Raw genomic sequence first — 125,402 nt, forward strand, 5'->3', positions numbered from 1 at the left:
ACCATCAGCGAGTCTCTGGCTCCGTGTGAACTGGAACATACGCAATAGGAATCCTGCCTTGAGGGTGCAGCCATCCAGCCAGGCGAGCAGGGTCATGTTCAGGACCAAGGAAAGGCATCAGGGTCCTGATGGTGGCGAAGCCCGCACAGAGAAAGGAAGCCGGAGCTTAGGATCAGAATCAATGCCCCAGCCTCGAGAAAGGGCAAAGTCTCTGGTTGAAAGGTATATAGTTGGTTGACTTCAGGTAACGCTCCATATACACTCCCTGATGCTACTGAGAGCCCTCACTGTGACAGTCCCGGTGGCCACGCCAGCCCCATCATAGCTGCCAATTCCTAAGCACCACATGTGCACCATGACCCATGAGCTCTTCTGAGGAACTCCATTGCTTCCTTTCTTTGATCGTTAAGACACCTATTTCATCTTTTTTTTTTTTTTTTCTTTCTTGATTATCTCCATGGAATGTCCGAAAGGCTTTGTACGGAACAAGATAGACAAATAAACAAGATGTCTATTTAAGAAAACTTTAAAAAGCCAGACATGGTGACAAATGCCTGCAATCTCCGTTCTCAGGAAGCTAGCCAGGAGGACTGTTGTAAAGTTCAAGGCCCGCCTGGGCTGCACAGCAAGAGCCTATAACTAAAAACAAAGGGTGCCAGGAGGAGACCCAGTGAGCACAGTGCTTGCGGCGCTTGTAAAATCCAAACCCAGGAGTGCTTTACTGTAATCCCAGGGTTCATAAGAGGGGAGGGAGACAAAGTCCAAAGTCCGTCTAGCCTGGAGCATGGGGCAATGAAGGGCAGAGAGATCCTGCCTCAAGCAAAGAGAAAAGAGCTGTCTTCTGCTCTCCACATGAACACTGAGGCGTGTGTGCCTTCTCCCCCCCCCCCCCGTCTGTCTGTCTCTCTCTCACACACACACACAAACACACACATACCCCACATTAGAAAGAAACTCAAAATGGACAAGAATCTCTGCAGCTGGGGGTTGGTGGTACTAATCCTAGCACTCAGAGAAAGATTTCCTGTCAGCATACATACACTGAGCCACATGGCGTTGGGACTGCTGTGCTCTTGGCATGTCATGGCCACTACAGTCTTGAAATCTGAGAAGCTGTGACAAGTCACAAGAGACCTCCATCGTATTGGGGAGGAGGAGGGGCCTCACAAGACTGCTTGGGGGTGGGTCGTGAGATGGCATATGAAATTCCACTCCTCACTAAGGATAACTATTGGGAGGGAGGGTGCCAAGACTGTTTCTCAGTAATGTAGCTCACGCTCTTGCTTTTACTCCCTAATCCATGCCTCTGTAAATAAGTCCAGTGAAACTCCGTGGTTCATCAAGGTGGATTTGGTTGGAGTCCTGTTTTGGGTGTGTCCGGGGAGCTCTATCTGGGTGAATAGATGGTTGTTCATAGCTCCCCAAGAAAAGCAGATGCCCAGCTGGGAGTAACGTTTTGTCTACGTGGCTTTTCTGCAAGTTCCTCCATTAAACCTCAGACAGTGGAGATGACTAGTCAGATTTCCCTACTGACTCCGGACAAGGTCAGTGCCCAGTTAAAGGGCCCTTTGTTTCTCTCTGGGATGCTACCACCTTTCCTGCCTAGGGATTTTGTCTGAGGCTCCAGGTCTGTGCACTGTAGCTAGGGGAAAGAAGTGAGTCCACGGGCTGTCCCAAAAGAATCCAGAAAGAATCCTGGCATAGACTACGGTGTGGGCAGCTCTGATGTAATCTTAAGGTGTAGGATTCAGTATTTGAATCCTTTCCTGGGAGCCTGAGAAGGGGCAGACTCTGGTGGTTCAAGAGAAACCAGCTGCTTTGGGACTCTAGGGTTAAATGCTGCAACCTTAACATCCACGAGGAAGCTAGCACTATGAAGTATGAAGGTCATCAGATTGTGACCCAGCCAACGAAAACCTTCAAAGAAATGAGGCTATGTTGCTAATCTTTCCACAGACAATGGGGGGAAGGGGCGGGTGTTGGCACAAGAGCCTATTTGTGGCTGCCTCCGTGGTGAGGCACAGAGGGGTAAAAATAAAAAGAGATCCCAAACCTCCAACTCCTTCCCCTGGTTTTGGGTTCCAGAGGCTTCCAGGGGCTTAGAACACATGGTAACATTAGCCATTTAGGTCAGATTTCCCTCATGTGACCTGCAGGTGTGTTTTATCCTGAGGCTGCACAGCCCTCCTTATCTTTGGCTAGAAGCTGTGTGGCCTGAGCAATGGCGGCTTCATCTTTTGCAGATGGCTTTCTCTCAAAGGGTGGAAATACTTGCTGCTAATGATGACAATCACCTCCATTTATCAAGTAAGGTTCCACTGCCAGGCTTAACGCTGAGAATTAACGTGCTTTCATTTAAGCCTCTCAACAAATCTTATCAGGAAAGTTGAGTACCAGAGGGGCAGATTTGGTTGGCAAAGAATTATCAAGTGTATTTAAAAACTTACATAAAGCCGGACATGGTGGCTCCTGCCTTTAATCCCAGCACCCAGGGAGGCAGAGGCAGGCATATCCCTATGAATTTGAGGCCAGTCTGGTCTACAGAATGAGTCCAGGACAGCCAAGACTACACAGAGAAACCATATCTAATAAATAAATAAATAAATAATATAATACAAAAGATTGTTGACATTTGCAAAAAAAAGTATTAAATGGTGTTAAAGTATTCTTGATAAAACTAGGTCAATAAGATGAAAAGGCAGTACACAAAATTGAAACACCAGTAAGAGAAAAAGTTTATTATCCTAGAAATAAACCAAATACAAACTAGTATGTATGAGCCGAGAGTGAGGAGAGAGCAGTCTGCAAGCGGAAAGCAGCCCTGGGGAGACATGGAATCTGTGCCCTGATCTTGGACTTGGGAACTGTGAGAAATAAATGTCTATGGTTTATAAGCCCTCAGTCTAGATAGTCTGTAATTGTAGCCCACGCTATTTTTTTTTTGTTGTTGTTGTTACCTACAAGGAGGGCGAAAATTTTGTGCAATATAGAAACCTAATAGTGAGCATGCACACAAGAATGAAAATTACAAACTGCGCACTGCTGTGTGCTTATCAGATTGAAGAAGATAAAGTGGCGACGGGGAAAGTCTGGCGCATAACTCATTTAATGTACTTCTAATTTGTTGCTATTGTGTTCCAGGGATGCATTTTAATTTTCCACTCAGCATGTGTTAAGCTTCGCTAGGCGTTTGATCAAAAAGAAAAAGTAATAAACATTTTTATGATAATTGCCAAGGCAAGGTCAGTTGCAGGCGGCCGGCTTGCTAGCTATTCCGGAGGCCCCGTGTCAGAGCAGCAGGGCGGGGGGGTGCGGAGAGTTGGCGAGGGGGGGGGGGGGGCACATGGGGTTCCCGGCGGTGGGGCGTGACCTGGGTCGTGGGGTTGGGGCGCGAGTGAGGACCACAACTCCCAGGCGCCCGCGCGCCAGCTCGCCGGGGCCACGTGATCCACGCGGCCAGGGCGCGGTAGCAGCTGCAATCGGAGTCGAATCCCGAGCAAGTCCAGAGCCGCGAGCGGACCGACGCCTCCCGGCTGGCCGCTTAGAGCGCGCACCATGGCGGTGAGTTCTGCTCTGCACCGCGGAAGGGACGGAGGTGGGCGGCTAGGCGAGACCCCAGAGATCCTTGCAGCCTCTGACCCCGGGCTGGAGAGGGGGACGTGTCAGCGACGCTGTCACAGCAGGAGTAGGGCTGAGGAACGCAGCAGGTAAAGCTGCTGTGGTTCTGGGAGTTTGTGTTTTGTCCCTCTCTGCCAGGAGTCAGTCACTGCAGCCAGGCCAGCCCCAGCTGGGACGCTGCAGGTGGGTGCGGAGAGTGAAGACAGCTGTCCATGGTCCCTTCCCGGGCTCTAGCCAGATTTGGGGCATTACAGAAAGGTTTCCTCCAAGGGAGGCCCGGCGGGGGTTCAGCCGCGTCCCGCGCAGCTCATCAGCCGCCCCCCTCCGGCTCGGCTGGTCCTGGGCAGGTTCCTGGGTCTGTTTCTTTAAAACCGACCCAAGGTACTTCGCCCACATCCTTCCTACCCTCGGAATCCGGAATCCGAAAGTAGCTTTTTCAACAGACGTCTTTTCCTGGTGAGGTTCCCCTTGACTAGAGAATGACAGCTTGCAACACTGCTCTTTGAGGAAATCCTGTCAGTTTCTTCATCTCACAAAGGATGTCTCAGAATCTAAGACAGGAAGCCTACACAGACCGTTTAGTGGAGAGAGGCACCCCAGCTCCTGCGGATCCTCTAAATAGGTGAAGCAGATGGGAAGGCCCTGACACAGGTCTCCATGCAGTCAACAGCAGCACACCAGCCTTCAACTAGTTCTGAAGTGTCTGGTTTAAAAAAAAAAAAACGAATGTCTTTTTCTTTAAGCTTAATTACAAATGAGCAAAAAGAAAGCAGGCCCTGTGAATGGCTCTCCCCTTGGCCGAGGTCCCTCCTCTGTGAGGTACCGCCCTTCATAAAGCACAGATAAACTGCTGGTGACACAGATTTATCCCCAGTGGGAACGAGACTGGGGCCTTGCCTATCTGCTTATCTCACCACAGGACCTGCCAAACTGAAAAGGCTGTGGTCCCTTCCCGTAAGTCTGAGTGTGCTGACTTTGAATCCTTTTCTTTAGCCAAAATACGGAAAGAGTGAGGAAGGCAGAGGGGCCAGGGGTGTTGAACTTGGTAGGAAGTGGAATCATTCCCTATGGGCGCTCCTAGTTGAGGACACCTTGCAGTCTGTCCTGCCAGCTGCCTTCTGCTTCCCAACTGTCCCAGCCACTTGCCTGTCCTTCCGCAGGTGGCTTTGTCCCCTCCCCAGGTCATCACTTGACCTCCCTGCTCCTGTCTGCAGTCTCTGTTTTAATTATCTGTCAGCTTCTCCCACTCCCCTGCTAAGTAGTTTGAATTCTACCAGCCTTCTCTTGTTCCTCTCAGTCTGTACATTCCTAGCACAAGAAAAGGGGGCATTTACTGGTTGGGAGACGTTTTCTGTCTGTAGATTGTCTCATGGGTGGCAAGAGGTTTTGGCTGTTTTGTTTGTTTTTGCTCCTGAGGTAGTTGGCCTGGACCCAGGGATGATAGGATACAATGAGTTGTGGAAACTCCCAGAATGACTAAATTAGCTACTAGAGACATTCCAGTCATGCCAACTGGCTTTACCAGCCAGACTGGGTGAAGGAGTGAAGGGCACAGCCTCCAGGGTGCCAAAGTCCTCTCCTGCGTTCTGATGAAGGCAACTGCGGTGTACGTGGAGTCTTGCCTATCATTGCTTCACCATATTATTCTTTTGTGAACATTTTCCCAAGCCATCAACTATTCATTTAGAAATTATAACGAGATGTCTAGGGATGGTAGAACTCAAAATGATTTTCATATTTGGTACTATTTTAGCTATTTGTTTTGCCAAGTACCACTTTCATATTAGGAAGATAACGTACTCATTATTCAACATGATTTTGAAGTGACTACTCACATATCTCTCCATATTGAGGCTGTTAATTTATGGGACCAGCACCTGTCCGTAGACAGGGGACATGGCGATTCAGACCATTTCTCCAGGTACACCCCTACTGACACTTGCCCCAGAAATACCCAGAGTGCTTACTGAACACGGTGTAATTTGAAGAGTAGCTCCTGCTATCTAGAAAGCTGTCCTTCACTAAGCTACGTGGGCACTGTGGGACTTGTTGACAGTCTCTGCACTCAGCGGTTCACCTGTCACTCCCTCTGTGTATGTGGAGCCAGGCTTATGCACACCTGTGTTCCACGCCAGTGTCCTTCCTCCTAACCTCTTCCCCCTTGGCTTTGCACTCTGGGGTTTTGTTTGTTTGTTTGTTTTGTTGTGTTTTGTTTTGTTTTCCAGCTGTAGCCTTGAGAATTGGCTTTTCTTCCCTGTTCTCAGGTACCATGGTCTTGTTTGCTTCATTTCTTTATCCTGTGAAGGGCCTAAGCACCACCACGGTGATTGCATGGGGATCTTTTTGCCTATATTTTTCTCCTTTCACAGCTTCTTCCCTTCTTTTCTCCCAGCATGGCCTGTCTCTTCTGTTTTCACGTCTTCTTTTGGAAATGTTAAAACTAACAATCCTGGACTCAGTTGGTCTAGAGTGTGTCTAGCACACACAGAGTCATAGGTCTGGTCCCCAGAGGCACACAAACTACGTGTGGTGCTGCGTTCTTCCGAGCCCAGCACTCAGAAGTTCAGAGTTGTTTCTCAAGCCAAGGCCATCTGAGGCTACACAAAACCTGACTAAAACAAAACAACATGGAGTGGGTAAGTGGTTCCGCAGTAAAGACGTGTACTGCTCTTGCAGAGAACCAGTTGGTTCCCAGAGCCCATGCCATCCTTGGGTAGCTCACAACTGTCTAACTCTAGCTCCAGAGGAATTTGGCACCCTCTTCTGGCCTGTGTGTGCACTGAACTCACATGCAAACACACACACACACACACACACACACACACACACACACACACACACACACATTTTTGCCAGATAAGGTAAGGTGATATATGACTCTAATCAAAGCACTTGGAAGATAAAGGCAGGTGGATCTGGTCTACATTGCAAGTTCCAATACATGATGAGGCTCTAAAGATAAATAGATAAATAGACAGAAAGAAAGAAAGAAAGAAAGAAAGAAAGAAAGAAAGAAAGAAGAAAGAAAGAAAAAGTAATGGGTATCTTTAAAAACAAAACAAACAAACAGAAACCATACCAATGGGTTTTCTCCAAAATTAGATTCCATTTACTTCTCATGACAAATGAGGGTTGTTTGCAGACCTGAGTTCTATTCCTGAGGCTGCCACCACCTCAGTGCAACCTTGGGCTTCCTCAGAGGTTGTGCCAAGAGCACAGATTCTGAAACCAGTGTGCCTGGACAAAAACCTGCTGGCCAGCATGCCCCCAGATAAGAGGAAACACTCACTCCCAAGGTAGGTACTGTCCAACAGGGAGTGGGAAGCAGACAGGGCACACAGTTCTGGGTGTGCCTTCTGGTAGGAAAGAGAGCTGGTAAGCTTGATTTTGCCCAGTTCCAGCTTCCCCCAGGTGTCCTTGATCACAGAGTTCATCTCTCAGAGTGCCTTAACAGCCTGTGTTTCTCATGGAATGTGAGAAAGATTCCTTTAGCTCTGACAGGTATGGGAAAGAGGGCCCATTGACGGTCACCTCATGTGAATGGCTGCACGCTGTCTCCTCCCAGTCTCCCTGGGGTGGTGCTGAGGTTCCAGAAACTCCTTGTTTGACAGATCTGGTTTGTTCCCAATCTGCTATCACACACACCCCCCCCCCTTTTTTTTTTTTGAGATGATGACTCACCATACTCCAGGTTGGCCTGTGTCTTAAGTCACTGTTCTATTGCTGTGAAGAGACACCAATGACCAAGGCAACTCTTATAAAAGAAAGCACTTAATTCGGACCTTGCTTATAGTTTCAACGAGTTAGTCATTGTCGTCATCATGACAGAGAGCATGGCACCAGAGCAGTGGCTGAGACTCTGGGCCTGGTGTGGGCTTTTGAAACCTCAAAGCTCACCCCTATTGACGCACTTCCTCTAGCAAGGCCACACTTCTCAATCCTCAAGTTTTGCACTCCCTGATGACAAAACATTCCAAGATGAGCCTGTGTGGGTCATTCTTACTGAAACCACCACATTCTAGAACTCATGTAACCAAGTAGCCTTGAATTCACAACAGTGCACCTGCCTCCACCTTCCAAGTGCTGGGGTTGTAGTTGTGAACTGCTATGTCCACTTTGATCCTACTGTTCTTTATTATCTCCTTTGATCCTCAATTTTGAGAAGGAGAGAGAAGGAAAAGGTAGATGTGTATGGTCTGTGACTTCGTAGGGCTGTCACCTACAAACAAGTTTGTACACACAATGGCACCATTTCCAGTCAAAGTCACAGCTGACCTCATTTGCCTGTCCCTCCGCTTGCCCAGGGAAGCATGCCTCATTCTAAAATCCCACAGCCTTTCTGAGAACCCCCTCCTCCAATGTCCTCTCCCCTGTAACACTCATTGAGAGCTACAAGGCCTCTTATGAAGCCCACCCAGAGAAAATCCCTTTCTCTCCCCTCCCAGAGCTCTCCTTTCCCAGCTGGAGATGAGATGGGGGGTTAGGGGGTGGGAGTTGGATTAAATCAGTGTGTTCCCTTTTTGTTTATTATTTTTTAATGTGCATTGGTGTTTTGCCTGTGTGCATCTGTGTGAAGATGTCTGATCCCCTGGAACTGGAGTTACAGCTGTGAGATGCCATGTGGGTACTGGGAATTGAACCTGAGTCCCCCTGGAAGAGCAGCCAGTGCTCTTAACCACTGAGCCATCTCTTCAGGCCCCCTTATTTGTTTTTGTTTTTTTTTTTTTAATGGTACAAGGGTTGAACCTAGGGCTTCACATATTCGAGGCAAGTGTTCCACCTTCTTCCTCACCTTCTCAATGCTGGCTACAGACTAGGCTCAGCAAAGCGTCTACTGAATGAATGGATGTGTGCGGTATATAGATGGGAGACATCTGCCCTTTAGCCCTGTATGACAAACTCTGATGCATCTGTCCAGGTTCACGAGGACAAAGAGGATTTCCTGCCGGCTCTGGGGAATGCAGTCCAGATCTGAGCAAAAGGGCTGAGCTAGTGGATAAGGCTCAGCCTAGTGCATCCTATTGAGTTTGGAGGACCCAGAAGGGATATCTCCTTGTGACCCGAATCTGGTTGGCCTTTAGAGGGCAGGCACTCACCATTTTCATTTCCACTTGGAACAAGGCTCAGTTACAGATGTTATTGGCCCACTTAGGCAAGCCCCTCCTCTTCCATATGACCTCCAATGGCCCTTCCAGCATGTGAGACCTGTAGCCCCCAGGTGTCCCCCAAGGCAGCTGCTGGGGAGCCCTGGGAAGAAGGACCTCTGTGTCCAATCCTCCTGTGATGCAGATCCTTGTCTCTTTCAGATGCATTTCATCTTTTCAGATGAGGCTGTGCTTCTCTTTGATTTCTGGAGAGTCCACAGTCCTACAGGTAAGAACTGGGAAGGTCGGACTTGTAGTTTGGCAAGCTCATAGTGCCAGGCAGCAGAGATCCTGGGTTCTCTTTCTTTTCTGTGGGCAGTTAAGGCACACTGAGCTAGAACTTTGCATACAGCATTCTAAAGCAGGCTAGAAATAAGCCAGATACCTGTCCTGGCAGATGTGTCCTTCCCTACAATGGCTTGTCATTGTCCAGCTACCCCTGCAGGTTAGAACACTTCCATTAGTATCTTCCCAAGATTCTGTGGGCTGCCTATGCTAACTAAGTGGTCTACACCCAGGGCCACTCAAGCAGTGGGGTCAGACAGTGGCTGCATACAGTCTTCTTGCATGTTTAGTGGCTTGTACTGGTTGTGAACTGCAGCCCCAACCAAGTCTCTTGTCTGATTCTCACAGTGGGAACCACTGTAGGCTAGGCTTCCTCGTGGTAGGGTGGCTAGCTTCTAAGAACAGGTATCCTAAGAGAACATGCGTGAGATGCATGAGACTTTAAAAACATACCCTGGGGGCTGGAGAAATGGCTCAGTAGGTAAAGTGCTTGCGGAGAAAGCATGAAGACCTAAATTTGATTGCTAACACCCATGTAAACAGAAGACATGTCAGCATGCACCCCTAATCCTAGCGCTCAAGAATAAAGACAGGAGGATTCCGGGGGCTTGCCTGCCAGCCGGCTCATATTTAGTTTCAGTATCAAAAGTAAGGTAGAAAGGAATAGAAGAAGACACCTAATACTGACCCCTGGTCTCTACACACATGTGCACCCCAACACACACACACGTGCATTCACACACAAAAGTAAAACCTATACTTGGAAGTTACATAGCATTATCCTCACCTTAGTGACTGACCCTTTGACTCTTCCAGGCCAAAAGGGAGAGGACATGGCTCCCATCCCATGATGGAAGGAGGATGTGGGTAGGATACACGGTGTGTGTGTGTGTGTGTGTGTGTGTGTGTGTGTGTGTGTGTGTGTGTGTGAGAACATCTTTGAAAGATGCACTCTATCACTGATACTATAGAGTAACTTGGAAAAATAAGGTAGATGTGTATGAACAGAAGGGATCCTGCGTCCTGAGGGAGTTGTGAGGATGCAGAGAGGATGCTGTCATTTTGTCGGTGAATGCTGGTACAGACACAGCAGCAGAGGCTGCTGTGGACAGGAGGATGGGTCTGGGAGTCTGGGAAGACTTATTGTTAAATGTATGCGCTTCTCCATGAGCAAACTTCCACCATAAGCATGTAATTACCTGTGGTTACCTATCTTTAAAAAACTTGTGGCTTTTGCCTTTGTGCAAGAAAAAGCAGCCTATGGTTTTTCCTTTTCTAATATTCAACACTTCTATGGTCAGATGTGTAGTCCTTCCTCACCATCCATTTTTCTGACAGCATCTGAGTACCCTACAGTTCAATTTAATTCTGACACTAACTAGAGTCAGTGCAGACCCCACAGATGAAAAGCACAGCCCCTCTCAGACTGTCTCCTGTGCTGATGCCCATACTTCTGACCAATGAGCTGTAAAATCAGGCCATGAACTCCCCCACAACTGGTATCAGTCATTTGCTGGGGCAGCTCACAGAACTCAGGGAAATGCTTTACAGAGGCATAATTAAGCCACTATCTACTGGTGAGCCTCTCAGCCGGCAGCCCCTGTCTGCTTCCGAGAGCTCGAGAGTAAGGCTGAGTCTTTCTCTCCCCTCCATCCTGAGGTTGGCTCCCCAAGAGCTCCAGCCACAGGTCTCTGGCACATATAAGGCCCCACCAGCAAGTATTTTTGGATACAAAGTCTCTTAGTATAGAGCCCAGGCTGTCCCTGAACTCACAACTCATCTGCCTCAGCTTCCTCACGGCTGAGATTACAGGCATGCACTAGCGTTTACAGTTCTATATTCTCATGTTACACAGCCTCATAAAACACTTTGGATGAGCCACTTATCTGTCTGTTGTAAAACACAAGTAGTATCAGGTTAATTTTGCCCAGAGGCACTAGTAAGCACTTACTTACTACTTTCTTTTCAAAGCACTTACTGGATTTTCTCTATAAAAGTAATACATGGAAGCACTACAAGGAATACTTATAGACAATATTTTGGGAAATTAGGCAAGAAGAAAATAAATAATCCGTCTTCCAAATTACCATTGCTCTCCTGATGTACCTCCACGCCCCCCCCCCCCGCAGGGTTTTTGGTATACCCATAGGCAAAAAATGTATGTCTCACTGTATGTACCCCTCCTTTGCAAAGCATCTTGATAGAGAGGTGTGGAGAATGCTGGGGGTGGGGGCGGCTACTGGGGATGGTGCTGTGTGGCTTCACCCTCTTTGCTAAAATGAGAAGCCACACTCCAGTATGTCAAAATTACCAGGACATGTCTGGAGAGGTAAAGAGATGAATGATGGTTTGAGCTTCATGAGGGTGAGGAAGAAGAGGCAGATGGCTGCAGTAGATTGGAGTAGATTGAGTGGATTCAGATGGTGTGAAGGATGGGCTGTCCTGCTTCCTGGGACAGGCCCCTGGCGTGTGTCTCTGGGAGAAACAGTATGTGACAAGCACTGGGATTGAATCTTGGCCTCACGTGTGCTAGGCACTGTCTCCAAGCCTTTCTACTTTTTGAGATATGGCCTCACTAAGTGGTTTGGGCTAGCCTGGAATCCGCTCCGTAGTCCAGGCCAGCCTTGAACTTGCCATTCATCTGCTTCATGCATCTGAGTATCTGAAGTTACATACAGCCCTGTGTCCAATATCTGACTTGCTTCTTTATTTATATGCACGTGCACATGTACGCTTGTACTTATGTGGAAGTGGGTGTGCATATGTGTGCATGTCAGAGGACAGCCTTGCCTGTCATTCACCACTTGACATCCTTCTTGGTTTTGAGCAGGGTTTCTGAGACTGGCTCAGAACCTGCTTCTGAAATCTAGGCAGGGCTGACCAGCAAGCCCAGGGATCTGGCTGTGTTTGCTTCCCCAGTGCTTGGTGGTGGCTCCTCTTCTTCACCTTCTCCTTCCTCCTCTTCTGTTTCTTTTTTCCTTCTTTATTGTTTTAAATTAAAAAAAAAATAATCTATTTATTTTATGTACATTGGTGTTTTGAGTCCATGTGTGTCTGTGTGAGGGTGTCGGATCCCTTGGAACAGGAGTTACAGACAGTTGTGAGCTGCCATGTAGGTGCTAGGAACTGAACCCAGGTTCTTTGGAAGAACAGTCAATGCTCTTAACAGCTAAGGCATCTCTACAGGTTTTTCAAATAAAAAAATAAAATCTCAGGGTTCACAGTATGATCAACTATCCTATAACACTTCTGCTCCTCTTCCTTCCTCCTTCTTCTTCTTCCTTCTCCTTTCTTTCTTGTTCTCCTCCTCCTCCTCTTCACCCCTCTCAGAAATCTACCTTCCTCTGCCTCTCAAGGGCTGGTAGTAAATGCACATGCCACCACACCTGGCAAGCTTTATTTATTTTGAATTAACAAAAATAGTTCATCTTACGTGGTGCTTGGTGATGTTTCAGTACATGTATAGGCTGTGGAGCTTTGAAGTCAGGGCTAGCCCATCTTTTTCTTCAAACTTTTATCATTTATTCATGATGAGAAGAACATGTAAAATCCTCTCCTGGCTTTTCTTTTTTTTAAAAAACATGTGGCACACTATCATTATCCAAAGTCACATACAGGACATGTACACCACAACTGAGTTTTCCACTTGGCCTCTAAACAGGCATGGCCCTGTCAGTGCTGGTTGTCCTGCTTCTGGCTGTACTGTATGAAGGCATCAAAGTTGGCAAAGCCAGGCTGCTCCACAAGACTCTGGAGAGCCTGCCCTCTACCAGCAGCCAGCAGCTCATCTTGGAACCAGACCAGGACTCTAGAGGCTCCGAATCAACTCCAGCCAATAGGACCCCCCTCAGGTATGAACCCTGGGCAGGGTGGCCAGAACATTCACTCTCACCCTGAGAGGTGGTTGGGTTCACCCAGAGAATTTTAGCCCCGCTCACAGAAAGATAATTTGGGCCCCAAGAAATATTTAGTAACTAGAGACTGGGTCTATGGTGTCTGGGCCAAAGCTATCCATCAAGCAGCCTCTTGGGAGGAGATCCAAGGGTTGCAGGAAACTTCAAACCTGTGCTGCAGCTGGCATGGGCACCTGGCCTTCTCACAGGACTCACCTGGCTCTCAAAGCTAGATCTGCAGGCGTACCAACGCAAGCACTGCCGTCAGCCTAGTCTCCCAGTTCCTGCGCTCTGGTTCCCACTCTGATTAGGCAACCTTTTCCAGGCCCCAGTCTGCCCTCTCTGCAGCCTCATCGATGCTTAATAAGCCTCCTTGCTACATCACCAGCAACCTTACCTGGGTGCCTCACACCCTCATAACCACCCTGTGCTCTTCCAGTGTTTTCCTGAGAAGAAAATCAGCAAAGAGATTCAGAGATTTGTGGTAGGCCAGACTGAACAGGCACTAAAGTCCCTGTTCTTCTCCACCTCCCACATTCAATTCAGGGGAGAGCTGCTGCCTTCCTGATGACTTCCTCTTGTCCCTTATTTGACAACATAAAACACAATGGCTTCCCCATCTGCCCAGGATGGCAGGAAGCTTAGAGCTAAATGTGGGGGAGATGTCTTTGGAGAGAAATCTCTGCTAGGTAAAGTATGTTGCACTGTGACTCAGGCCGGCTTTCTCTCCCTAGTACAATACAAGTGCTCATTCCTAGTTAGCTAACTTGTTTCTCTTTTATGTCTAGGTGGTTTTTGTGTTACTTTGGCCAGACCCTGGTCCATGTCATTCAGGTGGTCATTGGCTACTTTGTGATGCTGGCTGTAATGTCCTACAACACCTGGATCTTCCTCGGTGTGGTCCTGGGCTCGGCTGTGGGCTACTACCTAACCTACCCACTCCTCAACATGACTTAGTGGGCCAGAGCTGCACAGTGCTGAGGGCTGGAGAGAGCTGGGGCCTGTTCCAGGCACTGTACTACCAGCTGATTTTTTTTATGATGGCCATTGCTCACCTCTTTCCCAGTTTCTGACAGCTTTGAGATGAAGCCAGCAGATGGCCCTTGGAGCAGAGAGGTCATTGAAGCTACCTCCTTCCCCAGCCTATACAGAGCCCAGGCCTCCTGTGGTGCCTTAAGCAAGCAGCTGTGACCAAAAGGAACATGGAGAGACTGGAACCTGGAGGCAGGATGGCCAGGCCTGTGACCACAGATATTTGACTGCAAATTAAGTTTTCCAAAGAGCTTCAGTGATGGAGGCCATGGAACCTGGATACCCTCTTCTGCTTTGTGCCTTAATGTCAGAGACATCGTCAGTCTTTAGGGACGGACCATACCAGCTCCTTGTTCTCACCTTTTTGCCTCGGAACACATGAAGATTGTCATTTTGAACTCCTGGCTGGCAATTTTGCACATTCATACAAAACAAAGTTTCTAACGAACTTATTGTATTCATGATGGATGGCAGTATCTCTTAAGACCTGTCTCCCCTTCTCGAGAGAAGACTGCTGCTGATTAAAGGTAGAGAGCCGGGACTGTTACTGAGTGTGTGGACTTGTCCGCTGTGCAGATGAGCCTTCCCATCTGACAGCACTGCCTGCCGCAGGTTAGTAGTCAGGGCTTTGCCTGGTCCTCTCGTGCACACCACAGAGAACAGCATTTACTAACGGAGCCGACTGCCCCTTCTTTTTTACTTACACTAACTCCTAATGATCTGGTAGGGAAACATGAGTCAGTCACTGAAGTACTGATTCTGCAGGAGTGTGCTGGGGGCTGGGTACTGACTGAGGGTGCAATATACAATCAAACCAAAGCCAGGTCATTTTAGGAGTTAAGTGGACTCCAGATATTTGAGCCTTTTCACTTTATAGGGAAAAGTTAAACAGGAATGGGAACACACGTCTGTAATTCCCAGTGCTGAGAAGGCTAGGTGATTGTGGGTTTGAGGGCAGCCTGGGCTACATAGAGCATTCTAGGGTTGCCTAGGATTCACAGTAAAACACGTATGCACGCGCGCACGCACACATACACACACCCAATCACTGCTACATACTATATAGTGTCTATGTTAAGTACCTCATGGGCTCAGTGAAAAAATGGGTTTAAGAAGCTTTGGGAGTGAAAAAAAAATACACTTTAATAAATTTCTATTTTTGAACAGTCTGTATTTGTTTCTGTTTCTTCTATTTCCGACAGTATATAACTCCCAAATGTTCCCAGTGCAGGAGGTTGGGGAACACTCTGTGAGAACAAGGACTAACATTGTATGTGTTAGAGACAACTCTGTGCAGAGAAATTGAGACTGGAAATGTGCTTGTAGGTAGATGCCCCAGAGTGCCACGTTAGGTTCATGTAACAAGTTACTGGTTATAACACATGCCTGCTGTAAGAAGAGTAACTGTCACACAGACTATAAACACCCATGCTGGCATGACAGTTAGCAGCTTCCCTTCCTGGGATCTGCAGTAAGAAGCAAGGGCCACAGGAAGTGTGGAACAGGGCACCTGTGGGATTGCTTGTTGCATTCCCTCCTTTCACACAGCAGCCTGCCGAGCTGCCCAGTCTCAGTGGACTTGTGACAGCCTGTGCTGGCCAGCGTCAGCTCCCAGGGCACTGCTGGGATGAACATTTTCACAAGTGACTGGCAGGTTCCTCAACTTAATACTGTTTTAATATAGTCATGATATTTGAGGCTTTTGTGGGGGTGGAGGTCTTTATAAAAATTTTCCCACTGGGTGTGGTAGTGCATGCCCTTAATTCCAGCACTCAGGGAGGCAGAAGCAGGCAGATGCTGTGAGTTTGAGGCCAGCCTGGTCTACAAAGTGAATCCAGGACAGCCAAGGTTACACAGAGAAGCCTTGTCTCTAAATAAATAAATAAATAAATTTTTTTGGTCTAAGGTCTATAGAACGAACATATGGTTAGACTTTGGTAATACATCTTAATTTTAACATTCCTTAGAGCCAAGTCACAAATGGCAGTACTTTCCCTACTGTTCTTAAAAAGCATATGGTTGTCTAGGTGCTGACTAACTGCCAGACAATTCTAGCACTTCATACAATTATTGACTCATCAGTCCTCACTACCACACAGGACCTATCTGCCTTCATCTCAGAGATGAGGAAGCTGAGGCATGAGACAGTCACCTGTGCATGAGCAGCACAGCTGGGACACAGCTGAGGGGCAGAGGTCACCTGGTGCCTGTGGTAGACAGAAGTGGACATAGAGGCTGTGCTGTGTTTCCACAATGGCTGGAAACTACCTCAGATTTGCAATGGGGCCAGGAGACTGAATTTTTCTTTCTTTCTTTCTTTCTTTCTTTTTTTTTTTAGTGCTAAAGTCAAATCTAGGGCCTGTGCATGGTAGGCAAGTACTCTACTGCCAGGACCAGAATTCCCAGCAAGAAGCATTTGCTTCTTCCTTCAACCAAGGGACAGGCAAGGATGGTGGACAAGGATGGTAACAGAATTCTTGTCCTGCTTACTAGCTATGTAACTGTGGACAGCTTACTTTGCTCCTCTAAGCCTGTTTTCTGTAAAACTGGAGAGAATAGGCAGGACCAATGGCTCAGCAGTTAACAGCACCTGTTGCTCTTGTAGAGGACCTGGGCTTGGGTCTCAGCACCCATACAGTAGCTCAACTCTGTAACACCTGGTTTCAGAGGCTCTATGCCTTCTTCTGGCCTCTGCAAACATGCCAAGCACCCATACATATAAAATAAAAAAATAATCTTTAAAAAAATGGGAATAACAGCATCTTCCGTGTTGACTGACACTGTATACAGACTGTCTCATTGCCATCAGCTACTACAGAAGACAGTTATCCACATTTTATAGAGGAGAAAACTTAGGCTTAGAGAACCATTTAATACAACCTTATCCCCGCCCCCCCAAGGCCAGGTTTCTTTTTGTAGCCTTGACTATACTGGACTGGCTTTGTAGACCAGGCTGGCCTCAAATTCACAGCGATCCTCCTGCCTCTGCCTCTGCCTCCTGGGTGCTGGGATTAAAGGTGTGCGCCACCACACCCGGCCATTTAATACAATCTTTCTCAATGCTTCCTAGGCCCAAATGTGGGAGACAAGCACAAAGCCTGCAAGGGTAATGGCCAAACACAGTGGAATTCAGGAGACAATCTTACAAACATTTAAAATCAGGGAACATTTTTGTTTAAAGTACTATTTTTGAAGACTGTGTGGCCATTGGAAGATCTAGAATAAGGAAAGGCCACAAGTATTTCTCACTGCTCTTCTCTGCAGTAATGTTGGCCCCTGGAGCTCACAGGGAACAAGGACCCCTCACATATCAGGAACAGTGGCTATTAGGGCCCCTCCCTTCCCTGCATGCTCCTTAGCCTGTAGTATAGCCCATAGAAATAAGTGCAGGATGGGCCTGGTCCTCAGATAACTACAATGCTCAAGCCTTATGTAGCTGTTGTGACCTGGAACTGTGGCATGTGACTCTTTGAAAACCTCTAAGTTTAATGACAAGTGCCAATGGAAATACATCACAGTGTTTTTGTAAACATTAACTGATCCAGTTACAACTCCCACCCCTAGGATCCCAAAGAGAAATGTGACAGCCCTGGAAACCAAACTCAGTTTCTCCTCAAGGGCCCGAGTCAGGTTTTATTGTAGACATTTATTTTAGTCTCGTTAGTTCCAAATACCTATTGACCTCTTTTATAAGATTTAAGGCAGAGACAAAGATACATGTCCCAGAGCCATAGGCTAGGCCAGCATAGTTCTCTGAGGAGACCCCTCCCAGGCTATAGGCCCTGTCGCAGCAGTTCTGATGAGTCATAGGAGAGAAGGAGGGCTTACAGGTCAACTTGAGACTGAATGAAAAGAAAAAGCTTGGGAGAGATGGCAGGATGCTTGTGACTGGCTGCAGGTGGCCCTCCTACCCCTTCCTCCATGGTAGGGTCGCTCATTGAGGGGTCTTACAACACCAGTTCTGCAGATAGGCTCATGATCCTCTTCACCAGGTCAGGCCGGTGCTCAGGTGGCAGCTAACTCAGATGCCTGAACCACTGTCCTCAGAATGGTCACCAGGACCTCACCCTGAGGCTCACCTAGACCTGAGGCCAGCTGTGCAAAATCATGCTTAGGGAAGAGCCGGGAGAGAAACCTGCGTGCCTGTTTCCTAGGTCTTCACCCCAGCCAGTCAATGTCATCATCATCGTCATCATCTCCAAAAAGGGGTGTTGGGGGCGGGCGTCCCTTCATGCTCTGACAAAACAGGAAAGAGAGGTCAGTCCTCATCCCTGTCCAGATGGCTTCCTGCCTACAAGGGGAAGTGGTGTCTGTCCTTCCTCTGGCTGGAGAGGAGATGAACTGGAAAGACAGGTTTTGTAGCCAGAGAAGTGAAGCATTCAGATAAGGCTGGATCAAGCAAGCAAAGAGAGAAGCCATCTTTCAACAGAGACAAAAGACCAACTTTACTTGGCTGATTTTGTAGTTTATTTGTGAAAAAAGTATTAATTGGACAGATATGCCAACTCATTGAGGAGAGATGAGATAAGAGAAAGAAACAGAAGCAAAGCAGCCTGGGAGAATGAGGGGAAAAAAAGGAAAGATGACAGAGATTTGGAGAAGTACGGTCACATACCTGAGGTGGCCAGACAAACTCAGAAAGATGTGTATACAGATAGAGGCCAAGTGGAGTACCTCACAAAGCTCACAAAGGGAGCGCCCATGCTCACTTTAATGGGGGAGTGGAGCATGCTAGGACCCCGAGTCCCAGCCAAAGGCTACTGCAGAAAGGCTCAAGTTCTTAGATTGGTACCATTGGGAGGTGGTGGAAACCTTTTGTGATGGGGTGCAGTAAGAGGTCTCAGTTGATTACAGGTTGCCCTCAAAGGGGACAGGAGCCCTGGCCCCTCCTTCCTCAGCCTTTCACTTCCTGATCGTTAAGAGAATGTTTTTTTTTTTTTTCTACACACATGTCTTACCACAGGCCTAAAAGCAATGCAGTGAACCTATCTTGGGCTAAAACCTCTGTAACTGTGAGCCAAAATGCACATTCACTCTTTAAACACTTCCTGTATCAGGCATTTGTGCCAGTGACAATGCTGACTAACACAAGCAGCCATATAGGAGGTTCTCCTATTCCTCTCATGATTTAAGCTTCTGCCTTTTCTTCTGGTTTGCTACGGTGACAACAGGGCTGAAGGGTACAGACAAGTGCAAGACTGGATTACTCTTCGAGGCATTTCCTGCTCTGGAGCCAGGCCAAGGGAAGACTGTGCTGTACAGAATTCTCTGGGCTCATGCTACAGTCCACCTAGTAGCAGACCTGTACTTCCCTCCCGGCATCAACTAAGAAATCCTGAAAAGCTGCCAGCGCAGGACTTTGAAATGTGGACAGCAGCTTCTGTTTTGTTCTGACTAAGGCTCTGCGTGGTGTTTACTCATCACATACCCTGAGTTACGTTATTTCATCTCCCTGACCTGAGGTCCTCTGTTTATAGGACATATCAGTAGAAGGCTGAATGAGAATGCGAAGTATTTTTCTGAACACTCAAGGAAGAGACCATAAGCCTGACAGGGCTGACAGTAACACCATCAACATATCACTCATCAGCTGGGATACTCATCCTTTTTCTTTCATATTCTATATAGAATTTATAGTTAGCATTCTCAAATGCAAGCTTAATTCTGAGGAAGGCAGACTAATGGGAGGAGTAGGTATATCTTCTTTGAAGGCAGGCAGGCAAGACGGAAGGGCTCTGGTTCACCTGAGCTAGGTTCCAGATGTCACTGCCTTCTGGCACAAAGCAAAATTTCTATACCAGATAGATGGTATAGAAGGGCGATAGGCCTTGCCCATATTCAACCTCATAGTTCTGTCCTGAGGATGGACTGGGTCTAATGCTCTTCTGTCTCCTCTACACACATTTCCCGTTACAGAGCCCAAACAGTCAAACGTCAGATGCACAAGCCAGGGCTTCAGTCTCGTCTCTGTCAGCAACTCCCTTTGTTGTCCCTGACTCTCCCGTTCCCTAACTTGAAGCTACACTGTCAACACTGAGCTCATCTGCTGCTCAGCGTGTTAAGATGACAAAACAAGCAACAGACTGGAAGTGGGCCAGGTGAGAAAAAGCTCTTAGAAACGAGTGGCCCCAAGAGGAGCTTAGGCTCAGTCCTACCTACCACTAGCTTCCTATAATTGATCCTTCTGACCTGTTTCTTTGTCTAGGGATGAGGAGACCCAACAAGCTCTTCTTCAGAATCCCTCACTCCAAATGGGAATGATTCCCCAGGGGACAGGGCTATGGTGTCCTCTTAAGAGTACAGTGGCAGCTGGCCATCCCCACTCTGCTTACAGACCTGTCCACTCTGGGACTCAAGCTTACTCCCACAGGGTCCTGTACACAGAGTCCAGGAAGTAGGCCACCAACAGACTCCATTTCTCTTCTCTGAACCTGCAGGGAAGAGCCCCTGGGTGGTGGTGTGAGGACGCAGCAGAGCCTGAGATTTCCTTACCACCTCATCTTCATCCTCTTCCTCTGGCTGGGCTCTGGGCGTCGGAACTTTGAGAGTTGTCCCTTTAAACAGCTCGTCCTCTTCATCCCCAGAGAGACTGAAGAAGAAGAATCAAGCCACAAATATGTTGTTGTTTCTGCCAGGTCACAGTGCACGTCAACTTTAAGGGCCATAGGCCCTGAAGAGAGACCCATTCACCCAATTAAAATATCTCTTCCTGGGCTGAAGAGATGGTTCAGAGGATAAGAGCACTAGCTGCTCTTCCAAAGTATCTGAGTTTTATTCCCAGCAACCACATGGTGGCTTACAACAATCTATAATGATATCTGGTGCCCTCTTCTGGCATGCAGGTGTACATGCAGGCAAAAACACTATACATAATAGAGAAATAAATCTTCATGCCTTTAATCCCAGCACTCAGGAGGCAGAGGCAGGTGGATCGCTGTGAGTTTGAGGCCAGCCTGGTCTACAAAGCGAGTCCAGGACAGCCAATGCTACACAGAGAAACCCTGTCTCAAAACAAAACAAAACAAAACAAAACATAAACCTCTTCCTATATTCTTCATGGACTGGCACTCTGTGTAATCCCCTCTACAGTCTTTGCTGCATTAGCCCCTCTATAATCTATACTGAGTTAGCCCCTCCATACTCTATACCCTCCATAGTTTACTCTCTATGTCATCCCTTCCACAGCCTACACCCTCCATAGTCTACACCTTGTGTTAGTTGCTACAAACTACACCCCTTGTCATCCCCTCCAGTCTACACCTTGTGTCAGCCCCTCCAGTCTACACCTTGTGTCAGCCCCTCCAGTCTACACCTTGTGTCATCCCCTCCAGTCTATACTCTGTGTCAGCCCCTCCAGTCTACACCTTGTGTCAGCCCCTCCAGTCTACACCTTGTGTCAGCTCCTCCAGTCTACACCTTGTGTCAGCCCCTCCAGTCTACACCTTGTGTCAGCCCCTCCAGTCTATACCCTGTGTCATCCCCTCCAGTCTACACCCTGTGTCATCCCCTCCAGTCTACACCTTGTGTCAGCCCCTCCAGTCTACACCTTGTGTCATCCCCTCCAGTCTACACCTTGTGTCAGCCCCTCCAGTCTATACCTTGTGTCATCCCCTCCAATCTACACCTTGAGTCAGCCCCTCCAGTCTACACCCTGTGTCAACCCCCTCCAGTCTACACCTTGAGTCAGCCCCTCCAGTCTACTGCCTATGTTAGCCTCTCTAAAATATACAGTCAGCACGATTCCTAAAGCTAATAAATCAAGACTTGTTACTCTTCTGTTTAAATCTTACTAGCTTCTCATTGCACTTGTACAAAATTCAAGCTCTAATAGTGACAAAATAGCATATGTCTTGGCCCCTTCATTTTTCAACTTCAGCTTTACCTGACTTGTCCCCTACTAGCTCCTTTTAGTCCCTTGGGATGTGTCCACCCCACCAGAGCACCTTTGTGTGTACTCCTCCCTCTGCAATCTCTCCTGTTGTCAATATGGATGAGTCTTAGTACTCCTTGGATCACTGTTTAAATGCTACCTTTTCAGATGAATTCCCTAGCCACCTATTTTAACAGATTCTCCCTCCTTATTCTCAGCACTAGCACAGTTTCTTTTGCTTAGCACTTACCCCGCTGTTAGAATATGTAAACATGATTTGTCTTCCCCATTAGATTGTAAGCTCCTCTCACACCACCATGGTATGCCAAGAGCCATGCATGTAGAGCTACCAACGAGGAAATGAACGATTACAGCATTCATGGCAACCCTGAGAAAGACAGACCACTTTCAAAGACAGATAGACAGCCATCTTGTGCCTGTTCAGATACACACCTGCAGTCCTGGGAGTCCTGGTTGTGTCTGAGGGATGCTCTTTCAGCCGCAGAAGCAAGCTCTGTGTCCATCAATGTCTCACAAGGACCAGAGCTATTGACATCCTCCACTTCTTTGAGCTCAGGAGACTGAAGTTCTCCTCCTTGGCTTTCAGGGTCTAGGGATGATGGCTCCCCCTTTTCAGGGTCTGGAGTCAGTGGCCGTCTCCTGGAGTTGCCTTGCAGTGGGCCATCTGGGGCTACTTCCCTGACATGTTCTTCTCCCAATAGGCTGTTGGGCAGCACTGTTCTCTGGCCAGCAGCAAGTGTCTCCTCACACCCAGAATCCACAGTTACAGGGCCTGGAGGTGTAGGTGGGATTGAAGTCGGGAGCCCCAGGACTCTGTGGGGTGGGATGTCAGCTGGCTCAGATGGAAGGGAACTGTCTTTGATTTCTGAGGGTACCTCTGCTTCTGAGGGCTCCCCTTTCATTGTCTGTGCACCATTCTGTGGCATGGGGAGAGCCTGTGGAGGCAGTGGAGTAGTCTCCCCTACTACCTGTTCTGACAGAACCTTGGGGGCCTCCTGCATTTCCCCATTTGAGGGTGCTGGAGACAGCCCGGGAGTGGCGGGGCCTGGTTGCTCCAGGGAAGGTCTCAAAGGCTTCTCTTCTTCCTCCTCACTGCTGCGCTCTCCCTGCTCTTCCTCTTGCTGGTTCAACAGCTGCAGAGTCACCATCTGTTCAAAAGCCAAGGAGGAGATGAGCACTGAAAAGGAGACAGTGTGCACTGACAGGCCCTCTGTCCTCAGAAGCACAGCTGCCACCTAATTCAAATGACTGCTTCTCCCTGTCAGAAGAGGCTGGCCACATCCATCCAGCACGTGTCATATCAGTGTCCCCATCACTGATGGATGGTCTTGGGTAAGTTTTTAAGTATGAGTGCTTAGAAGGTAATTAAACAAAATGCCCATTCCAATGAACGAACTGACAGCTTTGTGGCTGTACCTTGATTGTATGCATGATGGTCCTCAGAACGGTCCTGCCGTCGTAAGATTCCTCCAGTTCAAACTCTCCCCTCAGTGACTGGAACACCTGGTTCATGATCTTCTTGACCTGTGCCAAGATCAAAAATGCATGCTACCAAAATCAAGTCATTAAGTGATACTGAAATTACAGAGTTAGAGCTCTATGGAGGGACTTGGTCATGAATAGCTGGTGACACAGAGCTGCCACTATGGAGAGAATGGTTTTAAACGACAAGCCTGTTTCACAGAAGGGCTAACTAGGAGACTTCCCAGTCAAGTGATGCCTAAGTGTGCAAGACTGCCCACAGATCATGTACTGATATGTTGTAACTCCAACTATGGGCACCACAGGAAGCTGTGTGGCTCCCCCTGGACCACAGGGATTAGTGGATGCTAGATGCTGGTGCTGGTGCAGCCCCATCCTCCAACTCTTCTCTATGACTTAGGGACACTTTCTGTATCTGTCAAAGCTTCAGAGGAAGAGTCTCCTTGACTTGCTATCAGAATGGTAGATTCTGAAGAGACAGTTTTTATTCAGACAAATGATGTATCAATAAAGCTGGAAAAACACTGTCAGCATCACATATGGATCATGTGTTTTCTGAATGCTTGATAAGCACATTCACCGCCTTGATGTGATAGGTTTTGCTGAGGCTATGAATGCCAGCTCACCTTCTCTGAGGGGTCAGTGGCAGCTCTGACTGTAGGTGCCTGGGGCTTATTCTTCTCCAGTTGCTGGATGTGCTCATTCTGTGCAGTGAAGGCTGCAACCTGCGCCCGGAGAGCTAAGCACTGTAAAATGAACAGATGGGGCTGTGGCCTTGGGAACCTGGATGACAGTGGTGGTCAGGAAACACAAGAGAACCGTTCTGTGCACAAGTCCTGACTTCACCTGGGTCTGCTAGGCCTAGCCTTGATCCTCATGCCAGACCAGCTGATGCAGGTTACTCTTCTTCCTCAACAATCAAGTCACAGCTTCACCCTCCCTTCCCATCAAGGATACTTTGACTTGTTCCCAATGAGGTCAAGAGTACAGCAAAAACAAGCTGGTGTGAAGGACGGTAGTCACATACACACTCAGCAACCTACTCACCTCCAAGACTGCCTCTCAGCATTCCCAGTCAAAGGGTTTTAACTGGATAAGGTGAGGAACTGCACTTCAGACAAGGTACTTTCATAGCACATCTCCACGTCACCTCTCGGCTCTCTTCCCACATGTAAGTATCCCACCATACCCCACACTCCACCACATACCTTACCACAGCCACTGTCCTTGCCTCTGCTCCTTTAAGCATGTCCTCACAGAGCACCTAATTACTTATCTCTGGTTTTTGTTTTTGTTTTTTGTGATTATGTGATTCTTGAGGGCAGAGTCCTTTGCATGCCCTTTCTCTATCACAGTGGCTAGAGCCAAACTGATGATCAGTAAATGTTTGCTTAATTAATGAAGGCTCAAATAGTGGGAAACAAGTCCTGGAACACTGGCTGTTTTGTGTTTTTTCACATGTGTAAGCATGTGAAAGACATACTAGCCTGACTGTGTTTTATAGCTGTTAATACCCCCCCAGCTTGGAGGTCTTTGATTCGGGGAAAGAGCTACCTCATCCTGAAGGCGGGATAGCTTCTGCTGGTGGGCATCCCTCTGCGCACACACCTCCTGGTACTGCTGAAGGTGCTCATCCTTTGCAGAAGCCAAGAGATGCTCACACTTTGCTTCCCACTGGCTCTGCAGCTCAGCCTGTGCGAGAGACAACTGCCAAGATAAACAATAACCATGTGTAGGAGATTAAGAATTAGGGGATGGGGTTCCCTTTACAACAAGGAAGCCATTCACTATAGAATTTAAAGACCCTTGGCCCATTTGCGTAGAAAACAACTGTTGAAATGATCTGAACTACTTTAAAAGCGTCCTATTCCTTCTTAGTCTCTATGTGTGTAGCATCAGAGTCTACCACGCGCTGTTTCACTTCCTTCAGACAGTGTCTCTCAATGCACTTGGAATTTAGCTGGCATCCAGCAAGCTTCAGTCATCCTCTTGTCTCTACTGTACGCATGTAGCCATACCCAACATTTTACTTGGGTGCTGGAGATTCAAACTTAGGTCCTTATGTTTGCACAGTGTCAGGTCCAAAGTGGGCCCCTAAACTGGCAGTGCTGGTGACAAATTCTAAACAGGACTTTGGCTGGGTAAACAGAAAACTTTCTTTAGCCTTTCTTTTTAGGGTTTCTGTTTACCAGGAACCTCCCTTAATCTACCACCAAAGGTCAACTACCTCAAAGGACATCTAGTCCCCTACCCATCTAAACAGCCTACACTACCGCAAAGACCTCCACCCTGCCGACTGTTCTATAACATTTGATTGCATTTCCACCATTTTGCTTCTCCCCTCTCCACCGCCACACTCCCCAGGGGATTGCCATGGTGCTCCTCTCTTTCTCCCAATGGAGTGGTGCAGTTCAGTGGCAAGCCCTCTTACCTCCTCAGTCATGTCCCCAGGCCCAAAGTAGGCATAACTTAAACGTTGGGGGTGGGGGGGGGGCTGTTGCTGGTTGTCAGGATTTCCATTATTCTCCCAGGGTGTATAAGCCATAAGAAACGCCTTTCTAAGGGTAAGTGGAAGCTCTGTGTTCTCTCTGTGTCCCTCACAGCTTCCTTGTATTACCAGATGCCTGTTACCTGCTCTGCAGCCGCTTGGTCTGTGGACACTCGAGCCTTTTTCAAGAGCTGCCGAAGCCTGTCCAGTTCCTCCTGGTGTGACCTGCGAATCTCATCCATCTCCTCCTCCGCCTGGCAACGCTCCTGAGCTGATTTTTTTTTCCTCTCTGAGAGGTTCTTAGGAACAAGAGAACCACCCTCAGCAATAGCTCAACAGTGTGGACAGGTGGTGGTGATGACCTCAGTGGGTCATTCTAGGAACGGTTCCTTTTTAATCCCCCCACCCTCTGCGTGAGCACACACCTTTATATTTTGCATCCCTGCTACCAAGATAAACTGTGACAGGCAAAAAGCAGACAACTGATTTACTGCCATACTGAGAGCTGGGACAGCATAGTGTTAGTGTGAGTACAAGAAGGCAGACACATCTGGCCGGCTGGTGAGAAAATAAATGAACATGGTCTCTTTGGATGGTAATCCTATGAAATGTTCCTTAAAATACATCCAGAAATGTTATAAATTGTAATTTATCATAAGAAGCCTTAAGTCATAGTCAAATATTGTAAGGATAGTCACTGTGGCTACAATAAGGAAAAACTGAAAATGGCCCCAAATCAGAAGAAATTACTTTAAAAAGCACAACAAAATGAAAGAGGAACTAGGAAGATGGCTCAGTGGGTAAATCACTTGCCACACAAGTGTAAGGACCTGTGTTCAGATCTTCAAAACCCATATAAAAGCAGACCATGGGTTCAGCACTCCTATGGCAAGAGGGCAAGTAGAGAAAAAGCATCCTTGGAAGCTCGCAGGCCAGGTAGGGAACAAGAGAGTGTCTCAAAAAAGACAGAAGGCAAGGACTGCCACGTAAGGCTGTCCTCTGATTTTCACACATGTGTGCATGCTTTGGCTCTTATGATCTCAACTTACACACACACACACACACACACACACACACACACACACACACACACACAGTGATAAAAATCAAAGAAGAAATTGTAACCACAGATCAAGACTGACCTCTTAAAATGGTAGCAGGTAGGATAGCTTTACTAGAGGCTTACTGAACCCTCAGTAACACTTTGTTCTTTTCATACTAAACTGTTCTAGAACAAAGAAAAAGATAGCAATGTTCCTGCTTTGTCCAATGGAGTGATTACCCTGATATTAAAATTTTAAATAATGCATGACTCAAAAATAGCAGGCTAGGGGAATTGGGCTGAAGAGACAGATCAGCAGATAAGAAAGCTTGCTGTTCTTCCAGAGGACCTGATTTTGGGTCCCAGCACCCACGTTGGGTGGCTTACAACTACTTGTAACTCAAGCACCAAGGTATCAGGCACCCTCTTTGGTTTCCTGGGGGCACCCACACATACACACCCACACACAAAATAATAATAAATTTTTTTTTTTTTTTTGAGATGAGGTTTTACTATGTTATCTTGACTGACCTAGAGGTCATTATGTAGAAGAGGCTGGACTTACAGCCACACAGATTCACCATTTTCTGCCTCCCGAGGGCTGGGATTAAAGGCATGTTCTATCACACACAGCCTTTTTGTTTGATTTTTGTTTTTTGAGACAGGGTCTTATTATGTAACTTAGTCTGGCCCTAGAATTCATTATGTAAGACCAAGCTGGCCTCAAACTCACAGAGCTCCACCTGCCTCTGCCTGCCTCCAGAATCCTGGGATTAATAGCATGTTCCATCATGCACATTAAGTCTTTAAAAAAAAAAAGTAATTTAAAAAAAGTATTAAGATGGAAAAATATTAGCAATGTGTATAGCTAAAAAAGGAATAGCAAAGCTGGGCATGGTGGCACACGCCTTTAATCCCAGTACTTGGGAGGCAGAGGTAGGCAGATCGCTGTGCGTTCAAGGACAGTTTGGTCCACAAAGTGAGTCCAGGACAGCCAGGACTACAATAGAAACCCTGTCTCAAAAAAACAAAACAAAAGGATTAGCACTCTTAATATTTCTATAGGAACGAGTATAAAGGGCTCCAAAAAGAGAATTCACAGGAGAAATAGAAATAGGCATGAAATATATGAAAGTTTTATTATTAAAAAAAAACACACACACACACACACACACACACAGCTGCTGGGCATGGTGGCACACACCTTTAATCCAAGCACTCAGGAGGCAGAGGCAGCAGCTGGAGGCTACCTTGGTCTACATAGCTCCAGGACAGCCAGGACTAGATAGAGAGACACTGCCAAAAAACCCCAAACTAACCAATCAACCAACCAACCAACCAGTTAGCTATTCAGTCTGAGAAGAGCCACAGCTGTTGGAAATGAAAAACTAAAAACATAAGTATCAGTGATCCAGCATAGGACAGCTACACTGTAGGCTACTATGCAGGAGGAGTGAGTAGAGCCTTGTCAACACTTCTAAAAGCATTAAATATGAGCCCAATATTGTTTAGAAATGTTATGTGCATGTTTATATAAGAGGATATGTAATATTTTATGCATATAAAGAGTACTCTAGAAGGTTTATGCATTGTTTGTGGTTGATATTTATAATCCATACAATTATAGAAGGAATTAAAGACAACTTTTTAATTTTATACTTTTCTGTATTGTTTGACTTTTTCTAATACAGTCACACTACTAAAAAGTTTAAAAGTAAAACATGATTGTTTAGATATCAGCTCTGCCTGGTCACTTGGTTCCAAGGGAAACGTGGCTTTTGGGACTCACCTTTTCCAGTGACTCCTTCTCAGCTCGGAGGTCAGTCAACTCTTCCTCCAGGGATGTCACCTTGAGCTCCAGCTGTCTCCGGTTCTGCTTTTCACTTTTGAATTTGGACTGTGTTTGCTCAGAGGCTTCTCGGAGCTCTAGGACAGAGAAGAAGGGAGACTTGATTGTAGGACCAGAATTCTGCAGTGGACAATGTGGCATCCCAGAGGCTCCCCAACCTGCAATATGGATTGGCAAGCCCTACACCGACTCTGCTATCAACCCATGTTAACTGTGAAAAAGGTAACTTCTATATGTATACATCTCCTTCTACATATGCAAAGTATGAGAGAATGTTCTCTGAGTAGTCAGAGACCACCCTAAACATTGGTCACTCATAATTCTATTTCCTGTGCCATACAAACACATGGGGCATCTCTGCTGAGTAGAGCTCTGGTCCCTTCCCATTGCCTGGGTAAGACTCTCAGCTTTCTTGGTAGATAGGACATTTGACCAAGAATTTGCTTTCAAGATATCCTTTCTCAAATAAGGTTGGGGGTGGGGGTTATCTTTTACTATAGTATACTAAAACTTGTTTGAAAACTGGCTCTTAAAGTAACTGTCACAAGAAACTGTCAGGGGAAACTACAAGAGCATAGCTGAGATATCTACATAACATTCAAATCTAAAATTGTCCAGTATGTTTGCTTGAGGTGGGCCAAGCACTGCTCTGTAAGAGAAGGGAAGCATCTTCAAGGACCCAGCTTCCCAATGCTATCAGTAACTCTGAGCAACTCTGACACAGGCAGGGCAGTGTGCCTCTACCCATTCTGCTGCTGCTGACTCTGTCCCAGCCCACTGGTTTCTCTACACCAAGAATAGAGTCAACACGCTGGCGTTCACCAGCTAGCTAAGCAGCATGTCTTCGTCACTCCCTGGTGCCAGGCACTGAAGTAACTCATATGGAGAAAGGCGTTTGACAAAGAATAAATCACTGTGCTTCCTTCAGGGACTTGTATTCTAGAGGGAAGAACAGACTTATAAATGATGCTTTATTTTTATAAATAAATATAAACATTATATTTATTTATAAGGTGATTTCGATGATCAGAATAATGCACTAAGAGATAAAAGATTTTAAAAGAAGATCAAATGGTCTAGAAAACGCTGCGGAAACTTATGAAAGTGGCCGATTTTGTAGAGGACTAGAGATCACTACTGATGGCGAGCACACCAAGTGATGGCTACACCACTCTAAACACAGCTATTCCAAGAGAAGAGCAAACAGAATGAGCGGACGAGTAGCCAGCAGGACTGTGGTTATGGCAGCACTCTGGGCCTTGAGTCCAAGCTGGAGTACTGCAATCCACTCTCCAGAGGAAACCACAGCTGGAAATGCTTCTTCAGAGTCCACCAGTCATGTGCTCAGTATTTCCTCAGAGAAACAGTGCAACTCATGAATTACAGCTAAATTGGGGGATGGGGTGTCTTCTGTTAATGTAAAACCATCATGTGCTTTTTCCACCAGCCCCCTTGATGCGCAGTCCTCATGAGTGCCGTGAACACTATGCCAAAGGGATTGACGATCAACAAGCCATTTAACCCCTTAAATGTAAATGGCAGTTGCAATGGCATTCTCGTCTGAGAGCTCACCTGAGAGGTGGGCCTGGAGGCCGCTGACCTGGCCCCTGAGAAGATCTGTCTCCTTCAAGCTTTCTGTCAGCTGCACTTGCAGCTCTGTTTCCTTCTTCTGCTGAGCTGTCATTTTCAGTTGCAGGTGAGAGACCTGTGCAGTGGCTGCTGCTAACTCTTCTGTCACCTTGGCCTGAACAATGACACAGGGTGACATCATTTTAGACAGAATCCAAGTGCTGATTCAACCTCCCCAACTCTAAGCTGATGGGATTGGTAAACAGAAAGGGAGAAAAAGATACCTTCCACCTGTCCTGGGCTAAAATCAAGCTTTGAAAAAGTACCAGGGCTCAGAGAGAATTCTGTTGCGAAATTATGTTCATAGGAAATACTACAGATGTGGCAGTACACAGCTGAAAGCCCAGCACTTTGGAGGCTGAGACAGGAGGATAATGAGTTTCAGGCAATTTTTTGTTATGTAACAAAACTGTTTCAAAAGCAAACAAAGAAGCAAGTACCATAGAAGACAACAAAAGTTTGTTTCAAGGTTGTTCAATGCAACATTAAGTTGTAACAGAATGCAAAACTAAGACAAAACACTGAAGAGACTTAAGCAAGTAAAAAATATGAAACATTCATCCTGTGTGCTATCAAAATTGTAGGGCAGTGGTAGCGCTCACCTTTGATCACTTGGGAGGCAGAGGCAGGCTGATCTCTGTGAGTTTGAGGCCAGCTTGGTCTACAAAGCAAGTCCAGGATAGGCAAGGCTACACACAGAGAAACCCTGTCTCGAAAAACCAAAAGAACAAAGAAAGGAAGAAAGGAAGAAAGGAAGAAAGAAAGAAAGAAAGAAAGAAAGAAAGAAAGAAGAAAGAAAAGAAAAGAAAAGAAAAGAAAAGAAAACACTCAGTGGCATGGAATACAACAGGAACCTACTGCCTAGAAAGGCCTACTACAGAAGCACAGAAACACTTCCACATAAACACATATGCATACTCAAAGACAACAGTAATATATTAACTATGGTTATCTTTGGTGTTTTATGTGTTATGGTTTTGTGGTTTATTTTTTTATTTTACTAGAATGAACAGATCCAACTTTTATAAGTTGGAAAAGAATACATGTGATGATGTGTGTGCATATAGATGTTTATAGATGTTATCACTATATTTAAAAAATTGTCAGGATAGGGCATGCCAAGGGGAAAGGAACTCAGGAGAAACCAACATGGTAATGGGAGGACGCTGCTTCCTACCCTGGAATAATGTCCCATGGAGAGCTGGGAAATGAAACATGGATTCAAAAACAGGGAAGCAATGATGCTAGAAGCAGGAAAACAGCATCAGCAAAGACAGCACGCTGGTAAGAGAGGCCAGTGTTGGAAACAAGGCCTGAGCAAGTCCTTTCTAACTTCTGGGCCTTGATTTGTTCTCAGTTCCTCTAACAGCTCTTCTGCTTTGAGTCATTACTTCATACGAAAACTGATTCTTAGTTTCACTTACCAAACATTCACTGAGCACTTAACCATACTTTTCTGAGCAGTGTTTGGAGGCAGAGATCTGCCTCCTGACGGGAACTGTTGATCTCCCTTTATTAAAGTACATTAAAGTTGGTGCACACCTTCACCCAGCACTTTGAAGCAGGGGCTGGCACATCTCTTGAATTCAAGGCCAGCCTGGTCTACAGAGCTAGTTTCAGACCAGCCAGTACTACGGAAGGGCCAGAGTTACCCCCATTTTCAGATATGTAACCCATTTTGCTGAATGACCTTTGCCCTAGATTCACTTCAATTACAGGTAAAACAGCAAGGTCAGAGCTAGCAGATAAAAATGAGACAATTATGTTGAAAAGTTAATTAATCCTGAACTTAAATAAATCTTCCGCTGCTGCGACCGCCACGCCCTGGACTAAATTCTTTCTTAATCATGCCCTGGATATCTGGTTGTGGTTTTATGATTTAAAGGGAGCCTACTTCTTCCCCTCAGGGTTGCAGTGTCAGCTCTCAAGTCTACCTTCATCCCTAGCCTGTTAGATGCGCTCCCTGTGGTGAATAGAAGCTGCTTCTAGTTTATTTCTGACTTGAGTGGTCTTGCCCTCATTATTTGCATGATCCCAGCCCCAACACTACATAATGACCCCCTGTCTCAAACAACAAACATAAAAAAGAAGTATATCATCCAGAGACAGTAGCAGATGTAATTCCAACACCTGGAAGGCTGAGCAGGAGGCTGGAGAGTCTGAGGCTAGCCTGGGCTACATAATGAAAACCTACAAGAACAAACAAGGGGGAAAACAACAACCGGGGCTGGAGGGATGGCTCAGCATTTGAGAGCTCTGGTTGCTCTTCCAGAGGACCCAGGTTCAATTCTCAACTGTCTATATTTCCAGTTCCAGGGAATCCAACACCCTCATGCAAACATACATACAGGCAAAATGCTGATACACATAAAATAAATAAGTAAATAAACCTTTTAAAAAATAAAAGAAAGAAAAAACAACTACCAGGGGACAGTTAGGGCATAAAAAGTCTCACTGAAATAAAGGTGATCAGTGGACTACATGGCACCCTAGCCATCAGCTGGGAGCCAATCTAGGCTGTAAAGGGCAGCAGGCAGAGGTTAGCTGTACTTTGGCTCCTGTTCTACTCCTGCTGTTTGGCTACTGCACTCAGGACACCTGCTAGGCTCAGTGCCAGATATCTGTGGAGTTTTAAAATGCAAAAAAAAAAAAAAAAAAAAACAAGTGGATTATCAAGCTAAGTAAGAGCTTGATAAACTATAACTGATTCATGAGCAAATTGGACCATTACTTGTTTGGGGGAATAAAGTTTTATTGAAACATACTTGTGAACACATGCACATACAACATAATATTGAACATGAGGGTCACATGTTGAACTTTAAGCAAAAGCAAAAGTATCCAGAGGCCACATCCAGAGACTATGACAAAGACTATGACAAAAGAAATGACTCTTACACCTGGGTAGGTACTGGAATAAAGGAGAGTGTTGGAAAAGTTTTATCTTGGCTGCATAAACTAAATTAGAAGCCCAGGAGGTGAGCTTCAAAATATGCTCAAGTTCTGATCAAGTTTCCCAAGAGTCTGAGGTACCTAAACCATTGGTCTACAGACTAAGTTATACTCATCATTTTATCCCTGAATAGTAACAGTGAGGATAAACAGTATATTTGGATACCCCAGTAGGCCTGGGGTAGGGGGAATAAAGGAAAAGGAGAGGAAAAATAAAAATAAAATCAGAGAAAAGAGAGATAGTAAGGCATATTTTGTGGAGGGCAGTGAAGATCCAGGCCAAGTCATTAGTAGACAGCCACAAGAAACAATGAAGTGGCAATGAAAAGAAACAGTGACAGAACAGCACAGGGCTGTGTAAGGTACCTGAGGACAGCTCACTGTCTTTCCGTTCTATTGCTGTGAAGACACCATGACCAAGGCAACTTAGAGGGGGAAAAGCACTTAATTGAGGGCTAATTTGCAATTTCAAAGGATTGACCCGCTATCATGGTAAGGAGCATGGTAGCAGGTAGGCAGACAGGCATGGTATTAGAGCAGTGACTGAGAGCTAACATCTGATCCACAAGTTACAGGCAGAGACAGCAAGACCCGGCCTGGCGTGGGCAACATCCCTCCTGGTTCAATCATTGTTTTTAAGTCAACTTACTGCAAAAACATTTAAACAGATGTAGAGGTGGTTAATACATGAAAATCTTCTGGAGGGTTTCTAGGTCTCTTCCCTAAGATGGCCAACATCCTGCTGCATAGAAGCTGGGAAGCGCATGTGCAGGACTATCCCTTAGCTCCACACATCCTGCCCTGAGCCTTCCTCTGCCCAGTTAGTTTACCTTCTCTTGTTCAGCATGCAATACCCTTGCCTGTGTGTTTTCTGTGGCTGTTTGAAGGGAGTTGTTCCTCTTCTCCATCATCAGGTTACTCTGCTCAACATACCTGAGACAAAAATAAAGGCAAAGAAAACATTTCTGAGGCATTGAGTGTTTGACAGGCACAAGACAACCCACTCAGTTCTCACAGCATTGCTCCACACCTTCATCAGAAACAATCTGAAGGAAGCTGGAGAGATGGCTCCTAGGTTAAGAGCCTTTGATGTCTTTGAAGAAGACCCAGGTTCAGTTCCCAGCTCCCACATGGTAGCTCACAACTATCTGTAACTGCAGTTCCAAAGGATCCAACTGCCTTGTCTCTCCCAGGGCATGCACACTCATGATGCAAAGAAACACAAGCCCAAACAAACATCCATATCCATTTTTTAAATCTTTAAAAAGCCAAGCAATCTGAAAGCATGTTGCTTTCCTGAAATCTGCAGAAATTAACCATGCTATCTGCAGTGACCAAGGAGATAGCAATCTGGGCCACAGATGACTCACTCTGCATAAAGAAGGGAAACTTTCACAGGGTGTGTGTTAATGGAGGGTGGGGAGAAAAGAAAAAGGGGTAAGAAGACTGTAAGAGGGTGAGAAAATCAGAAGCTACTTTTCCAGTCCTGCCATGTGAGAGACAAAAAACACTGGGCAAGAGAAATATGGGAAAAAATAACATTTTCAAATGAATTGAGACCATCAGTTTACCTTTCTTCCTCGCCTCAAAGCCCAGAAGCATCCACTAAAAACTATCAAATGATTGTGTTTTATGAAATTAGTGAGGCTGTGGTTGAGTTCTGGTTGATAAAATAGCCCACACAGCAAAGAGGAGAGTGGACCCAGCTTTCTACATAATACCATTTTCAGAGATGAGAACGCTAGGCCTGCATACATAAAGAAAATACCCAAAGCCACACAAATGAAGGATAGAGCTGAAAGTCAAACACACGTGGGTCTTATACCAACCACAGCCACCTCAGCTTTTCTACTGAAGGTAGAACAAGTAATTCACACAATGAGCCGAAAGAGACATGGTTGAAAAGCGTAGGTGGGAAATGGGTTACAGCTCCAAGGTATTCTGTACTTAGTCTGTGCAAGGTCCTCAAGTTCAAAAAACGAAACGAAACATAGAAGAAAACTGTGATTAATATATTGCCTCAAGAAATGTGTCTCATGGTGGACAAATACACATTAAACCCTCTGTCCACCCTACCCAGCCTTGCCCCTACCGTTACCTCTGATTTCGTTCAATGAGCTCACTAATCTTGTCATTCTGCTCTTCTATCCGACTGCTTTTCTCAAGGAGCTCCTGTTTCAGTCTCTCATTTTCCTAAATCCAAATACACAGCATCGAGGTAAGTGTCCTAAAAGTGCCCAGTGTCTTGAAAGTTCCATTTCCTATCCACCCTCTGCTTCCTGGCTGCAGCTGCAATGTGACCACCCACCTCATGCTCTGCTGCCATGCCTTCCCTGCCATAAAGACTGTATCCCCAAACTCTACAACACAATATCTTAAACCCATGGGTGGCTTTGGGAACACATTCTGAAGCAAACACTAAGACTTATTTCCCCACAGATGTAACTGTTAAAGTAACAAGTCAAATTATACCCGATGGATTCTAATCACTATGCCAGATAGGCTGAGGACTGAGATAGCATAAAATGAAGTGAGAGTTCAAAATAGGGCTAGAAAGTAATGTTGCTTTTGACTACATACAGTGTAAGTCATATAGACATGTAGAATACAGTATAACATAGCTTATTACAGTGTACAGTATAATAGAGATACTTATGGTTCCAATGAGAAATGTTACCCACAGGCTCATGTGTTTGGATACTTGATCCTCAGCGTGGGGTGGACTGAAGATGGGGTCCAGTTAGAGAAAGTGGGTCACCAGGGGTGGTTCTTAAGGGTTCCTAGCCAAGTTCCACTTCCTGTTGGCTCTCTGCTCAATAAGACTAGTTGCTTCATCCTCTGCTACCACTCCTACCTGCCCCAATGGGCTGTATGTTCTCAAACTAGGAAGCAAAGTAAACCTTGCTTCCTGGAGTTGTTTCTTGTCAGGTAGTTGACCACAGCAACAAGGAAAATAACTAAAATGAAAGTATAAGTCACAGAACCAAATTAAGCCATTATGGTTTTTCCAACTGTAGTTTTCAATACATGCTATTTCTGGGGTTGAGGCACAGATTTTAAAGGATGGCACATCTGAGGAGGGAGTATGGACAAGCCCTGCAGGCCATGCCAGGCTCTCCATCTTCCTCACCTGAATGATTCTCTGGATGTTGCTCATAACCATGCTTGTTTCCATTGTGACAGACATGCTAGGAAGAAGCATGGAATTGCCAGAGCTATGCTTCTGTAACTCTTCAACCTGCAAAAGGGAAGCCAGAAAGACCCTGTGGACATGTTTAAGTGGAGAAACAGAATTCACCAAGAACCAATCATTTATTTTGAGGGAGCTAAAAACTTTGAGACAATATCTAAATGTAAATTTGCTTTCTCCTGCTGACTTGATCCCAAAGACAACCACTCTTCAAGGGAAGCAACTAAGAACTATGAACATGAGAGACCAAGGAGTTTTCTTCTTACAGCTGTGGCCGCTCCTATTTATAGCCTACTTATTGCCATTTCCTGTCCCCTTTAACATTTTAATGTATTATCTCTTTGTAAAAATTTTAAAATGTTTTTAGACTTCTTTATTTTATCGTATGCTTTATTTTATCTTGAGTACTTTGCCTGCAAGGATGTATGTGCACCATGGGTGTTCCTGGTGCATCAGAGATGAGAAGAGGGCATCAGTCTCCTGGAACTGAAGTTATGAATGATTGTGAGTCACCATGTGGGGGCTGGGGACAATCTGGGTCCTCTGCAAGGACAGCAAGTACTCTTAACCATAGAATGTCACTCCAGCCCTCTATTATTTCTCTATTACAACTTTATACATATAAACAATGTGTCTTCATTATGCCCATAGCTATTTATTCAAAATAGTCTAATATCATGTGTACATATGGTATGTGTGAGTACGGGACATATACACCTGTACCATGGCACATTCGCAGAATGTCAGAGTAAAATTAGCAGGAGTCAGTTCTCTCTTCTATGAATTTCAGGACTCAGGTCGCTGGGCTTGTTCAGCAAGTGCTTTTACCTGCTAAGCCATCCCTGGCGCAACTGCACCATGTTTAACAGAGCATTAGCTCTGACTCAGTCACCTTAGTCATGAGATGATCCATTTTATCAGCGACTTTGTTGACTGCCATTCGAATTTCAGTGTTGTGTTGCCGGGCTTCAGTCATGAGAAAAGACATCATGTCACCTGATCCTAAAAAACATGAAAAGGAATTTATAAACCTGGAAAGAGAAAACCATGTGTGGAAATGTCAAGGGCAGTTTTAGCAGAGGAAAGAAAGGATCATGTATGAGGAAATATGATAGGTGATGTCACACTGTTGTGAGAAGACACAGAAAAGGCAATAGAGACAAAATGCTCCCAAGCTAATAATAATTAAGTTATATTACACAAAATGCTTCAAGACCTAGGATCTGGTCCAAGTGCACCCATTTTGGACTACTATACTCCCGACACTTACATTTTCCTCATTCACTCAACTACATGCTAGGTATTGAACAGGCACCAAGAATACAGTCATGAATAAAATATGGCTCCAGCTCTTAGTGGGCTACATCTGGGAAACTGACATATAAACAAATAATTACAATAGAGTACTTTAAATGCAATATGGACATAGTAGCACATGACTGTAACTCACAAGGCACACAGAAGATTCAGGGTTCAGATCAGCCTGAGCTTCATGAGATGCTGTCTCAAAAACATTTTTTTTAAAGGCGATGATTTCAAGTGTTGAAAAAAGACCATGTACAAGGTACAAAGGTAGCACCTTAAAAATAGTATTAACTTTTTGGTGATGAAAATATGCGGTTGTGTCTATGGGAACAGTGGCTGGAGAGGTGGGTGAGCCAGAGGAAATGTCGGGCTGGAGGGATACAAAATGTTTCAAAGATGGAGAGGGGTCAGGGCTCCAGACAAAGGCTGCATTTAGGAAGCTCTTCCCACAGCAGACCTGCAAATTAGGCTGTTGGATATAATTGCCTCCTCTTACCAAAGAGATTACCAAGCAAAAGACAGGCTGCAAAGGACACCACCGCAGGAAGGCAGCACCTGCATCAACATTTTACTTGTGTTGTTTACAAAAGACACCTACACTTGCTCAAGTGCATAAAATCACCCAAGCAACTGTGAGAGACGCTCTCCTACGAGCAGGTTAATGACAGAGGGGACACTTTATCCCATTTTGTATTGCTTGACATTTTTACTAAAGTGAATTGATTTTGTAATTTACACTTTTAACAAAACGGTTTTCATCTGAGTCATTCAATGCACTCCACCTGCTTCCTCCCAATTCCCGCCAGTGTTTGCTCTTTCATTACCTGCTAAAAGCCCTTGTCACTCTAACAGAAGAATTTAAAGGGATGGTAGGAGAGCATGGAAGGAAAGAGACCTAGAACATGGACACAAACGGCCTTTGGGAGAGATGCAAATGTTCTAAAAATGGACTGTTGTGATAGATGCATGAATCTGAACGTTTCCTTAAAAAACAAAAGCCTCAGGGTTCTGGGAAGCTCAGCCAGTGAAGGTGCTTGCTCCACAGATCACGGAGCTGACTGTGAATCCCAGGACTGATCTAAAAACAATTATCAAAAGAGTGCAGCATGGCTGTGCACACCAGTAACGCCAGCACTGTGGGAGAGACACAGCCGGGTCCTGAAATCACCCTGGGTAGCGGGTCTACCCAAAGTGGTTGAGACCTAGTCTCAAAACAACAAGCTGCAGACCAATAGAAGAAGACATCCAATGTCCTGCTCTGGCCTCCATGTACACATACACAGGTGCATATAAGTGCACATTCAAATGTATGCCCACATAGATGCTGTCTTTCAATTATATGTTGAAGTTATATGTTATATAAATTACATCTCAAGCTGCTAAAACAAACCAACAATGAAAAGAAAGAAAGAAAGGGTAGAGAGCTGTTGGAGGAAAAATGAAAACAGAATGTGAAGGATGAGAGCCCAGCTGGAAGGAGAAAGTTATACCTTGGAAGTGGGGAGCCTGGGACAGTGGCGCTGGGTACAAGGGCCGAAGAGGCTGTAGCTGCGAGGTAACTGAGGATGCCTGGGGATACGCGTAGGCTTGCACACCTGCATAGGGCTGAGAAAGTGATGTTACTTGCTTAGTTTCCTATGATAGAATAAAGCAGATAAAAAGGGAGGACGCTTAAAGTTATTAAAGCTGGAAATGATAAGATCAGAGTTAGGTAGTTGGCAATGGGACTTGATGGTACCTGGTCACTCCAGTCCTACGCAAAACCTGAGGAACAGGAATCTTGGATCACTACCCAGTCCTCTGGCAATATGATTTAATGAAGTGGGAATTTACTTCCTACTATAAGGCCTATTTTTAAAGAAAACTTAAAACTAAGCAAATCCTGTTTAGTTTCTTTTGAAGAAAAAAAAAAGATGTTTTTCAAAATTCCAAACTAAACCAGCCAGCTTCCTGGATTCCTCAAAATGTCTCTCCCCTGCTAGGTTCTTTTTTAATTTAAAAGCTTTAAAAAAAAAAAAAAACAAAAACAAACCTGCATCCACGTGTGTCGATGTGTGGGTATGTACGAGTATGTATGTGGGGGTGTTTCTAACCACCAAATATGGGGGTTCTTAACAGCTGAGCCATCCATTGCTCACCCTCAGATTCTGTTTTGTTTGTGTGGGTTTTCAAACATGGTTTCATGTAGTTCAGGCTGACCTCAAAATCACTCTAAAGCTGGGAATGCCCTTCCATTCTTGCTTGATCTTCCTCTTTCTAGTTCCTTCATGCTGGAATTACAGGTATATGCCACCATATCCAGCACCCTTGCTAAATCCTAATGCTTATTTAGGTGGCCAGGAGATCTCATTTTTCTGAGCTGGAAAAAAAAAAAGATGTATTGCTTTATTACAGGGATTTGCTATATGAGTTAAATGAGGCAATACAGACAAAGCTCCTAACAACTGGCAAATTAAGTTCCTAGCAGAAGGCAAATGCTCAATAACTATCAGCTGTCACTTAAAGGAGAGACATTCTTTCCCAGTAGAAAACTCAGCTTATTTCCCAAACTTGGCCAATATCCCAATTTTCTTAGGGCCCCCAAAAGATGCCTTCCCACCCAGATAGCAGGAAGCAATCTTAAGAGAATGACACCCCATTCCCAAGGGGTGGAGTGGGTATTTTTGGCTATTCGATAGGTGATGGATATTTGTCATCACTGGGGCGCGGGGGGTGGGGTGGGGGGGCAGGTGCAAGTTGTTAATGGTCTTGGTCAGGGAGAAGACAAAGAAGGTTAGATCCAGGGATTTCTTTCTTTTTCTTTCCTCTATCCTTCTTTCCCTCTTATCTACTGCTAGGGAAAAAGAGGGTGGAGAGAAGGGATGAAAAGAAGAAAATGGGATACAGAAAAATAACAGGATAAAAGGGTAGACTATTCAATCTACTCTTAAATTAAAGAGCATCAACAAGCCAAATTTGGTTTCTCTGTTATCTTGGCTGTCCTGGACTCGCTTTGTAGACCAGGCTGGCCTCAAACTCACAGCAATCAGCCTGCCTCTGCCTCCTGAGTGCTGGGATTAAAGGCATGTACCACCATGCCCGGCTAACAAGCCAAATATTTTACATTGTTATAGAGTTTTTGTTTTACTGGTTTTTTTGAAACAGAGTTTCTCTGTGTAGCTTTGGCTGTCCTGGACTAGCTTTGTGGACTAGGCTGGCCTTGAACTCACAGCCTCTGCCTCCCAAGGTTTGGGATTACAGGCATGCACCACTACACCTGGCTGGTATATATTTTTACATATTGATAGAAATATAAGGTTATTCTTACTACAACATACCGTTTATATGTTTCAACTCTTGTTTAAGGTAGTGTACCTATGCAACTCATTTAAAAATGCAATGTGAAGTTCTAGTCCTTTTGAAAGCTACTATTACAAACTCTTTAGGATAATTAAGAAATGCAAGTTAGTAGTTAGACAATCAAACTTGCAGTCTTGTTAGAAGCTAGTTTAGTTAATCACAGAAATAACCTTACTTAGACTCCTGTTGATGTTTTCATAGTTAAGTAGATAGTAAATAACTAGAAACAAGCAACGTTTGCTTACTCAGATATACTACAGATAGATAGGCAGTCTTCAAACACATCAGGGATCTACAGAATATGTAATTTAAAGATGTTTTAATAATAAAAGAAAGGCTTTTTTTTTTTTTTTTTTTTTTTAAACAATGAGGCATGCCTGCTCCTGTCAGCACCATACTACTTCAAAGAAGATGCTGGGCACCAAAGAACCTCCACATGGAGTTTGCTTCAAATGTGGCAAAGTTAGCTACTAGTCAAAAAACTGCCTTGCTTAAATGCTGACAGCATGTGGTCCAAGCTGTGGACAAGCAAGACAGAGAGGAAGTTGGCTTTCAAATTTTGCCAAGACAAGGTAGGCCAATCCTTTATAATTCCGGCTTCACAGAAAAGTCTGTCAGATATTCTGGGCCAGCAGTAGACTTAAGAGATGCATGCTCCAGCACTGCAGAGGACTCCAGGGTGACTGTCCAGGCAGCAGGCTGTTGCAGTGATTTTGTGTGCACTGTGTAAAGACTATCTTTGTATTATTCAAATGCTGATTTCTGTGCTGACAGAGATCTGACTACAAGCCGACGTTGGTATTGTCATTATTATGAGCATCTCCTGTCTCAGTATGTTGTAAGCACTGTTCTTCATCGCCTTCTGATTGGTCAGATAAAGAGCTGAATGCCCTGTAGCTGAGGGAGGACTTCTGGGCGGAGAGAGGGGTTCTCAGGTGAGAACCGGAGATGCAGAAGTCCCCAGCCAGACACTTAGAAAGTAGCAAGGACTAAAAGACTAAGAATGAAAAGAAAGGTAAAGGACCACGTGGCAGGACAGTCCAAGCCAGTATTTGCTAGGTTAGAACAGCTCAGCATCTGCCCAAAGCTAATAATAAATATGATAAGTGTCCATGTCATCATTTGGGAGCTGGGCAGGCAAGGCAAGGCCATATGGTTATAGCTAGCAGTCTCTGTCATTTCTACAGTTTTGGGAGCTGCCTGCTCTGCATTTCCTGTTTACTCAGGAAATATTTCTCCTTCTCAGGTCTCTGATGGGGTTGAAGACTAGATAGAAAGTTAGTCTTACAATTTTCCTTGTTAGCAAGTTCAGAAAAAAAAAAAAACTCACAAAAGAGATGTAAAATTTATAAGGTTGAGAGACATAAAAGTTTAAGTTGTTTAGGATTAAAAAATGTTTTAGGTCTAAAAAGATATTTTTAGGTTGATAAAAGCAAGTTAGGATAGAAAGGATTTAGGTACAGAACTTTGGACTCACCAGGATAGGATAAATAATGGAGTACTTTCTCCAAGGTTGTCAAGTACAAATAGACTGGACATTGTGAATGTAATGCTTACCTGATAGTTCTTATAATTGTTCTTATTGTATATAGTTTATTTATGTTAGAGAAAGATTCTCTTATTGGACTAAAGGGGGGAGAATGCTGGGGTGATCTTTTTGTGCAATGTATAAAGCTTGCCTTTGTATAGTCAAATGCTGATTTCTGTAATGGCAGAGATCTGATTACAGGCTTTGGTTTTATTATTCTAATTGCTCAGCACCTGGCATCATATTTTGTAAACACTCCCTCCAACACCTTATGATTGGTTTAATAAAGAGCTGAACCAACAAGAGCTGAGGCAAGAGAGGATGGCAGGGCTTCTGGCAGAGATAGGAACTCTGGGAAGGAATCTGTAGTGGGAAGATTCACCAGCCAGACACAGAGGAAGAAACAAGTGCTGGAAAAGAAAATGTAAGTGTGTGTGTGTGTGTGTGTGTGTGTGTGTGTGTATACACATATACACACACATACATATTCACATATGTATATATATTCACACAGATAGATAGATAGATAGACAGACAGACAGACAGACAGATAAATAGATAGTATGCCAGGTCAGCCAAGACTATAAGAAATTAATTAATTAAAACATAGTTACCTGGAAATTCTGAGCATTTCCAGATACAGCTGAGTGGGAATCAAGGGGTGCAACTTGCATCAAGGCAGCAGACGGTGTTTGGAGCCCAGAAGCAGATGGTTGAGGTGCTAAGATAAATATCAATGCATTTTACTGTTATCTCTGCTTGCTTCTTGTGTCAATGCAAAAAAGAACAATTCTCACCTCAAAGGAGATAAGAGATAATTTATTTTGGAACCAAATATATTTGACCATGGGATAGGAACACAAATTCTACGTTCCTACACAGTTAGCAGTTTCATGGCATTCTCACACATCTAGACACTTTTAAAATACACTAGGTAGCAATGTTCCAGAAAGGCAGAAGGTCTCAGTTTCAGACCTCAGATGCTATCTGACCACATTCTTAGCTAGTGAAGGCCAGTATTCTATACATTCCAAAAGATTTATCTAATAGTGACAGAGATGTTAAGTCACACGCAGCACATACAGGGCAATGAATGGCTACTGTGGGTGCTAAAGATAGCACACGATGAATTACAGTTGTTCTCTGAGCCTGCTGGATCTCTGCCTCTCCACAATCAGGGGCATTCCTATCAGTTAGTCAGCCTTGCAGAAACTTTCCTTCACACTCCTAAGTCAGGAGTGTGCTGACTTTGCCCCGCTTTAACCAGACCGCTTTCCTCGATTCATCCCAAAACAGGGCCACAGGCCTCCCAGGATGGATGGAAACAATGTTCCCTCATGCATCTGACTCAGATCCCGTCAGCTGACAAGTGCAAATAACACATACAATGTCTCAACCGCTGAGCACAGACTTCCCTTCCCAAGGGGACATTGCAACACAGCAGAAATCACAACAAACAGGCTGAACACATCTGAGTCCAAAAGTATTCTATTCGAGGACAAACCAACAAGTGTTAGTGCCTAGCCCACCCCAGCACTAACAAAGCAGGCCAATAATCTAAGGAACGCTGAGAGGTCCCTTTCTTACTCTGTGAGGCCATTTGTGGTAACACCGGATGGGCTGGCTGAAGAGAAGACTGGACCGACGGTGTCACCAGGGACTGGCCGGCTCCTCGCAGAACAGTTGCATCCTGAAAGAAACATAAGAGTTGGTCACTATGTGTAGGGCTTTAGCTGAAGACAGAGGCTGTCTCTAACTCTGCTCGCAAGACAGGACTGCAAGTTAAGAAAGAGGAAGGAAAGGCAGGCAGGGAGTCAGGAGTCAGGGATATGAGTTGTATGAAGGAAGCACTCAATTATGCAAGAGAGGAAGAGCCCTTATTCCTATAAATCACATCTAATAATTAGTTAATTTCTACAGATGTTCTAACTGTCAGTGTTTTATCATTTCAAGCAGCTAAACTGACAGTTTTACAAAACAAACACACCAATACCCGACTGATCTAATCTCTTACAAGGAAAGTCAGCAGCAGCCCAGCCTCTCCTCTTCCGCCAAGCAATTTCACAGACCTCAGAGAAGCCACCTCACAGCAGCTGCAGACACTGGGCAGAGTAGGAGTCACAGCACCTCACTAGCAAGCTGGCCTTGGTAATGTCCATCTTGGATGTTTGCCCTAATTCTTTTGTTGTTGTTGCTTGCTGTTTGGGCTTTTTTTTTTTTTTTTTTTTTTTTTAAACAGGGTTTCTCTGTGTAGCCTTGGCTGTCCTAGAACTTGCTCTGTAGACCAGGCTGGCCTCGAACTCACAGCAATCTGTCTGCCTCTGCCTATTGAGTGCTGGGATTAAAGGCGTGTGCCACCATGCCTGGTCATTCTTAAAATATTTTTTAAAGTTCATAAAAAAAAATGCTGTAACTCTAAGCAAGCATTGCATTCCTGTTTCATGTAAGACCAGGAAGTCTTGATGCATGATTCCTGTGACTATGTGCTTGCTGTGGTTCTAGGAAGGGGGAATGGTAGATTTGATTTCAATAAAATTCTTGAACCAACATGGAAAAACATCTTATATAAAGTCATAAAATTTAACAGCTTGATATTTAAACAGCATCAGTATAAAGACCAGTATTTCCAAAATTGATTTAAACATTCAATCAACAAACATGAATGGAAGTCAAAAGCAGTAGCATATGCCTATAGTGCTATATGCTAGGGAGGCTGAGGTAGGAAATCACTTGAACCCAGGATTTATGAGCCAAGCAACATGGTGAGAGACTCAGTCTCAAAGGAAAAAGAATTGAGCACCTGTAGACATGTATGCAGACAAAACACCCATATGCATAAAAAATAATAAAGTAAAAATTTTTAAAGAGTAAAGGAAACTAATAAAAAAAAAATAGAATAGAGTACCTGCTATGGGCTGCAAATCTTCTTGCCTGAAGATTGATTTTTTTGTTCACAACATGATTCAGATTTATTACTTCCAGACAGGCAGCTAAAGAGTATGAACAATGTAGATTCCAGATCCCAGTACACGAACACTAACCAAACTCTTGGTCTAGTTCTTGTGTCTGATGTATGAAATCACTTTTAATCAGTCAAGTTCTTGGTCAGATGTGAAGGACTCATCTCCATTCGGGGATGGGCTAGTCACAGTAAAGGGCATGTACCACATTGATCTCAAATAGTGGCTCTGGGTTAGAAGCAGCAAAGGCACTTATTTGAACCAAAGAAACAGAAGACGGCGGTACCCATACTACACATTTTACTACAGTGAAGGGTACATACTTCAGTTTCCGAGTCGTTGGAATCCAGCTGTGGTGGAAGGATGGGCAGCATGGGCTGGCCCATTTTAGCCATCCGAGAGATCAGCCTGGCCTTGACTGTATCAGGACTCTAAAGAGAAGGTACAAACATCACTGTGGCTGAGGCTTATTGCTTTCAAACAGGTGCACTTCTTTGCCTTGTGCCAAAACTTTTAATTTTTCTATTATTTATTGGAAGCCATTTCTTCTAGAACTCAAGAATTATTTATGAAACCAACTACAATGCAAATACTATGTAAATACAATACTGAGGAAGTAATGACAAGAAAGGTGTCCTGTGCACATTCAGCTCACACGCAATCCCTACAACACCCCCCAAAAGAGAGTCAGAATTAAAGATGTCATGTATAGAAGCATACAATTAATAATATCAACAGTAAAAATTCAGTCCTTGTAGATTGGAATGGACTGCTTTCATACGCACGGTCTCTTTTAAACCAAGGTCCCCAATGTAAAATGAGAGTGCAAATGCACACTTGGTTTATCTTCCTGGGTTTAGAAGAGTTTTTACCCACATCAGACCAATTGTGTATGCAGTGCCTCCTGCTGTGGCTGAATGTGCATAGGGCTGGAGGAAGGGCCTGGCTTCACCCATCACTTACTGTCCCCAGCAGTAGGGAAGGCCTTGCTGAACTTGAAGTTCATTGTCTACTCTCTGGTCCACCTGCAGCACACTCAGAGCCTGCATGGACCAAGTAGTGCAGCAGCAAACTATCTTTTACAACCTTCCTAAAAGCAGTCTAATCCAAACTTTACTGAAATAGCAGTTGGTCCTCTCCTCTGACCACTGGGGAAACAGAAAATCAGTGACCTGCTCAGAGTCAGTCAGTGGATGAAGAAGCCTCAATCCTTCTGAGAGTTTGAAAGTACAAGATGTCTACTCTTTCAGGTAAATGAGTGCTCTCCAATCCCTCTCCCACACACACCTTTGATAGTGGGGGAGATTGGTAGTATTGTTTTTGAGATAAAATACACACAACATAAAATTATATTAGCACCAATTATAATGTGAACAGTGCTTCTTAAGCATTTATAATATGCTAGCTATAATACTGAAAACTTAGTAAGTGCTCATTTCCTTATGACAATTTACAGATGAAGAAATAAACCTGTTTAAGAGAGTAAGTTCTTCAAGGTCATACAGAATAAGTAACAGAGAAAGCCAAGGATTAACCCCTAACCCATTCCTGTTGCAATAAATGGCATCTCTAAGATGGAAGTGCATTTTCCTGCTCACTAAACAACTTGACACAGGCTCTGTACTTAGAGCTTTATGAATATCTTTAATCCTCACAGGAATTGTTAATGGGGCTGTGAAAATTATTTTTGCCGTAACATTGAAGAATCTGAGGATTATAAAAGTTAGATCATTTTCTATGGGCCACATGCCTTTAATTCAGATGTATGGATGTAAAAGCTCAAGCTAATTTCTACTAATTTCCAAGAAAAATAAAATGAATATACGAACAACTAATTTCTATCCTATGTCAGTGGCTCTCAACCATGTGCTAGGCACATGAAACAAGCATTTCAGGGCTTAGGGGTACAGAATCATACTTACCGTATTTACAGTAAGCTGTTCACTGAGAGAGTTAGACTTGGAACGAAGAGCCGGCTCCCTGAAATCAAATAAAACATCTGAGATAATGCAAAATCTATAATCACAAGCCCAGATTACACTGGCCTTAAAACATTGTTTTTGAAACATCCAATTGAATAGCTAAAACTGAATTTTAACCCCTCTTTATTTGTATAGTCCTTGAATCACCAAAGCGGAACAATCTTTCATTCAGATTTGCTCTGTTGTCTCAGAGACCTGCATTCTGCATTCACGCTCTTTGCCCTCTGCTCAGCTTCCTTCCTGAGTTTTGCAGGTATTCTTATGACCATTTTACAGTTACTAATCCACTATCAGAAGACTGATATGCATTTTCCTGCTCCTGTCTTTGTTTTCCCCAATTACTTAAAATTGACTGTAGTTTTAAACTACATCTCAGGAACCATGTGGAACACTCCTAGAGCTGGCCACGGCCCTAGTGTCTTACCCAGATTTGAGAGGCAGTGTTATGGGTGGTGTCACAACAGGATCAGCTGGGAGGTTGTCAGCAGTGGGTATGGGGGAGGGGGCTGCAGAATCCCGGGAGCTCACACTATGGCCATCAGAGCCAGAATCTCTGGCAAACTTCACCTAGGGTGGAATAAAGGAAATTCCGCTACCATTAGATCATCCGTGTGTATGAATGAGCATGTGCACTTTTACAATGGGGCTGTTCTGCTTACTTGCTTATACATTAATGTACTTCTACATCAAAAATCTATCTTCACTGTTCTCAGTTACTGAAGAGTGTGTCTAACTTCAAGGTCATGCTCTTTCCTGCTATGGTCTACAAGGTAAAATCTCCAAAGAATTTCTGAACAGAACTCATAAACATGGATGCTATTTTTTTTTTTTTTTTTTTTGGTTTTTTGAGACAGGGTTTCTCTGTGTAGCCTTGGCCATCCTGGACTCACTTTGTAGACCAGGCTGGCCTCGAACTCACAGCGATCCGCCTGCCTCTGCCTCCCGAGTGCTGGGATTAAAGGCGTGCGCCACCACGCCCAGCTCACATGGATGCTATTTTAAAAACCTATTTCACATAATTAGATGGCTTATTTCTATCACAAATAATGCTTTAATAAATAACACTATGTCTACATTTTTGCACATAATCTTACATATTTCTAGTATAAATTCCTGTAAGTTAAATTATTGGATAAAAGGTGTACTCTTAAAAGCTGGGCGTGGTGGTACACGCTTTTCATCTCAGCACTTGGGAGACAGAGGCAGGTGGACTGCTGTGAGTTCGAGGCCAGCCTGGTCTACAGAGCTACTCCAGGACAGCCAAGGCTAACACAGAGAGACCCTGTCTCAGAGAAAAAAAGAAAAAGGTACACTCTTGGGCCAAGAAGGCCACTAAGTGGGTAAAAACCACACGCGTGCACACACACACACACACACACACACACAGAAAAGTATGATTATATATACAAATATGTATGGTCATTACAAACATACGCCACCATGCCAGCATGCCTGAAGGCAAGCATTTTTCAGAATCTGATTTATAAGTACAACACAGGGCAGCTTCACTTACCCGCCTAACTTCCACCTCAAACACCAGGCTGGAGTCCGCTGGCTGAGTCCAGCCTATTACTCCTTCAGAGCCAACGGCACAGGCTGAAGGAATGATAATCAACCGCTTTCCGCCTTTCTTCATGCCCAGTAGTCCGTCCTCTAAACCCTAGAGAAATCAGGGAAAAGCTCATAAGGCAAAAAGCACATGAACATGCACACAAACACATAAACTCACATGCAACACATACACAATCTATAATATTCCTTCTAAATAACTGTCATAGTGAACCAGAAAGACAGCTCACAGGGTAAGGGAACTTGCCACTAAAACTGATGACCTGAATTTGATTTCTGGGAAACCACATGGAGGGAGGAGAGAACTTTCTCCTGAACGTTCTAACCTCTCTCTCTCTCTCTCTCTCTCTCTCTCTCTCTCTCTCTCTCTCTCTCTCTCTCTCTATATATATATATATATATATATATATATATATATATATATACACACACACACACACACACACACATTAAAAGCTGGCCTGTCTGGAGTTGGGCAAGACCCCTAAATAACAGAAAAAAAGAACCCTATCTATGAAAGGAGAAAGGAAGCTATCCTTTCAGGTAGCACGGTTAAGCATTCCACCTGCTTGTTCACTCTCATGACTGTTAGCACTGCCGTCACTTCTCAAGTGAGAAAACAAGCTTTTGGAGGTTCAATTGCTGACCCTAAGATCATACAGCCAGCAGGTGTTAAGCTGAGGTTGAACATGAGACCTGCCTAACTTTGAGGAATATGCCTTAACTATTTAACAGAAAAAGTCTCCAAAGAATTTGGGGTAAACAGCCATAGGCAATACCATGAAAAAAACTCTTTTGTACATGGATGAATGGACACAGTGCAATGCACTAACATGTCCAACACCAAGACACTGCATCTATGTAAAATGTTCATTGATCAAGTAAAATTCACAAGTCAAATCCCAAAGCTATGGTCCTTATGCTCCATCAAATCAAACGGATGAGAACCCAGCATTATGGCAGCTGCTAGAAGAAACAGTGGCACCTCTCCATTACGCTGTAGGACGATGAAATCATTTCCTTAGAGGCACAGGATGAAAAGAAAGGGTGGGGTCTAAGAAAACAAATGCATTCATCTTCAGTACAGCTTCTCATAGGTAAACATCTCCCAATGTCAGCAGTGTAAACAGCTTTTTCCTTCCTACTTTTCAACCAAGCATTTCCAGGCTCTAAAAGAGAAGGTCGGGTTAGAGATGTCACAACATTTAAGCTTAATTCCAAAACAGGGTTTTACCTTGACAACTTTTCCTGATCCTAATTTCAGGCGAAGTGGTTTATCTTTGTTAGCCGTAGAGTCAAAAACCTGCCATTTGGTAAAGTAAAAAAAGTGAGCCGATTTCAAAAACAACACCCATCATGATGTTAATTAACTAATGGGGTCAGTACTTCCTGAACAGGAAGTGGGCAGGTATAATGGGCACAGGGCTCCTGAAGAGGATAAAAAGATGGAGCTACACCATAGTTCCATTTGTCAAATTGGGGGAACACATTTCTGGCACCACTCACTGAAGCACTTGCCAGCTTCAAATACTCTCAGTAAATGTACTCATTTGGTGCTGAGACAGCCCTTCCAAGAAAGCAGTGCAAAGATCACCAACATCCATGCACAAATCGAGGGGGAAAGTGCTTAGGGGAATTGATCAAGGCCAATGGGATACAATTGGGACTTAATCCCCGACACTGTTGTTTTTGGTTTTGGTTTTTGGTTTTCCGAGACAGACAGGGTTTCTCTCTGTGTAGCCTTGGCTGCCCTGGACTTGCTTTGTAGACCAGACTAGCCTCAAATTCAGAGATCCGCCTGCCTCTGCCCCTGAGTGCTATACCACCATACTTGGCTCCACAGCCTTGTGGGGTTTTTTTTTTTTTTTTCTTTTTTCTTTTTTCTTTTTTTTTTTTTTTTTTTTTTTGGTTTTTAGAGACAGGGTTTCTCTGTGTAGCCTTGGCTGTCCTGGACTCACTTTGTAGACCAGGCTGGTCTCAAACTCACACTGATCCTCCTGCCTCTGCCTCCTGAGTGCTAGGATTAAAGGCGTGTGCCCGGCATCACGCCCTTGTTTTTTGATGCAGGGTTTCCCTATGTAGCGCTGGCTGGATTGGAATTCACTATGTAGCCTTGGCTAGGCCCAAACTCAGAGAAATCTGCCTATACCTGCCTCCCAAGGGCTGGGATGAAAGGCCTGTGCCACCATGCCTCCCAAGGGCTGGGATGAAAGGCCTGTGCCACCATGCCTCCCAAGGGCTGGGATGAAAGGCCTGTGCCACCATGCCCCACACATTCATGCTGTCTAAGTCATGCAGCTTTTTCTGCCATATCATATCATTTCTATAAGCTTAACAATATTAAAAACACAACAATTCCAACTTATTTATAGTGTCTGTTAAAAAGGAAAATAGTAACTAGACACAGTTGGTATGTGCTTTTAATCCTGGCACTCTGCAGACAGGGGCAGAGGCAGAAGCAGACAGACCTCTGAGATCTCCAGGCCATCCTGGTCTACATAGCAAGTTCCAGGCTATACAGGGCTACATGGTAAGACCTTGTCTCAAAAAGAGAAAGAAAGATGGTGAAAAGGCCTAAAAATACGATCTATTTCCTAAAGACATATTCAAGTTTAACACTGGCAGTGAGGACAAGACATACATGAATTATCCTTGGGAAACTGTTTCCACCTGAATATGAGATGTGGTGTGGGGGCACTGAGTACATTTGACAGGAGCATTTCATGAGTGTGTCCCAAATACAGTGTGGAGACTAATTCAGCCTCCCCAGAGGTTTCTACTGGCCAATAGCCACAGTTCACTTTCCATGTGCACATGGAAGGCCACATGCCACACACATAGAAAGAACTTGCAGAGCATGCTGTCTTACCTGACCCAGCATATGATTTTGAAGGAGCCAGCCCGTATAGGCTACTTCCAAAGAATCTCCAGTGTCCACAGCAGGACCCTCTACTGCAACCAGGTCCTGACACAGCACTGCGTCCAAGGAAGAAATGCTATTGCACTTGGCCACACACACCTGAAAGATCAAAATCGGAGCACTATAAGCTTGGTTTAAGCTTCGTAGCCATCTGATCACTGCTAATATTCTTTCTCCAACAGCTCCATCCACTGACAGATTACAAGGTTAGAAGTAAGCCATTCCAAAGTCAGTAATCTGGCCAGCGATCAAGGTGCCTAACAAGACAGCACTGGAGTCAGAATGTCTGGATTCAGATCCAGGCATTGCCAATTCTTAATTCTGACCTGAGGCAAGGAACTTAATCTCCATACACCTACCCGTTCCCACTTGCAAAATGAAGAAAAGAACTTGGCAAAACTTACAGGGTGACTTTGAAAATTAAATGGGCTAATACCGAGTGCTTAGCAATGCACCTAGGAAATAGCAGTAAGTATGCAGAGGCTCTGACCTCATGATCTAATAATCACCTCCAAAAACCCAACCTCCTACTACCATTACCTCAGTGACTAGATTTCAACAATGTGACCTCTAGAGGGAAAGGCACATGGTTCAATCAAGCTTCTGATACTTTTTCATGAGGTGGAAAGAAAAAATACACAAAACATAGAACTCTTGAAGGAATACACGTACTTACACCTATTACACATGTTTAAAAAAAAAACCAATGTAATATGTTAACATGTGTACTCTGGGTAGTGAAGTTAGGATTTTGTATGTGTGTGTGCTGTTTATTTGTGTGGGTGCACATGTGTGTTCGGATGTGCATGTACTACCTTTAGCCTTGGTCCTCAGGAGCTGTCCACCTTGTATTTTTAGAGCGGATCTCCCACTGGCCTGGAGCTGCCCAAATGAGCTATGGTGGCTGCCTGGTGAACATTGGGATCCACCTGCTTGCCTGTCCAGCGCTGGGGTTGTAAGTATGCACCACTACTCTTGGCTTTCCCTTTTTCACATGGTTCTAGGGATTGAACTCACGTCCTCATGTTTACACAGCAAGCACTTTACTAACTAGCCCTTAAATTATTTTTCTACAATAAGTTTATAAAATTTTGAGTTTTTAAAAATGCTACTTTTACAATTTTCATGTATCTTTAAGAAAACTGTGTACCAAAAAGTGGGCATTTTTGTATGTGTATGTGTGTGTGGTACATGTGTTCAGATGTGTGGGCACATGGGTGTGTGGCTGCATGTGTCTGGAGGCCAGAGGTTAATGTCAGGTGTCTTCCTTGGTTGCTATATTGACTGATGCAGGGTCTCTGGCTGAACCCAGAGCTCCTTGATTCTTTTAGTCTAACCAGCCATCTAACTGTCTAACTGTCACATCTGTCCAGCACTTTTATGGTGCTGGGGGATGTGAACTCTGGTTCCTACACTTGTATAGCGACGAGTGCTTTAACCATTCCAGCCCAGCAAGAAGTGTTTAATCAAATAAGCTTATATTTCCCCATTTATCCCTTTCAACGTTTCCTCAGGCAGTTTCAGTAAGACCTTCTATTCTTTTCCTGAAACACAGCAAGTTTAGTGGGTTCTTTACCTTGTCATTAATAACATAGAGCAGTTATGGTCTTTGATAACTTAAATAAGGAAGACTCCAGACAAGTGCTGTGGCTTTGCCCAGGAAAGAGTAAGAAGACGTCACCTGTTTACTGAACGCCACAGCGGCCTTCTCTGACTCAAACATGATAGACCAGTTTTGTCTCTGGTCATCATAAAAGGTGCTGTAGTTATTTGGCCGAACCTGGGGGGGAAAGTTTGGAAAATTCATGTAGGGCAGCATATGGGTAAAGCTGACTTCCTCGGCTCACAGAGGAAGACCAATCCAGGGGACTGAGAGAGGTGGCTAACAGGAGCCCTCCCCCCACTGCACCCCCACCAGAAGAAGCCAGGAGACCTTTCTGGAAGGTTGCTTACTGATGACTAGGCCCACCTCTCCCATACAGCTAATGGGGCTATTGATTCCAGTACGAGGGACTCTTACCATTAGCTCAAAGCTCAGATGAATCGTAGCAACAGTCACTGGCTGCTGCTGACTGATGTAAAGAAGAATCCTATACTGTACTCAAAACCAATGGGCAGAAAAAGAAAACATGTTAAAAGGCAACACAGAACCAGCAATAAGACATGAGGTTACACTTCATACCGTTATGCATCTCAAAACTGCTCAGACTATGAATTACAATTTTTCACTGCCCATTTTACCTCTTCATTTCGGCCTCACTCTTGAGCCATAATTAGCAATAGCTTTATTTTGTTGGTATTTCCATTCATATGAGTGGTGACTAAGAAATGGTAACCAGATACTTTATGAATATGCAAGGCAGATTTGGGGTGCATGTCTGTAACCCCAACACTTGGGAGGCTGAGGCGAGAGGATTGCCATGACTCTAAGTTCAGCGTGAGCTATAGAATGAAATCCTGTCTCAAAAAAACCAACCAACCAACCAAAAACAAAAACAAAAACAAAAAAGCAAACAAAACCCACCAGCCAATCAATAACAACAACAAAAACCTTTTCTTTCTTATTTGTTTTGTTTTGGTTTTGGGTTTTTTGTGTTTTGTTTTGTTTTGTTTGTTTTTTCTGGTTTTTCGAGACAGGATCTCTCTGTGTAGTCTTGACTGTCCTGGACTCGTTTTGTAGACCAGACTGGCCTGGAACTCACAGAGATCAGCCTGCCTCTGCCTCTCAAGTGCTGGGATTAAAGGCGTGTGCCACCACTGCCTGGCCAATAAAAACCTTTTCAATCTGAGGGAGAAAAATACATGTACAGCCCAGTGAATTTTCACATGTATATGTGCTCATGTGGCTACCAGGCAGATTGAGAAAAGACCAATGTTTCTTTTCCTACATCCTAGATAGCTCCCTCTGTCCCCTCCCAACAGCAATCTCTCCTCACCCCAGAGAACCACTACTCTAACACAGTCACAGATCAATTTCACTATACGTAAATGAATATAAACAGCTTACAGGTCTTGAATTTGTCCTTTTTTTTTTTTTTTTTTTTTTTTTCACTTACAATGTAAACTAAGCCTTGTTACTTCATTTACCACTACTTGGTTCACTACTGTCAGTTACCATTGTTCTATATGAACAAACCACAATGTATTTACCCACTCTCGTAGTTATAGCTATTCAAGTTGGGAACAGTTTGAAACCATTATGGATAATGAATCCATGAACTTTCCCCATGTCTTGTGAAGGAGATTCCCATAGTAACAATCTTCTGGCAATGGATTCTCTCAACTTTGTTTGTCTGCTAATTTATTTTGCCCTTATTTATAACCAGTAATTTTCTTGACATCAGATTATCCATAGGGGGTCAAGATTATAGTACAGAGCTAAAGCATGTACTTAGCAAAGTCATGAATAAGAAAAAGCAAAAACGAACTTTGAGGGCACTGAGCTAACAACGTAAGGTAATCACAAAAACATCATTCCACTTACATGAGGTATGTAGAAGAGGCAAATTCAGAGATAACGGATTAGAGGTTATGGTGGACTAGGGAAGGGGAGATGAAGGGTTACCGCTTACTGATGCTTTCTGTTTGAGGTTATTAAAAGATGGGTGAAGTGGTAATGAATTCTTAGTACTATGAATGTAATGAAAGCCAGTGGACTGGGACTGCAGAGATGGGTTGGCAGTTAAGAGCACTGCTGTTCTTCCAGAGGACCCGAGTCCAATTCCCAGCAACCACATAATGGCTCACAATCACCAGTAGCTCCAGTCCTAAGGGAATCCAACACTCTCTTCTGGCCTCTTTTGGTACCAGGTACACAAGTACTATACAGACATACATGTAGGCAAACCACATATGCAGATAAGAAATAAATATAAATAAAGCAAAATAGTCACGGACTGTGTACTTAAAATGTTAAACTGCAAAAAAATAAATATATATATATATATATATATATATATATACACACACACACATATATGTATGTTAGTCAGCCTCCATGTGAATGGATTCTAGTCGTATAGATTTAAACATATACTTTTAAAAATATTCCCTAAATAATAGAACACCTATGTAGCATTTACATTCTATTAGATGGTACAAATAACTTAGAGGTGATTTAAAGTTTATGGAAGGATTTACAAATATAGCCTTCTGGCACTTTATATAAGGAACATTATTATACCATATATCTCTATCTTTATCTATCTATCTACATATATATGTATATATATATATATATATATATATATATATATATATATATATAGAGAGAGAGAGAGAGAGAGAGAGAGAGAGATATCACAGATTTTTCCTATTTAAGAGAGGGGAGGACCCTGGAACCAATCTTCCAGAGACTTATGGATGAGTATGTATATGTATACTATATATGGATTAAACAAACCTCCAAAGAATTAAACTTCACCCTCAGGCCTAGAGACACGATGATGGATCAGTGGTTAAGAGCACTTGCTGCTCTTCCAGAGGACCTGAGTCCATTTCCCCAAATCCATGATAGGATGATCAAAACTCTAACTCTAGGGAACAGATGCCTCTGGCCTCCTCAGCTACCTACACTCACATGCACATTCCCACATGCAGACACAAGTACTTACACATAACTAAAAACAGAAAAAAAAACATATTTTTAAGATAAAATTTGTCCTTAGAAATATGGGGAGCTGTGAAGGCTGCTATGTGATTTTATGTGAGATTTTTTTTTCAAAGTGAAGGGTTGAACCTTCAGTTCAACTGTAGACTGACCTGGTTGTAAGAGGATTAGACATTAGTAAGAATGAGTTTACTGCTGGGTGCAGTGATGCATGTAATCCCAGAACTCAGGGAGGCAGAGGCAGGCAGATCTCCGTGAATTCAAGGCCAGCCTAGTCTACAGAGCTTTACACAGAGAAACCCTATCTTTAAAAAAAAGAAGAAAGAAAGAAAAGAAAGGAAGAAAGAAAGAAAGAAAGAAAGAAAATTGTTTTACCGGGGCTAGAAAGTTGGCTCAGAGCTCATGCACACTGGTCTTTCTTGCATAGGACCCAGGCTTGATTCCTAACACCCACTTGTGACTCACAACCATCCTAACTCCAGTTCCAGAGGGATCCAATGCCCTCTTCTCACTTCCATGGGCACTGTGCACTCACTTGGTACACAGAAAAACAAAATGCAGGCAAAATATTCATATGCCTAAAACAAAATAAATAAATCATTAAAATGTTTAAGAATCAGTCTATCTCTGAGTTGCCCTGATTCTCAGGCAGGACCTTTCCAAGCTTTTGGCTGAAAGGCCTAGAAAGTCTCTAACTCCTTGATTCTTAAAGTTTTACCCAACAGATTTTTTCAGCTACATCCCCAACAAGTTTTAAATCTAGCAAATAGAGGGAAAGGAAGATGGCTGCTCCCTGTTACAAGTCCTCTCCCTCAATTAATGTCTCTCGTATATACCACAAAGCTGCAGGGATTGTTCTGACTCTGGCATAGTGTCTGGACTTCGGTGCCATCCCTGAATTCAATAGATGTCACACAGGGAAAATCAACATTGAGCTGCAAGAGTCTCCAATTTTGTCAGTTTCTCATTTCTTAAGCAGTCTCTCTGCTTGTGTCCTACCTGCTGCCTAGACTACACCTCAAATCAGCAATATGCTCTAGATACAGAACAGAGACATCTCACTGGTGAGGTTTTTCTCTGAGGTTTTAATTTGTCAACCCTTCATCATTTCTTCAGCTCTCCGGTGAGGTGGGTTTTTGTTTTAGTTTTTGCTTTTGTTCTTGTTTTTTCTTTTTTTTTTTAATTAAAAAAAACTTTATATATAATTGTTGCAATTTATTTGTTTCTCTTCTAAGACAGTGTCTCACTCAAGGGCTGGCCCTTGAACCCACAGAGACCCTCCTGCCTCTGTCTCTCAAACTCTGAAAGATCTGTGCTACCACAGCTATCAGAGTCTACTTTTTATTTAATATGAAGAGGTGTTTTGTCTGCAGGTATGTCTGTGTACCATGTTTGTGCCTTGTGCGTGGTGCCTGCTGAGGCCAGAAGAGAGCATTGGATGCCCTAGAACGGAAGTTACAGATAGTGTGAGCAGTGCTGTGGATGCTGGGAACTGAATCTGGGTCCTCTGAAAGGGTAGCCAGGGTTCTTAACCATTGAGCCATCTCTCCAACCCTCAAAATTTATTTTATTTTTGTGTATGGGTGTTTTGCCTGCAAAAATGTCAGTGTATACATTGCTTACAGAGGCCAGAAGAGGGCGTGAAATCGCCTGAATTGGAATTACAGACAGCTGTGAGCCAAGATGTGGGTGCAGGGAACCAAACCCAGGTTCTCTGGAAGAGAAGCCAGTACTCTTAACCACTAAGCCACTTCTCCAGCCCCTTAACTGCTTTTTTTTCTAATTGGTTCTCCAATCCACCACCTTTTCTGCCAATAAAGCATATCTCAAAACTAGAGTTCTCAGATCCAAATTATAATCTCCAGTGAATGAATAGATTGGATAATAATCAGCAGCAGCTGCTAAACATAAAACAAGAGGCAGCCAGGCACCATTTGCTTCCTAATGGGAGGATGAAAGATTTAAGGGGCACAGGAACCAACTGCAATGGAGAATCTAACTAGATGCTGATTCAAATAGAAGTATAACAATAGAAGAAAAACAATAAAAGAAAAAAATTGATCACATCCTGAAAGTGACTGAAATTAAGATGTACTATTTACTTTTTTAATAGTGATAATGGCATGATAGTTTTGTTTTTAAGGATCTCATCTTTTAGAATTATATACTAAAGCATTTACCACTGAAATTGTATATTGGAGATCAGTTCAAAATAATTGAGTGGGAAAAGAAAGAGGCGAGGCGGGATCACAGATGAAAGACTAATAACCACTGGAGCTTAGTACTAATACTGTGGCTTAATATTTAAGTCCCACTGGTTTGTGCTTCAAATTTCCCAGACCTGTTTTGGTATGTCTGAGAGGGTTGTCCATTGTGTTGGTCACCGTGGGCAACTAATCTTAGCTTTGTGCTGAGAGTGGCAGAGCAGCAGGAACACTGTGTTCTCTGGACCTCTGAAATACCAGAATTTCTTATGTCTAGCTCAATAATGTCTAACTCAATGATTCAATGTTCTGGAGTGGTATTTGAGCTGGATGTACTAACTCAAGGAAGTCACGCTTGGGGGCAATTAGTAACATCCACTACACTTCACCCTGACTATTGTACAGTGATCACCTGCTCAACCTTATTTTCAGTCTTGCAAGGAAAAGTATTGGTCATTGACACAGGTATAAAGACAGAGCACACTGACAGTATGATGAGTGCTCATTAACTACTCGACAAACAGTGCACTCTACAGCTTTCCCGCCCTTACACCAGCACCACCACAGAGGAGCCCTCTAAAGCAAACATTCGGAGCAAACATTGTTCTAATGCATAACAGTAAGCAAACCAGGGCTATCTACTCAATTCTAATAGTACACACTCTGGCCAGGCAGATGAATGCCAGACCCCTGGTATTAATAATACCTGGATGTGGCGTATGAATCAATATGGGGCTTCTTACCTCTCTGGTTGTGTGGTTCCCCAAGACAGCAGCTCCAAATTTTCCCTGCTTTGCATATTGACCACTTATGCTATGGAAGCAAGAAAACAACAAATATCAGGACCCCTCTAAACCATGAAGAGCCAGTTTTCTGTTCTGACACAACTAAAGGCATCTGGCCTTTAGAAAAGTTCAGAGGAAAGCTGCTTTTAATATAAAGCTCCTCTGCAATTTCCAAAATGGTCTCACTGGTATAACTCTGGCGGGCCTAGAACTCCCAAAGATCCCGCAGTCTCAGCCTCCCAAATGCTGGGATTAACAGTGAGTGCCAACACACCCAGCCCCAACTTCTGTATTTTTCAGTCATCTACTATGCACAGTATGCTTAAGAACTGAGGGTCCAAACACTAACTGCGCAGATAAGGTAATGCTGAGTTTCTCTGAGGCTTTGTCTAGGCAAATGCTGAGGAACTAGGCTGCAATGAGCCCAGGCTTCTGAGAAAGGACAAGAACTGCAGCCTGCGCTTCACTTTTCTCTCCCGAGTACTTACTATCGATATGCATGCACTGCAGTTGCAAACAGCACTGAGGAAGTGCCTGTGGTGGCTGTTGCTGGATTTGGTGCTGTCTGATTTCCTGAAGATGAAGAAAACAAAGGTGACATTCATTTTTTGAATTTTAACCTCAAAACTAGCCTCAAATTTCCACTTCATAGTTAACAATTATCATAACAATGCTTTCATTATCACTATTCTCACTGGATCCAGCGATAGCTCTGTGACCGGGTCAGGCGTTGAGGAAACAGGCTGAGAGAGCTTTCCACAATGACAGTAGATGAAGCTAGACTCACTCCAGCCCTAGCATCATACACTACAGACTAGAAGTCTAGAAAACAGGGCCCTCCTACAACGTTTCCTCTTTTCAAAGAAATGACAGCTAGGGTACATACAAATAAAGCTATTGCCTCTTCTGGCACAGGGAATTTAGGGTGATAGCCCAGATGAAAGTTCCTAGAAGGAACCCTACCTGACACTGAACCCTACCGGGCTGATCAGCTAATCAGAAGGTCAATGATTGAACCGATGTGTGTTTGCAGGTTCACAGACCAATTACAACCTATCCTGAGCTGTCTTCAGGCCACCTTAATAGCCCTCCCTTGCCCACTCCTGTGTCTAATCTAATATCCTGGTGTCTAACAGGTAGAGCCTTTTGGAATGTATTAACTTAGAAGACCACTAGCTTCCACTGGCCTCGAACTCACAACGATTTGCCTAACTCTGCCTCCTGAGTACTGGAATTACAAGTGTGCACCACCATTTGCCTGACTTGAAATTAGGTAAATTCTTAGAGTTAGTCAGAGTATTTTGTGTAGCTACCAAAAAGCAATCCAGGCAGGAGCCATAAGCCATCCACTTAGGTTTGTTTGGAGAATATAGAGAAGACTTATAATATAGTCAATGAGAAATTAAAGGGGCCAAGTTGAATCTTCATTTTGTTTTAAAATACTAAAAAAAAGCTACTGCAGAGAAAGGACTCAGAATATTTATTTAATTTTGAGTGATGAGGTTATAGGTGATTATTTTCATTGTGCTTTCTTATACTTATCTGACTTTCTACAATGTACTTGTACTCTAAAATGAGGGGAGGTGTTCATACAGAAAAATAAGGGGAAAAAGGGGGTTTTGAAAGTAAGTTTATTAATTTTGTTTGTGTTCTCTCATTACTTTTCTATTAAGACATTCATCTCCTCAGCTTAGCATGTAGTTTACCTCTGGGTATAGTGTGAACACTTGTGGTCCCAGCATGCTAGAGGCTGAGGTAAGGGGATCATGAGTTCCAGGCCAGGTTGGACTACACAAAGGAGACCCAGCCTCCAACAGACGGACAGACAGACAGACAGACAAAAACCAAAACAACAGCAGAATGCAATGTACCCTTAACATACTATTTTGAATCATTAGCATTTCTGTATAGCCCTTGATAGATTTAGGTAATGGGTGTGGTTCAAATGTTGATGTAAAAAATACAGCCATAACCTCAAATAGGACAAGAGTTTATTCTGAAGCCAAAAATGAGCCATTGTGAGCCTGATCTACAGAGTGAGTCCAGGACAACCAAGGCTATACTAAGAAACCCTGTCCTGCAAAACAAAACAAAACAAAACAAAAACCAATAGAATTTATCTTATTTCCTACTGTGCTGCATTTTTTTGGGAAGATTCCAAATTTTCTGTTATACATAATGCTATGGTAAACATCCTTAAAACACACACACACACACACACACACACACACACACTGACTCTTAGATGAAATTCCTGAGAACAGAATTGTGAGGTGAAGCAGCATGAAGGCCTTGTTTTGGCTCTACCCTGCCCATGTCCTTTGGCAATGCCTCAGCAACTTACACTCCCATCAGGAGTTCAGCTGTGACCGTTCCACATCATTGCCAAGGGGAAACTGTCATTTGACATCTTCACCGAGTAAGAGAACAACAGGAAAGGGGGAGGACCATCTCACTGCTGTTTTATCTGAATTTACTGATTTTAGAGAAGCCAAATCTAAACATTGCTCAGGGCTTGGCATCAAGAAACAGAACATTAGCCTACAAAGAATGGGAACAAGTTGTGAAAATGAAGTGACCACTGTGTTTTCTTAGTGGTGTGTTCTGTTTTCCTTATTGTGTTTATAAAGCTATAGTCAGTTTAGTTTAATCTGTACTTTTTAGCATGCAGTGCCTTTACTTCTGATAAAGCAATCCACAGGAGTGGGGTGGGGAGGCCAGCATGAGATAATCTAGACAAGTATGGAACTCAGAAAAAAATTAGTATCTGTGGAGGCCAACTCAGCATCTCCTCTGGGTTAGGGCAGCGTCTTGTAGCCCTCTCAGGCTATTATCACCACAGCTCATGCCCTGAAGGGGAAGGGCTATTTCTGCATCGGCCAGGGCACAGGCAGAGAGCATGGCCTTTCACCCTGTGATCTTCCCATCGGCTCAGGATTCCTCCTTCTCTGAAGTCAACATTACTGTGATTCTTAAACCTGGCACTTAAGAAGAAATCTTTTTCTTTTTTTCTTTTTTTGGTTTTTCGAGACAGGGTTTCTCTGTGTAGCCTTGTCTGTCCTCACTCTTGGTAGATGAGGTTGGGCTCAAACTCACAGCAATCCGCCCGCCTCTGCTTCACAAGTGCTGGGATTAAATGCATGCACTACCACACCCAGCAAGAGGAAATCTTGTAATGTGTAGTCTTGAAAAAACATTTTTGAGCAAAGATTTTTTTATTTTACTCTCTTTGTTCAGGAGATGATTGGATATTCTAGCTTCCCTATTCATTAGTGACTTTGTCTTGACCCCTTTTAATTTCTTAATTTAAAAAAAAGGCATTCTTCTACTCTATTATATCTTTTTGTTGTTGTTTGTTTTTGTTTTTCAAGACAACAGGGTTTCTCTGTGTAGCCTTGGCTGTCCTGGACTCACTTTGTAGACCAGGCTGTCCTTGAACTCACAGAGATCCACCTGCCTCTGCCTCCTGAGTGCTGGGATTAAAGGCGTGCGCCACCACATCTGGCTCTACTATATCCTAAAGGTAAAATCACTAACGGTGAAAAGGTATTCACTCCTGTATGCCTTCTAGCTTCTCTTTTACTTGAAAAATATTTTTTCACAAAAATTATAAATTTCTCTACCTTTATGAAAAAGGGGAAGGGCCTAAGGAAGTAGCTCAGTCATTAAGATGCTTGCTGCCAAGCATCCCAGGACCAATATGACGGAAGGAGACAACTGACTCCTACAAGTTATCTTCTGACCTCCAAACCTGGGTCATGGCATGCACATGCCTATATACATGCACACAATCAATCAATCCATTTGGGGGTTAGGGGGATGGAGACAGGGTTTCTCCATGTAGCCATGTCTAGCCTCCAAGTCACAGAAATCTACCTGTTTCTGCCTCCCAAGTACTAGGATCAAAGACATGTGCCACCACTCACCAGCCAATCAATCCATTTTTTTTTTAATGAAGAAAAAAAAAAAAACCAACAAGTTATCTCATCAAATAAGCCCAAGGTGGTTTTCTTTCTTCCACACCTAGTCAGGAGCACACAGCTAACGAAGAAATGAGGGAAGTGCTCCTCAGACTTTCCTGGAGTCTTCAGTGTTTAGTCCCTTTAGCCATAACTGAGTTTATGTACTGTTGAACACAGGAACATGCCTGTGATCCCAGCCTGTGAGAGGCAGAGACAGGAAACTCTCAAGCTGGAGGCTGACCTGGGCTACATGAGGAGATGCGCTGTTTGAACTCAGCCTCTGCTTGGGGCCCAACAGAAGAAATCAAATAGAGTGACATTATTTTAGAATTCCATGTCACCAAAACAAAAACCAAAACCAACCAAGCAAGCAAACAAACAAACAAAACAAAACAAAAAACAACAGCAGCCCAGGACTTTTAGGCTGATACTTTAAGTCAAAAAACATAAATAAACCCAAATTTCATGTGCCTGTGTCTGGTGCCATGTGAGATGCCTCACATAGACCAGTTCTTGTTGCCTATTGTCCTCTTTTACCAGGAAAGGAACGTCAAAATGGCTAATCTGCCTTTCCAGACTCTGACTTGTTCTGCTCCTTTTTGCCTATATAAAGCCAAGGTCCTATTCTCCACTCATCAGAACGCCTCATTTTACACATGCTACTTCCTGATTCTAGAACTGCAAATAAAAGTCAGTTAAGAAAGCTCTTAAAACTTTACTGAAATTTTGTCTTTTGACATTGTTGCTGAGGTAACTTAGGGTGGGGCTCCTAAGGACAGAGCCAGCCACCAGGAACACAAAGTAATACAGGATTAGGGACTATAACTTTTAGGTACACTCACCAACTTTGAGGAAAGATGGGCTAGAGCAAGCTGTATAAAAAACTCTTGAAGCATAAAGCTTGAAAAGCTTCTAGGCTGTAAAGCATACAAGGTGCTGGGAGGGTGGTCCACCCAGAGAGGGAGGGTGGTCTACCCAGAGAGGGAGGGTGGTCCACCCAGAGAGGGAGGGTGGTCCACCCAGAGAGGGAGGGTGGTTCACCTAGAGAGGGAGGGTGGTCCACCTAGAGAGGGAGGGTGGTCCACCTAGAGAGGGAGGGTGGTCCACCTAGAGAGGGAGGGTGGTCCACCTAGAGAGGGAGGGTGGTCCACCTAGAGAGGGAGGGTGGTCCACCTAGAGAGGGAGGGTGGGTCCACCTAGAGAGGGAGGGTGGGTCCACCTAGAGAGGGAGGGTGGTCCACCTAGAGAGGGAGGCTGGGTCCACCTAGAGAGGGAGGGTGGGTCCACCTAGAGAGGGAGGGTGGTCCACCTAGAGAGGGAGGGTGGTCCACCTAGAGAGGGAGGGTGGTCCACCTAGAGAGGAAGGGTGGTCCACCTAGAGAGGGAGGGTGGTCCACCCAGAGAGGGAGAGTGGTCCACCCAGAGAGGGAGGGTGGTCCACCTAGTGAGGGAGGGTGGTCCACCCAGAGAGGGAGGGTGGTCCACCTAGAGAGGGAGGGTGGTCCACCCAGAGAGGGAGGGTGGTCCGCCTAGAGAGGGAGGGTGGTCCACCCAGAGAGGGAGGGTGGTCCACCTAGAGAGGGAGGGTGGTCCACCCAGAGAGGGAGGGTGGTCCACCTAGTGAGGGAGGGTGGTCCACCCAGAGAGGGAGGGTGGTCCACCTAGTGAGGGAGGGTGGTCCACCCAGAGAGGGAGGGTGGTCCGCCTAGAGAGGGAGGGTGGTCCACCCAGAGAGGGAGGGTGGTCTGCCTAGAGAGGGAGGGTGGTCCGCCCAGAGAGGGAGGGTGGTCCACCTAGAGAGGGAGGGTGGTCCGCCCAGAGAGGGAGGGTGGTCCGCCTAGAGAGGGAGGGTGGTCCGCCTAGAGAAGGAGGGTGGTCTACCTAGAGAGGGAGGGTGGTCCACCTAGAGAGGGAGGGTGGTCTACCTAGAGAGGGAGGGTGGTCTACCTAGAGAGGGAGGGTGGTCCACCTAGAGAGGGAGGGTGGTCTACCTAGAGAGGGAGGGTGGTCTACCTAGAGAGGGAGGGTGGTCTACCTAGAGAGGGAGGGTGGTCTGCCTAGAGAGGGAGGGTGGTCTGCCTAGAGAGGGAGGGTGGTCTGCCTAGAGAGGGACGGTGGTCTACCTAGAGAAGGAGGGTGGTCCACCCAGAAAGAGCCCAGAAAGTATGCATCCTGTCAACCTACTCCACCATTCTCTATCCATTTGTGTACAAATGGCTGTATTAGTATCCTTATAGTATCTTTTCTAATAAACCAACAAACATAAAGAACCCAATTACCCTGAATTCTATGAGTAATCCCCGCCAATTACTGAACCAGGGGAGAGGCGGAGGGTGCCATGGGACTGCTGGTCAGTCAGGAGCACAGAGGGCCTGACTGTCTTCTTAGGTGAGGGCATCTGTCTGAGGGATCTGACATTATGTCTGTAGGAAACCTCAGGACTGAACTGAGTCACAGGGTACTCAGATGGTGTCAGCTGCAGAACAGCTTAGGACGGAAGAGGCATCCTACACAGCAGAGGCACTCGTGCAGAATCCACGGGAATGGACAGGAGTGTTTGTTTCTTCCTCTTACAGGGCCATACCTGAGAGATCTGCTTCCAACTACTCTTCACTATCCTGCCAAGTACCATCTGACTAGTCAGTGTCATTCGTGCCTCGCATGTAAAAGGCCCCCACACTTCAATCTTCAAGTATTTAATTTACTGTCCCTCACTATCTGCTCTCCTTGGGGCTTACAGCATGAATCCCTTATCCTCGTCGGCTTCTTGCCTCAAAACAGCAAAGTGCAGAGGAAAGAGAAAGCTGTGCAGTCAGTCAACTCAGAGTTCAAATTTCAATTCTGCCATTAGGGTTGACTGATCAAATTCCCAAACTGCTCAGAGCCCCCAAAATCTGGTCATGTCACCTACTTTACAAGATCACCGTGAGAATGAAATGACAATCCACCGGAAGCACCAAAGATACACAGCAGACTCCCTTTCTGCAGATGCCGTTTAACAAATGACTCCTGTGTCCTCAGTGATGAACAAACCAGGATGCAACAATGAGTGCTTTGGGCAGTTTTAGCAATAAGGGCAGAATTTGCCTACTATTGTCCCTATCAGTTCCCAACAAAGGGCACCGTGTAGCTGCTAGAAGCCAGGACCCGAGAGCTTCAGAAGGCAATCACGACTGAGGGTAAGCTTGGGCTGACTGGTGGGCAGTATCGGTATGATACTGGTAACTTTATGTGTTGTTATAGCAAACTAACTGCCAGAGCAACTTAAGGAAGGAAGGGTTTATTCTGCTTCCTTGGGGGTCAGAGTCCGTTGTGGTAGGAAAGGGATGGCAGCAGGCGTGTGCACTGCAGTCAGGAAGCAGAGAGAAACAAGTGCTGCTGCTCTACTCACTCCCTCGTTTCCGCCCAGTGCTGGAGCCCAGCCCATGGATGGTGCCACACACATTTAAAGTGGGTTTTCTCCTCCAGTTCACCCAGTATAGAAACTCCTCATGGATAGGCCCAGAACTGGTCTCTTAACTGATCCTAAATCCTATCAAATTCATTTAACTGTTATAGCATGTCAAATTCCAAAGACAGCCATTCCAACCAACCTATTACGACACAATCCTAATGCCTCTGAATTTACCTGTCGCTGCTGCCGCCTGGCCTTTCTTGGGCTGCTTTGGAGCTGTGTACTGGAAGAATTCATTTCCATGGCCCATAGTTGCTTGATCCAGTCCAAAAAGAGAAGCCAGCTTGGCACTGTTAATGGAACAGGAAAGTACATTTTCATTTGACATATCCCGCACTTGCAATCACTTTAATGCTGCTGCCTGTAATCTTAACTCTCTGACGGTGTAACTGAGCATTCAGTAACAGCAGTATCCGCTGAGGCTGTCGGAGATCAAGACTGTGTCTGTGGTTGGATTGATACCTACGGCTGGCCCGAGCTCCATCTGGTTGTCTGATTGTACTTCCTAAAGATTTCTCAACTGCAGTCACTGCTCACATGCTTACTCTCACTTCCTCGGCTTATGCTGCCATCACCTCTGCCTAGTTTTGACCACTGTAACAATCTCCTAATTCACCTCCCTCCCTATGTAGTTCATTTTCTGCCCCCAGCTCTACTGCAGTGCTGAGGATTGGCTAGAGAGCCTTAAGCATGCTAGGCAAGTGCTCTACCACTGAGCTATATCCACCACCACCTCTTCTATGTCACTTCCCTTTACAGTGAAGCCTTGATAATTGGCCAAGCTGGCCTTGAACTCTCCCCTGTAGCTGGGATTACAGGCCTGCACCAGCAGACCCAGCTCTTCTTATCTACTTCTAGCACTCTACACACTGCGTCTACGGGATTACTCTCGATGACTCTTCAATGTTAGTAAGATACAGACTTGGAACTTGGGCCACAAAAATGGCTTAGTGGGTAAAGGTGCTTGCGGCCAATCTTGACGCCGTGAGCTCAATCTGTAGAAATCATGTGGTAAAAAGGAGAGAAACAATTCCTACAAGTTACCCCTGATCTCCATACTCATGCATGACACACATGTGTGTCCATGCATCTACACACACACACACACACACACACACACACAAAAATGTAAAAAAAAAATCTTAAAACAAAATTAAACTCAGCTGGGCATAGTGATGCACGCTTTTAATCCCAGCATTCGGAAGGCAGAGGTAGGCGGATCTCTGTGAGTTCAGCCAGGGATAGTATACGGAGAAACTTTGTCTCAAAAAAGCAAAAAAAAAAAAAAAAAAAAAAAAATCAAACTCTACAAGACGGTTTTCGAGGACCCTTCAAGATTTCATCTCCCCTTACTTCCACGGCTTCATACTTGGCCATTTCTCACCTCCAACTATGTGCTAAAGGTACTATAAGAAACTTTCAGTTTCTTCTTTTAATTTTTTTAAAAAGATTTATTTATTTATTAAGTATGCAGTGTTTTGCCTGCATGTGTGCCTGAAAGCCAGGAAAGGGCACCAGACCTCATTATAGATGGTTGTGAGCCATCAACTGGTTGCTGGAATTCAACTCAGGACCTTTGGAAAAGCAGGCAGTGCTCTTAACCTCTGAGTCATCTCTCCAGCCCCAGGAGGACAGAGGCCTTCAGAGAGAAGAGAAATCATTGCTGGTGGCATCTGTAACAAGCTGGAGACCTACAACAGGGTATACTTCTGGGAGGACATGGGGGTGACTCTAGCTGAGACTCCTTGTAGCAGGGCTCATGGAGACTGAAGGGGACACCCTTTAATTAGATATGACCTCTAGAGGAGGGAGGGGGACACCCACCCACTCACAAAAACTTCAACCCAGCGGGGCGTGGTGGCACACACCTTTAATCCCAGCACTTGGGAGGCAGAGGCAGGCAGATCACTGTAAGTTTGAGGCCAGCCTGGTCTACAAAGCAAGTCCAGGACAGCCAAGGCTACACAGAGAAACCCTATCTCAGGGGGAAAAAAAAACTTCAACCCAACATTTACCTTGCCTACCAGATATGCAGGAATAAAGCCAGAGTAGAAATTAAGGAAATGTCCAATAAATGCCTGGCCCAACCTGAGACCCACCCCATGAGAGAGGACCAACCCCTGACACTATTAATGGCACTTTGCTATGCTTGCAGACAGTAGCCTAATCTAGCTGTCCTCTGAGAGGCTCCACCCAGCAGCATCTCCAAACAGATGCTGAGAGTCAGAGCCAAGCATTGGGTGAAGGGTAGGGAGTCTTGTGGGAAAGTGGCAGGAAGGATAGAAGGACCTAGAGGGGACAGGAACTCCACAAGAAAACCAACAAAGTCAACTAACCAGGGCCCAGAGGGGCTTGCAGAGACTGAAGCACCAACCAAGGACCATGCATAGATTGGACCTAGGCCTCCTACACAGATGTAGCTGATGGGCAGCTTGGGCTTCATGTGGATCTCCTAGTAAGGGGAGCCAGGGCTATCTCTGACATGAACTCTGCTGCCTACTTTTTATCCCTTCCCCCTAGTGGGGCTGCCTTACTAGGCCACAGGGGAAGAGGACATGCTCAGTTCTGATGTGACTTGATACACTAGGATGGGTTGGCATGGGGGGAGCTCCACTTTTGAGGAGTTGGGGGGGGGACCAAAAGGAGATGAGAGAGGGGGCTACGATCAAGATGTAAAATGAGTAAGTGAATAAATAAATATTTTGTAAAAGTAACTTTTATTCGCCTATTTCACTGTTGTCTTGGAGGCTTACTGCCTCTGTCTGCTAATCTAGACCTAGTCCTGGAAGCTTCTAGCCTCTGTACAATGTAACCTAGGCGTAGAACAGGATTACTGCTTAATAAGCTCACCCTTATTTGTTCTTTCTGAGCTCATAGCTAGCTGGTTCAACTCAGTTGTTTTGGCTCAAACTCCTTTCCCAGCTGACTTATTCAATCCGGCTTCCCTCTCGGCCCATGAATTGTTCTGTTGGCTTCAAACTAACTCCAGAAATCTGCTTTAATCTTCTGTCTTCACCTGTGTCTAGCTAGTTCTCTCTTCAACCAGTCTCTGTATATCTGTCCTCTGAAAACTGCCTCCTCTCTTTCTCTGCCCTGCCTCTTAAGTAGCTTCCCTTTCCTCTCTCTTGAGAGTTGGGCTTATCCCCTCTGTCAAATCTTTCTCTGATTCCTCACTTTTTCTGCCATTCAATTAGACATCACTTTCAAACATGGGTGCTTCCTTCATTGTTTGGGATTAAAGGTATGTACCACCACACCTGGACCTAAGCTTTTCTTTACCTGAAACTTGCTCTATATCAGACTGCTCTTGAACTCAGATCTGCTTGCCTCTGTCTCCTGGATTAAAGATATATTTGTATTCCAACCAGATCACGTAGACCTAGAAGGTATTTGGATGAGATCTCTTGCCAAAGGAGCCATGTTCTGAATTAAAACTCCTCTACAATATTTCCCATTGAATTAGAAAAAAAAAAAAAAAGAAGACATGAACAAATGCTAAATGAACATAGAAGAAAGTAAAATTATTCCTTTTAGCCAGGGTGACCTAAAGACTCCCCTTCCTTTCTTTTTAAAGACAGCATCTAACTATGCAGCCTGGCTGCCCTAGAACTCCCTATGTATACCAGATGTTACTTGAACTCACAGAATCTACTTTCCTCTTCCTCCTGAGTGCTGAGATTAAAGGCATGTGTTACCATGCCTGGCTGAGGTTCCTTTAAAGAAGTAAAATTCTGGGAGAGTTGAGCAATACCTTTAACCGTAGTGAAAAACTGTCCACTATTACATATATTTAAATTTTTTAAAAACTTACCACTGTTAGGGTTCAGAAATAGCCATACACTGACCACTCGAACACTCGAACACCAGACTCAGATTGATAGAAATTTAACACTGAACAAAACTGACCAGTCAGGGACACAACCTGGGCTCAGAAGCCAGACTGTGGCCCTGAGCTGTTTTCTTTTTCTTTCTTCTTTTCTTTTTTTGTTTGTTTGTTTGTTTGTTTTTTGAGACAGGGTTTCTCTGTGTAGCTTTGGCTGTCCTGGACTCACTTTGTAGACCAGGCTGGACTCAAACTCACAGCAATGTGCCTGCCTCTGTCTCCCGAGTGCTGGGATTAAAGGCATGTGCCACCATATCTGGCTCTCGGATGTTTTCAAAGTGAGTTTTTAAAATGAAAATCACAACCAAGCAGGAAAAATTATTTCTATTACAGGTTCATTATGTTCATTCAAGCAAAAAGAATTAGTCTTTGTTTTACCTTCACTGTATCTAGGTAGCTAGACAAAGCATTTTAAGCTGATTGGCTGGAATTTTAGGGTAAGGGAGCTTTGGGGGGTTTTCCAGCTCTCCAGGAGTAAGGATCATAACAGGGCATTGCAGCTTAACTCTAGCAGAACATACGTTTATCTTTAACCCAAGCAGAACATGTATTCATCACCTATTGTTTTATCTTAGCAGCAGACACTGAATTTTGTGTTTTTGTTTGTTTGTTTGGGGTTTTGTTTTGGTTTTTTTTGTTTGTTTGTTGTTTAAGACAGGGTTTCTATGTTTTGGCTCGGCTGTCCTGCACTCACTGTGTAGACCAGGCTGGCCTCGAACTCACAGCAATCCACCTGCCTCTGCCTCCCGAATGCTGGAATTAAAGGTGTGTGCCACAATGTGCCTTTTTAATCCCAGCACTCAGGAGGCAGAGGCAGGTGGATCTCTGTAAGTCTGAGGCCAACCTGGTCTACAAACCAAGTCCACCACAACAAGAACTAAAAGAGAGACCCAGTTTTGAAACCAGTTCTCCACTCCCACCCCCAAAAGAGGAACTGAAAGGCAGCTGCAGTGCTCACTGTCAGATGTTCTACTTCCTCAACAAAACGAATGGAGGGCCAGCCAAACCAGAGGATGCGCACAAAACTTTCCCTAGTCTTTTTCATTCATTTTATTTTATGTGTGGGTGTTGTGTCTGCATGTGTCTATGTACCATGTGCATGCATGGTACCTAAGGAGGCCAGAAGATGGTGTTGGACTCCCAGGGGCTGGGGTTGGAGATGGCTTTGAGCCATCATGTGGGTGCTGGGACTCAAACCCAGATCCTCCAGTGCTCTTAACCTCTGAGCCATCTTTCCAACTCACTTTTCCTATTCTTCCTTTTCTTTTTCTTCTTCCTCTTCCTCCTCCTCATCCTCCTCCTCATCATCATCATCCTCCTCCTCCTCCTCCTCCTCCTCCTCCTCCTCCTCCTCCTCTTCTTCTTCTTCTTCTTCTTCTTCTTCTTCTTCTTCTTCTTCTTCTTCCATCTTTTGAGACAGGGCTTTTCTGTGTTATCTTGGCTGTCCTGAATTCACTTTGTAGACCAGGCTGGCCTCGAACTCACAGTGATCCGCCTGCCTCTGACTCCCAAGTGCTGGGATTAAAGGCGAGCACCACCACGCCTGGCTTTATTTTTCCTATTGTTAGTCTTAAGTTTGTTTCTGCTTTCCTAGCTACTACCGCAGACAAAAAGTTTATCTGTATAGCGTTCTTTGTTGAGTCTTTTATCATCAAATTGTCTGTTTCCCATGCCTAGGACCCACAGTCACATGTGTAAGATATCTCAAATCCTTAATTAAGCCTTCTCAGGAAAGCAGATTGAGCCAGGAAGAACTTTTCTTGGGTCAGGAATCAGGAGAAGAGCACATGACTGTCACTGTCTGCCTAGTCAGCAGCAGATCCCTTGATGCATGAAAGTTGGGAGTCTTAAAATTCCTTTATAGACGTTCCTCAAATACTCTCACATAGTGAAGCTTATGAAATTAAAATATACCTCAAAGCTGGGTGTGATGGCACATGCCTTTATTCCCAGCATTCAGGGGGAAGACAGGCAGATGCCTCTGAGTTCATGGCCTATCTCAAATAAATAAACAAACCTTGAAGATATTCAGAAGACCCCTCTACTGACACACACAAAACAAGTTTGGGCTGGAAAGCCAGCCAACAACAGCAGTGGCTGTAGATGTTTTGGGGTGGATAGGAAAGGAAGGAAACAAAGCCCAATTAACTCAAAAGTAATGTAGCAACTAAATGAGTTCAAAGTGGAGCTAAGCAGATGCAGGCTTTCTCAAGTGGGGACCCTGGTGGGACGAGGTGTTGAGAGTGAAAAGTGAAAAGAATTAAGGATATGTGACAGAGAGCCACTCATTGGTTGTCCAAAGATCTTAACCATTTAAGAGCAAGGAAAAGAGGCTGGAGAGGTGGCCCAGTAGGTAAAGTGTGATGGTCACTCCTATATTGAATTCCCTGTATTCTAGAAGACTAATCCTTAGTGTTACCTTTCAGCATCTAATAGAATGATGGGTATGTTGACGTGTTTGTCATTTCTTAAGTAGGTTCATCACTATGCACAAAACTTGTAAAGCAGATCTCAAAGAACGGCTCTGCAAAGATGTGAGCTTTGCAATTAACTAGTCTGCAGGGAGTCAAGAGTCCCACTAACACAAGGCAACGGAAAACACGGCGCTAATTATTAAAAGTGGGGTAGGGGAAGTGGGGAATCTTGCCTGCCTTTAAAGACTTCTATCCCAAGAGAGTACATAGCATGTTTGAGCGCAGGAGGAAATGGATACGGTTTCCGCCACTGGTTTTAAGCCTTCGGGCTCACAAAGTGCAATTTCGCAGGCACGTCTTGAGCAATCAATACGCGCCAGAGTTACTGTTCTGTGAGCTAGACAGGAATGAACAACATAAGCAGTTGTGTCTGGACTTAGATTTCAGTAGGTTCCATGCGCAAAGACTCGTGGGAAAGAAGATAATGCAGTCTATTGTGCCCGGGGCTGTGACCACAGAAAATCACTAAAAAAAGATAGCATCCGAGGTAGGCTTTGAAAGATGCTGGAGCTGACCCTCCAGCTCCTGGTTCAAAGCGTCACCACCTTGTTAACGGGGGAAGAGAAAGTCTCTTGAATTTACAGCTCATATATTTATTATAGGAGTTGACTCCCATAAAAACTCCGAGGCAGGCAGTCTCCTCAGCAACCATCTCCATTTCACTGGATAAACTGTGGTTCATAAAGCAAAAGGGTGCCAAAGGAGATACTAAGTCCTGAACCCAAATCGGCGGACCTGACACCGCGGCGAGCTGTGCTCAGATTGCGAAGTCAGAGCCAGGGAATGCTCAGAACCGTGGAATGTGGCAAGGGTTTGGACCCGGAAGTTGGGAAGAGGCATGAGAACAGACCGACCACTTGCAAACACCCGCCGGTCTCTCGGCCCTGAGCTCCGGCCCCTACTTCTCAATCACTCACCCGCCGCTTGGCGAGAGGAAGTCGGTGTCATCCTCGTCTCCGGCCCCAAACATCACGTCGGCTTTCGCCCAAGCTGAAGGGAAGACGTCGGATGTTCGTTCCCAGAGCCTGTCACGGCCGGTGTCGTAAAATGCCGTGGCGGCGAGCTGCTTTCCGGCTGGGCAAAGTCTTTCAGGGTAGTGCGGCCTAGAGGAGACCCTGCGGTGGAAGAAGGAGGAGCAAAGGCAAATGAGAAGATGAGCTCCGGGTGACGCAAAGCCTCGCCAGCCCTCCGAGGGGGTGGAGTTCCTAGGCTCTGAGCGAGGATTGGTCAGATAGGTCAGGGGGCGGGTCCAGGGCGGGAATCGGCGGCCTCTGCTGCGGTCGTGGGACACGTCGAGCCGGGCAGTAGTGGCGGGGGCTTGGGAGAAGTCCAGACCGGTGAGGAGAGGGGAACCAATTCCGAGAGGAAGGCACAGGCGGTGGAGCTCGACCTGGGAAGGTAAGGCCTCTCCCCTCCCGTTCCCAGTCCCAGTGTGCTCGCTGTCCTTTCCCCACTCCCCGAACCAGGACCCCCCGCAGCTCCTCTTGGCTGGGCGGAAGGAGAAAGAGCCCGCGATTAGAAGTCTGGGGGATCGGAGTCGTGCGGTGTCAGGGCCCCTACTGCGACATTGCTATTATGACCTTTGGGAGGGGGGGGGTGCTGGGTGCCTCAGTTTCCCCATCTACGCAAAGGACCGTGTGTCCAGTGTCTCTCTACATGCGGTTTGCCAGAGTTTTAAATCTCAGAGATCATCGAGTCGGATCAGGGTGTCTTCATAATCAGCGAACTTGCAGACAAGAAACTAGAAGAGCTAGCTAGCCATTTGGGTGACTAGTCCGAGGTCACGCTGAGTAAAGGGCAGACCTGGTCCTTTGTATCAGGGTTTAGAGGGCTGATGAGTGGAGCAGAACCCGGGCCCTTAGCTGGGCTGTGAGGCGCAAGGCTTGGAAAAGGACCCCATTTCTAAAGTCCAGATTGGAGAGGTCCGGAAGAGCTGGGGTATTCAGAAGGGTGGATGATGGAAGGGACTTAGAGGTAGAAAGCCCTCAACCCAGTCTTGCTGAGCTGACTTTTATTGCCAAGGTTTTAAGTCAACTTTAGTTGTTAACGACTTCTCCCGCCTCCAGTTTTCACTCGCTGTGTGTGTGTGTGTGTGTGTGTGTGTGTGTGTGTGTGTGTTTTCTGTATTTCTTTGGTTAACCCGGTATCCTCTTTTAAACGATCTTGAACCAGACCTGGTTTAGCCACGCTATGGATAAGCGTGTCCCAGTGTACCGTCGGTGTCCACAGATCTCTTTGGAGTTCTTTCTCTCGGGTTTTCTTCTCAGTCAGATCGCTCCTGACTGTCCCTTACCGGAACGCTTAGTCTGTTATGATGGTACTAGTTCCGACTAGTAACTCCTCTCTCCCAGGGAACTTTGTACCTCTTGGCACTTCCCCTGTGGGGCTTTTTATTACAGGTTTTGAACTACTAAGTTGTAAGTCTTCTCGCCCACAGTGGGCTCTCATTACTTTTTTTTTATTAGATTAAATAATAGAATTTATCCTTGTTCCCCTGTTTCTTAATTTACTCTCGTTTGTACACCTCCCCCCCCTCCCCCCCCCCCCCGCCCTTTCCCCCGACCCCCACGCCTCCCCCCATGCCCCACGCCCCAGCAATGGCTCTTGTCTTTTGTAGGTAGCTTCCAGAAAGATACAAATGCTGTACTGGCTGTGAGCTGGCTGGGTTGCTTGGTCTCGTTTGTTCATTGAAGGTGACCGTGCTATTGTCTAAAACTCCAGGGGAGGGGCAAGGGGAAATAGTGTAGCTAGAAATATTATATGTTAATAATTTTGTGAGTAAATTATTCCTGTTTATCTGCGGATAAGTCTGCCGGTCTGCTTCCTGTGTTTATTTTACAGATTAGGATGGTTAAAGCAATCACATCTGACTCTTAGAGGAATGATAAACTGCACTCTGTGCAGTAGGACTAGAGCTCTGTTTAAATTGTGGACTTGAGTGGGTTGGGGGTGACTGGATAAGTTCAAATCCTGCCCTAGGCCTGGTCACTCCGGCACTAAAATGTTTCAAGAATGCTGTCTTTCTTTCTCTCTCTCTTTCTTTCTTTCTTTTTTTCAGGTTTTTTTATTTGTTTTATTTGTTGTTTTTAATTTTGGCTTGGTTTGGTTTGGTTTTGAGACTATTTATCTCTGTCACCCTGGCTGTCCTAAAACTCATTATGTAGAAGACTACGCTGGCCTCAAGCTCTCACAGAGATTCACCTGCCTATGCTTTTGCAGTGCTGGGATTAAAGACTATGTATGTCACTACACTGGGCTAGTAACTCTTTTTTTTTTTTTTAAAGCAGAGAACAAGAAACAAGAGAATATATTAGCTCTTTTCTTGCATTCTGTGTGGAGGTGTTTTTCTTGTGGGTGTTTTAAATAGTCTTTTGTAGGTATTTATTAATCCTAAAACTGGCCTGTTTGGTGATTGGGACACTGTAGGCAGGCATGTGATCTTGAATTTCATTAGCAACATGAGGAAGGGAAAGGAGAAAATGGGTCTTCCTCAGTCTTTCAGGCTTAGAATTGGAAGTACAGGATCTAGTGCATCTGAAAAGTCAGTCTTCCTGGATTAAAATATCCAGCTTGGTACTACTGGGGTTGGAGTTAGGAGACCTGAATTCCTGCCCGGCCTTTATCACTCACTCGGCATTTGGGCCAGGTTCCCTAAACACCTTACAAAGGGAACCCATCAGATGTAGACACATCTGCCAAGAACTGGGAGTACTTAGCAAATACAACCCAGATCTCAAGTTTGAGTTCAGCATGTTATACCCATCTCTGAAATGTATATAAAATGTATTGATCATCAGATAATAGTGGCACACCCCTGGAATCCTAACACTTGGGAAACAGAAGTAGTTAGATCTCTGAGAATTAAAGGCCAGCCTAGTCCACAGAGTGAGTTCTAGGCCAGCCAAAGTGAGAATTGTTTTAAAAAATAAAATGTGTGTGTGTGTGTATTCATTCCCTGAAGATTAACTAGGAAGCAGCAAATTTAATACTTCGTTTCAAGTCAAATTTGCAAAGAGATGTCAACTTTTATATCAGGCAAATTCATATTCATCTTCTCTAGTACTGTAGCAATGTGGATTGGATGGAGATTGAAAACACTTCTGTAGTATTCTATTTACTCAAGTTGCTAAAAGCAGAAAAATATTGTAATACAATTTGAAAATTTTCACCTGAGAGTCTACTGTGTGTAGGCTAGATTTTGCGTAGACAGGACATGAACTCTCTGAGAAATTGTTCTAGAGTATCAGAGTAGGAAGAGATCATATCTCTTCAGTATAATCCAAAGTGTAACTGGGTTGAATTTTTTAAGATTAATACCAATGTCCTAAGTAATGTTTACCATGCCTTGCCTCAACCATTCTGCATAACCTCACGTGCTAGGGATTAAACTTCTCTGAAGTTGTCGGGTTACTTAAATGGTTTTGAAGATGAGTAGGATTCCAGAAGGAAGCTGGAGGAGAAGTTTCCAGGTTGAAGGGACAGCTCTGGCAAACGCAGGCAGCTGCGTGTTGTTTCCATGCAGTACTAGGGATTGAGCTTCCGGTTTTACACATGCCCTGCAAGCATTCTACCGTTAAGCTACATATCACCAACCTAAAGGGGGCTTTGCAAATGTTTTCAAGACAACAGTTGCCCTTTTACTTGCTGCACTTAGGACTATGATTTAGCTAACTAAAGTTTGCTAAAGTAGGGAATCATACATTTGACACATTTTTTTCTTTTCTTTTTTGGTTTTATTTATTTTTTGAGACAGGGTTTCTCTGTGTAGCCCTGGCTGTCCTAGACTTGCTTTGTAGACCAGTCTGGCCTTGAACTCACAGCAATGGGCCTGTCTCTGCCTCCCTGTGTGCTGGGACTAAAGGCGTGCACCACCATACCCGGCTCATTTTACAGGTCTTATTCCTGCTTAAAACACAGATATCCTCTATGGGTTTTGTTGTTTTTAACCTAAAGTCTCAACTTTTTTTTTCATATGGCTCTCAGAGATCAATAGACTACAGGCAAATCTTAGCTGCCTGTTTTATAATTTTGTTGGAGCACAGCCTTGCTCATTCATTTACATGTTATCTGTGACGACTTTCATCCTACAAGGTAGAGTATCTGCAGCAGCCACGACATAGTCCACTGTGCCTAAATGTTTAGTATTTGGTCCTTTATATTTGGTCCTTTATATTTCTACATATTTTTTAAAAAGATTTATTTATTATGTATATAGTGTACACCTGCACCCAGAAGAGGCCACCAGATCTCATTCTACATGGTTGTGAGCCACCATGTGGTGCTGGGAATTGAACTCAGGACCTCTGGAAGAAAAGACAGTGCTCTTAACCTCTGAGCCATCTCTCCAGCCCCTCTATATTTCTATATTATCAGCCCCTGCCCCTAATCATTTATGGTTGCATTCTTCAACATATGAGAACTGGTTAAAAGTCACTCGCAAGGCAGCCTGTCTGCAGATCTTTTTCTGGGTGTTTATGAAATTTTCTGCCAGCCTTTAGAGTTGATTCTGGCATCTCACAAGCAGATTGCAGGCAACTGTATGACTCCCTCCTACCTAGTCTAGGCAAAGCACTCAACTTGACTTTCATAGACACAACCACTAGAGTGGCTATGTAGAGGAAAAGTCATATACTTAAGCTTTAGGGTCAAATTTCTTCACTACCTTATTAATTGTATAGCTCTTGGGTATGCTGCTAGGGTTTTTTTTGTTTTTGTTTTTGTTTTTTTTTTTTGTAAAATAGTGGTAATGATAATAAAATGATAGTATCCATCTCCTAGAGTTCTTATGAATGTCATATGAATTAATTCACATAAGGCATAAAGTGGTAGAACAATACCTGGCAGGTAGGAAGAATTCAGTTACAGTTAGTACTCCAACCCAGCAGGTGGATGTATATACCTGGGTCCCCACAGTTTGGCTTCTAGACTACTGAAACAGTGGTCCCTGGATCTCATGCTGGGCCATCCATAGAGGAACTCCTTCTCCTAGAAAGCTCTAAAGCCTAGGCCATCCATAGAGGAACTCCTCCTAGAAAGAGACTTAAGCTTGTTACCGAATGTGTGGAGCCGTGCCTTGGCTGGGACTGCTTGGGTAGGCCTCTCCTGAAGGGCAACCTCACGTGAGAATCCTGAAGGTGCACTGTGAGGGGAGGCTCACTGGACTTTATCCCTCTTCCCAGGGTTGCCACGTTGAATAAATGTCTTCTTTGTCAGTTAATTGTTTGGGAGTTCTTTAGGATTCTTTTCTGAGAGTTTAAGGTAATAATATACACAGAGAATTTAAAAAATAGTAAGAGCAATCCAAAGCCATATTTACTAGAGTCCATATTTACTAGATGACAGATTTCCAGTTAAATCAGCGTGAAATGATTTATACTCTGAATGACATGATTAATATTTTTGGCTAGGTGGTTTGATTTTTAGCAGGGTCTCACTGTATGTGTATCCCCAGCTGTCCTGAAGCTATGCAGACCAGGATTGCCTCCAAGTTACATAGATGCACCTGCTTCTGCCTTGACAGTGCTGGGATTATATGCATGCCCCACCCCAGCATGGCATGATTAGCATTTCAAAACTTTAGGAGTCTACAAAGGTAAAGATTATCCTTCTTTATTTCTTCCTAGTAATCTTAAAACACAAGGTTATGTAGATTGGTTCCGGTAAATTAAGGCATGGTAAATACTACTTAGGGCACTGGTAGTAATCTTAAAAGCTTTAATCCCATTTCCCTTTGGATTGTGATCTAAATTTCAAATTGAAGAAAACAAAAGTTCCAGACTGTAAATAAAGTGAAATGACTGTTGTGAAGGTAATAATTAAGTACTAGAAGTCTCTGATCCTTAGTTGGAATGGTGGCCTGTAATCCCAGTACTGGGGAGGTGGAGGGAGGAATTCAAGATCAGAGAAGGCAAATAGATAACAAGCTTGATAGCTTGAGGCGAGCCTGCTGGGTGTGTGTGTGTGTGTGTGTGTGTGTGTGTGTGTGTGTGTGTGTGTGTGTAAGTCAGTCATTCCTTTCCCCTTCTTTTTCTAACTTGGCTCTATTGTTGAGTTTTTGTCCCAAAAGTGCTACAAGAGGGAAAAGGTGGCACAATTCTCACTAGAAAAATGAAATGCTTATAGTGACAAGATTTCAACTGATGTCAGATAAACCACCCAGAAAACTCTACCTTTTAAAGTTTGTCAGGCAAGCATGACTGAGGGCAGGAGAAAGGCAATAGGAAGTTGTTCGTTCCTATACTCCCACATTCAGGCTTAGCACACACAAAAACTTATCTATAAAACAGGTTACTAGGTATGTAACAACTTATCAAAAAGCTTATATTTAATACATTACAGTGTACCGGCCGGGTGTGGTGGCGCACGCCTTTAATCCCAGCACTCGGGAGGCAAAAGCAGGCAGATCGCTGTGAGTTCGAGGCTAGCCTGGTGTACAAAGTGAGTCCAGGAAAGCCAAGGCTACACAGAGAGACCCTGTCTCAAAAAAACAAAAAAACAAAACAAAACAAAAAACATTACAGTGTGCCTTAGTACACACACGCACACACCTTATAGTAGTACTGGGAAGAAAATGCTTTTGAAGTTCCTTGGCTTTGAGCTGTATCATTTTATGATTTAGGTAACATCCCCAAGCAGAGGAAGAGCCCATCCTTAGGAATGCAAACCCTGCGGAGAAGGAAGGGGTTGAGAAGGGTCCACCCTACCTCTTTTCCTTTACACAATGGCCCTAGGGTTTGTACACAACCTGCTTTTGAAGGCTGAGGACATTATGCAATACAGCACGAGATGGAAGTCTGCCTCTCAAAAGTAAATTCAAGAAAACAGCTTGAGAGCAAAATGTTAGCAGCACATTAATGGATCTTTTTTAGTCTTGTTGAGTCCTTCCCTAATAAACCACTACTTAACAAAAAATGACTTACCAAAGTGCAGTAAGAATGCAACTAAGAACAAGAAAATTGCTCCTCAGTGTGATGGTTCAACATGGGAGGCAGAGGGAGGTGGATCTATTTGAGTTCAAGGCCAGTGTGGTTACAAAGCCAGTCCAGGACAGCTAAGGCTACACAGAGAAACCCTGTCTTCAAACACACACACACACACACACACACACACACACACACACACACACACACACACTCTATTAATAAGTATTGGTATGATTTTCAAGCAGTTCAGAACACTGGAATATAGCCATTTGGTTTCTAAGATAAAAGCGGAATCCTGTTAATTGTGTATCCACAATAATCTCTGTTCCATTGTCACTTAGCCTTTTCTGGTTCTTTAGAGAAGGTCTCACCATGTAGACCAAGCTGGCCTAGAACTCAGAGATGGACCTGTCTCTACCTCCCAAGCACTAGGATTACAGTTGTGTGCCACCGTGCCCAGCTTTGTCAGCCTTTTGTCAGCTCCCATGCAGTCTTTATCTATAACTCATACATCTCAAATTGTGTTGTAGTTAGTTGTGTGTTTCTTTCTGTAACCACCTTTGGGATCAGGCTTCATCATCGCATTTTTAGTCAGTACATGAACAGGAAGTATTGGAGAGATGGCTCAGTAGTTAAAAACACTGCTTATCTTGCAGAGGACCCCACTTGAATTTCCAGCACCCACAGGGTGGCTCACAACCATCTGTAACTCCAGTTCCAGGGGATCTGATGCCTTCTCTGAGCTGCATGGGCCTCAGACAGCCACATGCTACATGTACATAGATAATACATGCAGGAAAGCATTTGTTCCCATAAAGTAAATCAAGCTAAAGCTAATCAATCTCTATGGCTGGAGAGATATCTCAGTGACTAAGAGCACTGGCAGCTCTTGTTGAGGACCTGGACTTAGCTCCCTGCACCACATGGCAACTCCCAATTGTCTGTGACTCTAGTTCTAGGGCAGAGGTTCTCAGCCTTCCTAATGCTGTAACCCTTTAATACAGTTCCTCATGTTGTGGTGACCCCCAACTATAACATTATTTTCATTGCTACTTCGTAACTATAATTTTGCTATCATAATAGAAATGTTTGGTATATAGGCTACCTTGTGAAAGGGTAGGAGAGGTATTGAATGAATGAGCATGTTCTTCAGGTTCGCACAGCCAGCAAGCCCCTGTGGTCAGGTCTAGAGTACATTCCTCCTGGACCCAGCGCAGTGCTTGCTGCACTGCACCATGAAGCCTCTATCCAGAGTTTCAGACAACATGATTTATGAGGGCTTGTTTATTGTTCATTTGTCTACTATGTAGACCTACTATGCGGTCTTGAACTCCCCGCCTCTGCCTCCCATGTTGGGATTAAAAGTCTGAACCATCACACCCAGAAGCAACTTTCTTGTTTTTAGTTGCACTCTCTTACTGCACTTCAATAAGTCATCTTTTGTTAATTAGTAGTTTGATGGGACACAAATTCCTTTTATATATTTAATTGCATTTTCCTACTGAATAAAAGGAACAATTTACCTGTTTTCTAATTTCTGTTTCATACCATATTCTGAGCATATCAGTTGAAATCCGTAACTAAAGAAAAGTTTAAACAATAAAAGACTTTGGATTGTAGCAAGGACAGCCTGCCTTTGACTACAGCAAGCAAGCAACTAAAGAAATGCTTTGTCCCTGTGTGTGTCTGAGTAGCTAGTGTTCTTTAAATCAAATGAAGAAAAAAAAGCTGTATACTTTGGGAAGGGGAAGCAGGAGAATCAGGAATTTAGGGTTGTTCTCAGCCACACAGAAGGTTTGAGGCCAACTTGAGCTGCTTGCCCACGTGTAGAGACCAGAGTATAATTTTGTAGAGTCAGTTCTTTCCTTTCACCTCTACTTGGATTCTGGGGATCGAACTCAGGCCACCAGCTTTACTCCGCAAGTGCCTTTACCGACTGAGCCATCTCACTAGTGATTTTTCTTTCTTAACATCTCATAGTTAATATGTGGTAAACTTCAGTCTGTGAAACATAAACAGTACTTGGCTCCACTCTGCTACTACACATAAAGCGCTCTGAAAGCTTTACATAAATCACACTCGAAATACTTGTGATTACGGAACTGAAACTACACCCAGATTCCAGTGGGGCAATAAGAGAAGGAAGAGTGCAGGCCGTGCTTGCTGGATTCCAGGATGTGGCTTAGCCAGCAACAAAAGGGAGCTGGGAAGTGGAGTACACTGTCCAGCAGATCCGCTCCCATGTGGACTTGGGCCCTTCTGCCATTGCATAACTAAAGGGCCTTTTCAGTTTGTTTGTTGGATCAAATTGGAGACGTGGATGGGGAACAGACAAATAAAAGCTTTCTAAAGGCCTTTGTGAAGAACGTATTTTTATACTTGATCTTCTTTGTGTGGAAAGGTGAGAGTGGGCTAAAGAAAAGAGCCTCTGTACTGTTTGCTGCCAAAACAGGATATGTGGGGCTCAGAAACCCCTCCTGCTTAGCCACCTCCCAGCAAACCATCTGGAGAGATGGGCTGGCTGAGCCTTACAGAGTCCCATTGCAGAAGCAAATGGAAAGCTGGCTAGAAAGGATGTTAACATCATTCTCCAAAGCATGTGCCTTGGTTTCCCCATCTTAGAAAAATAAAGGAGTTGGACCTGATCATTTAATTTTTAAAATTATAAACTATGTGTGTATGCTTTTCCCTTAATATTTTTATAAATTATACAATGTGCTCTGTTCCTCCCACCAATTTCATAATATAATATATCTGGAAGATGATCCTGTAAAAGTATACAGCCATTTCACCTCCCAAATGGCTATAGAGTATTCCATTTCTTAAAATGAGCACTTGGGTTGTACTTTCAGTGTTTTGGTGTCACAGCCAGCCATGTATTGCATAGCTTTGTATATATAAAAGATCACGTATTTGCCATGAGGATAAATATTTTGAGCTGTTTCAGGGTGTCAGGGGATGCATGCATCAGACTGTAACTAAGGACTACTTGTAGGGTTTTAAATGGCAATGCACAGTGAAAGAAAGAAAAAATAGTTTGGAACATCTTAACTTCTATTATTTAGAGACAAGTCTTTAATAAGGTCCTAGTATAGGTAACTTGGCCAGGTGCGAGAGGACAGATGCAGCTCTACACTGCCACCCTCTGCCTGAGGAATTCGCTGGATCGGTTAGGAACATTTAAAATGTTTAATATAGGCTCAGATATGAAGATGCAGACAGAACACTGTGTACATGATAAATAAATAAACCAAAAGAAAAAAAAAAGAAAGAAAAAAGAAAAAAAATCACTCAGAAGACAGACAGATGTAGTTAAGCTTCACAGAGGGAGGGAGGGGAAGCAAGGTGCACCCGGTACAGGTGTAGGCTTCTCCAAGAGAATTGCTTAGATTAGCCATATCTCATTTTGGCGATTTAGTTTTTAAATAGTTGCTAAGAATGTTTTTTCTTTTTTCATTTGATAAGTGAGGTGGCTCTGGTAGAGACCTTGAGCAGAATTGTGAGCTGATAAGGCAAAGCTAGGCGCCACTGGTATTGCACAAGGGGCTTGTTCAGCACGTGTCCCTTTCCTGTAAATGGGGTTTCTGCTGAGATTTACAAACTACATTGAGGTATATTACCTGTGTCAAGTCCTAGACATTTTCTAATGCTTTTCAGTATGACATTACGTAAGAGCTAACTTACAAGGTGGCTATATTATAAACTTAGAAGCAGGGACATGTCCCAGTTATACTTACTTACAACAGAACATTCATTTTTTATAAAAATCTATGGAAGGAGTGAGATTAAAAGGAATACCATGCCGATGTGCTTTACCCTCCTCTCAGATGCTATAATAATTATGGGATATGTATGGTAACTTTGTGAAGTGTGTGGCATCTTCACAGTCATGTCTTTTTGATGTTAGAGACCATTAAAGCAAGTTAGAATTGTCAGCCAATACCTTCTCTTTTTCTTTTTAATAATAGTAGTAGTTTTTTGAGTCAGAATCCTTTGTGGCCAGGTCAGCCTCAAATTCCTTATGTAGCAGAAGGACAGCCTTGAGCAGCAGCAGCTGCTGCTGCTGCTGCTTCTTTTCCTCCTCCTCCTCCTCCTCCTCCTCCTCCTCCTCCTCCTCCTCCTCCTCCTCCTCCTCCTCCTCCTTCTCCTTCTTTTTTATGGTTTCTCAAGACAGGGTTTCTCTGCATAGCCCTGGCTGTCCTGGAGTCTTTGTAGACTAGGTGGCCTTGAACTCCCAGAGATCCACCTGCCTCTGCCTCCCCCAAGTGCTGGGATTTAAAGGCATGCGCCACCACACCCACCAACCTTGAGCTTTTGATCCTCCTGCTTCTGCCTGTGGGGTCTTAGGATCAGAGGCATGTACGTCATGTCACCTGGTTCCCCCCTATACTCCCTTAAGCATAAACCGTAACCTCTGCCCTCCTTTCTCACCTCCTTCATTCTGCTGTCAGGTTCTCAAGGCGTTTCTGAAGTTTGCAGTGTGCTTGTGCAGCTTTAAGCCAGAGCCTCCTGTCCTTTTTGTGTGAATTTCCTGTGGCCCCTGGAGTAGAGGGTACTGAATCAAGTAATCCAGCCTCTACTACCCTTCCAGGTTCCTGCCGTCCCTTTTCTCTGCACAGCTTTGTCATCTTTCAACTCCTCATCCCTTTACATATTCCACAGAAAAGACTAAGGACAAGTGCTTATCTTGAGGAGCTGCGTGTGTGTGTGTGTGTGTGTGTGTGTGTGTGTGTGTGTGTGTGTGTGTGTGTGTTGCAGTAATACATACACATATCTTCCTGGGTTCCAGTGTCATTCTTGGTGTCATGGTTGACAATTTGGAGCATTGTTATGCTGGCTGTGGAAGGAAGCACATGTAGCGGGCATGTTGAGTTCAGGGTAGAAGCCGAGATCACTCAGTTTAGATACAGAAGCTTACAAATAAAGGCTTTATTTTCTGAGCTCAGGGAGGCAGCCAGTTCGAGATCTGAACCACATCCCCAAAGGGAGATTGTACAACATTTTTAAAGGATGGGAACACGTGTGTGTGTGTGTGTGTGTGTGTGTGTGTGTGTGTGTGCGCGCGTGTGTGCGTGTGTGTGCGTGTGTGCGCGCGCGCGTGTGTGTGTGTGTGTGTGTGTGTGTGTGTGTGTGTGTGTGTGTGCGCGTGCGCGCATGTGCGTGCTGGGGTTGAGCTAGGGAGTTTCCACCAATCAGGACAGGAGTAGCTCCCTGGGCCTGGGAACATAAACTTGCTTGACCCGGCCAGAAAGATGGAGAAGTCATCCTTGAGTACTGGAGCACTGGGCCTGCTCAGGCTGTGGGCAGAAGAGATAGTGAGGAGGGTAGGAAGGGGAAGGGAAGTATGCCTTCCCTTCAAGGCTATATTAACAACGCAGCAATTTTTATCTTAACTTTATGGGCTAACGCAGAATTTCTCTGTAACTAGGGAGAACCTAGGGTAGGGGGCTTCCAGCAGAATGGGGGCGGCCTGGAGATGCTCTAGGCCCTTCATCCCTATGGCCAAAGAGAGTTTGCTCATTCCCAATAGGCACAGTGTATGGGGTATATCAAACATGGGGTATCCTTTCACTCCCACAAATTTCACTTTATGTGTATGAGCCATAAAACCCAAAGTGAATAGCTAACATTTTTGTTTTGGTTTCATTTTTATTTGTTTTTGTGTTTGTGGGGGTTTTGGGTTTTTTGTTTTGTTGAGGGGATTGGTGGTGGTTTTTGAGGGATTTGTTTTGGTTTTTGTTTGTTTGTTTTAGGTAGAGTCTATTATGTAGCTCTAACTCTCCTGGAACTCAGCATGTGGACCAGGCTGGCCTCAAACTAACTCACAGAGGTCCACCCGCCTCTGCCTCTGCCTCTGCCTCTGCCTCTGCCTCTGCCTCCTGAGTGCTGGGATTAAAGGTGTGCATCATCATATCTGACAACTATGAACTACAGCCTCCAAGAGTACAGTAAGAAGACTGATTAGTGTTGATTTCTTGGATTTTAGAATAAAACCCACCTGTTGACCAGGCTGTAATCATTCATAGTCTCTCTGTGGAATGGCTCCAGTGAACCCTTGGGGACAAGCAATAACCAGGCCACCTGTTGTACTACAACTCCCAGAAGTTAGAAGACAGAATTGTAGACTGACATGTGGCTTCCCTAGGTAGCCCTACTAAAGGTTTCCAGGCTTTCAGGGACATTTGCTGCTGGATGATTGAAGCCCTGCAGGCCACCTTTTGCCTGGTTAGGCTATCTGTCAAAGGCTCAAAAAACTAGCAGTGAAAAGAGTTTTCTTGTTATGACTTCAACAATACCAGAGGATGTGATCCTGACCTCTGAACTGCTCCTATCCCTAAACTAGAATGTAGAAAAGATAAGGTAGACAAGAATACTGTGAGATAGATATATATATATATAAAATCTCATTTCACTTCAAGATGGCAGGTTCAGAACTTCCATATTTTTCTTCCCAAAATCCTAGTGAAATTACTGTAGAAATATATATTCAAAGATATGTAATTATGCTGGGATGTAGTATCATGTGTTTTTAATCTCAGCACTCAGGAAGCAAAGACAGGTAGATTTCTGTGAGTTCAACGCCAGCCTGGTCTACAGGGTGAGTTCCAGGATAGTCAGTGCTACACAGACCTACATCCTGTCTCAGAAAAAAATAAAAAATACATTTTAAAAGCATTTTTATATTCATAAAATAGGCAGAAATGGTAACTTTGAAACATTGTAGGGAAAGTAAGATGCAGACATGAACTAGGAAAATGACTGAGCACATGGTCAACATAGGTGAGGGGCATCCCTGCCTCTGAAAGGTTGAGCCACACTCCTGAAACCCCCGACTGAGAAGGATGGAGATTGGAAGGAAGGCTTGGCCCTGGGATTTATAACTGTGTTGTTATAGAGTAGCAGATTAAGAAGAATGCAGCCTGGTGTGGTGGTGCACTTGTAATTCCTACTGATCTCTGTGAGTTCAAATCCACCTTGGTCTACATAGTGAGTTCCAGGCTTGCAGGTTAGCAGCCAAGCAGATAGACCTCAGTGTTATCTGATAGCATTCTCAGCCTTTCAGTTGGTATAGAATTTTTGAAGTAAATATATACAAAGGTTTTCATTTGTTTTTCAGTGTGTTAGTTCTGATTACTGAGGTAGGCAAGAAATAGATCTTTGAGGGGCCCTAAAGACATCCCAGAAGAATCCCTCATTAAACTATAGGATCAGCAATATTCCAGACTCTCCATTATTTTTTAATTTTTTTAGCAGTTAATCAGCCTCTACAGACAGCTTCTTTCCAGGAGTTCTCTTAGAACCAGAGTTTTCTCTCTAGAACTCACATAGGTGGAAGAAGAAAAGCAATTCCTTCTACTTTGACCTCTGGAGTCCTAGGATTAAAGACCTAGACACAAACAGTAGCTAAGTAAATGTAAGTTAAAAGAGGGGCTTTTGGTTGGGTTGGGTTGGGTTTGGTTTGGTTTTTTGTTTTTTCTGAGACAGGGTTTCTCTGTGTAGTCCTGACTGCATTGGAACTCAATCTGTAGACCAGAGCTTGGATTAAAAGTGTGCACCACCACTCAGTTTTTTGTCTTTTTAAAAAATAAACAGTTATAGTTGAGGGGGCGTTGTTACTTGGTTTTGAGACTGTCTCTTTCATTGTCACTTTGGCTGACCTCTCTCAGACATCCTCCTGCTTGTGCTTCCCAGTGCTGAGGTTAAAGGTGTGGGCGCCATGCCACCTGACAATGTACCGATTCTGAATGTCTGTGGAGGCTTTACTGTGTTTTGACACTGTGCTTAAGTGTTTACGTCTGCCTTGTCTCCCTGCAGATGCTGTTATCTTCTTTCTGTTTTACTTATTTTGGTTTGTCTGAGACTGTCTCAGTGTTTAGCCCAGGTTGGCCTGGCAGCCGTCCTGGCTCAGCCTTATGGGTGCAGGCTGGAATTATAGCCATGCTCTACCACACCCAGCGTTGTCAACCCCTATTAGAGAGCATTAGGCTCTCCTTTTATGCTGCTGCCTCAATGGAGTTCTGATAGTATCTCTTACAGTAATCTGAGATAAGTTACTTTATTTTCCCTATTTCAGAGATGAGGCACAAAGCTATTAAGTAATTTGCCTACAGGCCCACAACCAGTAAGTACCACCATCCTACTCACTGTAAAGTTAATAAGATTGCTTGCACGTTTGCAGAGTTACCATAACTAAGAAGGAAAGATGTCTCTTCTGTTCATAGCTTCCTTGTTTTTAAAACTGGAAATGCAAAACTACACAAAGTATACAATTTGGGACCAGTGAGAGATGGCTTAGGGTAAAAGCACTTGGCCGCAGGTTCCTTTGCCTACTGAGCCTTCTCACTGGCCTATCTCAATGTATGGTGCTTACCTGGAAAACCACAGAACACAGAATGGATGGGGGAGGGTATTGTGGTATCATTTCATTGGTTTTTAAATTTTCATCTGTATGGATGTTCTGCCCACTTGAATGGCCATGTATCACGTGGGTGTCTGGTGCCCTTGGAGGCCAGAAGCTGTGGGAATCCCCCTGGGACTAGAGTTATAGCAGATATCTGTGAGCTGCTAATTTGGATACTAGAAAGAGAAGCCCATACTCTTAACTGTTGAGCCATCTCTCCATCCCTTATTTTTGTTTTACTTTTCTTTCTTTCTTTCTTTCTTTCTTTTTTTTTTTTTTTTTTTTTTTTTTTTTTTTTTGACACAAAGCTTCACTAGGTAGACCAGGTTGGCCTTGAACTCATCATGTAGCTCAAGCTGGCCTAGACCTCATGATCCTGCCTCCTTAGCTTCCTGAGTTTATTTTCAGCAATATTACTGGTGATTCTGATCCAAGTAGTCTTTGGACTGTGCTTTGAGAAGAACTTGCATTAGGAAGAAAGTAATTAGCATTTATTATTTACTATGTGTTATTAAGGTAGCAGTTGCTTTCATATGTACATTTACATTTTATTTTTATAATGGTGTGATAGTATCCTAGTTTTATGTGTTCATATTATTCTCTCAAAGTTTAATAACTTGCTCTGAGCTCCAGTGATGGCGAGCCATCCACCAGTCAGCAGCTTGACTCCAGAAGCAGAGAAGGCTCTTGCTGTCTAAACTTTGACAGAATGCCTCTCAGAGGAGATGATTGTTTAAAGGTGAACTGGAAAGTGATAGTTGATCTAAGTGTGTTTGATAAATAAATGCTAAAGACCCCGAAAGGTCAGAATGTCTAAAGCATAGCAACGCCGAGTTTCTTTGGAAAGACAAGTGTGCACTTGCTCTATTGAAACTGCTGTCCACATCTGAACTTTTAAACCAAAGAGGCACTAAAGATAAATTATTCTATCCCTTGACTAAGAGAACTATGAAAGAATAATTGCCTAGCGTATAAGGAAAATAATCAGGGCTAGAACCAAAATTTCTAATTGAAATTACCATAAAAGTTCTGGTGGCCTCCAAGTCAATGTTGCCTGGGAATTTAGAGAAGTGTGTGTCTGTGAGTGGAAATGGTTTCCTACTGTTACTTTGTGAGAGAGGCTGGGGGTGCTGTTAAACACCCTGTAACATGTGGCAGCTTGTAATGGAGGACTGTCTAAATCAAATAGCCACACTGAGACTAAGAAGTGTTTTACACAAAATAATTCTGCATGGTGGTGTTGGAACCAGCATCCAGCTTGTGGCCTGAATCTTGTATGTTGTCCATGTCTTTAAAGCAGGCCACTAAAGCTGGAACTACCTCCTGGTAGTCACTGGTGGTGTGGGAGAGGTGTAAGTGAGGCACAAGGGTTCTTTTGTGTCACTGCAGAAAGTGCCCTGGAATAATGTAGTTATGGGGTCCAGTGGAGAACTAGTAAATGCTTGCCGCTTTTATGTTCTACTGCGTGTTCTTCCTGGAGCTTAGCCTACCTGCATTGTATTTGTTTGCTTGGCTGGCTGGCTGGCAAGTATCAAATTCGACTGCTTTATCTGTGTGCTTTGAATTCAACACAACGGTACTTACTGCAAACCTAAAGATGATGGGCTGTTAAAGAATTATCTCCAGGAGCCAGAAATAAACAGAGCCACGATTATGTCACTCCCTGCTTGCTACTTGGAAATAACTTAATTACCCTTCAGATACAGTTATAGGCTCTTGGCTGATCAACTATAAGTCCTTTAACTAATATTCCTCAACTCTCTTTGTGAGCACTGTCTAAACAAAAGAACAGCCACTTCAATCTAATTAACCTCTTCTCTCCCTGAATGTGTTGTTGACCTTAGATGCCCTAGCTTCTTCTCGTGCCTTGCTGGGACACTTTCCTGCTCATATACTGAGCTCTAATAATTTAGCAATGCTTACATGCCACCTCCTTAAAAAGTGCTCCTCTTTTCTCCCTACCTGCTCCACTCTGTCTAATATCCTCTAATGGTTCTTCCATCTACAGTTGTTTACTCCTTCATCCCCTTCCCACAAACTGTTTATACTTACACATATTTATTTGTTTCTCTATTTGATAAGGGCTTTTTCCCCTACAAGAAAAGAAATAGCTTGTTATTTTTATCTGGCTCCATGTAGATGGATATTAAAATCTGCATAGATTTTTCAAGAGTTAATAAAATACTTTGCTTTGGGGGGAGGGGAAGGGTCTCGTGTAGCATAGGCTAGCCTTGAACTCACTGTGTTGCTGAAGATGATCTTAAACTTCTGGTGCTTTTGTTTCTACTTCCTAAGTGCTGGGAAGACAGACTTGTATCACTATGCCCTGCTTACATGGTGGTGCTACGGATGGAGCTCAGGGTTTCCTGCATGCTGGTGAACCCTCAACCAACACAGCCCAACCAATGCCTTTTGAAAGACTGCTTGTAGAGTGTTCTCCCAGAGGCTGGAAGGTTTCTTGTCCTTAAGGAACTTACCAAGTACATGTGATATTTTCTATCTTGTATGTTAAGATCTGTCGGTTAAAATTTCCATAAGTAGGAAAGTCGGGGGGGGGGGGGGAGGAGAGAGAGAGGTGTCTTTTGTTAGGCGTGGTGACGCACGCCAAGAATCCCAGCACTCGAAGCAGAGGCAGGTGGATTGTTGTGAGTTCGAGTCCAGACTGGTTTACAAAGTAAGTCAAGGACAGCCAAGGCTACACAGAGAAACCCTGTCTCAAAAAAGAAAGAAAGAAATACAAGAAAAAGAGCTGGAGAGATGGCTCAGAGGTTAAAAGCACTGGCTGCTCTTCCAAAGGTCCTGAGTTCAATTCCCAGCAACCACATGGTGGCTCACAACCATCTATAATGTGATCTGGTGCCCTTTTCTGGCGTGCAGACATACCTGCAGACAGAACACTATATACATAATAATTTTTTAAAATCTTTAAAAAAAACACTAATAAAAATAGAGAAATACAAGAAAAACCCCATCAAAGTGACATCCTAGTTCACAGAAGGAACTAGAGTGCACACTTAGTTTGGGTGCATATACATAGTGCACAATAAGTATAAATAGTGACGGGATTATGGACCTATGGAGACAGTGGGAGAAAAAGGAGTTCCAAGAGGACATAGTCAAAAAGAAAAGAAAAGAAAAAAGTTTCAAAGTGCTAAAATTCATTCAGAAAAGCTAAAAAGAGGATTAGACTTTGATAAGGGAAGGGGAGGTGAAACACACCCACGTGGAGAGGATTATACTGAGATAGGAGAGGGAGAGAGCGAGAAAGAGAGAGACCTGAAAGTCAGTGTGCCCGCTTGAGAAACAGTAGAGACTTCGAGTAGAGATACTAGTTCAACCTGGAGAGCTGGTTCCTTAAACAACATCATTACCATCAAATAGCACGATTCAGATCGCGGTGGAACACCTTCTGTGCTTGGCGTGGCTGGAAGAGTTCACCTACAGTTCTGGGATGGAGTAATACTTTGCTGGCATGGCCCCACACGTGTTGGAGCAGTTATTGAAAATTCTTATATTTACACAAGGGTGGTTTCTAGGGTCTCTCCAGTTCGTTTGTTTCTTTGAGGTTCTGATTGCTTGAAGGCTTCTTTCCTTAGCATGTCAAAATAATAATAATAATTAGTAATAATAATAGTAACAACAATAATAAAAAGTTTTCAGAAGAGATTTGAAATGGTTGGTTGATGAGAAGAAATTTTGGAGAAATGCCTCCAGTCAGCTCTTTGTTCTGCCTTCTTCATATCCAATTATGTTAGCGTGCTGACAGAAGTAAGCACAGATTGAAACAGTCATGAGAACAGTTTAGGGATTTGTTGTCACCTAGCCTCAGTTAAAACTTACTGGGAATGGTGTGTGTTGCACAGATGTGTAGCAGTCTTAGAAGTAGACCCTAGAAGCTGGGGAGGACTTGCACAGAGATTGGAAGGGTAAACATTTATTATAGCTGAAGAAACGATTGCCTGGGCTCCAAGAGTAATATAGGTGCAAAGATGGGAACAGGGTTGTCAGTGGTGAAACCCAGAGGCCAGAAGACCTAACTTCTTGAGACTACATTAGTTGGGAAGATGTTCAGCTTCTAGCAAAGGGGCCTCTACTTTGTAGTCTAGCATTGAATAGGCAGTGAGGCTCTCTGCACCTTGATAACAGGTACTATGTTGTGTTGTAATCTGCTTAAACTCTGTAGCCCTTCAATTGAGACCTACTTTAGTTTCTAACGTGTCTGTAGTTTCTCTGTTAACACCAGCTCTTTGCATATCAGAAACCATTTTTGACTCCAAGTCTCCATTTTGATTATAAGGTAAAATTAAGTTCAAGTTCTCAGGCCTTACGTGGCTGAAACCAGAGAGGTTCAATGCTTGCTGCTTAGAATAAAACAATAGATGATGAATGCATGTTCTGCTTGGGTTAAAGATAAATATATGTTCGTTTAGAGTTAAGGCCACAACATCTTGATATGTTCCTTACTCCCAGAGCACTGGAAAGCCCCCAAGAGCTCTCCTACCCCAAACCCTAGTCAGTCAGCTTCAAATGCTTTGCCTAGCTACCTGGCTACATTGTGTTCAGAACAAAATCCATTCTTCTTGTGTTTAACTGGTCAAAATGATGTAATTCTGCCCTCCTCCTTGCTTCCCACCTGGTTACCTGGTTGTTACCTGGTTATGGGTTTTTTTATTTAAAAAAAAAAAATCCTGCCTTAGAAGCAGACGAGTGTCACAGTCTGATTCCCAAGTTCTGACCGTGGCCCTGACCAGTCAGTTCTCGTTCAGTGTTCAAATATACTTCATCAGTCTGAGTCTGGTGTTCGAGTGGTCAGATGGGGCTGTTCCTGAGCCCTAACAGTTGGATTTTCTGAAAGGGTTTTTTTAAACATGCTATTTGTTCAGGTTCTATGCAATTATTTATTTAGTAAATATACACAGTAAGTGTTCTTTTAACTTGATCTAATCTGACAGCTCTGTCATTTACTCTCGTGTACACTAACATGTCACTTGTCACAGTACAGTGCCTTCCCAACCCACTTCCAAGGATCTGGGATGGCATTTCAGTTCACCTGAAGGTTGACAGCCACTGTACTCTTCCTTCTTTCTTTCTTTCTTTTATTTATTTATTTTTTTTTTTTTTTTACTTTTTTCTCTTTACTTTTAGAAACAAGTAAGAGTTTTGCTATCAGTCTGGAGAGATGGCTCAGAGGTTAAGAGCACCGACTGCTCTTCTAGAGGTCCTGAGTTCAATTCCCAACAACCACATGGTGGCTCACAACCATCTATAATGAGATCTGGTACCGTCTTCTGGCATGCATGTGCACATGCAAATAGAGCACTCATATACATAAAATAAATAAATAAATAAATAAATAAATAAATAATTTTTTTAAAAAGAGTTTTGCTATCATCCTCTCTCCTCACATTTGTTGATCAAAATAAACATTTTTTTTTTAAATCCATCTGTTTGTAAAGGCAAACTAGTTAGGCCAGAAAATATAAATATTTAAATTTGTAGTTTCAACCTATAGACATCTATGAAATAAATAGTTGAAGTGAGATTAATTCATCCAACTCTTAAAAGTTCACCTTGCAGGCTGGAGAATGTAGTTTAGAGTTTGCACAGGCTCAAAGCCTTGGATTCAGTTCCATCACCACAAAAAATCATGAACAGTCCTACCTGTAAGGTTCCCTTTCTTAGGTTTTACTTAAGCATGGAGTAAGGCAAACAGCCAATTAACTTGTCTATTACTTTTACATCAACCACACTTTGCTACTTCTTAAAACAAAGCTATTGAATAGTTTGTTACATGTCAGATACTGTAGAGCATGTCAGACTCCTTACGGTAGTAAAGAGAAAATTACGGGTGTCTTAGTGGATTCTTAAATATTAAGGAAGCTGGGTGTGGTAGCACATGCCTTTAATCTCAGCACATGGGAGACAGAGACACATGGATCTCTGAATTCAAGGACAGCTGGAGTTGCATGGTGAGTCCCTGTCTCAAAAAAGCAATTTACTTATGCAGATATTATAACTCACTGCTGTGTCTATGGTGTTAATGTAGGGTATACAAAGGCAAGTAAGGCCAGGTGCTCCCTACACAATCCAATAGTAAGGATGGTAGAGGCACTCAGTTCTACAAGATACAAGCCAGGACGTAGACGGGCTTTAGTTTTGGGTAGGGCTCCACTAATAATATACTGTCTTGTTTTACAGTTAAGGAAAGTGGAGCTCTAAGTACAAAACAATTTTCACAGTAAACTAATTATCATGTCTCATGTTTAAACTAGTTTTGGCTTTTCTCTCTCTTTTGTTGCTTATGTGGTGGTTGTACTGTCCATTTATGTTTGTCCAGGAGACAAAGGCGTGATGTAGGGACTGGACAATGGGCATTTTAAGCACTCTTTGACATTGACACGCTTTCTCTTAAAAGTGATGGCCTCGGTGGCTATGTAATCCCTCGTGCGGTCAGTCCCCCAGCGTCTGTCTTGCCCCAACAGGTTTCCGATTCTTGCTTGTTCAGTCTGAATAGCTTAATAAGGTGGAATGATGTGGGCAGATGAAACTTAAGACATGGGAAGGTGACCTTCACCTAATAGCCGGGAACAGGGCATTTTCTGTCTGATTGGAATCAGATCACAGGTTTGCTCTCCTGTCCCTAACAGACAGAATTAGATTTGGAGTCTCAGGGCAGCTGAATTACTGTCCTTGCTGAATAGATAGATCTCCCTAGCCAAGAGCCCCCAGGAGGAAGAGCCACTAATTTATAGCTGCTGTTTTATGATTTTAAAAACTTGTCAATCCATGCAGCATTTCTTGTTTGCCTAGATTATTGGCTGCTCTCATAAACGAAAGCTCTTAAGTCTAATTGTTTGAAGTGTTTTTTCTCTTTATGTGTCTGGTGGCTGGTTACTTTTGATGCAGCCTGGGAGGCTAATATATGAGAAATTCAGCCACATGAATTCTGCTGTTGCTTGAATGTGTACAGTGGCACAGCCTGGTTTCCTCCCATGAAAAGCCCTTTCAGGGACTCCACGAATTATCTGAAATAATGCTGACTGTGACATGTGGTGAAGAAAGAGAAAACAACATAAAGATAGTGATCATTGACAGTCTGCAGAGACTTACTAACTCAGTTCTTAGCCCGTCCTGACAACATCTTTCTCAGCCCGACCAGTGCTGTGAAGGGAAGCAGGTGAGGATTTAGAGAGAATCCCCTTTGGGCAAAAAGTTAGAGGCTCAGACTGAAGCATTGTTTCAGTTGGGTTTTCCCCTCTCCCCCAGGGTCTTACTGTATAGCCCTGGCTAGCATGGAACGCTCACAATGGACAACAGGCTAGCTCCAAGTTACAAAGATCTGCCTACCTGTGCCTCCCAAATGCTGCACACTGTGGACACCAGGCTAGCTCCAAGTTACAAAGATCTGCCTACCTGTGCCTCCCAAATGCTGAGGTTAAATGTAGGAGCTGCCAGGAACAACTCATTGGAAATCTTTTTAAAATATGAAAAGCTAAGAGGGAAGGGGTGGGGGGGGGCCACCGGGGGTTCATAAAGCCATCGGAAGAGTTTACATTTTAGCCATGTTAAGTTCCCTTATAATCATCCTTAAGATTGACTATGAAAGAGTAGATGGATCCTTCATACAAGAAAGTTTTGAACAAGTCAGTATTAGTGCAGCTAAACTGATCACTTGATCATGTGGACATAGTCCATGAGCATGAATCACTGTTTATTGTGGTATCTTAATGTGTTTGACCTTGACCCTTTTTTTGCCAAAAGCAGGAAAGCTGAATGTCTGATTTGTGATTGTACCAGTCTAAAGGAAACATAAGCCTTATCATTTAAGAATAAAAGCCTTTTTTATCCCCCTTATCACAGAAGTCAGGAAAGACCTAGGTGTTTCCAAAACTCTCCAAGACTTTAGATCTAGATTATATCTGCCTGGGCTAGGAAGAAGGCCTGCATGCTAAGCATGGCCACTTCCTTATTGCCTTTTGTGGGTCTGCTCTATACTCCCAAGGGAGTATTTCTTCTTCGTTATTATGTAATTCCAGGAAAATAAGAAAATGTAAAGTTTAGAGCTCACTATTAGAAGCACACTAGGTTCTGAGGCTCAGAGTGCCAGCAGCATTTAGCTTTCTTGTTAATGTTCTGGCTTCTGTCCACAAATTCATTTTTATTTTGCTAGAGATTCTAGGACTTGCAAAGTCTGGCTTTTTAAGCATTTTGTTTTACTTGGCTTGGTTTAGCTTTTTGAGACTGGGTCTCCTAATGTAGCTCAGGCTAGCCTGAAACTGACCTGCCTCCCAAGGTTTATAGGTCTGTACCATGATCTGCCTCAAGTTAATCTTTTAGGTGAGTCTTTGTTAGAGAAGATTGTTTTCTTATAGTTCTTAGGGGTAGACCAAATAAATTATAATAGAAAACTATCTGCATGAATACATACATTTAGATGCAGGAAAGGAGGACACAGAGAGAACAACAGAGTTGGTTACCTAAGATACAGTGTAGACTCTACACTATAGGGTGTGCCGTTTTCCCACCTGATGCTGTCCATCAGGGCAACAGAACCAAGTTCAAGCACCTCTAAAGATAAGGTACTCGTGAGAAGCTGAGTGGACAGAGTCTTCTTAGAGAAGTTATACGGACTAGGTCTGGCTATGTTTTGTTTTGTTTTTGTCAGTTCTAAGATTGTTTTGTATGTCCTTAATATAAGAAGTTGTCTACACTAGGAGCTAAAGAACCTCACATACCTGCTGTTAACTTCCTTCACTGCATTATCCAATACAAAAGGGATTTTCTAGTATGGGTCCCACTTGAATTTATTAAAGAAAACTATAGATGATCTTTTTTTGGCAACAATTGAAATAAAAGTACAGTATCTGTTCTTTCTACGTATTTATAAAAAGCCCAGTAGCAAAACAATTTTGCAAGTAGGTTTTTATCAGATTGTAAGTTAAGAGTCGAGGGTTTTGTTTTGTTTTGTTTTGTTTTGTTTTGTTTTTTTCAGTTCTATGCATGTTTTGTTAGTTCTTTATAAATAATGTGTGAGCGTGATGAAATGATAGAGGATAAGGAGCAAAGGGAAAGTTGAGTCTTAGCACAGATTTCCCACGTGCCCATAGTGTGTCCAAACAGCCCCACTGCTTTATTGCAGGAATTTTAAGTTCCACCTCTTACTCATCACTGCCTGGTCCACTAATTGCTTTATAATGGAGAACTTGATTCCATAAAGTGTACACCAGTTGCTTTGTGGATCTTGAACCGTGTTCTTAGAAAGATGTGGTAAGGGTGGAGCTAAATTACAGAAAACAGTTCTTAGAGAGCAAGTTGCTGTGAGTTTGGGAAGCATGAATAAGTCAAACAGAACAACCCAGCTCCAGGTTACTAAGAGGTCAAACCATTCAGATTGGAAACCAAGGCCAGACAGTCTATGTGCCTCTGGGTTGTGACTTACTCTTTCTTCTGTCAGTATCCATTTTTGTTCTTGAATGAACTGAGCTGGGGTCAACTTAAAGCTATCAAAGGGAAACCAACAATACCAGTTTGTCTCTTATGAATAGAGTTAAGTGTGTTTTTTATATATTCAGTTATCCAGACACATGGCACATCACTGAAAAGCTAAGTTGACAGAAAAAAATATATACACTAGCATTTACGTATTATAATTTAAATTTTCAGGGGACAGGAAAGATGGCTCCGCAGTTAGCATTGTCTACTCTTGCAGAGGACCCAGGTTTGCTTCCCAGCACCCACACAGTGGCTCATAGCCACCTACAGATCCTTTTCAGGGGGATCTGATGCCCTATTCTGACCTCCACAGGGACTAGGCACACACACATATAATGAACAGACATACATGCAAGGCAAGAAAAAAAATCATATAAGTAAGTAATGATACAAAAAATTTTAATGTATTTTTTTGCCATGCATTGCAGGGCCTCACCTGTGCTAGGCAAGTGCTCTGCCACTGAGCTAACTCTAGCCCTTATTTATTACATTTCATAAATAATTTCTAAGCTTTTCCTGCTACACATTCCATTAATATTATAGTATATATTTGTATAAATTTGGCTTGACATACTTCTGCGGGATTTTTCTAATCTCACTCCTTCACTGTCAGGGTCAAGCCCAGAACCCTAACACCTGCTAAGCAAATGATGGATCACTGGGTTACAGTACTCAAAGTAAGCTTGGTGAGCACAAGGACTTCCGGTTGGAGTTTGAGCTATACTGTATGTTGATTTCTGCCAGTCTGTAGCCTCCCTGTACATCACTGGGTAATCCTTGTAGAAGGTTCCCATTACAGAAGTCCATTGTCCACTACAATCAATCAATCAATCAATAACTAAATAAATAAAACCAAGCAGATTGTTTTCCTGCTATCTAGTGCCTTTGAATGTGAAATGCATCCTACATGCATGACACGGCAGAGCAGGTGCATAGTTTAAAGCTTTTCTTGAGTTTTGAACATATGAATTCCTGGGTCACTGAGCTGTCTCAAGAGTTTTGTTTTGTTTGTTTGGTTGTTGGTTGGTTTTTGGTTTTTCGAGACAGGGTCTCTCTTTGTAGCCTTGACTGTCCTGGACTCGCTTTGTAGACCAGGCTGGCCTCCACAGTGGTCTGCCTGCCTCTGCCTCCCAAGTGCTGGGATTAAAGGTGTGCACCACCACCACCCGGCTGAGTTTCTTTTCTTTTTTTTTCTTTTTTCTTTTTTTTTTAATATGTTTACCATTGAACAGATCTCTCTCAAATTGGCACATGGGGCTTCAACAAAAGGAAACCTCCAGGGCTTTAAATATTGTTACTAAAAACAGTGTTGTCGTAGTTTGAAGAAACTGAAAGTATGAGGCTCAAGTTGTTTATGGTGCCGTGTTCCTGCTTTAAAGAGTACATGTCATGAAGTGTTTGGTCATCTTCCCATTCAACTGTTTCATCTCTAAGGAAAGACTATCTGGTTCACTTCTTTATCTCCCTCAGCCTCTTAGAAGTGACAGCACCCAATAAAATGGTCTGGATTCCTGTGGATAATACGGAATGAATTATCTTCGATGCTTTTCTAATGTTGCCATTTTCCAGCCTTGCACTGGAAAACAAAATTTGTTACTTGATGTTTGTGAGCCTTTCTTAGTCATTTTGGCTCCTTCATTTGGTGGTTCAGAATCATAGGTTATAACCAGTAAGCCCACCATTCCATCATAAACTGCTGACTGCTGGCTAATTGTCTCATTGTCGACACTTGCGGCTATTATATATTCTGTTATTTGTTGTTTATTATAAACTTTTCACGAGCAAAACCGCTTAATACCATGCCAGTGCTGTTACGCGACTAGACGACCCTCTGTAATGATAGCGCAGCGTCTAGCGTGGCAGTTACTGAAGCTGGAAGTGGGACTTTGATTTTGCCTGGGATGGAATTGTGCCTGTTTTGTAAGCCTGCTGTCATAGAGTCATGAGGTAGGAGTTGAGGGAGGGGTCGCTGCACATTTGTGTCTTCAGTTAGCCATGACTTTCTGCTTGAGGTGCATCTCTTCCCCACACGTCAGCGATGTCAGGCTCCTGCTTATCTCCTCCAAAGCGCTGATTGCATCATGGAATTATTCTGTTTACTTCACTGCTTCTCTCCTTATCAGGTTCTTCAGTTTATTCCCGTAGAACTGCAAGTACTTAGCTCGACTTTGGCCCGTGATAGGAGCTTGATCAAATGAGTAATCAGAAGCATACTCAGAATCAAGTCCATGGATACCTAATTGGAAATTCTTTTTCCTTTTCTGAGACAGGGTCTCACTATGTAGCCCAGGCTTGCCTCACTCAAACTCTGAATTTTTCTCCCTCAACCTCCTGAGTGCTGAGATTGCAGGTCCCATTTTGAATTTCTTTTGCATATTGGAATTGAGGGACACATAAAAAAGATTTCAGGAGCTGGACAGATGGCTCAGAGGTTAGCAAACTTGCTGTTTTGCAAAAGGCTTAGGCTCCATTCCCAGCATCCTACCTGGTAGCTCACATAGATCCGTAATTCCAGTTCCAGGGATCCAACACCCTCCTCCAGCCTCCTTGGGCACTGCACACAAGTAATCACATTCATACATGCAGGCAGAATACTCTTACACATAAAAATAAATGAAACTTAGAAAAGACAGGGCTTTGGCTTGTGGAGGGGGAGGCGCAGCCTATAACCCCAGCAAAGTCAGATGGCTCTTTCAGTCTACAGCCTGCTCTGCAGAGCTAGTTCCAGGACAGCCAGGGCTACAAAAACCCAAAAAAGAAAAAAGAAAGGACAGGTTTAATGAAAACCCTGCACATATAGCCCAACTTGCCAGTCCCCTGCCCACACAGTAGCTATGGGAGTGACTGCCCCTTGACTCATGTTGACTTCTGCAGTAAAGCCTTAATGTGGTGTAAGATACAAGACAATGTGCAGTGTCCAAACCTAATTTAATGCAGACCATCCAATTTATACCCTGTTTTCCATCGTCTTAACTTGAATGTCCTGGTGGGACTGAAGTCTCGGCACACTCCTTGCCTGAGGCAGCAACAGACCTTTCTCCAGAGTTAAATGAGCTCAAAGCTGATTGCCCTCTGAGTCTTAAGTGGAATCTGAACATCCTGGTTAAAAACAGACCATCCCAATTAGGAGAATTATCTGAAGTCCTGGCTTTCTATCTACTGGTGTTTATGATTAGAAAGCCTTAGAGCAATTACATTTTGTTAATGGCTTCCACTTACACATTATTACAGACTGTTTCCTGCCATCTGAAGAGGCTGCTTACCTTATATTTAAATTGAACACACATTAAACCTGTGTCTTAGAGGAGTAATTCTGCAGAGTCGGGAAGTAACTCTGCATCTAGGAGAGCATTTGTTCATTGGGCAAAACTCTGTATAAACAAAGTATTTATCAAGAAAATATTATATTCTTAATATATATAATTGCTTTTCTTGAAAGACTTTTCTGCTGACTCTCATCTTTTCTGGAAAACTGGATCCTTCCAACCATATGGGGATGAACCATATGGGGATGAACCATATGGGGATGAGCCACATGGACAACAACAGTACCATGCCGCCTCACCATCACCTGACCACCTCGCCCTCACACTCCCACGGTGGAGGAGACAGCATGATGATGATGGTAAGTCTCACAGAGGACAGCCCGGGCCCGGGCCCACACACTTGGGTAATAGAAACATGGAGTTTTAGCACGGGAGGTTACCCAAGAGGGAAACCAACGCAGACACACACACCCCAGGCAAGTCTAGTGATTTACCTACATTCACACGGCAGGGTTGTTAGAGTCACACTAGCTCCAGGACTTTCTAGAATTCTTTTCATCTCTAGTCCTTTCTTTTGAAATCCATCCTTTCCTGGGTTAAATCCCAGTGTTTGTGATTCATGTAGAAAAGAGAAAAGGACATGAGGTGGGGAGGCCAGGGTGGGAACTCTTGGTGCCGAGGTCCTCAAGCCCCCACTGCCTCGCGCACTCCTTCTCGTGTAGACGTGCTTTGCCCTGAGCCCACTAGACTTTCAGTTTCCTCTAACTGACTTGTTTGTTCTCTGGCAGCCTATGACCTTCTACTTCGGCTTTAAGAATGTGGATCTATTGTTTTCTGGTTTGGTAATCAACACACCTGGAGGTGAGTAACCATCAGATAATTCAAGATGACGGCGAGAGATATTTGACAATGACATCTGTTATGAAACCTAGCACCTCCTTCTGTCCTATCACCGGGTCAGTATGGTTGTGCCACATAACCATCACCATCCCCAGTCCCTAATCAAAAGGTGGGATACATAAATTTTGGATTCCCCAGTGAGCTTCCTTTACTTTTTTGTTTTGTTTTGTTTTGTTTTTTGAGGCAGGGTTTCTCTGTGTAGCCTTGGCTGTCCTAGACTCGCTTTGTAGTTGTAGATCAGGCCAGCCTTGAACTCACAAGTGATCCACCTGCCTCTGCCTCCCAAGTGCTGGGATTAAAGGTGAGCGCTACCATGCCCAGTGAGCTTCCTTTTACTAATGTGTGCATTTTGGAGCACTGAAAAATAATTAAAATGCCAGTTGAAGATCTTTTGTAATCTTTTGCTAAGTTACTGGTCCTAGGCCTAAGTAAGCACATTCAAATAGCACAGAGTAACCCTAGGTTAAAAACGGCTGATCTTGGCAGGTATGGGAGCACACATCTTTAACTCCAGCAGTTGAGAGGTAGAGGCAGGAGGATTTTTGTGAGTTCAAGGCCAGCCTGGGCTACATAAAGAGCTCAAGGATAACCAGAACTACATAGACACTCTAGGATAGCCTCCAAAGGCGGGGCGGGGGGGCGCTCTCATAGCTGCCTGTTTAGAGATAAATAAACCTCATATAGTAGAAATGGCTTGCTCTGGCTCTGATTCACACAGAGCTAAAACAAAGACTATAGTGTCTAGAAGTCTCTAAACTCGTGCTTTCTCTGCTGCATCAAACTGGTTTCCATGTTCCTGGTGCTGCGCATATCGTAGAATCACTCTTCATTTCAAGGTAGCTGTCCCTTATCTTTTTGTGTCTATCATGTATTGGTATGATTTACATTTAAATTGCAATAGCATGAGTTTAATGGCCACTTAAAACTGCTTTAAGAACCAAACTTATTTCTGAAATAAACCAATTTGCTTTTGGGAAAGGATTCAATTCGAGTAGTACATTAAATTTAAATTAGTTTTATAAATAAATTCATCTTAACAATTCTTCGCTATATATATATGTAATCTCTTTAAATGCCTATTCAAAATATACAGGCAGTATTTTAAAACCCGGTTGCTTTAGCTGGGTGTGATGGTGCACACCTCTAATCCTAGTGCTCAGGAGGCTGCAGCAGGAGAGTCTCCAGGAGGTTAGTATCAACCTGGGCTATACAACAAAACACGTGACTATTCCTTCTTTCAGTATTCTATGTAACGTGTTGGGGTGTAATCAGAAAATAAATATGCTTATGAGCAGAAGCAGTGATTGCTGCTGTTGTTGTTATTAACATCTCTGCTCTATTGAGTGGGTGAAAGGGCAACCATTCAGTGTGTTCACAGACTGAGACCAATGCTCTTTCTGTTTTGTTTGTTTTGAGACAGTTTCTTGCCATGTAGCTCAGGCTGACTGTGTACTCACAGTTTTCTGCCTCAGCTTCCTGAGCACTAGGATCACAGGCCTGTGCCACTGTGCCCAGCAGCATGCTCACTAACAGTTTTGATTGTACCATTATCTCCTCCTCTTCCCTCCCCTCCCTTCTCCTTTCCTGTCCTTTCTTTTCCTCAGAGATGGCTGGAGCTTTCGTGGCAGTGTTTTTACTAGCAATGTTCTATGAAGGACTCAAGATAGCCCGAGAGGGTCTGCTACGAAAATCTCAAGTCAGCATCCGCTACAATTCCATGCCTGTCCCAGGACCAAATGGAACCATCCTTATGGAGACACACAAAACTGTTGGGTAAGAAAATGGAACGAGCCAGGCATGGTGGTGCACGCCTTTAATCCCAGCACTTGGGAGGCAGAGGCAGGTGGATCGCTGTGAGCTCGAGGCCAGCCTGGTCTACAAAGCTAGTCCAGGACAGCCAAGGCTACACAGAGAAACCCTGTCTCGAAAAAAACAAACAAAAAAAGAAAGAAAATAGACTGATCCAAAGGAAAGTTCTAGAGAGCTCTTAATAATATAACAAAGCAGGTATTCTTTCTTCCTGAGTTAGTGGTTCTATGTAACTGTAGAAGTTCTAGGTTGTGGCTCATGGGACTTGGGGTCCTGCAAAGGCACATACATGTTTTTTCTAAGTTGCAAGTGTTTCTCACTTTGAAAGGAGTTTAACAGCATCAAGTATTAAAAATATTTGCTATAAGCCAGGCAGTGGTGGCACACGCCTTTAATCCCAGCATGGGAGGCAGAGGCAGGTAGATCTCTGTGAGTTCAAAGCCAGCCTGGTCTACAAAGTGAGTCCAGCACAGCCAGGGCTGTTACACAGAGAGACCGTATCTCAGAAAAAAAAACTTTTTTTTTTTCCCTATCGTCGCCGGGAGTGGTGGTATACACCTGTAATCTCAGCACTTGGGAGGCAGAGACAGGTAGATTGCTGTGAATTTGAGGTGAACCTGGTCTACAAAGTAAATCCAGGACAGCCAAGATAACACAGAGAAACCCTGTCTTGAAAAACTAAAAAAAAAAAAAAAAAAAATTTTTTTTTTGCTATATAATAATGCACATTTTAAGAATTTATAGTTAAGATATAAAAGAATGGCAGAATGCAATTGAATTCTTTCTGTTAAAAGTTAAATCTAAGTCGGCGTGGTAGCATACACTTTTAATCCCACCATTCAGGAGGCTGAGGCATGTGGGTTGCTGTGAGTTTGAGGCCAGCCTGGTCTACAAAATGAGTCTAGGACAGCCAAGGCTACACAGAGAGACCCTGTCACACTGTCTTGGGGTGGGGGGCGGTTAAATCTAACAAACTGCTATACCAAACAAGGTTAGTGCATGCAGTAAACCTAGAACCCCTGATCAGATCTAGGCCTGGTGGCACTCAGAAGGGGAAGCAGGCTACCCAGATGAGACCTGATAGGCTGTGATCATATAGTGGCGGAGGAGGTCCCCTGCTGTCACAGGCCTAGGAGAGGGGAATAGGGCAAAAGAGGGGGGAGGCGGGAAGATACAAGTGAGGGGATAATAATTGGATGTAATCTGAATAAATTACTTAAAAAATAATAACAATTTTTTAAAAAGTTAAATCTAGCTAGACGTGATGTCTGCCTATGATCCCAGCACGTGGAGAAGGCTGAAGGATCAGAATTCAAGGCCATCCTTGGCTGCACAGTGAGTTTGAGACCAGCTAGGGCTCATGAGACCCTGCCACAGGGAACATCAACAGTTTTATTTTGATGTGTGATACACACACACACACACACACACACACACTCCTGAGTTTCCAGGATAGCTGTGATGCAGTCCTTTTGAGGCAGTGCTAACAGCTACAGCTGTTCTCCTGAGCTGCAGACTCCCAGGTCTGACTTCCCTGTCTCTGTTTACTCCCCAGACAGCAGATGCTGAGCTTCCCCCACCTCCTGCAGACAGTGCTGCACATCATCCAGGTGGTCATCAGCTACTTCCTCATGCTCATCTTCATGACCTACAATGGGTACCTATGCATTGCGGTAGCAGCAGGGGCGGGGACAGGATACTTTCTCTTCAGCTGGAAGAAGGCAGTGGTAGTGGACATCACAGAGCATTGCCATTAACGTCAGACTCCACATGTGGCCTTATCAATTGCTGTAGGAAGCATCTCGGGACCGGAAGATATGATTCCGTCTCCAGTCATCCCTTCTCTGTCCTGTCTCTTGATACATACACACCTACTGATTAGAGGCCTAGTTGACAGTCTCTGAGTAGTGGTTTTTTCTAGTAAGATGAAGTTGACTTTTCTCCTGAGAAGCTGCCTGTGAGATGTCTTCTCCCTCATCACCCTGAGCCTTGTCTAATCCAGGTAGCTTCCTAGTTAATGACTTGGTTATCTGCTTCTTTTTATTTTTCTGTTTGGGAGGGAGGGTTGTGCATTTTTGTTTTAAATGGATAATATGTGTATTTGGTGGGTGGGGTTCTGGTTCCGGGATGGAAAGGGATTTTAACTTCAAACAAGACTGGTGGCAATTAGGGACTTCTCACCAACCAGGACGTAAATTTCACATTAGAAAATAAGCTCCATTCTTAACTCAGTGAGTGGGAAACACATTGTGCCTTTCTCTAGGTGTGATGTGTTCCAGGGTAATTCTTGTAGTGTGTGGCGAGTGGTCAGGGACTAAATACAGACAGGCCTAGAGTTCGTGGAGTATGTACTCTTGCTCACTCACCAACTTGTGTTCCCACTTAACATTTTCACTAGAAAGAAGTTGCCAATCAAAACAAAAACAGGGCAATCATCTTAAGACAATAGAGGTTGTTAAATAAAACCATTGGTATTTTAATTTGACCTTAGTTTATCCCAACTGAACAAGAGTTTGTGTTTTTATTCCTATTATTGTTTGTGTTTCTTGAAACCAATGACTTCAAACTTTTGAGTGCTTCAGAATCGCCTAGAGGGCCTGCTAAGACACTACGTGGTGGGCCTCACCCCAGAGCCACCAAACCTGGCATTTCTAAGTTCCTAGGTGATATTTCTACTGACAGTTCAGATTACCCCGAGAGTCTCTGCATTAAACTAGCAAAGTTGCATGGAGAAAGGACAGAGGGTGGGGCTGCCTGGCTAAGGCATGAGCAGCTGACTTGCTGGTTGGCAGGTGGTATGTCTTGGGCACATGTCACATCTAAATGCTGCTGGCCGATACTTAATCATTCCACAAACATCTATTCAGCTCCAAATGCGTTTATGTGTACCCACACACAAGCTTGTGTAGGGCTACAGCCAAAGTACACTTATCAACATATATGAAGTATCTAGTCCCGACATTTAAAGATTTGAGGTTCTTTGGAAGTCATTTGAAAACCAAGAGACCTTTGATCTGCAGTTTGAGTCAGCCAGTCAAAAGGCTATAAAGACAAAAACCCAGCATTCTGGAAAGACTTGGGGATGGTCTGTTAATAGCCAGATTTGTCTCAGTGTGTGCTATGTAGGTCTCCATCCTCTGCTTGACAACCTTTGTTGTTTATGGGGATTTACATAGTGACCAAACCCCCTTTTCCCATTGAAGAATCTCACTGGGTGTTCTGTCAATCTTTAGTCTTTCTGTATGCAGGCTTGTTCCCAAACTACCTCTTTAAAGTGATTCTTCCTATGCTGGTCTGTTAAGCTCTGCCCTCTTTGGTGCTAGATCCAGTTGTGCCTCAAAGCAGAAGAAACAAACTGCTATCTTGTTGGCCTAGTATTGCTGCTTTGAAATTTGTACTTTCTCTGTGAATGCCACTTAAATATTGGAGAACAAAGAATGTGTGCTTTGGTGGCATTGAACCAAGAGGGGTTTTAAGCTTACTGGATGGAGGCTAAAAATCTAAGAAATCAACTTTAGAGCTTTGCTTTTCTCTTACTTCATCCCGCTGTGCTGGTTTTTAGCACTGCACAGTGAAATGACAGGTACTGACAGAGCCCAACATTAAGGTGCAAATAGCCTGCTGTGGTCTGAGAAGCCAAGGAATAATAAAACCCAGGGGAGTACAGAAACCATTTAATGGTGACCCTGGTGCTCTCTAGATATCTCCATGTGAGCTGCTATAAAACACCTTCCAGGGGCGAGATGCAGCTCAGATGTAGATCACTTACCTAACATATGCCAGGCCCTGTGTTTAACCCTAAAAGTAAAGCATAAACTATCAGAAACAAGACCTTAATCGTTTAAGGTGAGAAGAACCAAGGCACTAAAAGTAAACCATAAACTATCAGAAACGGGACCTTATCGTTGAGGTGAGAACCAAGGCCAGTTAGGACCCGGTGCTATGAATCTGAAACCAAGAGAAACCTCACTTTGACACGGTTCTTCAGGTCAGACATACTCCACTGCAAACCTAAGCTGGAGAGCCCTGACCTAGGGTGCTAGAGAATGTGGTTGGTGTAGCCCAGGGGTCAGCTTAGGTCCCACCCTCCTGAACTTTAATGCCAGCCTTGAGGTTTATTTCATCTAAATGTCTCCTTTCTTCTGTGGGAAGACTACATCTGAATTTCTTTAGCTCCTCCCTACTTTTCCCTTTCTGCCTTTTATTCCAGGTGGCTTAGTGTTTAAAATCCCTCTTAGCTTCCTGATGCATAAGGCACTGCTGTTGTTATAATTATCTAATTAGAACTTGGTATTTACAAACCAGGTAGAGGTCTTAACTTTGCTTCAAGAAGCAATTGCTCCACTGGAATTTCTATAAAGCTGGGTAAAGGATTGTCTTCCCTAGAGTTACAGATCCCAGGTACTCACTCCAGTCCAGGATGGAGGAACACTCAACGCCCCATTGCCCACATATGGAACCTCCTCACATCAATCAAAAAGTTTCCTCACTACTCCTATGGTAGGCTTGTCTGTCCCAAACTCCTTTCAAGCCACGGGCTTGGGTTCCATATTAGAATCAGGAGAGTGAAGCAGGGATTATTACATCATGTCATTTAATCTTGAGCCTGCCCTTTCCAGCCACTTCAGAAGATGCACCTAAGTGACAAGTCTGCATTTGATGTAATGCCTTAATCACTGGGTCTCCATTCATGTTGACTGTTTCAGAGACTGTAAGCTCCCAGAGAGCAGGGTTGCTGCAATGGGAATGTTCTCACTGTTGTGTGAAAGAGAAAAATAAATACCTTGATTTTGTGATTCTATGCATGTCTCTCTACACAAAGAAGTACCCAAATAAGCTGGTCTCTTTGTATTCTGTGGAGATTGGCCATTACCATGAGTTCTAGGATGTCAGTCCCTTAGATGGCATGGCCTTGTTCCCATCTCACCACTTAAAGAGCTTAGCTAGTGCCTGCTAGATCAGCATGACCTTGTGCACAGGACATAGGGTCTTCATGAAGCTGCAAGTTTTCAGTATAGGAAAGATTCTTGAGTTCAAAAGCTAACTTTTGCCTCCTTTCATTGATAATTCACAATCTCTGTATTAATGCCACGAGACAGAAGCACTAGGCTTCCAGAAGTTCACTGCTGGACTTTGCCTGTGGCTGTAGCAGTGGCAAACTGTTGCTGGAATTAGTCTTGCCACTGTCCCCATAGGGCGTCGTCATTCACCATCCTTCAATCTTTCAGTGTGCTGTAAGAAACATGGTCTTTGGGGACAGTGGACTCAAATCTGACTTAGGAATAGCTATTCTAACCATACCTAAGCGTAGACTCAATTTTTTAAACCAGAATATTTTATTAACAACTTTAGTGACCGAGCCTATGTCAATTATAACCTGATTAACCAAAACAGTAGGAAATGAGGATTAATGGACACAATAACAAAACCTTAAGGATATCAGTTCCGAGGAATGATTCTCCGGTTGAAGCCGCAGGATTTCTTCCACTGGAACTTGGGGTAACTAGACCCCAGAGCCTCAGCAGGAGCCGGAGCTCTGAAGCCTTCCCTCAAGCGGTTTTCTCTAGGAGCGTCTTGAAGGGCAGCGATGAACAGCCAAATCTATCCCAAGTCTCCAATCCGCTCCGCCGCCAGTTCTGGGCTCATTTATGTATCTCCTCCCAGAGTCTGTTCCCGGGATCTTTTCAGCCAGCAGCAATTAGGCTCCTGCACGAGGTGGCTGCTCTTCTAGAGAATTAACATCACCTGCTCTCTCAAGAGACCGTTCCGATCCCACACTTGGGATCCTAGAGAACAGGTTTCCCTCCTTCGCCTAAGCCCTAGGTTTCTTGTTTATAAAAAGGCAGTTGAGGATAGTTAAGTGTTGTGACACGTGCCTGTCATTCCAGTATTTGGCAGGTTGAGACAGGAGGATCATGAGAAAAGACCTGGACTACCTAATGACAGGTCTTCAGTTTGGGGGCTCAAGGGAACAAAGGCAGATTTTACTTCTGGGAAAGAAGTCTATTAAGAGTTATTAATACCATAAAAATACAGGCAGCAGCATGACAGGGTCTGAGAGTTCAGGCCCCAACACCAGTCAGTCTATCTCTGATTCTTTGTGGCAGGGAGAAGGAAATGTACCACTTGGGATATAGGGGAAGTGTTGAGGAGCACACGCAGGTGGCAGCTGTGCCCCACCAGAAGGCCTCTGTTGTCCTGGAGTCTAGCAGCCTGGTCTATAACTCTAAGGAAACAAAATGGAATCCCAGCACCTGGGTTTGTGTTTATAGATGCTCCACAACATGTCTGTCTCTCCCTGTAGTGGCAGAGAGCTCAGAACCAGCTATGAAGATGGAGATAACGAGGGCTGCATAGTGAGCAATGTCTGGCCTGGAATTCTAATACAGTGAGAGACACTGTTGCCAAAGCAAATGGCTATGGGTATAGCTCAGTGGTTGAGTGCTTGCCTAGTGTGCCTTTCTAAGCTCTGGGTTCAATCTCTGGCATGCCTAGCATGTGCACACACATACATACACATAAAGGAATACTAGACCTATTTAAGAGCAATACAGATAAGGCACCCTACACCAGACAGGCATCCGAGCCATATTACATTTTTACTGTGTGCTGATTATATTATCCCTGACGGCTTCAAGAAAATGAAAGGTCACTCACTCTTGTGAATAAGGCCAGTGTCTTTACAAGCACCTGATTAACCTCCTGGCTGTTGGTAATCCAGAAATGAACAGATCCTGAGGGACACAGAATTGACATAACACAGATGTACCCAAAAAAATAATCAGCAATTCCAGTAAGTCCTGGTCTGCTGATGAATAATCATCTCATTCTGTTAATAAGACAGCATGGAAATTCTTGGAAACCTAAAAATAGAAAATTTTCTCTCCCCCACGCACTGCTTTCTTAAAGACTCAGCCAAGAACACTGAAAAAGCAACGTAGTTAAGATCATTTAGAAACATGGCTTGGTAAGCAGACTGTCTGCATTCACGTCTCCTACCACTTCATGGCTGAGCTCTTGCCCACTTCTACAAACTCAGGATGGTGTGCCCTCGGGAATTAAGGGGAGTCTGCAGGAATCACTCAGCACAGCCTTACACAGCCCCCTGTATGTCAGCTATTAGTACAAAAGGCAAGACATGAAGACATCTGTAGGAAGTCCTGCTGGGGAGCTGCGTGGAGGATGGAAGCAGGCGGCTTTTCTTTGCCCTTCTGTAAGGCTTTCCAGGCGGCAATAACACAAGTCTCCTATCTACAGCCTGTGTTTTGGGGGTTTTATTGTTTTCTAACACGGTAAGATAACAAGACTTAGGAGTCATTAATAAAACTGGAATAAAGGTTTTGTAGAAAAGCTTGGAGCAGGAAGAGGAAGCTACACATCCCCCCATCTCCACCTTCCCACACACATCACTCACGAACTATCCAAAAGCCTGGGTAGAACCCAGCTAAGGAGTCTCTCTGAAACTTGATTCCAGATGTCCTGGCTTCCACAGCTGGCGGTTCTGTCCCTGGATTTTATGGTAAAAATGGGGCATGTGCAAAAGTATCCAGAGTGGCTCTCAGCTGGGTTCCTGCTGCACAAAGAGTTCTTAGACAGTCCCAAGCGAGGAACAGAATGCCTCCTGCTCAGCTGCTCCCGTCTCCCTCCCCGCTGATGCCTTCCTGTAAATGGATTTGACTCTTGACAGTCTCCACGAGGGCAGGGATCTTCGTCTTGGTTTGGCTTGGTTTTTTGACATTTTGAGAGAGGGTTTCCCTCTAGCCTCCCAACTCAGGAGACTCCACCTCAGCTTCCCAAGATCTGGATTACAACTGACAGCACTGCCATTTGGGATCTCCGTTGCTCGAAGCATGGTCAGCAGCCACCAAATACTGAAGGAACGAGTTAAGTGAAAGTCCGAGGGATCAATGCAAATGTCCTAGGTCTGGGGTTTCTAGTAAAGACAAGAGAATGATGTCACTATGGTAGCAATTATCTGTCAATGCTGGGGGTTAGCGGGGCTACTGCCTTAAAGATGTCTCACATTTTTTCCAAAAATATATTTATTTTTAAAAACAAAAATCAGGTATGCTTCCCACAGCCCAATTTTCCAGGAACAAGCCAGAATTTGGCTTCCAGCTTATCAGAAAGGTCGAACAGCAATCATTTCACGCAGAAGTTATTTCTCCCTGCAGGAGACAGAAAATACTCTGCTAGGTTGTACACACTTAATTCTCTAAATCTGGATGTTTTTCTACCATCATTGTATTCCATCCCAGTGGTCTGGCATGTGAGAGAATCCATCTCTAAAATTCAAAGTTTCCAAACTGAGATGTGCGGTTGTTGGGCTTGAGCTGGGGTTTATAACCAATTCGATCATTGATCATTTGTTCCCGGCTCTTGGGGTCACTACTGAGCCCGGCAGCTCCTTCTCCATCACTGGCTCCTACAGCTTCCACATCTTCCTTCTGTTTCTTACGGGTCTGAAAATATTTTTAAAAATATACATTTAGCACAACATTCTTTCAACTAGCAAATGTTTAGTATACCATGTATACTAGGTACTGGGAAAGCGACAGGGTTAGGAGCTAATAAAAAGTAAGCTGATATCTCAAGTTTAGGATAGTTACAAGAAGGATACAAACGTGCCACCTTAGATGTAACCCTACGTTCCAGGATGTCACAGTCTAGAAGGCAGATGGGCATGCAGACTTGTGAGTATAGCACAGAGGCTCAGGGCTACAATGGGAGAAGCCCACAAAGCCAAGGAGACGCACAAAGGGGCTGAGGAATGCAGAGTATGGCATGGAGGCCCAGCAGCACCCTGCAATTGGAGATAGCAGGCGCAGGGCAACAAAAGGGGTTCCCGCAAAGTATTGCTAGTGAGAACAGGGGAAAATGACATGACTAGTAGTCACCAAAAACCCACAGCCGGAATGACTGGCTCCGTGCTACTATGGTAACACAGGAGAGATTTTGCTACCTTGTCAGTAGGTCTTTTGGATTTTAAGTTTTGTAAATTAATTATCTATTGGTGATTTTAGGAATTGAATCCAAGGCCTCATGAGTGGTAGGCAAACAACCTACCACCAAACTGTATCCCAGCCCATTTGGTTTTTGGATTTGTTTTGATTTTTTAAATTTTCCTTTTATTCTTGATACTACTAGTACAACTCACCAGGTAATAAATCAAATGCAGTGAAAAGAAAATCTATAGCCAGGAGGTAGTGGCACACGCCTTTAATCCCAGCAGTTGGGAGGCAGAGGCAGATGGGTCTCTGTGAGATAGAGGCCAGCCTAGTCTACAGAGTAAGTTCCAGGATAGCCAGGGCTACACAGAGAAGCCCTGTCTCAAAACAAAACAAAACAAAACAAAAAAACAAAACAAAACAAAAAAGAAAAAGAAGGAAAAAGAAAAGAAAGAAATCTACAGCAGTAGAGGGCCTTGATGACAATCCAGGTGACACTACATTGCTCCAACAGTTGCCACACTTGTTGCAGCTAGTGGCTAAGGACCTCGTAAGCAAGAAGGGTTTCCTGCTTGTGCTAGAGAAACCTTCCGGTTATGGGTGTCACTCCCTCTGTGACTGATTTCCTAGAGTTTCTTTAAGGGATTTGGCTGGACTGTCCCTAAGTAACCTATAGCTCTCCTGACAACTCTCTTCCCTAAGAATGGAAGCCCCTTCTTTGCTGTGTTTAGAACTCTGCTACTTGCCCGGTGTGATGCCAGGGAGGCAGAAGCAGGCAGACCTCTGTGTTGGAGGCCAGCCTGGTCTACAGAGTAAGTTCCAAGACAGCCAAAGCTACACAGAGAAACCTTGTCTAAAAACCCCAAACAAAACAGAAGTTGGCTACTGGACTATTAAAAGTTCAAGGCCTACCTGGGCTACATGGTGAAACCTTACCTCAAAACAACAGACGCATGCTGCCTCTCCACCACACCTGCCCGAGTTCCCTTCACTAAACCCGCTTAGCTGTGGGTCTATAATCTGACTGACTTCCAAAGCCATGACAGTTCCACCACTGCTGTAATCACACCATTTGCAAATTCCCTCCATTGTAGCCACCATATATTCAGCCACTACCATATCTACCTGAGGGTCCCCATCCTGATCCTGTTTATAACTCCATGCAGCCACCACAGCCTGCTCCCTAACAACCTCTGCTGCCACCGCCTCCAACACTACAGCCTTCTACCAAAGTTGCCACCATGACCAAAGTTAACTTCCAGCACTTGCAAAGTTTCCTTCACAACCTAGAGAAGTCACCAGACCCACTCCCATGGCCTCCATGTTATCCAGTGGGGTGCATCTTACTGAAGAAGGACCTTTTCCATGTCAGAATGATGCCAATGAATAATCTTCTTCTGAATCAACTGTAGAATAACTGGTACAATTTAGAAATCCTTTCTCTTCCACTGTTTCACAACTACTTTCAACCCTGCGGTACAGTTCAAAACAGTCTCTTAAAGTATATGCATCTGAATATTTTTTACTATCACCAACAAAAGTCTTCCCCACTGTTGAAGTGCACAAGGCATACAGAATCCTCTCCAGAAAGGGCTCTGTGGTTCCACTCTATGCCTATCAGCCTTGCATGGGTAAGCAAATGCTGATATCAGAACAAGACCATGATCCATGAACATTTTCTTTGGGGCTTTCTAGAGACCAGACTATTTGTGAGTGTACTGCACTTCTCCTATAAGCTCTCACTGTACCTTCAAAGTTCAGGCCAATAAGGTTCCACCCATCATGGCTTGCTTTCTCTGATTCACAACCCTTATTCCTCCTGTGGTGGCAACAATGAGGAGACCAGACTGATTTTATGGCCATTTGGAGACTGGACTCAACCTTTCCAATCCAAGTTGAATGTGGAATACAGAGGAGGAATTAGGCTTTCTTCTTTCACAAAAGAGGTTTGATTCTAAGTTACAAGTGGCCCCAGAATTCCCACAGCCACCACTGCCTGACTATAAAAATGGTATTAGATGACAATAACTTTCTAAAAACAGTAGATGCTTTATCTATAGTTCTTTACTGGGAGCACAGCTTAGCTGCTCTGATCACTGAAATAATGTTGGTAATTCCATACCACCTACTGATGAAGTGTGACCCCACCCCACCCCCCAAATCCCAGCATCAGTGTATTTCAGTCAATGCAATAAGGCTGGGCCTAGGATCCTTTCTCTGAGGTGCTTGGGACCCGAAGTATTTGAGGCTCAATTTTTTCCTGATTTTGGAACATTACACACTGGTTACAAAGCTCAAGCATCCCTAAGCCAAAAATCCAGTATCTGAAATGCACTCAAATATGACATTTCCCATGGTTACCTTTAAATAACAAATGTAATACGGAACTTGGCCATTAAGGTGGCCGCCCAAGCATGACAATCAGCGTTCAATCCCCGGAACCCATGAGTTTTAAAAAACAAACAAAACAAAACTGGACATGGTGGTAGAGAGCTGTAATGGCAGCACCTGCTAACAGCAATCTAGGAAGATGGCCTGGAAGCTGTGGGCAAGCTAGCCTGAAGTCTACAACAGAAACAGGAAGAGACCCTGCTGCAACAAGGCAGAAGGAGAGAACCAACTCCAGAACATTGTCCTCTGACCTCCACACATGCATCATGGAACATAAACACCCTCACTTACCCATTACCACATACACAATAATAAATAAATAAAATTGTGTGCATGGGTGTACTGAATTTCCTGTTACTCTCTAGTTAGTCAACTAGACTAACTGGACTCCCATGGATACTGCATACATATGGTATGAACACTTACATGTAGTCAAAACGTTCATAAGGGCGTTGGTTTTGTTTTAAAGAAAGACCAGAACCAGACATAGGAGTGCACAATTATGTCAGTACTTGAGAGGCTGGGGCAGAAGTTGGAAAGCCTGAGCTACACATTTAAGACAGGGAGGGAGGGAGGGAGAGCCAGAGAAAGAGCCACTTTTTCTTTTCATTGTAATTATTGCAAGATTCTCCCTCCTGCCTACGTTGCTTAAAAGGACACCAAACCTACTACCTTTGGTGGAAAGGCCAACTCAACAATGAGCTGACTCTGTAGAGTCAAAGTCCAATATGCCAGCATTTTATGACTAATTACAACTAAAGTTTAAACCATACTTGAAACTCATCCTTTCGGGCCTGATGATGCACGCCCATGATCCCAGCACCCAAGAATCTGAAGCAGAAGATCACAGTGTGTTCCAGACCACCCCGGCCTACGGTGAGACCCTACTTCAAAAAATAAAGAAGCAAAGCCTCATCCTTAGTAATATACTACAAATCTGAGGGTTCCTTTTTTAATACTCTTTTTTTCCCCCAAGATTTATTTACTTCATGTATACGAATGCTCTATCTGCATGTACACCTGCATGCCAGGAGAGGGCATCCAACCACATTATAGATGGTTGTGAACCACCACGTGGTTGCTGGGAATTGAACTCGGGACCTCTCGGAAAGGCAGTCAGTGCTCTTAACCGCTGAGCCATCTCTCCAGCCCCCACTCCTATACGAGTTCTTAAAAAAACAAAAAATTGTGGACTAGAAAAACTACTTAGTGAATAAAGGCACTTGCTGCCAAGCCTTAGAGTTTGAATCCAATGCCAGGAATAATGAACATGGTGAAAGGAGAGAAATTTATTCCTGTATGCTGTGGTGTAGCTGTCTCTGTCTCTGCCTGCCCCCCCCCCCTTCTCTCATGCATACACACATACAAAACAAAACAACTGATGATACTTTGGGAATACTACAGCTGTTGGGCTGAAGAGAGAAGGGGGGGCGGGGAGAAACCTACATTACCAGTCTTCATCTCTTCATGTGAACACTATAAAACTAATCACACCCTGGTGCCAGCGTGCAAGGTGTAAAGCCCCTGCCATATAAAGTACCTCCTAGAGCAGCAAACACACACAGACTTGTAGAGAGCCCTCTGGGAAGAGCCCAGAGCTTAACAGACCAATCCAGCCTGCAGGGAGCACCTATAGGAAGTCAGCATAGGGTGGTAAGTGACTTAACCCAGCTAGGGACTGGAAGGGGCCAAGTCAAGACGGGGAGGGGAGCCTGATGAAGGGATAGAGCCCATCAGGCAAAGAGAACAGCATACATAGCACTGAGATTAAAGAGACTTGACAGATAAAGTGGAGAGACGAGCAAGGACCCAGTCACAAAGGACCTCATGTATCATGCTTAGGAATCTGGACTTCATCCTGGAAGTGTGAAGAACTCTTTTCTTTCTTTGTTTCTTTCCTTCTTTCGACACAGTTTATGTAACAGTTCTGGCTGTCCCAGAACTAGCTCTGTAGATCAGGCTGGCCTTGAACTCACAGGGATCTACCTACCTCTGCCTCCAAAAATGTTATTCTTATTAATGGATAACTAATATATGGCAAAGCCAGATTTAGAAATATGTACAGCTGCCAGCTGTGATATTGTATGCCTTTAACCCCACCACTCAGGAAGCAGAAGCCAGCCTGGTCTATATAATGGTTCCAGACAGTAGGATCCTGTCTCAAACAAACAAACAACAACAACAACAAAACAGCTCTCCACTGCAGGCTAGATTTTATGGTGAAGCAGCCGGGGATGATTTCTGAAACCAAAGTTCCTAATATAAAGACTTTACAGTAAACAACCAAATGATTGCAAGGAGCAGGTGAATGTTCAGAGTTTCTAATACGCACAAGGTCTTCATTGGTCTCTAGCACTGAAGGGCACAGCTGCTCTTTGGCTACTTGGTGGCTCTTTTTTCTTCCACCCTTGGGGCCAGTTTGCTCTTCACTGTCAGTTTGCTCTTCTTGTTTTCTCTTTGCACGTGCTACTAAACAAACTGTGACCAACAGCAACCAACCAACAAGCAGCAGCCCAGCAACTCCCGGGGCCCTAGCATTTATATATCCTCTGAAAAGTCCCCAGAATTCCAAATATCCCATAATTGCTGCAACTATCAGCAACTGGCAAAACCACGCCCCTGCTAGAGCACGAGGCAAATCACAGGCAGCGGCTGTGGACAAGCTGAAGCAGCCCAATATCCCATACCTGGGATTAAAACAAAAACATGTCCTTATAATATTTCTGTATTTTTAAAGGAACCAAACTTCTCACTACAGAGGGGAGAGAATAATGGTAACTCTAAGATAAAACAAATGCTAATAGGCTGGGATGTTGCTTAGTTGGTAGAATGTTTGCCTGGCAAGCACAAACCTGAGACTACATAGGTCACAGGCCGAGGAGAACCCTGAGCCAAGTCTGCTAAAGGGACACTGCAATAAGATGACAATGTGTTGCCGTTCCCTTAGGTCAGTGTCTTGCTCAGCCCCATCAGAGACGTTTCTTCTTGCACTAGATGGGAATTAACACAGAAACCACACTGGACAATGTGTAGAGAGTGGGAGACTTTGGAGCACTCGGTCCTCAATGGATGTCTTCGTCAAACCCCTCCCATCAAGTCTCAGGGATGTGGAGGAGGAGCCAGAAAGTTGTAAGGACCAAAGGAAGGGAGGACTGCAAGGAAACAGCATCATCCAGACACAACAGGACACACATGAACTCACAGGGACAGACTGCGGCAGCATACACAAGACCTACACAGGTTCAAGTCACATAGGGTCCCAGCACTGAGGGAAAAGGAGACACATGGTCTCACCCCTAACCAAGCAGCTATCTACAACTGACAGCACTGTCAAAGGGAAAAATCAGTTTTATCCAATATCTCCCACATCGCTGATATATCAACCACACTCCTGAGTAGACTCCATGCCCAGGAGTAGTTGGTCAACACAAAATTAACTCAATGGTACTTTTGTGGACTTTCTGTTTCTTGTTTTGGGAATTTGTTTTGTTTTGATTTTGAGAGAGAGAAAAAGAACATAAAGTTGAGTGGGTAAGGAGGTAGGGAGGATCTGGAATTGAGGATGGGGAAATATGATCAAAATATATGAAAAAATAATAAATAAAATAGTACTATTAAAAAAAACTGTAAGCTGGGTATGGTGGCGCCCGCCAGTGATCCCAGCACTCAGGCAGGCAGATGGCTGTGAGTTTGAGGCCAGCTTGCTCTACAAGTCCAAGGCTACAGAGAAACCTTGTCTAAAAAAAAAAAAAAACCCAAAACTGTAAAAGGATCATTTTCTGTTATTTCAGGCTACCAAGTTCTTTGCTAGGACAGGCACAGGAAATTCATTTCTGTTTTGAGGTGCCTGTGAAGCATCCAAAGAGATTTCAAATAAGCTGCTGGTAGAGTCTGCGGTTCAGAAAGTGATTACGGTCTGAAATGTCCCCTAAGAAGCCAAAGTGAATTCTTTTTTTTTTTTTTTTTTCTTTTTTTAAGATTTTATTTACTTATTTATGTATACAATGTTCTGCCTGCATGTGTGCCTGACCACCAGAAGAGGGCGCCAGATCTCATTATAGATGGTTTTGAGTCACCATGTGATTGCTGGGAATTGAACTCAGGACCTGTGGAAGAACAGCCAGTGCTCTTAACCTCTGAGCCATCTCTCCAGCCCCACACAGTGAGCTCTTACCTCCAAGTCCTTCCGAATGCTCTCAAACTCTTCAATGTCATCGAGCTTGAGCTCTAGGCGTGTTGGTTTTCGTCGCAGCATATTGAAATCAACACTAGGCCCAGGCCCAGTGAGCTGTGGGCTGTTACAAATGGCAAGAGAGGAAAATCTTCAGGTGCCAAGTCTCAGCTACAAACAGATGAATCTGTGAACGCGAACAACAAAATGAATGGGGCATTAACTCATTTAGATTTCATGCACAGGCTTCAAAATATTTAGGCATCTGTTTATTGCTAGACCTAAAAGATGGCTCTGCAGCTAAGAGCATACACTGCTCCTGCAGAGGGCTCAAGTTCAATTTCTAGCTTATCATTGCTTGTCACTCCAGCGTCAGGGGAGCAGATGCCTATGCCTCCTTGGACACCTGCACTCATGTACCTACATACACAAAATTAAAAATAAAATAAAGTCTTTCAAAACAAAACCCAGCAAGTTGCCAGCAGAGACTCTAAGCAGCAGTGTTTTTCTTTTTGGTTTTTGTTTTGTTTGGGCCCCCAGACTCAGGTCCTAAGACCCTTCCAGGTGTGGGCTCCTAAGCAAGACACCCAACAATCACATTAACCTTGTGTGCCAATAACCTCCAAAGATATGCACTAGCTAACGGAAATTAGCTGAGCACAGTGGCACCTGACTACAGTCCCAATCTCTTGGGGTAACTTGAGCCCAAAAGTTGGAGGCCAGTCAGAGAAAGATAGAATACCCTGTCTCAAAAAAAAAAAAAAAAAAAAAAAAAAAAAAAACAGAAAAGAAACACAAGGAAAAAGTTAGGAGTTAGGGATGTGACAGAGCAAGAGCACTTCTTGCCCAGGCATGTGGCCCTGACTTCAAATCCCTAACACTCACATAAGAAGCCAACTATAGCCAGGCAGTGATGGTGCACCCCTTTAATCCCAGCACTTGGGAGGCAGAGAACTCTCTGTGAGTTCAAGACAGCCTGGTCTATAGCTCGAGTTTCAGGACAGCCAAGGCTACACAGAGAAACCCTGTCTCAAAATCCAAAAAACAAAAAAGCCAGGCATGGTGTTATGGGGGCTTGTAATCCTGAGCGATGGAGGAATGGAAGATTTCTGAGTTGGGGAGTTTGCTGGCTATCAGCCTGGCTTCGGACTCAGTGAGACACCCTGTCTCCAGGAGTAAGGCAGAATTGCAAAGAACAGGACAGCCAGCAAACACCCTCTAGCTTCCAGGTATATACATGTGTGTCTCTCACACACACACACACACACACACACACACACACACACACACACACACACGGAAAAGGAGGAATGCATAACTATCCCATCTTCTGATTCTGTAGTGGGGAAAGTGAACATGCCAAAGCTCCGCTTGAGACTGTAACCATTTCTGGATGTTAAAACCAGCTGGCTTTGCCGGGCATGGTGACGCACGCCTTTAATCCCAGCACTCGGGAGGCAGAGGCAGGCGGATCGCTGTGAGTTCGAGGCCAGCCTGGTCTACAAAGCAAGTCCAGGACAGCGAAGGTTACACAGAGAAACCCTGTCTCAGAAAAAAAAAAAAAAAAAAAAAACAGCTGGCTTCAAATCTCATGAAAACTAAACTTACCAGTTGATGGGATTATCCACAGGATCTAAGCAGGTCCTAAATGGGTGTGTCAGTTGTTAATCAGATGCCTCCTGTGCTGAGCTCTAGGAGTTTAAAGTCAACGTTGCAATCTGTGGGGAAAACAGACAACAGACTATGCCAACCTAGTGTAAAAAGCAGACCTGTGAGGAGGGTCCTTCAACAGCACTGCATAAGCATGTAGCCCAGACTGGGCTGCATGGGAGTGCCTAGGCATCTCAGCTCCCAGTAGGAAAAGATGTCGTAGTGAATTTGAAGGGTAGGCAGACAGAGACAGGTAAGGCTACAGAAGTTCAAAACCATTTCATACAAAGAATGAATGCTTGTGTTAACAAAGCCCATGATTGTTTAGAACAAAATCCTAGGCTGGCAGCAAGCCGGAGAGCAGGCCCTGTACCTCACCTGGGCAGCACAGCAGAACTGGCCCTGATGGTGAGCCTGCTTGAGGACATGGGAACAGGGGAACTGACCCTGTCCCTTGCTGGCTGCAGCACTGGGTGCTGGGGGTTGGTCTGGTAATATCTTTTCAATTGTGTAAGCTAGCTGGGGCAGTGTTGGAGAGCTTGCCCTGGTGGTGTGGGTGCAGGTAAGCTTGCAGGCTGGTCAACTCAACTACCTCCCAGGCCCAGACCCAGGGCTTTGAGTTGCCCCACCCCAAAATCTACCCCATCTATGATCTGCTGGAGGGCGTGAAAGGGCTGGTCCTACAGATCCAGAGCTGCAGGGTCTTCACGCCAGGGTATCTGAGAAGAGTCCTGGTGGGAATCCAGTGCTGATAGTGTAGGAAAAGCCAGAGGCCTTGAACCAGACCTATGCTCAACGTGTGCAGGTACAGATGTGTGGGCAAAAGGATGTACTGTGTGACACATTATAGTTTCCACGGCACATTTTTTTTTTATTCTGTCTTATTTGCTTTCTTTTGGGGGAGAGGTTGCAAGGGTAGAGGGCAGATACAAAGGGACAGAAAGATGATCAGGATGCATGGTGTGAAATTCACAAAGAACCGATAAAAAGAAATAAAAGCCTAAGCTGAGCTTACTACCTGTTGAAGGTATCATCTTTATATTATCCACAGTATCCAAAATAAACAGACAGTAGGTTTTTGGAGTAAACTTAGTCATCCAAATAGAGAAAGTGAAACCTTTTCTTGAGTTCTAGACTCTTTTTTTTTCCCTCCCTTTATAAAACTGAGCACGGTGGTGCACGCCTGTAATCCCAGCGCTAGAGAGGTAGAGGCAGGTGGATCTCTCTGTGAGTGTGAGGCCAGCCTGATCTACAAAGTGAGTCCAAGACAGCCAAGGCTGCACAGAGAAACCCTGTGTTGAAAAACCAAAATAAATAAATTAATAATAATGTTGCCTTTTAAGATGTTTTATGGTATTTGGTTACTTATTGGGTTTGGTGAGGGCACACAGCCTATGAGCAAAGGTAGAGGACAACCTTTGAGAATTCTTTCTTTCTATCACGTGGGCTGTCACACTTAGCACAGGTTCCTTTACTCACTGAACCATCCCACATTCCCATTCTTTATATCATTTTAATACAGAAGCCTTGTGCAGCTTGAGAAATTATTCCCATTTCATAAAGTTGAAGTAAACAGTTTAGTTAACAGTATCAGGAGCCAGGTGGTAGTGGCACCCACCATTAATTCTAGCACTCTGGAAGCAGAGGCAGATAGATCTCTGTGAGTTTGAGGCAAGCCTGGTCTACAGAGTGAGTTCCAGGACAGCCACAGCTACACACACACACACACACACACACACACACACACACACACCAAACAAACAAACAAACAAAGCAAAACAAAAGTCACCCTGTTTTGAAAAACTAAAAACAAAACAAAATTTTTAAAAATACAACATCGGCCTTCTACAAAAGTTACACACAGACCACTAGGATAAAGAGTTAACTGATACCGGGCGGTGATGGTCCATGCCTTTAAACCCAGCACTGGGGAGGCAGAGGCAGGCGGATCGCTGTGAGTTCGAGGTCAGCTGAGGCTACACAAAGAAACCCTGTCTCAAACAAACAAACAAACAAACAACAACAACAAAGAATTAACAGATAATGATCTAATTGAAAATCCAGCTATAGTGTGTCTTCATATAAATTACTACTGCATGCATCCATCATTAAACAAAAGACTATGCTGTATACGAAACATTTACACTTCTCTCAGCAGGCTTATCACAACCGGAAGTGATATATAATTAACATAAAACAATGGACCATGGCATTTCAAACTGCTTTACTCTAAATCAGATACTACCTTCCACCAGATCCCTAAGTAGAGAAGCCGAAGGGAAAAGGAAGAAATACTTAAAAAGTTTTCTACTAGTGTGCAATCGGAAAGCCTCACCACTAGAGGGCAATACTGAGTATAGGTTAAAAGCGCTGCTCTTCACCCTACACATTACAAATTCTCTTAAGATTTTTCCAGCAGAATGATGGATTCCCTTCTTTTCTTACCAGAGGAAGTAATCCTCTAATTGCAGTTGTCGGGGAAGGGGCTTAAGACCGGGCGCGAGTCTGTTCAGCTCAGCAAACATGAATATTTTGGCAATCCCCACAACTTTCATATAAGAATAAAAACCTTATCTCTGATGGCTTTGCAATCAGTGGAGCGAAAGCTGCTGGTATGCACTTTATCTGGCGCCTTCCTGGACGCTTTATTTCAAAGAACACATACAAATAGGCTGTAGACAAGTAAACCAACAACAAACTAGGCCGCAGCTCCTCCACCACGCCATTACTTTAGCCTTAGGGGGCTCTTTAAGTTTAATGTCTTCTTGAAGCCCAAATTCACTACGAAGCCACCCAGTTAAGAGGGGCCCCCGGAAGGACTTCCGTCGTAGACCACAGTTCTCTTTCCCAGCTCCAAGGCTGCACTAGTCTAGGGAGAGATTTCAATAGCAACACAGCCCTCGGCTTCGAAATGGCAGAAGGCCTTCCGAAGGAGAGCAGAGACCCTCGGTTCGCTCCAGATTACAGTCGCGATCCGTGAACC

General features: G+C 44.1%; 4 protein-coding genes across 5 annotated transcripts; 2 read left to right on the forward strand and 2 right to left on the reverse strand.

The window, feature by feature from the left end:
• The first annotated feature begins 3,427 nt into the window (after positions 1 to 3,427).
• Slc31a2 (solute carrier family 31 member 2) lies at positions 3,428 to 14,985 on the forward strand. 2 transcript variants are annotated; one of them, XM_051162809.1, is made up of 4 exons: positions 3,428 to 3,561; positions 8,925 to 8,991; positions 12,709 to 12,898; positions 13,729 to 14,985. In XM_051162809.1, exons 1-4 carry the CDS (start codon positions 3,556 to 3,558, stop codon positions 13,895 to 13,897), a joined length of 432 nt encoding a protein of 143 aa, XP_051018766.1. In that variant the 5' UTR covers positions 3,428 to 3,555; the 3' UTR covers positions 13,898 to 14,985. The 2 variants fall into 2 exon arrangements, with proteins under 2 accessions (XP_051018766.1, XP_051018774.1); XM_051162817.1 differs by lacking the exon at positions 3,428 to 3,561 and adding an exon at positions 3,594 to 3,707.
• A 2,393-nt stretch (positions 14,986 to 17,378) lies between these two features.
• Positions 17,379 to 74,589, reverse strand: Fkbp15 (FKBP prolyl isomerase family member 15). The gene is made up of 28 exons (XM_051162826.1): positions 74,387 to 74,589; positions 67,287 to 67,402; positions 60,185 to 60,269; positions 59,655 to 59,724; positions 54,119 to 54,193; positions 53,780 to 53,878; positions 52,048 to 52,197; positions 50,413 to 50,481; positions 49,123 to 49,269; positions 48,034 to 48,176; positions 47,550 to 47,607; positions 45,951 to 46,058; positions 44,255 to 44,357; positions 43,282 to 43,388; positions 39,291 to 39,405; positions 37,388 to 37,497; positions 36,436 to 36,543; positions 35,404 to 35,498; positions 34,136 to 34,238; positions 30,297 to 30,468; positions 28,665 to 28,801; positions 25,977 to 26,132; positions 24,900 to 25,052; positions 23,972 to 24,091; positions 23,280 to 23,387; positions 22,296 to 23,011; positions 20,465 to 20,561; positions 17,379 to 18,208 (listed from the first exon to the last, which is right to left on the reverse strand). Exons 1-28 carry the CDS (start codon positions 74,437 to 74,439, stop codon positions 18,131 to 18,133), a joined length of 3,651 nt encoding a protein of 1,216 aa, XP_051018783.1. The 5' UTR covers positions 74,440 to 74,589; the 3' UTR covers positions 17,379 to 18,130.
• A 138-nt stretch (positions 74,590 to 74,727) lies between these two features.
• Positions 74,728 to 107,621, forward strand: Slc31a1 (solute carrier family 31 member 1). The gene is made up of 5 exons (XM_051162838.1): positions 74,728 to 74,867; positions 102,724 to 102,909; positions 103,339 to 103,411; positions 105,055 to 105,223; positions 106,815 to 107,621. The coding sequence occupies exons 2-5, from the start codon at positions 102,775 to 102,777 to the stop codon at positions 107,014 to 107,016; spliced, it is 579 nt and encodes a 192-aa protein (XP_051018795.1). The 5' UTR covers positions 74,728 to 74,867; positions 102,724 to 102,774; the 3' UTR covers positions 107,017 to 107,621.
• A 5,614-nt stretch (positions 107,622 to 113,235) lies between these two features.
• On the reverse strand, positions 113,236 to 120,968 carry Cdc26 (cell division cycle 26). Its single transcript, XM_051162849.1, has 2 exons — positions 120,773 to 120,968; positions 113,236 to 113,721 (listed from the first exon to the last, which is right to left on the reverse strand). The coding sequence occupies exons 1-2, from the start codon at positions 120,851 to 120,853 to the stop codon at positions 113,545 to 113,547; spliced, it is 258 nt and encodes an 85-aa protein (XP_051018806.1). The 5' UTR covers positions 120,854 to 120,968; the 3' UTR covers positions 113,236 to 113,544.
• Positions 120,969 to 125,402: the final 4,434 nt, after the last annotated feature.

Source organism: Acomys russatus, chromosome 2 (genome assembly GCF_903995435.1).
Source record: "Acomys russatus chromosome 2, mAcoRus1.1, whole genome shotgun sequence".
In the NCBI taxonomy this organism is placed as follows: Eukaryota; Metazoa; Chordata; class Mammalia; order Rodentia; family Muridae; genus Acomys; species Acomys russatus.

Bases quoted from the DNA above. Each gene is read 5' to 3' on its own strand.
- Slc31a2 (XM_051162809.1), top strand. The intron at 8,992-12,708 runs GTAAGAACTGGG...GCCTCTAAACAG, and splicing joins GAGAGTCCACAGTCCTACAG to GCATGGCCCTGTCAGTGCTG. The intron at 12,899-13,728 runs GTATGAACCCTG...TTTTATGTCTAG, and splicing joins GCCAATAGGACCCCCCTCAG to GTGGTTTTTGTGTTACTTTG.
- Fkbp15 (XM_051162826.1), bottom strand. From the start codon at position 74,439: ATGTTTGGGGCCGGAGACGAGGATGACACCGACTTCCTCTCGCCAAGC. The intron at 39,406-43,281 runs GTAACTATGTTT...TCACTTTCTCAG, and splicing joins GAAATGCTCAGAATTTCCAG to CCCTATGCAGGTGTGCAAGC. The intron at 25,053-25,976 runs GTAACAGGCATC...TTATCTTGGCAG, and splicing joins ACCAAGCGGCTGCAGAGCAG to TTGTCTCTCGCACAGGCTGA.
- Slc31a1 (XM_051162838.1), top strand. From the start codon at position 102,775: ATGGGGATGAACCATATGGGGATGAACCATATGGGGATGAGCCACATG. The intron at 102,910-103,338 runs GTAAGTCTCACA...GTTCTCTGGCAG, and splicing joins GAGACAGCATGATGATGATG to CCTATGACCTTCTACTTCGG. The intron at 103,412-105,054 runs GTGAGTAACCAT...TCTTTTCCTCAG, and splicing joins GGTAATCAACACACCTGGAG to AGATGGCTGGAGCTTTCGTG.
- Cdc26 (XM_051162849.1), bottom strand. From the start codon at position 120,853: ATGCTGCGACGAAAACCAACACGCCTAGAGCTCAAGCTCGATGACATT. The intron at 113,722-120,772 runs GTAAGAGCTCAC...AAATATTTTCAG, and splicing joins GCATTCGGAAGGACTTGGAG to ACCCGTAAGAAACAGAAGGA.